This window comes from Grus americana, chromosome 5 (assembly GCF_028858705.1).
Source record: "Grus americana isolate bGruAme1 chromosome 5, bGruAme1.mat, whole genome shotgun sequence".
Classification (NCBI taxonomy): Eukaryota; Metazoa; Chordata; class Aves; order Gruiformes; family Gruidae; genus Grus; species Grus americana.
This window is the reverse complement of record NC_072856.1, coordinates 3,393,393-3,513,700: the sequence shown is the minus strand read 5'-3', so window position 1 is coordinate 3,513,700 and position 120,308 is coordinate 3,393,393. Positions and strand designations below refer to the sequence as shown.

Here is a 120,308-nt window from a genome sequence, read left to right as displayed (position 1 = left end):
AATCCCAGTGTATCTGTGTATTAAACAGGAAGATCATTATACTGCTTAGCTTAGTCCAAGAGCAAATGCAAACAACAGGAGGAAATACTACAGCTGAAAGTGGCTGCGCAGACCGTTTTTGAACCATTGCTAAAACACACTGATAGCTTTTTGCTACCCAAAGTTTGTAGCAAAGACAACTTCAGTTGGTGCATCCAAGGAGGAAATCATACCCACCCTACTGTGTTGACAGTATGAGTCTGAATCTTCTGGATTTCCATGTCATTGTGTTTCTAAGATACTGTCTTACAAATATTTTGCAGTCTTAAATAGCTTAAGGGTGAATAAGTCTCAAGTCAAGGCACAGATTCATTTCTATTTTTAAATCCTCCGTGCTCTCTGGTCCTGAGCTGTTAATGATCTTTTTGGCTGTTGTGATTTCCAATAAGCAATAATAATTTACTTTTCATCTTGTTACCTCAGGAGTCTGAACTCTCCTGAAGTTTCATAGATCACTTGAGTGCATTTATATTTTCCTGTGAAGCTTTCAGAGTAAACATCTTTTTCCTTTTGCCACGGAAGAAACCATGACTTAAAATTTATATGGATTCCATTCAAACTCTGGTTCAATTCTTTGCACATTTGAGTACTATTTATTCCATGACCAAACACAATATGCCATTTTTAGTACAGCAGAGAAAAACCAAAGTTATTTTTTTAACCTCCTTCTTTTTTTAGCCCAACAGGCCTTTCTGAAGAAGAAACTCATTATTAATGTGGCTTCTTTTTAATTTTAAGCTCTTTCCTTAATTTTTAATACCATGGATGCCATCTGATTCGAGGCCACCTGAAGCAAAATAAAATATTTCCTTTGATTCCCTTTGACTGCAGCACACTTTGCATGAAACTAAGTATTGCTTATCGAATGATTGGTTCCACTTATAATAAAAATTCGTGACACTTACTGTAATGGTACTTTTGTAACCCAGAGTTAAGCCAAAATACAGTGATGCAAGTGAGTTGTGCAAGCAGCAAAGAGCTGTGCACGCTGTTGTGCTATTTTCCACCAGGTAAAGGGCTCAGAAAATCAAAGGCATGACACAGGCACGTGAACTTAGTTAACACGAGTTTGAAGGCTTTGAGGTCATATCTTTCATCTTGCTTAGTACCACCTGTGTGAGAAAATTCATGCCCAAATGGGAAATGTATCCGTTACAATGCTTGTGACAAAAAGAATCAAACCATAAAATTTTCAGAAGAGTCGTTGTGATGAACAAACTCAAAAGTGTAACGAAGTCTATTTATCAGAGCAAGAGTTAAATGCAGGTAGTTAAGCAATCTTTCTTAGAGCAGAAGAAAAGGTTATTCCCTATTTTTACTTCTAAATGACAAAAGAGTGGCCATCTTCTCGAGGTGGAGGCTAGGAAAAGTGGAGGCTAGGAAAAAGGTGCAAGTAGGGACAGGAGCAAGAAAAGGCTTTCGACTGATGTTCAGATCCAAGTTAGCTGGCAGATCAGCCACAGAAGTTGTTTTTCTGGGAAGAGAATCCCTTCCTAAGACGTGGCCATCTTGTAGGTAGGTTATCAGGTAGCCTTTGCCAACGTTTTTGTAGCGATGTGCAACCTCGTCCTGCCAAGCGGTGCAACGCTGTTGGTCTTGTGTTCAGATGAAAGCTGGAAGGCTTTGGTCCTTTGGAAGGAAACGGATGCAAACAGAGTAAGGAAGAGAAGACCTCTCTGACATCAGTGAGGGCTTGGTGACTATGCCTTCTCCACTGATGTACTGAATTGCAAATACCGCTACGATCCTCGGCAACCAAAAATAAACAGTTCCTCCAGGAACACGCTTATTTTTAACGTTGATCAGAACAATTTATAAACTCTCACACAGCTTCCAACATTGAAGCTGGGTCCCAGTTGGTACAAGTCCTTTGGTGCTGTAGTAGATAAGTCTATCAAGCCCCAAAGGCGACGTGCAGGTAAGTGGCTGATCTGCCGATGTCACCTGCTTTGAACGCAGACGGCAGCCTTGCATCATCGCGGCACGGTGCTCACAAGCATGGAATTCCCATCTGTCCTGGTAGGAGCGTGTAATTAGATGAGAGGCTCACATTTCTTAATGTATTAATCTTCAAAATACATCTGCAGGTAAAGAAGGTAGGTAATTACAAGTAATTAGCCGTCAAGTGGGAAAGTAATAGATCTTAGCAGGCTAGAGTACTCCAGGTTTACTGCACGACCTCTCAAGTCAGCAAAGGACGGTGCCCATAATTAAACATCTCTGCAATCTGGTGGTTTCTGGGCCACACTCCGAGAGTTCCTCAGGTGTTTTACTCTACTCGGACGCTGTTGGGAGTGGGAAGGAGCTGGGAGAAGGGAAGGAACAGTGAAAGTCCTGGGAGTAAATTAATATGAATTTCAGCTACATCTTCTTCCTGGCTTCAAAGAGCAAAAGAGGAAAAACTGAGAGTCAGTCCTGAAATTCTACTGAATTTCTTCACTTTTGTCTTTTTGAATTTTACTTCTGAGAACAAATTTCTCTGCATCTTTATGATGTTTGTCTTTTAGCTCTGACCAAAGAGAGCTGGTAATCATCTCTGGGTCTTCTTGATGATAAGAGATGACAGTTAATCACTTCCAGGTTCAGGTACTTGGCAAAGATGTATACAGGCTACTTCTGCTTTAAACAGCCCCACTCCAAAATCGGTGAGTAACAGCAAAGCCATATGTTTATGTGTGTATTCGAGAGATGAGAGAGGGTGAGCTTGGTCTGATCTTACGTTGCAAGTCATTTAATTTCGGTTGTATCTCTGAACGAGAGCTTCTCGAGAAAAAAGAAAATGCAGTAACGTGAATTTTTTGAGGGCAGGCAGACAAAGCTGTGGGGTGTGTGACTTCCCTACTTCTAAAGTATACGGGCTGTAAGGAAAATACATAAGTGCCATCTATCGTATCCTATGAATCCAGTCTTCTCTCAGTAAGTCACACTTCTTCATAGACTTTTCATCTCCTGGAACAAATGCAACAAGTTTCTATTATGCTGGTGTATGACAATGCATTTCAAATTGTGGCGTAAGACTGATTTGTGTCTGCTTCTGACTACAACTAGCTCAAATTCAAGTGTTTCTTTAGAGAGCAGAAAATAATAATTCCTCCCCTCCTAAGAATCAAGGGAGGGGCATGATGAAACCAGACTTGCTTTCTAATTTATTATATCTAAATCCGTGTGAGTAACTAACCTAGTCATATCCTGTGTCGCTTAATGGTTGCATAGAACTATTCACGTTTTAAAAGGAAATGAGCGCTCCAGATAATAACTGTACTGTGTTCGAGCAGACGAGGCACTCCCTCTCTAATCGGATTTGAAAAAAAACCTTACACCTTCCAGCTTGAATGACGGTGAGATGATGACTCAGACGGAAAATACTGTATTGGCACATTCTTGAAGGGAAGCACAAAACCCCACTGATCTTTCCTCTAATGAGTAACACTACTGCCAATCACAGACACCAAAGGTAACAGTGGTTTTTAGGAATTGTATCCCCCCAACTTTGGTTTGTCTTTGTCTCCAGTCACTGTAGTGAGCTCACAACACCTGAGTTTAACTCAGAAATCAAGCAAGTGTGGCCAGGTTCATTCATTTATATTTATTAAAGCAAAATTTTAATAACTCTGGGAGACACTTAGAAGCCGAGATATTTTCTGGTGTGTGAAGAGGCCGTTCTGCAGGCTGGATGCAGAGACGTGGCCGGGATAAAGGTTACATTTCTTCACACCACTTTCATGACAACGACCAGGTCCAAAGCAGAATCTGTTAATGCAGAAGACATTAGAGCTGGAATATTCACACATACACCAAAAAAAAAAAAAGAAAAAAAAAATCCCTGCTGCTTTTTCAACTGCAATGCTATGTAGCTGCTGTCCTCAGTAAGGAAAGGGGGAAAAACCATCTTTCCTTAGGTGGGAGGATGAAGTCCTGTGGTACAGGACTATTCGCATGCTTGTAAGAAATACTTCCAAGTGGCGCAAACTAGTGCAAAATTGATCCCCTTTCTGCAAAATAATTAATTTTAAGTTATCCTAACCTTTTTTATTGCTGCTCAGAATATTGTAGTTTCCAATCCAAAGAAGGAGACCAAAGAAAAACACCTCCATTTATTTTCTATCCAAGAAAATAAATCTTAATGTGGTAAGTATTTACCTTTTCATGTTTTTATTGGGCTTGGGAACTGGCAATACAGCCGCTCAGGAAAATAAAGAACAAACTTATATACTCTTCAGAAGTTAATTAGTATTAACTTTCAAGACTGGCAATCAGAACTGCTGAATTATTTCCCTGGGTGAATAGCAACTTTCCACTTTGTATCTTAACTTCGTTTGCTTCATTCTCAACCAGTCCCAGAGCCCACCACCACGTGCCCAGCGTAGGTTTGAGAGTCAATGGGTCGGGGCGAGCGCTGGACTCACAAATGACTGAAGTCCAGTGGCTCTTCACCACCCTAAGGGAGATATTTTGCCTTCAGACCCATGCCGGTATCTCTGTGCGGCACTGCGGAAGGCAGGCGCGTGGACGTGCCTCGGCACAAATTGGCGTGAGATTTGGCATCTCTGTACCATGTTCTGCCATAGGTTTATCTTCAGGAGGAAAGTGCTCAGCTGCCTCGCATGGCGATTCTAAGGTAACCCTCAGGGAGTGGACACTTCCAAGTTCGCTTAGTCTAGTTCCAGTGGGGACTGAATAGAATAGAAACAGAAGGGGCCCAAAAAGAGATCTAATGATCATTCACTACTACTTGGGGAGGTTTTTTATTTCCTTCCTGGCTTATTTCACAATGACATTCCTGTGCAGACAACCCTCATTTTCTGTTTTCTCTGTTCTTCTGTTTTTCCAAGTGCAAAATTGATGTTGCAGAGCTTAAGTAATAAATACGGTTCAGAGGAATGAAATGTGCTGGTCTAATATATACACATAGCTTTACTGGCATGTGAAATGTTTGTCTGAATGATTTCATACTTACATGGTATGATGAAAATCCACTACAAAAATAGGTAAAAAGTCAAGTCAGAGGTTTTTAGCTGGAGAAAATAAACAAAAGTCTACAATTTACCCTTCCCCTAAAGTTAAACTAACTCCCTCTGCCAACAATAACACAACAGAACTGTATCAACAGAATTATATCAACACTTCTTCTGTTTCGATATTAAGTTCAAGCATCTGTTAACAACTTATTGCTTGTTGTTGTTGTTACTTGGCCAGATCTTTTATCTGTATACAACCTATTCATGCCGGAGTTCACTTTCTTTTCAATACTTATTTGCTTTTCCCACACTCTGCTTCTAATTTTCTCTCTTTCAACCCACAATAATTTGACATTTCTTATAGGTCCTTTTGTCATGGACGGTTTTCTCCTAGGATCCTAAGTCTCTTCACAAATAGTTCCTTTACTAGAGCACTTCTTTCTACACTAGACGTTATCGCAACGGAGAGGTAATATCTGACAAAAAAAACATGGATGGATTAATTCATTCACAAAAGAAAATGCAGAAAGTGTCTTTTTTGTTGAAAATGTGCATTTTAGGATTTTGGAAACAATGGAGGAAAGGCACTGAATAAGTACATTAAAAAATTTTATGGAAATGAGTTTATTCTCCGTGGGAATATAAAAGCAAGCAAGCAAACAAAAAAACCCCCCTCCTGTTACTGTCCAATTCACCTGGTAGGGAGGGGGTTGCATTTTTTTTTAATACCAGTCTTATCTTGAAGACAACAAAGAAAAACTGAGATGCTCCTAATTTCCTTGAGAGACAATGGCAGTTATAATAAAAGAAGTGTACAACTGACTGGACCTCAAAAGGGAAACAATTTCTCAGCACTGAGACAGGATTAAATATATCTAGTCTATGCCAAGTAGTTTGTCTAACCTGTTCCTCAGAACTGTCAGGGAAGAGAATTTTAAATTCGCCCCAGGGTTATTTGCTATTGAATTGTTTGATAAGTTAGAAAAGTTATCAAAGCTGCTTCACTTCAAAATACTGTAGCACCTAAATACTCTGCTTTCTATGGACTTGGGCAACTAGAAACTGCATCCCATCACGTCCCTTATTACTCAGTCAAAAAGGCAAGAGTACTCCCCTCTCTAGCTGCTGGGGTTTTGCAAGCACCACGCATTCCACTGGAAGGTGTGCATCAGCATATAGAATCATAGAATGTCCTGAGGTGGAAGGGACCCATAAGGATCATCGAGTCCAGCTCCTGGCTCCACACAGGACCAGCCGAATCAGAGCATATGACTGAGAGTGTTATCCAGACACTTCTTGAAACTCAGTCAAGGTTGGTGCTGTGACCACTTCCCTGGGGAGCCTGTTCCAGTGCCCAACCACCCTCTCAGTGAAGAACCTTTTCCCAATATCCAACCTAAACCTCCCCTGTCGCGGCTTCATTCCATTCCCTCAGGCTCTATCACTGGTCACCAGAGGGAGGAGATCAGCGCCTGCCCCTTCACTCCCCCTCGTGAGGAAGTTGTAGGCCGTGATGAGGTCTCCCCTCAGTCTCCTCTTCTCTAGGCTGAACAAACCAAGGGACTTCAGCCTCTCCTCATATGTCTTCCCCTCTAGACCCTTCACCATCTTTGTTGCCCTCCTTTGGACACTCTCCAATAGTTTTATGTCCTTTTTGTACTGTGGCACCCAAAACTGCACACAGTACTCAAGGTGAGGCCGCACCAGCGCAGTGTAGAGTGGGACAATCACTTCCCTAGACCAGCTAGCAATGCCGTGCTTGATGCACCTCAGGATACAGTTGGCCTTCCTGGCAGCCTGGGCACACTGTTGACTCATATTCAACTTGCTGCTGACCAAGACCCCCAAGTGCCTTTCAGCATATAGATTTCTCTTATCACGATGGAATGCCTTGAATTTTGATGCCACCTCCACTGTATGGATATTCCCTTTTTCCTTCCACTTGCTAAGAAAAGGAACAAATAGAGTCATAGAATCATAGAGTGGTTTGGGTTGGAAGGGACCCTAAAGCCCATCTAGTTCCAACCCCCTACCATGGGCAGGGACACCCTCCACTAGCCCAGGTTGCCCAAAGCCCCATCCAACCTGGCCTTGGACACTTCCAGGGATCCAGGGGCATCCACAGCTTCTCTGGGCAACCTGTGCCAATGCCTCACCACCCTCACAGAAATATTCCTTTGACAATTCTACCTTTCCCTTGACAACGACCCCAGCCAATCTAATACTGCAGCTTAGAAAGAAACAGCAGTAGACCAGCAAGCTCTCCTTGGCTTGATTCCCGTTTCTGCCTCTGAAGATACCTATTGACTATCTTTTCATCCTGCATATTAGGTAAAGCAACTACACCATCAAATCTGTCAAGATACAGTCCTGATCCATTGAGTCTTTCACCTCTCTCTGCTCTGTAAAACCAGGCAGGAGGTCCTACAGAAACGCATCACTCGCACCTTACAAACCCAGGAGCAGAGCTTTGCTCATGCAACAGGACTGAACTAATAGCAATTATTTAAGATTTAAACATATCAAAGGTAAGCAAAGTACAAAGTAGTAGGTATGTAGCTCAAAACAAAAGCAAAGAAGAAAAATACATGTATTAACACTGGAAACTAGCAGTGTGTGCAGCCCTCTCTACAGGCCTCAAAAGGAGAGAGATTTTTTTTAATATCTGCATTAGCATCTCTGATTTGAGCATGCCATCCACTGTGCTGAAGTAGTTATGTTGCAACCAGCATCTGAAATCGCTAGATTAAAACTAGCTCTGGTGTACCAGCGGCAGGCTGCAAGCACACCCCTTGCTAGGGAAGAGGGACTGGCTGAAAAGAGAAGGCAGGCTATGAATATTTACAGAAAGCTATGTGTCAAGAGTAAGTTGCTTGACAGTAACAGAGAAAACAGTCATCAAAGGTGGACTCAGCAACTCATATACTTGTTAATGAGCGCTAACAGCAAATCAGGTTACATCAGAGGGATTGCAGCGCCTGCAGAAACTGTCAGACATTTCCACAGCCCCGCAGCAGATCGGAGTACGATGCTAGAACAAAGAAGGGCCAGCCAGAAGCGTAGGTTGCCTTGACTGGAAAACACAAAGCATCTTTCATGCAAACTCCTCTCAGTCCCCTGTGGTTCCGTACATTTTACCACAACATTTACTAGTCAGGGCACATGGATTAATATACCGCTTTTTAAAGGAGCTGTGTAATAAGTCATGAACCCTCCCCAGTAACCTTTCAGCCCCGCCACGTTTATTCCCGCAACATGAGGGTGCACAGGCCCCGCGAAGGGCAGCCATGCGCCTCGCCGTTCCGTGTCCACAGTCTCTACGTTGGTGTTTGTCACCTGAATGTCCTGGTGACCGACACCTCACTGAAGGCTCAGCAGAAATTAATCCTTTTTGCTCGCTTTGCCCTGCTCACCCAGTCGAGAGCATGACATCAAAAGGCTCAGTTTGAAACACTCCCAGGCTTCGAGCTCCCTCTGCAGTATTTTGCACAGAATTGTCTTGCCTCAAGAAACCTCTAAATTATTTGGTTAGGAACTGGATCATTCATAGCACTTAAATTTCTGGGAAACTTCCACTGAAATCTGAGCTGGCCTAATAAATCATTTCCATTAAGTTTTATTCTGATGTGGAGCGGTTCTGATCTGTTGACCTTGGCAACTACTTTCTTTACTAAAGCCCCATGAACTGCTTTCAAAAGAAATAACTGGAGGAAAGCAAGTTGCTTGGGTATTTCCATCTGTGTGTCAGAGTTAACAGGTCAGATTCAGGCATAATAAAAGGGACTGCTAAATCACTATGCCGGGCATTAGGAGTGAGTTTAAAAGCATTTAAGTGATGATTTCTATCTTAATTAAAAGATGATTTGTATCTTTTAGGTCTATGTTTGTTACTAATTCAACCTCCCTTAGAATTACACTGATGTGTGGAATCGCTTTCGCACCTCCTCGTACATCAGTGCTGAACCTGGCCGCTAAGTTTCTAGGAACTTATTAAAATCTCCGTTGCTGTTGCTTTCAATTGCACATCAAGAGATAGAGAATAAAGGTAAAAATCACGCTGATTTAGACTTTCTTCACGCAGACTTGTCTCTGAATTCAGGCAGCTGCCATCACCAGGCACAAGATGCGCGCCTTGTGATTTGGTTCCTCTGTTTTGTACAGTCATCTTCCTTGGCAAAATTAAAATGAGATGTTATTTAACGGGATTTTATACTTCTTATGTTGTTACTAGGGCTTACATCTGCTTTCTAAATTAAAACACATGCTGCAAATACATTTCTCCTTGGCATCACGCTACCCTTTTTATTAATGTTCTCTCCTTCAGTTTACTCAGGGCTGCAGAAAGAAAATAGATCTTTCAACCCAGGCACATCTCAAATTCTTAGTGCCAATTCCTCTCACTATTTACTTTAACACGAGACCCCGCAAGAGATTAATTCCCTCCAATTTGTAGCATATACGGACTACAGAAAAATCTCTCTTTTAAACAGGTTTAATATTTTACCTGAGAGATTTGGGAGTAATACGCATGTCAGCTGCTTTTTAAGGGTGGCGTGATTAGATGACCTGTCATCTTTACTGGGTGAGGAACATAAGGGTGAAAAGAAGAAAAGGAGGCTGATGGAAATCCCATATTTATTGTGAGTTTTTGGATTATCATCTGGTTAAGAAATCAAAGAAAATATTGCTAATGCTATAGCAAAGGCAATTATTTTAAGGGAACATTTACTTGGAGAAGACAAGGTTGCCCAATGTTCATATAACCTGGGAGGATTACATTGGAAATAAATCTCGTACTCAGTATGAAATAGGTTATTTTCTTATCTCATTGTGCCCACTGCTGTGGATGCACAGATGGGATTCACGCGCGCAGCCAGTCCCATATATTGGCTTTCTTGATCATGTGGAAGACTAGCTCTGTGTCATGGACTGAAACAGGATGCTGAAAATCTAGTTTTATCTAAGGAGGGCTGGTGCCTGTGGGAGTTTTAGAAATGTTTGGAGTGTAGGAGTTGTTCCTCACGTTGGAATGTGAGACTGGAGAAGGAGATGTGGCAAATGATAAGCTCACGTATCTGAGACCGCAATCTTTTTATGACAAGGGCCGTACATCTGTTTGTGTGTTGCAACAGTAATAAATTAAAGGCCGTATGGGAAACAATTTAGTAATGGGGTAGCTTGGGGAATCAACATGCCGGCGCTCACACAACGAATGACTAAAATCCTAAACTACCTACACGTGCTGTGAAGAAAAACCATTATGTTCTTAACTTTGGGAACCTACCAAACAGGATGAAATTGAACTTTCACATCAAGAAAAGTTCACTACCTTTTGCCTTGTATAAAACCTGCCTTTTTTAAAAAAAAAAAAAAGGGCCTTAACATCTAGCCTATGAAGGTCAGGAGTTATTTTATGTCACAATCCACCTGAGGAACAAAGCCCAGGCTGCAGGCCCTGTTTCCAGGGAAAGGTGGGGGAGCTCCGGGGCAGTCGAGGCTGTTTTCCTTGGCAGCTGCCGGGAGGAACACCACAGGAGTAGTGTCTCTTTGGGAGCGGGGCTCTGACGTGAGCTCTGATGCAGCCTTTCTCAGTCTTTGTCAAGCGAGTCCTTTCATCCTTGTACTGCTCTCCTTTTCCCCTTTTGCAAAAAAACACCCCAATAAATAACCCTTGTAGGTTTAGGTGCTCGCAAGAAAGCCAATACTTCTGTATTAAACTTCGGGCTCGGCCGAGGCTGAGGCGCCGGCACCCGGCCCTGCTCCTCCTGCAGCAGGAGACCGGCCGTGCCGAGCTCGGCTCCCACACAACGTTTTGTATTCGGCATCGCAAAACAAGCCCGTTCGCCTCCGAGGGCCCCTTGAGCACTGCGCGGTTCCTAAAGCCAGGCTACCCGGGGCGGCAGAGGAAACAGCCTGCTGTAACAGGACCGGCCGCGAGGGGCCTGACGGCGAGCCGCCATCTTACGGCGGGCGGGAACCCGCCGCCGGCACGTCACTTCCGGATTGCGCGGGCGGGAGGGTCGGGGCTGGTGTTCCGCCATTGCAGCCGTGCCGGGGTCGGGGCTGGTCTTGCTTTCCCGTGAAGTTGCTCTGTGCAAAGAAGAACGCAGTCCGCCCCCGGAGGGCGGCGACAGGATTCCGTCAGCCTTTCGGCGCGGTTTGTGTCTCGGCCCGGGCCTGGTGGTGGTTGGGGTGTAGGCCTCGGCACCATGGATCCGTTTTTGACTCTGCTGCACTCTTTCTCCTCGAGCTTGACGGACAGTGAGCTTGCCTCCCTGAAGTTTCTCTGCCGGGGGAAAATTGGGAAAAGGAGGCTTGAGTCTGTGCAAAGTGGCGGGGAACTCTTCATCATCCTTCTCGAGCAGCAGCTGATTGCAAGAGACAAGGTGTCGTTTCTTGAAGGCTTGCTTGAGAGCATTAAAAGAGAAGATTTGGTCTCACAGCTAAAGCAGTTCGTAGAGGAAGGAGAAGTTAATGCTGATGATGATCAACTAGATGTGCATGAAAAACGTAGGTGGATTATTTTTTTAATATTTCTCCCCCCGCCCCCAACAACCCCAGTAAGTCTGTACGCAGCCTTTAGCTGTGGGTGTGCTTAGAGCAAACACAGAGCACGGCTGCCCTGAGTTCCCTGCTGCAGCTGAGCTCACTGCTAAGGTGCTTCCGCTACTAACTGCTGCACAGACTGTGCTGTGCCCTGGAAACGTACCGTGAGGGCAGCATTTGCTGCAAACAGCTTTCCGGGGTGGAAATTGCTTCCATTTTTTTATCAAACTTTTAACGATTTTCTCGTGTTTCTTATTAAATCCATCAGTAACTTGATATATATCTGCTATTTCAGGTCTTCAGAAGGCAGCTGTGGAAGTCATATGTGAAAATGTCGGGAGAGACTGGAAAAGGCTGATACGAAAACTTGGCCTTTCTGAAGTGAAAATGGACAGAATAGTGGCAGCCAATCCGCTTAATTTGCACGAACAGTTGTTTCAGTCACTTCGAGAGTGGCAGAAATGGAAGGGAAAAGACGCAAAGGTGACTGACTTAATAAAAGCTCTTCGGGACTGTAATATGAATTTGGTGGCAGACACAGTTGAACAGAAGATCTTGCTGCTGAACAGTGGAACCAGGTGAAATCAATATCAAAACACTTACACGTCACACAGATATGGATGAAAAATAGTAGAAGTGCCTTTTACTCTTCTGAACCAAAATCTCATTGGTTCCGTTACTTATTCTGCCATTAATTTATGTGCCTTAATAGGTTAATTTGCAGTCACATGAAGATTAGCATAAAAAAAAATTCTTTTCAGGTAGTGTTTTACAGTTTGATGCTTCCTTTTAGAGATTTTAACTTCTAGTAGACCTAAACTCCATTTTTTAGAAATTCTTACACTTTTGTTCTACTGCTCACCTGAAAACAAGAGTCACTTTACTGTAGGTAGTTTTCAGATATATATTCTCTGGAAATACATGCATGGGACACTTGTGAGGCAACTCTCATTTAAAATTTCAAGGGGAGGTTGGATTTTTTTTTTCTGTGACCTATTGTAACTGTACTGTGAAACGGGGAAGGAGTAGGCCTCTTAGCTGTGTACTGGGATTTTTGAATAGCATAAGATAATGTCTTCCATAATTTGTCAAATACATTTGCTCTCCCTAAAAGGTTACTAAGATGGCTGTAACCTCAGGCCCCAAGACTGCGGTGCAAGAGGGCTAGTAACTATTGTGGTGGCTTTTTTTGGCAGAAAATGTGCCCGGGTTGAAAATGAACTAGTTGAAATCCCATGTCTCTATCAAGTGCCTGCATTATCCTGAAGGAAATGTTCTCCTGAAATTATCAGAGAAATTGTGTGTGTGTCACAGATGTTTACAGCAGCTTCTTTTTACTGCTGTGAATGTTTTAAGATTCTTTACTAGGAATCCTTTAATAACTTGTATCGCAGAGTCTGGTCACATCTCCTTGAAATTGCATCTCACCTCATAACTAAGCTGCAGTATCTGTGCTCTTGGTAACAGAAGTGTATATTGTAATGAAAACCTAGAAAACAAACTGGCTTGTCTTTAGTGGAGAGGTATGAAAGCCCACTGAGAGTGAATACATAGTACTTTCCTCTAGTGATATCGGTGAAGATCAGCTGTCTTTGCTACAGTTTGTTCTCTTCAAAGATTGCTCCGGATCCAATAGCTCCTTCAGATCCCCTGCAATTCTTTAGTTCATTCCTGTTCCTTTACATTTTTTGAAAGCGGTTGTAAGCAACTCGCAGAGGAAAGAGGATTTATGAATGAGACCAGATTCAGTTTTCGGCTTTAATTTGGAACAGACTTCAAAAAATGGCCTTCATGCCTAACCTAAGACTGGAAGAATTGCAGAAGCTTTGAGACATGCAGGGCAGTAAAAGTCTCTGTGGACTGTCTCCTACGTGAGGGGGGAAATTTCTCTGAAATCATTGCTTGAATGCGTAGGATTGTTTGTTACTGCAAACATCGTACTAACTACATCAGTAGATACTTGAAGAGGCTTCTTTTTTGCTACTGTTCCTGTGGGACTTTCAGGTCCTTTCAGGTTCCTTTTACATGGTGCCATTACTGCGAAGGCCAGGTGTCAGCATATAATATGCCACTACTCTGTAAATGTTATTATTGATAATTTTGCAAGTTTTCTGTTGAAGCTGGTGCCTCTAGTTTAGACAATGACGATTGTAGTTAATGGAAACTGCTGTAATGTGAACTTACCTTTTCATTTCATTGTGAAAATCACTTGTGTTTTTCTGATCATTGTGTATTAAATATCAGTGATTGTGTACAAGCAAAGGAGCAGTAAGTAATACAGAAGTTTTCGCTTGTCTGCCTTTTGGGCAGGTACAATTCTCCAAGTACTTGCTCCAATACTTGTCGGTATTGATTATCAATTCAAGACTTCCAGTAGGAGATACAGTGCTGCACTTCAGTGAAATTACTAGCTCAAAAGGTTTTTGTTTCCTAGATATGGTATTCATTCTACAGTATTTAAAGAAAATGATGGCTTCAGACTTTTTTTCTTTCTGCCCCTAAGCGATCTTTGTGAGTGTAGTAGAAATGAAGCTAGTGAGATAAGTTATGTTTGTAGTGAAATGGCTCTGCTGCAGTTTCAAGTTCAATCTGCCTGGTAACATGTTTTTCTTATCCCCTTGTACTAAGTCTTCTGGTTCACAGAAGATAGATTTATCTGGAATATGAAAAGAAGTATACTGCACGTAGCCAGGGTATTTTAAGAATCAGTAGGAATAAGTTGTTAGTTGTAGCCAAGTACTCATCAGCTATGAGAAATATTCTGCCTCTGAAGTTAAAAAAACCCTCTCATTTCTTTAAGGATTTGTACATAGTGGATGTTTTACTGCATAAGAAAGCAATAACCTAGACTGCATTGATCTGTGCAGTACCTCAGGGCCAATTAAAAACTGGTTTTATTAGAGATTAAAAAGTTGATTATGTGAGAACACAATCAAATGGAACAAAGGGAGCAAAAAATTTTTTTGGGAGGAGGGGTAAGGGAAAAGGGTACAATTTGTAAGGAAATGTATTGTGATCCAGTTGGCAGTCTTTTATTTTCAAATTAAGTATTTTGGACTCAAATAAGCATATTTTTATAACTTGAATTAAAGTTTTATATTGTATAATTATGTGCACATTTCATTAAAAAATACTCCCCTAAAAACCAAAAGAAATGGAACTGTCATCTTTTTATCTTACGGGATTGCTATCTATGATGATATTTCTAATTGGGAGAAGATAAATGTTAAGGACACTTTTAAAGCAAGGAGTGGTGCTAAACAGGCGTTGCATTACCAATGTCCTTCTTGGAATGTTTAAAAAAAAAAAGGCAAAAAGCTTTGTCGCTGCATTTCTCCGAAGTGTCGAAAAGGTTATAGTTTTCCTAGCAGGAACAGCATTTGAATGCTATCGCTCGGGGAAGCGTAAGAGAAAAAAACTCTTTGCCAGCCCTCAGGAGCCTAAAATAGAGTCACGTGCACGGGAGATAGGCCTTCCGTAAGTGCCTTGCAGTTCTTTTCTCTGCTGGTCATGCTGCGGTAAGGATGTCGTATTTATTTTATAATTAATTAAAAACACAGCTTATAGCTTATTCTAAAGCTGTTCAGGCTTTTAGAGGATGTGTTTGGAAGTTAAATTGATAGAGGCTTCCGTGTTCTGTGAAGTGTATACTGGCACTGAAGCATTAGCGTGCTCTTAAAGCTTTGAATGTGCAAGACAAGTAACTTAATTACCCATTTTATCAAATTCTCTGTGATACTCTGCAAGAGTATCTGCCTGTGAGGAATTATTAAAACCTTTTCCTTTTGGTCTCTTGAGAGTCCTGTTTTCTTACAGCCTTGAGAAAACACCAGATCAAAACATGCTGAGGTTCCAAAGTGTCATCGCAGGAGAATTCTCAATTTTGGAGGATTGTTTTTCCATGTCACTTCACAGTCCTGTTCAGTACTTGCTTGCCATTTCCTATGATTTTTGAAGATATCAACTATATATCACATGTTAAGGTATTTGCTTTTTTTAAAATTGCATTATTTTCATTACTGAGTTAAAATAATTTTTTAAACTTTTAATTAAAATTCCTCTTATACAAATTGGTTGTCATGAATATTTCAAATGCAATGCTTTGTTTTCCTTTTTCTCCATTCTCCAAACACAGGCAGCTGTATTTCCTCCAGCCTTTGTTTCAGTCCTAAAATAATTGGCTAGTTTCTGAAATCTAATTGCTTCATTTAATTGTCTAATGCAAAAAGCTTAGTAACAGTTGGTGTATCTCTGAGCTCTCTCTGGCATTCGGCATGTTCTTAATTTGGGCTTTTTGGTTGAGTATTTTTCAATTTAAATTTATTTCTAATCACTGCCTTTGTTTCTTTCAAAATTATCAAAACGTGGTTTGTGTTATTCTTCCCATTCCCTGCATGGATCACCTACATCCTTAAAATGTGTTCCAGCATGGAAAAATATTTTTCTAAGTTGTTTGTCCTCTTTGATTTATTACTTCTTTTCTCTGCCAGTGTTTTTATTGCAAGGATGCACTGGTAGAATTACAGAAACTAGTTCGCTGCTTCAACTGTATACCATAAAAATAGGAATTGGGGGGGTGAGATGAGGGGTAGGAGAAGGAGTTTCGAGTTAAGGGACAAGAACTTTTGAAGAATCTGTCTTCATAAAAATTTTTGCAGGCGAGGATTACTTAACATTAAGAGGGTGTGTTGCAACGGGTTCTGGGAATTGCAGGTTTAGAGACAAGGAAGCACAGCTTTACGCAGCTGCCAGGAAAGCGCAGATTAACGCAGGCTTCTGCGTGGAATAAACTTACAGGCACTCGTAATGATTAAATAGGCATAACTTCCATCCACAGAGCTATTTCTGCTACTGTTTCATTCTTGAGAGCATTACACATTCGTTTCTTAAAACAGACTAAAAATAAAATAACAAAAGTGTTCTTGTAAAATTTGATGTAATATGCATTATTGCAATATGTTAAGTTGGTAACACTGGTTGGGCTTAAATTCAGCAATTCCTGTGATTTGATCAGTCTTGGAAGTTGAAAACTTCTTCATCGTTTTCCAAACACGCGATGTGTACAGTTCTTTTTGTATGGATGGTAACGTAGTTTTCCTTTCTTTCAGCTTGGGGTTTAGTTTATCAAACGAAAGGGTAATGCTGTGTTTCTGGCAGGTCACGGTTCTTAAGCTTTCAAAGTAACCAGCTGTCGTAGGGAAGTTAAGGTTTTGGTACCTGTTCTCTAAGACTCTGAAGAGACTGGTATATAAAAATAATATCTCTAAAAGAGGTTTTGAGGATTACGTCTCCAATACAATGTCGTAAGTACCTTTGCTAAGGAAAGCAGCTTAATGTCAACTTTGTATGTCTAATGCTTCAAAAAGTTATCAAACTGGCATTTTTATTTACTCCATAGTGTTCAAGCTTTCAGACCAGGCTCTTGTGCTGTGTGAAGTTACACAGAGATGAAATTGGACCATTGTCATCAGAGACGTAAAAAACCGTCCAGCTGGGATGTTCTGTGGTAGGCATTTCACTTACAGGTGAGCCTGGTTTTACAGAACTTTCCTGTGAAGCAATAATCTTGCAATTAAAAATGTTTACAGTTTTTATAATGTTGTTTCTGTTGTGGTTTAACCCTAGCCGGTAACTGAGCACCACGCAGCCACTCGCTCACCCCTTCCCCCCACAAGGGAACAGGGAGAAAAATGGGAAAAAAGCCCTTGTGGGTTGAGATAAAGACAGTTTAATAGGATAACAAAGGAAGAGAATAACAATAATAATAATAATAATAACCAAGACATTTTCTTTTCCACTTCTTAATTCTGTTACTGTCACTGATAGCAGCAGGACTACTAACTTCAGAAAATAATTTGCAGAATTTAATCAGTGAGCATTTCTTATTGTGGTCTAACTTTGAAAAGGGTTTTAACAGCTATTCTGCAAGTGTACGTGCTGCCTGTGGCAAAGATTTATCCAAAGAGATGTATGAAGTCTGCATTTCTGTACAAAAGCTGGTAAGTGATTTTTGTATTCAAACCTGGTACCAGATTTTATATACCGGTAGCATATAAACCATGAGAAAGGGTTGGTATAAATATTAAGCTACAAAACTTTTCTTGTCATTAATGTCTGGAGGTTTTGAGTATTTACAGCCTTTTTACTTTAAAGTTCTACTCAAAATTAGCTCATCTTTTTCCCATTCTTTTTCAGAATTTGTAATATTTGTTTTTTAAAAAAATTATTATTTTTTTTAAGGAATAGGTTCCCACATCTGTTTAAAAAAAAAAACCCCAAAACCAAACACTAAATATGTGAACAATCAAGCAAAATGCTTATCTTTTTTCCCAAACAGTGGTCTCCCTGAGAGGTGCTTCCTGTTGCTTCTAGGCATATTGCCAAATTTTGAAAAAAAGAGTTGCAGAGAAAATGGGAATTAAAAGGGTGCAGCACCTGGCAAGTCTTGGCCCAGGGTTTCTGGGATCCAAATCCTATATTTATCTTTTTTTCTTTATATTATACTCAATGTGAGCAGAATTTAGCCACAGCTTCCTGGCAGTAAAGTCCCTAATGTGGGAAACCCTGGTTCGTCCGAATTACCCCCAAAGCCATGATTCTCATGGCAGCCACTGTGCATGGCAGTACATCGGGCGTGCGGCTGCAGCATGCTACCTTCTGGCTATCCCAGCCAGCTGAATAATGTTTGGAAGCTGTTACTAATTGTGAGATTTGCTGCACTCTCCGGTCAGTAAGCATATAAAAAAAATCCAAGCTCCAAGTGCTGGAATGTAAAATGAAATTTCTTGACTGAATTCTTTCCTTTCGGTTCCGCTGCCCCACTGGGACAGGGCGCGCGAGAGAGCGCAGGGCTAGAAATTAAGAGATTTGCTTTCAACATTTTTCTAACCAGCAGCTTAGCACATGGCCCTTCCATTTCTGTATCCAGCTTGAATGGGAAAATTCAAACTTGTGTGTCTAACTGCATGTTTGTGCATGAAGTACCTAATATATATGCAGATGAATTAAAACTAATTAGAGCTAAAAACAATAAAGTGTGCATTTCTAGCTAACAGCTACTTGCAGCTCTGTTATATACCCCCTAAATAAGCTATTTGCTGTGGACCTGCTCATATAATTTTCTGTAAAACATACCCTATTTTTACAAAAAATAGCACTTTGATGTTAAAGAACTTCCTATCTCTATACAGTACGTGTGTTTCTTTATATTGAAATGTGAAGTTCCACATCTGGTCTGTGAATTTTAAGAGATATTAAATGTTATGGTATATCTTAGATGACTGTATTTATAAGGCCCTTCGGTTCGTGCAGTATTTTTTCCTTTCATTTCCTGGTACTTCAAAGTTATGGGCACTCCAGCCCTGACTCACTCTGAACCTTTATTTGTGAGACCGAATAAGAATTTCAATCCCTTAGTTTCGTGTTAGACGAATGTAATAAAACAGTAAGTACCTTAATGTGAGCAAGAGGCACGCACAAATGGTGGGCGTTGATTGAACGAGTAACTCTGTGGATGGGACCTTCATTTTCCATCCTGCATTAGTACACGAATGAGGTGCTGAGGAAGGAAGGTGTCCAAGCCGCTTTGGTGCTCAGCCGAGATCCCAAATTCTCCCTGAGCTCCTCGGCGTACATATCTGATGCTTGTGCTCCCTACAGCCTCTGGGGGTAACTAAAAGCAGCTGGAGCATGGCATAGGATACTCCGACTGATTTTTTTTTTTTTTTTCCTCCTCCCTAGGAATATCTTCCTCCTTTCTACTCGTCTTGTTTCAAGTGGGAATGGACTTGGGAATCCTCGTCAGAGTGAGAAATCCTCAGCCCTAGAAATTCCTGATTCTCCAGTAATCGTTTCTACTGGATAATCTACTGAGAAGTGTGAAAGGACTGGATCATTTTGCCAAAGACAGATTTCACCTGTCTTTACTTCTGTAAAATAAGGTTTGCAGAAGTGTCTAGATCTACATCCTTGAAGTAGATACCATCACAAAAACAACTGGAGTACTTAATTTTAACATCAATCAACACCTTTGAAAATCCTGACTTTGCTTTCACGCATAATGTAATGCCGTTGTTCGTGCATTTCCTAGGTTAGTATCCTTACTGTTTTGTGGAGTGTTATTATTAGGGATACTTACATTTAGGTTGAACTGAATTTTTGAAGGGTGACCAGTTCAATAATCGGTGACTTAAATAGGGTTGTGCCTGTTGCTCAGGTCTGAGTTGTGGGGATCTCAATTTGTTTTGCGAGGTCTGAGAAGTTCCCACAGGCTAATTCAGAGGAATTAGAGTTATGGAGAAATTAGATCCCAGTTTCTTTTATCTAAACGATACCTGAAGTGCCCCATAGGCTTGTCCCATTTTCTCCATTAAAAGGTTGCTTTCATCCCTTATCTCCCTCCCACAAACTATCCCCCCCCCCCCCATCGTTAAATGTTGAATAATTATAACACACAAGCCTGAGGGAGGACAAACACTCATTTTCTTGGTGGTTTGAAGAGGACTTTGACATTTCTTGAATCATCCCTGGTTATTCAGACAGCCTGGTCCAGTGGTTTTTAATGTATTCAAATAGGATAGGACAACCTCAGCCAGGGAAAAATGGGCACGGATGGAATTGCCGTGGTACCTGTAAGCAGGTCAGGGAATATCCTGTTTTTGAAACGTTATCATGTCAAATGTTACCGCAGCAGCTTCCTGTTTTTCCCATGCAAAGAGCAGTAATGGGGAACTGCGGGCTGAAGAATGCTGCCAGCTTCTTTTGGTCATGTATTTTGGTACTACAAAGGTGGCATTATTAAAGGCAGACAAAAAAGCCTCTAATCATGCAACCAAACTGAGCCCTAGGAGCTGAAAAACCGTTCCTTTGTACGCTCATAAACCTTGCTAAGAATTAACTGGTGTCCATATATACAGCGTTTTGGCTGCAAACCGAGATGGGTAAGAGATGCTGTCTCTGGGTACTTAAAATCGGGAGTCAAGAACCGTCCCCATTGCAACGACTGGATATCCTGACCTTTCTGCAGAATGTGTGATAAAGCAACCCAATCCAGCGAAACATCGCTGGATTTGGTACCTAAAACTTTAAATTGTCCCTGTAGATTTTGGCTGGCATAAAATCTGATTAATCTGTTTACAGCAAAAATCTGGTACTGCAGAACTTATCTCTGTTATATCACTTATACTGAATATTCCCATTATTAGCTAAATATCCATGGACGTGTAGTAGGTAAATGCTGAATATTTACGCAAGGGATGTTACTGTTTGTACACCACTCAAAGATACATTGGAATCAAAGTTGTGCCATGTTATTTTGGTGAAAGGAAACAGTAAGGTTTATTATGGGAGACAAAGACAGTGTTGGACACACAACTGACGTGCCTCCCAAATCCTGATATGCTTGTGTACATGTATATACACATATATATCTCTCTATATGTGTATATAGCCTGTGTGTACATATGCATACATACACACACCCTTAAGTAAAGTTATTTGATATAATCTGGAAAACAAGACTTTCCTGACAGAGCTATTTCTCAATACTGCTCCTCAAACTTATGTCAATCACTTATAAGCTGTATACTGTAAAAAATATATGCCCATGACAATCTCCAGGAGCAACCCTAGTTTTGCTAGAAACAACTGTGTTGTATTTCTGGGCCAATGCTAAATATTAAGTACAAATTCAGGGCCAGCGGCTGCGTCTTCAAGATCAGTCAGAGCAAAAGTGATTTTAAGCCATTGTTTTAATCTCGCAGATTTAAACACAGGAGGTGACTTAATTTCTAGTACAATTTCTATATATTTTTCAGCATTTTCCTTCAATATTTTGGGTCAATATAAAAATCTGTGATGCTGTTCTCTTCCCTGTTACTTCTGCTCTTGCAGGCAGCAGCTGTAGACGCCAAAGAAATGATTTAACAGGCAGAGTGCAGTTTAGAAATGATCGACCTGACCAAGGTGAATGGAAGAATCCTTCCTTCTCGTTCTGCGTGCTCTTTCGTGATGCCCCTAAATGCTTATGGCAGAAGACAGGTGAGTCGCTGCCATTTCAGTCTTTGGCTTCACAGGTAAAACCTACAACGAGCGAGTTGGTGCCAAGTTCCTCGATGGCTTTTGTGGCAAGGGCAACAGTTCACTAGACTGAAACTGCTAAATTAATCTCACCTTGGCTAGGCTTGGTATTTCACATTTGTATATGAAGAAATGTTAATAATTCCTGGAAGTTTTGGGCATCAGCATTTAAAATTGTTTAAGGCACAAAGGGAAGTCATACGTTTATTTGGATTTGCGAGAGGATCTGACCTGTATGCAGAGTACTGATTGATTGTATGTGACACAAAAGGAAAAAGTGACCAATATTCCTCCAGCTCTTTGCGCAAAAGCTTAAGTGTATCGTGGCAGCTTAACTGACGGGCCTAAGCTCGAACCTGCTCGTGAGTCAATATTTATGTTGACTCTTTTAAATGTGAATGACAATGCAAACAGATGGTATGGTCAAAGGGTCTTTAATATGAACTGTGTTCAGGAGAACAAGGAATTTAGCGTTGGAATAAATCGTTTGCCCTGCTAGTTATGGCACAGATGAACAATGTCAGCTCTGTCTTTTCTGTTATGAGTTATTCCCCTCTATATACATGTGGCTTTCAGCCATTTACTAAATGGTTTTTTTGTTATTCTCACTTCATTTAAGGATTAACTTAAGCCAATGACAAGGTTTTTCAGCTTTTGTCCCCCTTCCTAGAAATAATGATTTCTTAACCAGCAGCAGGGAGAGGAGCACCTTTCATATCTTTTTCTCTTGGTTTTTCTCTTGCAAGCTACATGCCATGTAATCTTACTTTCAGCAGCTAGATTGTAAATGGCTTTTTATTTAATAACTGCCAGCATTAATTAATTGTAATTTGATAAAAGCTATGTAAATACCTCCATACAAAGGAACAAGGCATTCAGGCAAACAGAAAAAGGCAAAAAGAAAACTCGAGTGACTAAGAATATTATCTGGCACAACACAGGGACAAATCTTTCGTTGGTAGCTAAGATGAGTCAAAAGACAAGGCATAAAGACCTTGATGGCAACTGAGGACACGCTGGATCAAACCTCAGGTGAAGATAAACACAGTCTTGTAAGATGCTTGAACTCAGAGGAGTGACCCGCAGGGATCGGTCAAGAAGCACAGCCTGCGTTATGTAAAGTCTGACTCCAGTTAGAGCAGGCAATACGTGTGCTTGTGCTCATAAATGTCCATATGAGGGGGTGCGCGGCAGGAGTCCATTTTCCTGTTCTCCCTGCTATCACCGCTGCCGTCTCCACAGGACGCGGCTCTGCTGTGCGTTTCTGAACACACCACTGTAGTGTGGGTACCACGGTACACACAAAGCCAAGCTCACTTGGGACTTGGCGCTCGTGTCTTTGGGACAGACAGAAAGCCATGTTATACCGGTATCAAACAGGAGGTTAATATAATTATTTATGGCAGCATTAGCTTCAGCTTCCAATGTACGTACTGCTCAGTAGTAGCTAGCTGAAGCTGCGTACGTCTTGCTCTGTTCTTAACAGATACTTTTTTCTAGAAGGGGATGCAGAAATTGGCCACTTCAGTTGTACAATTGAGAAATTGCTATTGTAGTCAGGAGAATGAGATATTGTCTCTGGAAGACATAAGTATTGTACATGATGATTAATAATGTTGATGGAGGAGATTTTACTGAAGTACGCTGCCTTTATAGGTGAGAGAAAAATTACTGGTATTCAGACTGTATTTAGACTCTCTATGTGTCTGATTGCACTGGATCCCCTAAACTTCTAATTCCAGGGGCTGCAGAAGGTATTCCTCAGTTTTTAAATCCTTTGCGTGCTCCCTGACCGTAGTTTTACAGAGGAGATTCCTGTGTAGGGGGAAGGTAAATTTGCCCAGGCTAGTAACAGACACGCTGCCAATAGCAAGCCAAGAAGGACACAAGGTCTCATTGTGTTTTTATTTATTGTTAAAAAAAAAAGATGCTTTGACGGTGACTTAGGCATCCTTAACACGTACATCTCAACGCCAGGGTATCTCAGCAGCACTAAAATTAAAATTTCGGACAGGAACCCTGAAACTGCCTTTCTTTAAGGGAAACGTGAATCTGGCGATAGGGATAACCCGTGCAAGCAGGGCGGTGCGGAGGCAGCTACCGCTCCTGTTGACATTGGAGAGGATGCTCCTGGTGTCCTGCCTTCTCCGTGAGGACCACGGGTTCTCCTCCCCGCTGCACGTCTCGCCCAGGTCACGTGCTGCGCACTCTGGGTTTGTGGATTTGCAGGGAATTTTGCTCAAAGTCATGGTGTCTCTTCAAAAGCTAAGGATGAGGCCACTTGCAGCTCTCGGTTTCTGTGTTGACAGGCATGCGCTACCTTTCACGTATGTGTTAGTTAAACATCAGAGTAGAATATACTTTATAGCGCAGGTATACCGCTGAAGTAAGCAGGGAAGGAATTTACTTAAAAAGACGCCACGATAATTTTGCAAAAAGAGGAGAAGCACCATCTACTATATTTCCATTATTTTTCTTAATATTTGTTTCAAGTTGACTTCAGCACTGTTCCCAAAGGTCTTGGTTTTTTCCTCTGGCAAAAGCAGAGCTGCTTTTTCTGAAATGTTGTCTGTTTGCCCTGAAGGTTCTCTGCTGAGTCTGATTGCTTTTAAATGTCACTCTGCTGCTTAAGGCCACTAGTAGGTGGTCTGAGCTGAATGTTTACCATTATATGGCTTATACCTATACTTATTTTCCATGTCATATCCTGACCTAGTAACCTTCTTCTCAAAATGCCGAAGGTGAAATTTAGTTTTAAATGACTTGGTTGCCTAGGCAGAATTGCTATTAATCAGAACAGGAAAATAATACTGGGAAATGAACTTTCTTTGATAGCCGTTTAATACACCATCTCTATTGGCAGACAATTTCATCTGAGCCTTAGGATCACCATGAAACTGGGGATGGTTTTGTGGCAAAATATATTGCTGCCATTGCAAGATTCCATATTTTTTTTAGAATTTTTATCTCTTGCAGTTTTCTTTATGACTTCATTTTGAGGCCGTGTTGGTTTTTAGTCATCTCAGCCAATTCATTTTAGCAAATGAATATTTTTAGTAAATACTGTGAAGACAGTGGGGAGCTCTAAAATGGTGAAAATAAACATTTAATTCGTGTACATAAACCAGTGATTCACTGAAAGTGTTATTTACTTTTTCATTTGCCTATAAGCTGAAGCACAGAAAAATCGTTTTGCCTTGTTTACACACATACAATTTGAGACTAATACCTTATCAACATTATCATCTTCACATCCATCGGTTAATATTTCAATTCAGCATGCATCTGTATAATGAAGGTAGTGATTGCTGCATACAGTTTCATGTAGGCAATGTGCCTGTAATGAAAGGTATGTTATCACTTGAAATCTAGTCAGTTAAGGATTAAATATAGGCTTAAGTGGTATATGAGATCTCTTAATTTTTTAAATGCTTTTATCTACTACAGTATGAAAGACTAGTAATAGAGGATCCTGAGTACATAGAAATCATGGTCCAGTTTGCTTAGTGCCTACTCCAAAGCCACTTGAAACAGTAGGAGCCTTTGCATAGCAGGCAAGGTAAAAAGAAACTATTTTTTTTCCTTCAAACACTGATTTACAGGAACCAAAGTGTTACTTCACATGCAAATCATTTTTACTCTAGTCAGACTACGTATAAAGCTCATTGCATGTATTATTAAAATTCTCTCTTGGGGTCTTGCGAAATAAACAGGTGAAAGGCTAAATGTGTATAGAGCTCACTCAGATCAGTGTGTGCGTGTTTTGGAATAAAAATAACATAATTCTCTTTTCTTGGTAATTGATTTTTTATATATCCTGAGAGATTGCCATGGCTCTGAACCTCTAGGCTCCAGTCTTGCAAATACAGTAATTTAATTCCAGAGCAGTTAAAATTAACAAAACAGACAAACCTTGGGCTGCTAAATCCAAAGCAATGAAGCTGACAACAAGCACTGCTTATTTCTACGGACATTCGCATTCATTCTACTCGCTTTCCTACAAGCAAGCTCTGCTGTTTCTCGCACGTATCCAGCATCCCAGCCCAGATTGATCTCACGCTGGTTTAGACATCTAACTGCGGCTCCCACGGCAGGAGTCCGGCTGCCCAAGGCTCCCTCTGTAGTCAATGAGAAGAGACAAGCATCTTGAGCGGGTGATTCATGGACCACACCAAAGATCTGAATCACTCCCATGGAGTGGCTCTCTCGCTCCACTGATTACAGAGGCAACCGAGGGTAAATGGGTTCATGATGTAGGTGGTCAGCCAGGTGGAATGTATCCAAACCTGTTCCAGTTAGTCAGGAGCTGCATTACCACAGCTGGTTCTGGATTCTTGACTCCAGACAGCTGCTTCTTCCAATATTATTCACAAATATGTCACATGAATCTGGACTTTCCTTACGTTTTTTTTTTAAAGTGTAGCTAAATAATGCGCAACCCTATTGCCCTGAACTTGTAACTGAATGCACTTTTAGGTAGGTATCTTTCATTATAGTTCCCAAAAAACCTGAAGATGTGCTGAAATCAGTGCATTCACTTAGTGCAGACTACGTTTGCATTAGAAATTAGAGCTATATTTCATTCAAGATGGAAATAAATGATACTTTGCTTTAGAAATTCTTTTTAGGGGATTTCTGCTGCTGTAAACCCATACAAAAAAAGACAACAGCTGCAATAATTCTGAACTGCAAATTGCACAACTGAAGCTGAAACTAAGCTGAAAACCTTTTTGAGTTCAGTGGGTTAGTACTTGAGTGGGCATGTGTGGTTTTGGTTGCAGGAACAGCAGCTAAATTAGGAAAAATATTTATGGTATTGACATAGGTATGATTCCCATTAAAATAAGTCACGTAAGTTCACCTGGTTTCTTAGTTTTCTGCATGTCTTCATTTCCTGTGTGTTTTGTGGAGACTTTTCTCCTTATCAGATGCAGTAAGTCCAACTCGAAACCCTCTGAAATTACAGAGGAGCCAATTCTGATTTGATTTGCACCTGCCTAAATCCGACATAGATCCATGTAGACCCATATTATAGAAATAAAATGTCGACGTAAAGAAGAACCATGTCAAGGCATGGTTTCTAGAAGTCATGGCTTCTATTGCCGAAGGGCTGACACATTTACTAGTGCACTTATCTTTATACATGGGCATAACCATTAATTACCTCCGTCCTCTTCTCTATAGGCCACCTTCCAGCCTCTTCTCCTCTTGTTCCTTCTCCCTCAGGCAAAGCGTCTCTTCTGTCTAGCAACCTCTGGAGACATTTGTTACGGTAACAGAACAGTCCGGGTCACGTCTATCTACTGACAAAAGAATAATCAGCACTGTTGGCAGAAATCCTCTTCTTTCATCTATTCATTTTGGTATGAAATGCCTGAGATGTGTTCAAAATGCATTTTGCTGGTAAGTCATTAAGTCATCTATAAAGGACAAGGAGTAAATAAGGTACCGTCGGTCTGACTCAGAAGGAAAAAAAAAATGTGTAGGCGATCTTGGACTATTTTCAGTGCTAGTGTAGGGTGGCTTTGAGGCTCACAAAGGAAATTTCAGTACAAATGAACCATAAAGCACTCTGTGGGCAGAGAAAGCAGCGGATGCAACCCCGCGCTGCCGTGGAGCGAACGGAGGAGCGCTTTGCTCCTTCGCCTTCTGGTGAGCAGCTCTTCCTCGGGGCGAGCGGGTGGCAGCAGGTGGTTGTCCTCAGAGCCGCGCTGCCGGCAGGGAAGGCAGCTCGGCACGGCTGGACACCAACACCTCGCCGAGCAAAATTCACTGGCAGGAAGAGGTTGCTGTTTTGCTGAGCTTGGATAAACATTAGGATCTAATTTATCATGTGACAGGAAAGGAAAGCTTCTTTTTTTTTTTTTTTCCTCCTCCTCGTTTTTAACAGCTTTTGTTTGAATTTCATCATGTGGTTTTGAGGTGCAAAGAGTGGAGAGATATTTAACTTGGGTCTCTGAACTGATTACTTTGCTGTCAGCTGATGTACAGTATGGCTCTTTCTGGACACGTCTACAAGTGTTACGTCTCACTAAAAGACATGGACACGGAGACAGACCTCTTGCTGAACTTACAAAAGAGACATCATACTCATTTAATTAAAAAGATCTGAGCTGCTAGTCCTCTTTGTGTTGTATGGTATATCTTGGGTTACGTGCCCAGGAGGAAGAAAAAAGGAAACAGTTTTCCTTGTGCTACAAAGTAAGTAGGAATGCTGAGAAATATTTTGGTATTTGCACAACCTGGGAGTTCTCCTGACTTTATTATTTCATGTGTATTATGTGCAACACAGAGCATTACGCAAAGATCTGATTATTCAGTCGTGTTTGTGGCATTTGAAGCCCTGACCCTATGCTGATTCGCTCTGGGCTATGGCGGACTGCACATGGGGATAGCAATATGGCTTCAAAATCAGACCTGTCGCATATTTTTGAGGCGCCTCAGAAATTCTGCTGTATCCACGGTCTGGGCTTTGTGTGTAGCATTCACAAAGCGAGGTGCCTAACGAAGGAGGCATGTGGGAGGCATATTCCTTAACTCGGATATTCTGGATTCAAGTTCCCTCCTGGACTAAGCCATCCTTTTGGGCATGAATAAATACCTAGCTCTTTATATGTGAGGAGACAGTGCCTCCCTTTTATATAGCAGACATTTATATGCCATGGGAACTCCATTCCCACCTGAGGCTGAAACCCATTTCTGAAGAAAGTGCCTAAGCAATGACATTTCCATCTCTCCTCTGAAACTTGCGTGTAGAGTGATACGTGACTTGAAGGTGACAAAGATAAAGGTGACAACTCCTTGAGGCTGAGGAGGGTCTACAGCCAGAGCCTCTTAGATGGGAAGTCCAACCACAGATGAGAGGAGCTGGGAAAGCTGAATGTGAGAGTCTGTGCCTTGTTAACAAACTGGTTGAAGTGAAGACTAATATATGGAGTTTGTTCATATTTATTCTCCATTTCAGAATTGTGTGGAAGGTTCTTTGCTTTCATAATGAAGCATGATTATAGTTGCTAGTTGGTACAACTGTTTATTTTTGGTTTAACCATTTAAGGACAAACTAAAACTTAGTTTCGAAAGAAAAAACAACCACATTCCAAGACATCCCAAACTGGGACAAAAGGTAATGACATCTTTTAGGATCTAGGTGGATATTGAGGTTCACTTCTGAATTTATTCTACATAACCTGGGTCTGAGATTGGTTAATCTGACTGGATGTATTGTAGTGTCCAATTTGATAGAGATTATGAATTCTGAGCCTATTACAGTGCTTAACCTTTTCCCTTACATTCACAGAGTCTCCATTTGACTTGTATGTTAAATGAAAATCAAATCAGGCCAGATTCTTTCTATTAACATTATTAGTTTCCAGTTTTTATGTGTGATAAGTAGAAGTGAAACTGTATTTGTTCATGCAGCTGTAAATTCCACTTTATTTTTCAGCCTTGCTTTGGTTTTGCTAGAACATGTTATTTTGAAGATGCTCCTTGACAGCTCCTTAGACCAAACTCCTCCTCATCCACAGAAGTGATACAGCAAAAGTAATCAAGATGAAAGGTGAGGATTTTGCCTTTCCTGGCATGCACTGTCCACCTGGATTCTGACCTGGAAGGACTTCCTCGACTTGCAACATCGGTTAGGCAGAGCCAGGTCAAGCAGTTTCAGCACATTTGAACTCTGACTCCCAAAGGATGAGGACAAAATAATGAGCACTGTCCTATCAGTAAAGGTACCGCATGACTCCATCGCCCTCACCACCACACCTGACGCGCCCGAGAAGCATAGTCACGGGGAACAAAAATTCAGACCTCGGCTTAGGAAGGGGCACGACACAAACTCTCAGGTCTGCATTGAAGTAGTAGTGCTCAGTGGTGACCCGGCCGCGGGGAAAACCCCAGCACTAGGGACCAGTTGCCTACACTGGTTCTCGTATTCAGGTCTCTGTGCTGGAACTGGTCATTGCTTGTCAACTCGTGGCAACGAGATAGTTGCCTTAAATTCTTAAAAATATTTTGAAATGTATAGGTTTTGTAATTTTTCAATTTCTTTTCCAAAAGTTAGTTATGGTCCTGGTGCTACACATTGTTCCCTTCTGAATTCTGAATAAAACTCTGAATTCTGAAATAAATTTCTGAATTCATTGAAGTAACTGCAGTGTGGAAGCTTTGGCTGGGATGAAATTCCATGCTCTTTGTTGTGACCATTAATGTGAATTATGTGAAAGAAACCTCAGTGTGGGTTAAAGCCTCGGTAGCAGATTGAAGGAGAGCACTGAGTGAATGATGCCTGCCTTCCTCCCCTCCCATCATAATTTTAAGTAGTTTATGTTAACATCGAAGCCTATATGTTTCTAAATATATCAATATATCAAATCTTATAAATAATAGCATCGAGCTATGCTGAGGCTATTTGACAGCACAGGTTAATTCATAACATTGGGAGGTTTCCTCAGGAAGACCACAATTGATTTTGGCATTTTTTTTTTTTGCTACTCTTTCTATACTGAAAAGTCAGATATCAGTATTTATACAATTACACTTCAATGATGTATTACTCAGCGTTAAACCTATGCTAACGCGTGTTTGGCAGAACTCATGATTTCAATGTGCCTCATAATATTTGGCTTTTTCCTTAAAGTTCCAGCTCCGAGAGTCATGTGATTATATCAGAAACTTCAAGAGGAAAAAAAAAAATCTACACCTCATGGCTGTAGAGGAAAAGCTTAAAAATATGACCTGAATTCACCCTGAAGGCTCAAATACCAAAGGGAAAGAGCACACTGTAGTAAACTTGTAATTGTAAAGATTTTTGTATTTGGGGGAAAGAAGAGCGACTCATTAATGATGCTTTCTATCCGGTGCTGTCAGTATGTTGCGTTTACAAATTAAGTAATCCAGTCACAAAACTGCACAGCCTTCGGTGCAGCCAACTGCTGCTTTTCGGCATGACGTGCCTCTGTCTGTGTAACTGGCCTGTGATGCTTTTCAGAGCTTTCCACTATAAAAGCAAGAATAGGGTCCAAAATGCGAATGCTTTATTCATAATAGTAACGCAAACGGAAGAGATAAAAGAGATTTTCCTAAGCTTTGCCTACAAACTCCAACTGTACTCAGGTGCATGGAAAAAGTTTCAGAAACACGATCATCCGGGAACAGAGTAAAAGCTATATAAATGCAAGCGGAAAATGTTTATATGCTGGTTTTGGAAAGACAGGGAAAAAAAGAAGAGTTCTTTTGTCAGCGTAGCCAAGGCCCGTTTCCTGTGGAGAATAAGCTATGGTGGCGAAGCCACCCCTCGCCAGAGCTGTGCTAAGGACAGGGTGAGGCAGGAGAAGCCTTCGTCGCCCACGCCGAGTCGTCGGACAGCACACAGAAACGTCGTATCCATTATGGCGGGAAATGGCTCATTTTACTGCTTCAACTGTTGTTCTCCATGTCCCACACACCCACGTAGGCGTTGGCTCCTCCAGCCGCTTTACTCCCCACACAGCCGTTAGTTGCATCGTTTAATTGATTAAAACCATCACCTCACATAGCTCTGCGAGCCGTAAGGCTTGAACACGCAGCTTACCACCACCACCACCCCCCCTCAAATATTTTTGAACGTACACTGCAATGGTGTGGGTGGCGGGCATGGGCGGTGGCCGAGGCCAGGGGAGCAGGTCAAGGACGAGAGGCCGGGCTGAGGTGATGGGAACGGGCTGAGGGATCGGGGCAGGGCCCAGCTCCTGCTCAGCAGGCGATGCCCGCAGCAGGCAGGAGCAGGGCAGACCCGCCTGACGAGGCCATGCCGTGACACGCAGGCCCCGGGAAGGACCGCGATTGCAGGGCGACTCTGGCACATGCAGCGGTGATGACTCTGGTCTTGCCCTGTTGCTCAGCCCTCAGCGAGCACGCCTCCTACCCTGCGGCTCTGTTCCAGAGACGTGGCAGCCCTCCTTTCGGGCGGACACCCGTGGGCGGCAAGAGTATCGCTTGTAGAAGGGAAAGGGTGCTCACCGGGGCTGCAGCCCGGCCTCCGCGGGGGAGCGAGTCTCGAACCCGCGGCCCAGCGCGGTGGGGAAGGAGGGCAGGAGCGCCCGAGCCTCCCCGCGCGGTGCATTGTGGGCCCCGCACTGATTTATGCAGGAGCCGCAGAGGGCGCCGGGAGAAGCGGGAGGAGGCGGCGGCGCTCGGTGCTGGCGCGGCGGGCGGCAGGTCGGGGGCCGGTGGCGGCGATCGGGGCTCTCCGAGCGCGCAGGGCCTTTGCCGCTCCCTGAGGCCGCGGCGGCACCGCCGGGCCCAGGCCGCCGCTGCCGCCGTTGTCGCGGGACGCAGCGGCATCTACCCGGCCTCAGCCGGCCCCTCGCCGGCCACCACGGACGTGGAGGCGGCGGCGGCGGGCGGAGCCGGGCCCGGCCCGGAGGGGCGCGAGTCCTCCTGCCGCGGGGGAGCCTGCCCCGTCGCTCGGTAGGGGCCGGAGGGAGGACTCGCTCGGCCCTAGCGGCGCCGGGGCCTCCGCGGCCGGGCTCGCTCCTCAGGGGCTGTGCTGAGCCCCAGCCGGCTGTGTGCGGGCTGCCGCGGCTGCGGGGCCGCGCTCCCGGCGCCGCTGGGGCCTCCGGCGGGGAGGGAGGCCCGGCCCGGCGCTCCCCGTGAGGGGCGAGAGGTAGCAGAAAAGCCCCATCTCCTCGGCCAGCATCTTTGTTTGCCGGGCCCTGCCGCGGGGAAGAGGAGCGGCGAGACCCGCCGGCGAGCTACCGGTGCCCCCGTCTCTCTTCGGGGCCTTTCTCCCCCGCCTGCGATACCCGGGCACTGCCTCCGTTCTCGGCGGGTTTCTTTCACCCCTCTCGGCTGGATATCTCGGTTCCGGAGCATCGTCGGTGGGACCGGCCGGGCTAAAGCGGGTGGAGGACTAGCGCGGAGGGAACAACAGGTCGCCCTTGTCCTCGCCTTCCAAAGCGACACCAGCGCCTTGCTCTTGGGATTATAAATGTTTGAACTAAGACCCAGGAAACTGGAAGGAGAGCCTCCCGTTGGAATTACTAGAAGAGAAAAGAAGGGAGGCTTTTCCAAATCCTTTACGAGAAAGCTCGTGCCGTTTTCCTGTGCTGTCCATACGCTCTTTAATAATGCGATTGTGACCTGAGTGGAATTCATTAGCAATGAACTATTGAAGCTTGTTGCACCACTGCATGAGACTATTTTTTTTTTTTTTTTTTTGTTCCTCGGCACATGATTCCCCCATCCCAGCTGTTGCAGGACCTATGGGCCAGTAATAGAGGGATGGGAAGCTGAGACAGTTTATTTTCACATTCTTCTGTTCTGGACTTGGCTAGTTTGCTGAAGCTGCTGCTTTTTACTGGATCTGTTCTTGGCAGGTTTATTTGTTTTCATGTGCACGGGGTGTTTCAATTAAATAGACATTGGACTAGAGCTGAATGGATGCTTTGCAATCCAAAAAGTTTTTTGGGGTAACAAAAAACTACTAAAAACAGAAGAACTGGTACTGCAGGAAACCTGGGGCCTGTTTGCCAAGCCTTTTTATTTTATTGAGCAAGGTAAATAATGTAGTGGTGTTGAAAATACAGGGCTTATGGTAATCATACATGAAAATGTTATAAAGCACTTCGGGCTGTTCCAAGTCTTTCAAGGGATTGAGAGGTCCCACTGTAAGGCTCAGAATAAGTTTAATAGATCTTTAAAATGCTCGGATATGAGTGTGAAATTTAAGGCTGAGAACAAACTTTGTGGTACCTGAGAGATTGAGCGAACTATTTTTCTGATTTGCCTTAGGTTCATGTAGGTTTGTGATGTTGAAAGAGGCTGTTGAAGAACTTGAGAAGTCTTAGTGGTTCAGTGAGTGTCCAGTAATTATGCTAGTGGGGTTTTTTCGTATGTTTTTTAAAAAAACTGGATGCCTTAGCCTCTTGTAAGGATCTGTTAGGGTCTGTTAAAAGTCCTTCCAATTTAACAATATTTACATTTGCGTTGTTAATTGTATTCATACTCTGCTTGAATTATTTTTGCTTACCTTTCCTTTTGTTATCCACAGTGACAGCTGCTACCACTTCATAATGATTTTTTTTTTGCTTTTTATCTTCCTTTACATGTCTATCTCCTGAAATGGACTATTTGGATTTACTACTAATTTACATGCATCACTTTACCATAGACTTTCTACAGCCAGCAGAACCTCAAAGTACTCTTTTAGATGCTATCTTTTATGTTTCAGGCGTTGGAAGAAGCAGATAATGATTCTCAAAATATGCAGTGTAATCAGTTACTGGTTTAAGTGTATAATTTTTGGTGGCATACTGCATGCCTTATCTTTGTTGTTTTAAAGATCTCAGCAACAGTTTACTCTTAACAAAAATATAAATCCATTAAAATGAGATCACAGTTTGAAACGTAGCAGTAAAAATCTGGTTTTGCAAGAAGTCACAAGATTCTCATTATGAAGTGATGCGTTGATTAAATTGATTGTATACCTTTTCTCCTGCAGTCTTAATGAAATAGTGGCAAACGCTAAGGTGTTGGCAACCTTTGCTGATGCTATCGTTGGGAAAGCTAAGTTGGTATTATGGGTAGTATCCAAAATTCTTCTGCTTATCCTGTTTAGATTTGTTTGACTTATAAATTTATGGTCTTTGTTTTGTCTTATTTTGTTTCAAGATGATGTGTGAGGTGATGCCAACCATCAGTGAGGCAGAGATTCCCTCTGGGGGAAATGGAGGCCATGGTTCAGGTTCCCCGTTACAGTCAGATGCTGATTCCCATTTTGAGCAATTAATGGTGTCCATGTTGGAAGAAAGGGATCGCCTTCTGGAAACACTAAGAGAAACTCAGGAGACACTAGCGTTGACCCAGGGCAAGCTACATGAAGTTGGTCATGAGAGAGATTCCTTGCAGAGACAGCTCAATACTGCACTTCCACAGGTATGGATGTTTTGAAAGGAAGGTATCTTTCAATAATTTTTGTATTCTTTGTGGGGCTTTTTGTTGTCTTTTTGTATATTTAATTCACTGAAGACTCAAGTTATGTTAGAGGAAGATCAGTCTAGCTTAGTACTTTCCTGAAGTATCTGTTGTTGCTTGCTCACTTTCAGAAAGATATAAAAGCAAGGCAAGTGGGGAACATCAGCCCTTACCCTCCAGTATGCTTTCCCAGTTTCTGGCTTTTCTTTGGCTTAGCTTGAGTGTGAGGTCTTATCTACATCCTTTTGTTTACTAGAACTTGATGGACTTTCTTCTGCCACTAGTATTTTTTAGTGTTGTTTCTAACTGCCTCATTCATTCACGTGCTTAAGAATTACGTACAGGCCATTCTGGGAAAGAAAGTGGGCCGTTCTGATGCAGTTATGGACTTCGATTTAAAAACTTGAAAAGTTTGAGTGCTACCTTGTGAATACATGCTGAGTTGTCATGGCAGTGTAGAAATCAGAGTGTGTTGTTTAACTCATGTAGTTCCTTTTGGAGAGTTTGGATTTGTTTGGTTTGGGTCTCTTTTGTCTTGCTAGGTGTTACCAGTTATTGACTTCTGAAGGCTGCAGTGTACCAACACACAGCCTGTATTGGTAGATGTGTTAATAGGGCGGTAGTGTATAGTTAGAAAAGGTGATTGGTGTCTACAGAACTTCTCGGGTTTTATCCATTCTAGTTAACAAGAATATAACTGAACTTTGAACACTTTGAAAAGCAAAGCAGAGGCCGCTTTCAGGTGTCAGTTAACTGTTGATAGCCTTACGCTTTCTCGCACGGTTGCTTGTTGTCCCAAGTATGTCGTGATGATGCTATACTTGCATACGTTATTCCAAGAATACTTATTATTTTTACAAATGTTTACATGTCCTTAAATATTACCATTCATAAGCTTTAAAACAGTAGTTTTAAACTCTTCTGTTTCCACTGCTCTCATTAGAATGCAATCACTGTATGACTCTTGGTATGGTAATTGGTACTGACAATTACTCAGGGTTAGAAACTAAAAAGGAGGAATACGTTAATCTAGTTGTGTTACAATGGTATGATGGAAATCAGAAAGGAGAAATTTCCAGCCTCTGCTGCTCCTTCAGTTAAATCATGTGCTGCAGGCAAAAATTGTTCTTTGTTTTTTTTTTTTTTTTGTTTGTAATAATTGTGGCTTCTCTTTAGCCGCTATTTCAGGTCTGCTACATTAATGCATGCCATTAGCCAATTGTATGATCTGTAAACTGTTATGCTTGAATTTGTGGCTGAGTAGAATCACCCAAGCTCTAAACTGCACTGTTCCTCTTTTCCCTTTTCAATTTTCAGTTTTCCTTCCTAAGTCTAGTAAGCTACTTACATGTAAACATTTCTTTCTAAACATTTACTCAAGGATTAATGCAGTTAAAAAAAACAGTTCCCATTTTCAAGAATGTCATAACTGTATGATTTCATGTGAAATCTGTAGGAAAGCAAGTAGTTCAGTTGAGAGAAATTTTACTGCAATTTTTTATAAATATACAGCAGTGTATGGATTTTTGTAGATGGCTGTTGAAAAATACTGTTGTGGTGTGAAAACTGACACTCTTGTCCTCAGTGGTGCTTAAGCTCAAGTGATTGTGGAAGGTGATGATGATGCTTTCAAAAATCAAAAATATTTTATTATTCTTGCTACAATTAGAAATAACTTCTGTATTTGACAAGTTGTTGTTGTGGTAAAGAGTTAGTTACTTCATAGGTGTAAATTTCTGATGAGGTCAAAAGATGTGGTTTGGGTTTTTTTTTCTAAATTCTAATAAGTGTTCACTAGGAGAACTTTGTGGTGACTGTAATATTTGAAACTATTCAAACTTTTTTGTTGATTATTTTAAGCTGAGCATTCTTTTGAACTGCTGTCTCAAATGATGCGTTGTTTAGTTCTGGATTTCAAGGAGAGGTAAAGCAGGATGACTTTAAATTTACATTCAGGAAAGAAGGGATTTAGTAGTGTACATATTTTAAAGGGTTTTTTATTGTAGTTGTTTTTAATTTACTAGAAAGAGGTGTGAAGATCAACTTAAGTAGTTATACAAATACTAGTATAATTGCATGAATTGCTAAATCACTATGTAACCAATGTATTATTTCTCCCTCAGACTTGGTATGTAGCTTATAACATATATTTATAGTTGATTTTGGAGTACTTTATCGTAAGGTATATTGAATTCAAGTATTTGTTTGTACACTTCTCCTGTTTTATATATGTAGCTGAATCAGCCAGTTAGACCGTTCTGATGACTGATGGAAACTCCCTGTATAAAAAAAGGAATGCCAGATTGATTGCTTCTATACCAAAACTACTCCTCTGGTTTTTTTAGTATTTTTATTTACTCAATTTCTAATGGCATCCTTGTACTTAATTCCTTACCTTCACCGAGTGTCTGTCTATAAGGAAGAGGCTCAAATTGGTACTTGTATATTTGCACATCTCATAGATTATAAAAGTAAATGCGATTTATCCTGCAGCAGTGATGTGCATTCTCTGAAGTGTCAGAGCAGTAGACTTTACTAGTATACTTGTAGCATGGTGGTCAGCTAGTAACTTAAAGGCATCAGTTCTAGCTCGCGTAAACCCGAAACAACTATTTACAGTAAGACTTTTGTTGTGGATGTCTATTTCGCAGAGAGGAGAGTGTTCTAATCTTCTGTAGATGTGCATCTACACAGAGTAAAACTGACAAGTTTTTCTTGTGTGGACAGCTGGAAATGAAATACGTCAACATGGTCTTGATAAAATAACTGGATTCTTGGCAATGCTTTTTGTTTTCTGGGAGTTACCTTCTATTACAGATTACCCTAGTCAAACTGTACTCTGACCTTGGAAGATGAACTTGATGAAATCAAATTGCTGTGCAAGAACTTCAAATTAATTTTATTCTTCCTAGAATTTTTCACAGAAAAAATGAAAATGAACTTTCTACTTTGAGAACTTTAGAGACCATTTATTTTTAATGTAAACACATTCAGTTATGATTTAATTATGGTCTTAGTGGATTTAATTATGCCCTTTGTGTGCCTTCTGGAATGTATTCTACAAAATTCAAGATTTGTGTGCTTAAAATTTATAAGTTAATCTGTGAAACATACAGGACACAACTGCATTAAAAAGTTAAATTTGGAACTTAAGGTAGATGAGGTCCAAGTGACTGCCAGTTCTTGTTATTAAGGCATTGCAGCCTAGGGTTCAATTTGCTGGTAGAATTTCATATAGAAGTTTCTCTAAATGACACCAACATAATTGTTTTGGGTGGAGAAGACTGGAGTTTAATTTACAGAGTTTCTGGTACCTAGCACAAATAAAAGCAAAGTTGACTAATTCACAGCAACTCTTATCAGGATGACGGTTTTAACATGTAAAGAATTTTATAAGCTGATGTACAAATATTATGCTTCTGTAATTCAGCAACACTCTTATTAAGATCCATCTTAATCTTGCACTTCTAATCTTTTGGTCTTAAATTTATCGTACTTTGTTTTCATTCCTATGCAAGGTAAGTAAAATAAAAGTTAGAAGGTTTTTTTCTGTATTTGTGATGGTCCTGTTCAGAATTCCTGTATTCAGCAACATGTACGTAGGGGCAGATGAGACCTTTCTGTCAGAGGTAATATGGAGCTGAATGTGGGGAAAAAAAGCTGCTTACAATTTTGGTTTGGCTTCAGCTTTACTAGGTTGCCCATCGTATCTTAAAGCTGTCCCCAGCAGTCCATTTTTAGTTGCGTTCTATCTATAGTAAATGTTTTATCACTACTGCACACTTCAGTTAAAAATAGTGTATGCCTGTTTATATTTGTATTCAGTTAAATTCAGGTATGTCTCTATAGAATGATCTTCCTTAGACAATCTCAGAAATACTGTTTGATGTCTCGCACGTAAGAAATATCTAAACACTTGGCCTGAAGACTGCCCTGGTATTGTTTTATAATTATGAACTTAAGGATTTAGTTGCCATTTTAATAATGGTGGTGTTTGGATTTCCTCCAGACAAGTTTTAAATAATACAGGATGTAGTAGATGTAGAAATGAGGGTTTGAATTGTACATAATATGGAGAACACAGTTGCAGAAAGTACATTAAGTAAAGGGCTTGCCAAACTTTGCAACAGCTGAAATTTCCATAGCGTTTGAAGTGCAACTCCATTTGCAGTGTTCAGAACTGTTCAGCCTTGAGGTGACATAGCTTAATACTTCTTATTCTAGCAAGATGTGGTACTGACTTCTAAATAAAAGCCATTAGTCTCAGCAGTGAGCCCATGTGTCCAGAAATGGTAGAGATCCAAAAGGATTTCAGATGTGCAAATGTATGTCGGAGCAGGCATATCCTCCGCTTCTCTCATCCCGTTCTGACAGCAAGGATGAACGTGACTCTTTCCGTTGCTTTTTCAGACAACTGTCATTTTAGTCTTGCCTATGTTGAGTTTCAGTTGCTAAATCTTGGCTCTTACTGTTAGTAAATTACTAGATAGATTTTTCTGTACACTAGTTTAAGTCAGATGGAGATAGGAGTTAATGTTTAGAATTCTTCACTGACCATATCAGTAAACCTCAACTTCCCTAATGTTTCTTTCTTTGCAAGGCGTAGAAACAGACAACTTTTGTCCAAAACCTTCAGAATACGAAGTTACCCGAAGGTATGCTCTGTGATCGGTCAAAAAGAGGAGTAGCTACACTTCAGCTGTATAGTGGAGTGTATTGAGGGCCAGGTCTTTAGTGTTTGTTCTGACTTCTTTGTTTCTCATTTAAATATGTTTGGGTGAGTTTGTTCATTGAAACCTCCCACCCCTACCCAGCAGACATCTGCTTGCCTATTGTTAGCAACTTGCTGTTTATACAGTGCTTTTAATTTAGGTTATCTTGATTATAAATAGCCCTTTTAGCTTGGTTAAATTTAGAATTAAAGTTTTGTTGTATTTCAGGGTGAACTTTAGTGCTGTTACGATGTCCCATCAATCTCTTCAGTAAAAAGATTTTGTGCAGTCTAAAACTATTGTTTTTATTTTCCTTAGTTTATTTGTAGGAAGAATGTTTTGGTGACTACACAGAAATGCTTTTTGTTTGTTTTTTAATAGTGGATGTAGCCCTGAAAGATGAACTAGTGATTATTTTTTCCTACTCTTCTGCTACTATCTACAAATATCTGATAAAGGGTTTATTAATGTTTGATGTGCTGTAGTCTAACTTGCAGTCTAATAAACAGGCTGTGTATGAGCTTGGGTGAAAAGAGCTATAATCCAAACAAGTTGTTTTAAAAATAAATGGTATATTTAGAACCAGGTGAACTTCACATATATACTCATCTATGCTAACTTGCCTGTAGCCTCTTGTACAACAGGTAGTGTTTATTTTGGTATTCTGAGAATTCTTTGTCTGCAAGTGCATCTATTTTTTTCCTCTGCTCTTTTTAAGAATATAACTAAGAATTACTTTAAAGATGTTTGTTAGCAAGACTTTGATTCAGTGTAGCTACATAGTTTCAATTTCCATCTAGATGTTTAAAAAAACCCACAACCTCTTGGATTTTTTTTTAAAGATAAATATGAATTAAAAATACAATTACACCCCTGCCTTGCAAGTTCTTAGTGTTCTAATATCCACTGGCTTGTGACTTTGGTTTCTGCTTTCTGGTATTTATTTAGGAGAGGTAGATGTTGGTTTTACTCACTGTAGGATTTGATCTTAGAATTAAGAGTACACATTTGTTTGCGTTTTGATATATGTAGATCCCTTATAGTTAACAGTGTTGTTAGAGAAATTGAATCTTTGGAGAGAACATTTTAGCTATCTATTAGTAATTTTGGTTTTGGTCTTCCCAAGTTAGCACTGTATCCCAGAACTGAATGTATTTCACACTTTAACTTAATTTTGCCTTTTTTTTAAGTTTTCCTGCTTTAAAGGAATATGTTAGAGGTCTTCATGAAAGCTGCTTTTAGCAATTTAGGCAGCTTATGTTACTTTAAGTCTGTAAGGCTGACTGGTATCTGTTGACATATATTAGAATATACTTATCATAATCTCTTGCGCATAGGGATCTCAAGCTACAAATACTGAGAAGGGATAAATTTGCATTGTGTGTGCCAGGTAATCTGGATGTTCATAACTTTCCAAGTGTATCTTTTTGGTTTTTTGCCTGTGCGTTCCCCAAGTGTAAATGGGGAAAGTGTGGCAATTCTTGCCAGGAAAAATGTTTTCACTTTCTCCAGGCTTAAAGAAGAATTATTATTCTGCTGTTGAGGGAAGTGAGTTTTTTATTTGACTTTTTCACAGGAGTGCATGGAAACACTGTTTCTGCATTTTGTAAACTCCAGATAATTGTGTGGTGAGCTGAATACCTATCTGTAGGTCACTTGAGGAGATTACTCTCCTAGTTCATACATTCAGAATTGGAGCAGCACTGTGATTACAATCCTTGTTAAAGTTAATGCTCAGTTTCATTCTGATGTGTTGTTTTCCTGTAAGTTCTCTATAAATTGATGTGAATAGCCGGTTAACTTGTTTTTTGCCTATGACCTTTATCTATTTCAGACTTCACTTTGGGTTTCATATAAGCTCTACTGAAAATCAGTTCCTTTTCTTCTGATCAGCATGACAAGGCTCTGTGCTCTGTTCCTCCCGTGGCTAGAGCTGTAACATGTTTAAGAAGAGGAGCTTTGTTGCTTAATCTTCTCTTCTGCTACACCACAGTGGCTAGCCTTCAACTTTGCTCGTGTGTTTATGTTCATATCTACTCGGGATACGGTTTTTGAGGATGGTAGTGAAAATCTTAACAGGAATATAATTTTGGTTGCATCTGAAATACACTATGGCTTTTGATGGGTATATATGAATAAGAACAGTCAATGTAGTTTTTCCTGTAGTTCATCTGTTTTATGGTTATGTTTTCAGAAATATAAATGTTTAGAAATAGTATTTTATTTTAGAACTTCTATGAAGTGCTCCAAGATTCTTTAATGAAAAGATCCTTACACTACCAGTATTAGGCATAATCAGATATCTTCAGGACGGATCATAAACAAGGACCATCACTTGTTTAAAGGGCCATGTGGAAAAAAGCTTGAAGAATTTGATATGCATGTCCTTCTAGTTTTGTTGAGGAGAAAAAAGAAGTTCCCCTTGGAAAATGAGCAAGTGTTTTCTATTTGTTGCAATGGGAAAATAGGCAGCCTTTGATTTTTTTAAAATTTTTTTCTTCCCCCCCCCCGAACAGCAGTCTCTATGTGGGTATGCTCTGAGCCATGCTGTGTTGTGCCGTTCTCTTGTTACTAGTGTGTGGTAGAGTTTGGTATCTGATTCTGTTTCTCATCCAATTGTCTAGAAATATTCTGAAGCACAGTGTTTGCTTTTTTTAATCCTATCTTCTACATAAATACATGTCAAATTTGGTTCTATTCAGTTTAAATTATGTGTAGGGAAACATTGTCTGTAAAATCATGTTTACCTTTTATAAAGAATTGCAGGGTAGAATATCTGGTAAAAATCAGTAAAGAATGTAGACCATGGGTTAATAAACTCTTTACTGTTGAAATAAGAGAGATTTTTTTTTCCCCACTTCAAATTTAGAGAACAGCGCACAGTATAAGGATATAATTTTATAAGCTTAGGTAGCTGAATAATTTACATAGTTAAACCAAAACAAAGCCACCTTAAGATGTGCTGTTTAAACAAGGAATTTTTGTGTTGACCTATACAAAGTTTAGACTGGCTTGATGTATAGATGAAAGATCTAACTAGAATATTCATGTAAAGAAATTACCTTGCAGTTGAAGTTTATTAATCGTCGTCTTCTCAACATTGACAATTTCCTGTAATGGGAAATGGTGTTTATTTTTAATTACTTGAAAAGGAATTTTGGCTGCCCAAATCCTTGATGTAAAAGCTGAAACTTTCTTTAATGTGGAGAGGTCTCACTCAATAAAGAGGATCATAAATTCCTGTTATTTTAATGGTACTGGATCCATGGTTATCTCACTAAATAGTAACCAATTTTATTAAGCTGTTTTAGTACTATTTCTGAATTTTCAAGCATGATCATGAAACAAGCCACTGAAAAGGGAGGAAGATATCTGAAAGTGGAGTTACTTGTTTGTTTTGTTGTGTGCTTCACAGAATGTGTGATATGAAAGTTTTTTCACGGTTTAAATCAAAAGTGTTTTAAGAAAGAAAATTGGGGGAAAAGGGAATTCTGCTGTATGTATCTGAAGGGATTTCTATCTTGATCAATGGTTTGTGGATTTACTGTTTCCAATGGGAACCTGAACTCTGTGTAATTTTATATTCTTTAAGGTTCTGTTGTGTATCATATTTAAAGTCCTGACTGACATATCACGCTTGAATCTCTTGCTTCTCGTATGATTTAAGACCTGCGCTACCTCTTGTATTTTAATTTGGAATCCCAGAAATAAAAAAAAAAACCCTTTTGACCTAAATCACAGGTAATTTAAAAATTTAAATGGGATTCTGTTGTTCAAAGAGTTACCTGTAGTACTCAAAGTTCTTCAGATAATCTAATAATGGGTGTAGAGGATGACTGTGCACCCAAGGGACCAAGGTTGGAATAGCAGAGCATGTATGGAGGGAGATCTTGGATGTGTGGGTGAATCTGGTTGGGGTTTTTACATGTTTCTGAATGTCTTGGGTGAATTTCTAACTTCAGAATATCTCTTCAAAGCTCTATTTGCCATATGACATTTGGGTGAATGACTAGAGGTTTGGTTTAGATAATTTCAGAGATGCCTTGGGATATCACTGTGTATCTTTATTATTATTTTATTTTTTTATTCCTGAGTAATGTATTTTTCATGCAGTATTATCACCTTTTGTGTAGTTCATGGAGAAAAGGCTTGGAAGGTCGTAACATTCTTTTAGCTTTGTATTGAAGAACATGAGGCAGGTGCATCTAGTAATTTCTTTCTTTTAGAACATGCAGCTTGAGTTTTCAGAATGTCTTTTGAGGGTGTGGTTCAACAACATCTTCCAAAAGCTGAGCCTTTGTTCAAAGAAATCTGGAATTACTTTACTTCATGTAAAGTGGAAATGAAAAAGGTTTTTAGGATTTTTAGCTCTTGCTGCTTGTCCATGCAGGAAGGAATCTGTCCTTTTCCCCTCCTGTAATATTATTTATACTGATACTTAAATTGGTGTAACTCTGATCCCCTGTTGGAACTGTAGTATTTAGAGACTGCGTAACACTCTGCCGTATTTTGTGCAATGGTTATAAAAGATTAAGTCCTGGGAGGTAGTAGAGGAGAAATGGGGCAAGTATGCCTCTTCTCTCAACTGAGTCGGAGGCTGCAGGTTTTCCCGGTTGCATCATCTTTCCCTTGTTTGTAGCCCAGTGTGGAACAGGAGCTTCTTCCTCTCCTCAGACCAAGTTCCTCACCGATTCATCTTCTGCTTCAGCATTTGTTACTGGTTACAGCATATAAACAGACTGTCCTTGTCTCTTTTTTTTTTCCTTTGCTGCCTTTTACTGTTATTCATATCCCTGGTTTTGTTCTGTGATGTAACGTGCTTTTGGGATTCAAGCAGTTATATGAAGTTTGGAACTGTTGATTATGGATACCTTTATGGGAGACAAAAATTACTTTGGCTGTTAAAAAGAGCTTAAAAAACCCCATGAAACAACTCTTAATCTATGTTGCTGTCTTAAGTTTTTCTGTGTTTAAATACCAGACTTGCCTGTTCTAAGACCTGAGACTATACTCTTTGCGTGGGCTTTAGAGATGCCTTTATTTGTAAAAATTGAGCAACTTTTCCATGGAATGGTCCAGTTGCATTTATGCTGAATATCGTAGATTTGGATATATTTAGCTTCATTTAGCCCAGTAAATTCACTTAGCATGTAAACTGGGGTGATAGAGTACAAAGAAACAGAAAAATAGAAAGTAAAGAGCCTGTAAGTTGAATTTCCTGCTGAAGGCATGTATCTGTCCTCATTGAGTATTACTTGCTTAAACAAGTTTGAAATTATAAGACTGAAGTGTTCATCACTTGGCAAAAAAAAAATAAAATATATATATATAATAGGAGAGCACTGAGGGGGAAGTACATGTTGATGCTTGTTTAATGAGAGTGGCTTGGCCAGCCTTATTCAGATATTCCCAAGCACTCCCTTTTAACATAGTGTGAAAAACGTACTTTACAACTACTAGCCACAGAACTAAACCTGACAACTAGAGGCCAAGATGAATGATTAGAATAGGGCAGGGCAGTGCCTCAGCTGCTGCTTACAGTTTTTGCATGCAGAAGTATCTTGTCGTTGAAATAATCGTGCATGATGGATCTTGTCCTGGGTCTATTTCTAAAAAATAGTGAAGTATTAGTCATGTTAGGATTAATTTTTTTAAACACACTAGAACGCAGTATTTAGGATTAAATAATTTTTAATTCATAAAAGTCACAGGAATTTAGTATTAAATGTCAGCTGAGCCAGAATTGTGCTATTTCTTGTGAGTGGAGTATGTTTAGAATTGATATACAGAAAAATATATTACTTTTTTTCTTGCCCAAGGAAACTCAACAGTTCAACGTTGTTTATAACTTAAAAGATCTTGCTACAGCTTTTGTAGTGGCTGCTTACCCTCTGTAATGGGGAGTGTCCCAGGAAAAATACTGAACTTGTTAAAATTTTCTCAGCGTATCTTGCAGTTGTTTTACAGTTTGGCATTTTTGAGGAGCACTGTACGCTGTGAAATCCTGTATGGGATCCCAGAAAATCTTGACCAACTTTATGTGGAGAGGAAAAACTTCAATGAAATCTCTATAGTGTCATATTAAAGACGGAGACTGGTTTTGTCCCATACCTTGTCGAACTGGTAATGCAAGATTCTTCCTCTTTAATTAAGTACAACTGTATTCTCCTTTTGCCATAGTGGGTATGGGTGTGGGTAGGTTTCTTCACTGACATGGGCTCCAAAAATGGAGATGCCTAAAGCTACAACTAAGAAGTTGTGCTACTACTTACTGTATTAGTTACTAATCAAAATAGACTAGGCTAGGGGTGCAGGAATGTGGTAATTCATATTGTGAAACTTGTAGAATTCACTGATTCAGAGTGTAACTGAGAGGCATTTGTTTTTCTAATACCCCCCAAGTACTGTAAACTTACTTCTGTGTTAAGGTAAACTATCCTTCTGGAATATTGGTACTTGGACTGGTACAGTATTGGAAAGGATTACTCTGTTACTGACCAGTCTCAACAGTTACAGTTCTGCACAGAGTAGCCAGACATGTCCCAAGTTGAAAAGCCTGTTTTTCAATGATGACTAAAGTTTGCCTGATACATATTTTAGCTGATCTTGTACATTTTTCCAAGTTGAACAAGCTTGGTATGGTTTTGAACGCTTTTGTACCATATCTGCTCTTTCAGGGGATGTATTCACGTACATCCAAGAGCAGCTAAGGTGGAACTCTTTGCATAACCACCACAATGAAAAGATTCTAGCCATGGGATGGAAGAATGCTTTCTGCCACCATGGCATATGGATAGATGTTAAGTTTCATGCAAGTCTGAAGAACGCTTCTATATTTCCTGTGCTTGCTGCTAGGCAGCTGTTACCTTACAGCTGTTGTAATGGTTCTACTTTTGGACTTCCTTACTCAGGAGATTCACAATGTTGCCTGGGTAGGCATAACATTTTAAAAGTAGTTTACAAAGACAAAAGAAGAAAATAACTTGAAACTAGTGTTTCTTCTGTTTGCTTCTTAATCCTCTGTGCATGCTGTTAAGTTGCAGGGTTCACCCCCCCAGTTGAGTATTTGAAGAAAAAAATAAGTACTTTTGTATAGTTGTTCACTGATCTGATATGTAATCTTTGATATGCATCTGTAGCTTTAAAAGTAGTTTACAAGTCTATGTTAAAAAGGCTATGGTAAAATTGGGTTGTGTCCACTCTGGGTTATCTGAAAATATACCCTGTATGATCTACCGTACTTTGAACAAGCTTCAGATGCTGGCAGTGATTTGTTAAGGTTGATGAAAGGATTAACAAACTACCTGGAGAGATTATGGATTCTTAATCTTTCAATGATAGCAAGGCTAGCTGCCCTACAGGAAGATGCTTAACAAACTGCAAGTTGTTAGACCTAAAGAGAAGTAACTGGAGGAAATTTTCACGAAGTTGTTTAAACAAGTCAGTTCTCTTTCCTTAATTTCACAGACCTGCAAAGAGGTTGGTTTAACACTGAAGAAAATAGGATGCAGCTGTGGCTTAGTTTTGACTTCCAGCACGTTAACAGCAAACAATCTTGTAGATGTCACTTGTTGCATATGTGACTGAGCTACTCTCTGTGTTGTATGTAGGTCTAATTAATGGTGGAACTTGGAAGATGCTCAGATTGGCACGTGTACCTTGCAGTGCAAAGCACAGTATATAATCAGGGATTGTTTGCTCTCCAGTGATGCACAAAGATACATTTTTGCATGAGGCTTTGCCCCTAGTTTTGCATACATAACAGCACTGTTTTGCTGGGTTTAGAGAAAATTAAACGCAAGAGTATAGGCAGTAATGATTTTGCCAGTCTGGATGGTTTACACAGGCTGTAGTTAATGATTTGAGTGTAGGTGGCTCCAGTTTGCCTGCCTTCAACCTATGCTTTGCTCTGTGTACTAGAGCTTGCAGGCTCACTTTCCAACCTGTTCTGTAGCACGTATAAAGCTTGAGTGTTGATTAGTGTGGTGGAAGGAAGACCTCTGATCCCTCAAGGAGTGAGAGGCTGAATCCGGCCATGTTTCGGTTCTGGTACTTTTACCCCCACACGCCCCAAATAGGAAAGGTCTATCAGAAATGTGTTAGATCAGGGAGGGGAGGCTACAGGAGGGAGAGCATGGAACTGATGTGTGTCTGCCTCCCTTTTCCTGTTACTTCTGCATTCCTCTTGCAAAGCTGCCAAATACCACCCTTCTTCACTTATGTTTTCTTGCACTTTGACATGCAGCGCTTCCTGAAAGCTCCTAGCAATGAAGTCTAGATTTAGTGCTTTGTAGTTCAGGCTCAGTGAACACTGCACATAAATTTAAGCAACTCACTTGGGATGGTAACTGGAAACCTATTTATTACCATGGAGACTTGGTCTTACTATAAGCTTTTCCATTTTGCTCTTGGGCATGTGTTTGGTACCTACTGGCTGTGAGTTCTTTTGCTCATTGCTTGTCAAACGCTAGACAGTTGATTCTACTTTCAGCTCCAAAGAGGACTGGAAACAGTGAGTTTCATTCCAGAGCAATAACATTATGCAACTGTAAACACTTTAAAACTTAATTGCCTGTTTAGAATGGAGCAGTGTTAATGACGAAGCCTAGATAGGTCAATCCAAGAAGTAAGCTTGAAGAATACCGTACTAAAAACAGAGGGCTGGAATGAAAAAGTTACTCGGATTTACTATTAGCCACTGACCATCAGCTGGCAGCAGTGTTCACTTGAGTGTTTTCATGCAGTGTTACAGTTTTTGCTAGAGAAAACAAAGGTATGTTTTTGTGTCAACGAAAATATAAACTACTGAGAGTTGACCAAAGGTGGTATTAAATGGTTTAAAGTATCTCAATGCCACTAGTTGGAATGTGAGATTTTTTTTTTAGTAGTAAAGAAATCTGCACCTGTGTTTTGGTAGTGGTCTTCTGAGTTATAAACCATCTTATGTATAAGGAGAAATAGGAAAGGAGGTTGATACATTGTAGCTTATAATATATAATATATATATTCTCATTCTGGTGGGTGTTTAGCTCTAGTTGGAAAAACAGCTACATTGAGCATAAAAAACCTTTCAATGCTCTGAAACGCAAGAGCGTGATATAACCATATTTTAATTTTACTTTACTTACATTCCCTTAAGTTGTTGGGGTTTTTGAGAACACAAGATAAAGTTATTTCGTAAAACTGATTCTCTTAATGCTTGAAATAAGTTTTATTTTTCCAGGTAAGAAAATCCAGGTTGCTTGATAGTTACTGGAAATTAATTTCAGTAGGTGAAAAGAAAAATATTTTTCTTTACACACTCTAGGTTGATTTTTCTCTTTTCCATTAGCACATGCCAGAGATATGGAAAGGTTGAAAGCGGTCTGATTTATTACGCAGAACAGGCAAAGCGCGTAATTTGTGTTGGTTGTTTGTTGTTTCTTCTGGATTTGTTGTTGTTAAAGTGTGTGTAACTGTTTTCTTGGAAGGCTGGATTTAATGGTTAAAATATGTCAGTTCTTTTAAATTTTAACTCTACCCTTGAACTATTTCATAATTCTGACTGTGTCCCACTAAACTGGTGTGACTTAATAGGTACAAAAATGTGCTTGCTGGGAACTTCCAAATATATTTGGGATATTGGTCACTCTGTGCTGCCTAAACCCTTAGGTTTAAAATGAAGTGACTATGAAATATGCTGTTAAGCTTAGATATTTAGGTTTTCTTTGATTGTTTTGTTTAAGACTGTATATTTGTTCTTATCATGCATGCATCATTTGGAATAATTGTGGGGTTTACGTAGTGTAAATAACATGATGGAAACTTATCTCAGAGTCCATTGGTTTCCCAACCCTAATGGCCTGCACTTTCCCCAGTTCTTCTCATGCTCTCTTCAGCTTCTTGGATTTTTGAGTGGGTTGTTTGATATGCAGGCTACAGAACAGAACGTCAACAGTAAACCAAAATATTACTTGGAGATTAAACAGAAATTCCACTCACGCATTTCTGGCAGAGATGTTCCTAAACTTGCAACAGTTGCATCTTCATTCTTGTATTGCCAGAAGATACTACTTTAATAGTATTTAATAATATTTTCTTTGATTTTAAAATATGTTTCTTTTTTATATCTATCTTTTAAATAAGCTTTCTGAACATGTTGTTGCCTGTAATCCATGATCCCTTATGCACTTGAGTGGTGTTGCATTTTATTGTGGAATAATTTTTTTTTCTTGAGCAAATTCCAAGCAAATTGACAGTTCTTTGTGTGTAAATCATCCCTAATACACAGCTTATGTTAATAGACTTTAAGGGATTACTGCTGTTTCTTTCAAGTTTTTCCCTAAGTTAAATACTGTCTTTCTTGTTGTATAGCATTTACTGGTTCATCATGTACAATCTCTGGAACCTATAAATTATGCTTGTAATAAACATGAAGAGAACCTGCTCTCTGAAAGCTGTAATGTTCCTGGACTGAGATCTCACAAGGAACCAAGTGGCTGTCAGCTGGGACATCAGAAATGTATGGGCTTGACAGCTAGGCACCAGTTGATCCAACTTTTGGAAGGATATTTATGTTGTGGCCTCTAAAATACTAAAGGTTGAAGGTCAGTTCTGAAGGTTGATAGAGAAGAAATGCTGTTTCTTGAAAAAATCGTGGAGTTTGTGGACAAAAAAAACCCTCAGAAAATGTATTACTGAACAACAACAACAAACTTCCTCAGTTCAGCTTTTTGTTGAGAGTATTTCTGGCAGCAATAGTGTCATGTTTGAATGATTCAGTTGATTCAGAAAATTACTTTATTCAGTAAACATTTCAGTTTAGTATTGAGTATGGGTGTTTGTCAGTATGTTCTAATCAACAGGGGACATTTACCTGGTATATTCAGCGCGCTCTGATTCTTGTAAATGCTTTAAAATGCTTCAGTCCCATTCTTGTCAGTCCTCAGAGTTGGGTGTTTATTATTTTGATGGCAACCAGAAGCAGAGCACAACTTTGTTCTGATTTTCTGAGTCTTCTCTTTAATTACAGAAAAGTAATGCAGCTTTGTGGATAAGTAGAAAAGTTTCATAGGATTTTTCTTTTTCCTTTAATTCTTTCTGTACATTCATCTAATGCCAAGGAAGAAATTATGAGATCTCAAACTTTTTTGAGATGATAAAATTGCAAGTAGTTTCTCTCCTTTTGAACTGCTTGAGGAAATCACAAATTGTCTACTGTTGAAGGTAAGTATTAAAACTAGAAAGGACATGTCTTCTGGCAGTGTCAACTGAAACTAAGGACATTCAAGTGTTCTTTATTAGGCAGCTTATGGGACTCAAAGCAACTATACTTTGTCAAAACAAACAGCAGTGGGGGTATTAGGCAATGCCAGAAATACGTGTCAGTCTGTTTATGCAGCAGCAATATAAATTCCTGTGTACATTGTTCTTTTTTGGGTCATCTGACAGTGTGATGGTTCGTGTCATAATTATGATATATTTGCGCTACAATTTATATTTGCATAGAAGTATGCAGTGGAATAGAACTCTATGTTCTATAATCATTTGAAGAGTGAATAGACTTCCTTTCAAATATACAGCTGTTCTTTAGAAGATGAAGCTCATACATGTCTTAGATAAGAAAATGTGTATTAATACTATACAGTAACTTTAAGTTGAGAAAGGATGACAAAACAGTGTCTGGTAGTGTTTAGTGCTCTCTTTATCCTGTTCTTAGGACTTGCAGTAGAGACTGGAAAAATATGGAATGTTCCATGTCAGTCTGACATCCTTTGGAGAATTGTGTAATGTCAATGCGTGTGAATTTTGATGTTGGCATTCTGAGGATTTTTTAAATTATTTTGAAAAAGGCAAAAACACCACCAAGAAAATAAGTTCATACCAAGCTCTTTTATGAACACTTTGAGTCTATTAGTACTTCTAGTAGTTTCAGTAGTGCTTAACTATCAAATACGTAAAGAGAAGTAGGGAAGGCCAGTGAAGAACTGCAACTTCAGAACCGTGTTCTGGTTTTGCTTGTATCGGAGCAAAAGGGACGTGTGCCATCAATTGCCTGGGAGTCCTGGAAGGAGTTCACTGTATCTGTGATGGTGGTATTACTATCTTTTTCATAACAACCTTTGAAAGTGTAATACATTAGTAATTCCAAAGGAGTTCACTGTGGGTACGTGTTGCGCAACAGTATTTTTTGTCTTTTGTCACATGTATGGTTTAGGGTAAAGTTTACCAAATTAATCTCAGAATTTGCAGGCAGTGTCTTTTTGGCTGTCTGCTTATTTTAGCTGCATGTTAGAATTTGCAGATGTGCTAGTGTAAATTAGTTGTTGTGTCCTTTTATTTTTAAACATGTGCTTTCTGTCAGTTTGAATTTTACTGCAAAACAGCTCCATCATAAGTTTTTTACTTGATATGCAGCTGCTGTCTATTAAGCAGTATATCTTGTGGAAGTCGGAAAATTTAGAGAAGCAGCGTTTGTGCACACAGTGTGCTTCCCCGGTATGTTGTTCTCAGTTGGCCGTTTGTCTTGTTCATCTTGTCTTGATCATAGCCAGTTCAGCTGTACTCATCTACTGTTTATTAGACATGACTCTCTTGTTTATTAGAGTGTTTTCCTTATTTTAGACAATAGAGAAGACTATTTACTACCGTTTCAATGTTTTCTTACACAAGTGCTTCTGAAGTGTTCACCAGCCATTGGAGTGACTATGTGTATTTATTTTTGCATCCTAAGTTGCATTGATGACACAAGGTTTTTTCCCAGTTTCCTATAAAGCCCTCTTCTAAAGCATGGACTTGTTCACATTCACGCTTACTGTTAATAACAATTTCCAATGTGGTTCAGATTACGACTTAAATTTTGCCAGAGTAAGTAGGTAGGTAAGGTTAGGTTCAGTATTTGCTTATAAATGCAGTGTATAGCTGTATCTTATCCAGAGTACGCTCCCTGAATTGATACAGTGAAATGCCTTTTATGTTGAGTATTTTTAGTGAGGCTGTTGATAGAGTGCAAATACTTTAGAACATATTGAGTCTTCCAGATATTTGGTACAACCGTGTCTTCCTGACAAAAACTCAAAAATTCTTCTAGAAAATTCCGATTCTAGTCCTCCCAGATTCCTAGCAAGACTATGGGGAAGGGCTGTTTCAGTTCTGTTCTGTGCGATTTGAAAGTAGGTATAAATGAAATCCCTGTATGTAGCTTAAGTAGATAAATACTGTAAAGGTCTGAGTCCTCCAGTGACGAAGCTTCAAGGATGCTGTATTACTATGAAGAAGTAACCTGTATATTCTGGTAGATGCCAGGGGTATGCATTGTCTGGGTTAAATATTGACTTGAAATTTGCCTTGTTTTGCTGGGTTCTGTTTTTGCTTAGTGCTCTGTTTTTTCATGTCTCCCTCAGCAGTCATTTAAAAAAACCAACCAAACAACAACTTTTTAAAACAATAACAAAGTACATTGCAAACAGGTTTTTCCCTTTGCTTACCAGGGATACCCCAATTCAGATAACTGCCTTGAGACAAACAAATTCTCAAAAGTACTGGTCAAATATCTTTTATCTTTACATTTGACAGTGTAACGGTTTTAAGTGTTTGAACTTAAGCCTGCTTAGCATGACTAATACAACTGTCTTGGCTTTAGACATCTGAAATGAATACTTCAAGAAATCATGTCAAGTGTTCATATGAATCTACTCTCACTATATCCCAATATTTGGTGTGCTTACGTTTCTGTCTGGTTTATTTCAGGAATTTGCAGCGCTTACAAAAGAGCTAAATGTATGCAGGGAGCAGCTGCTTGAGAGGGAAGAAGAAATCGCTGAACTGAAAGCAGAAAGAAATAATACGAGGGTTAGTTTCTTGTCTTCAAGATTACCATTGTTAAAGCATCCAACTACATGGAGAAAAATTTTGAATGTTGAATTTGAAAAGCCAAAAGTATTTTCTCCCTGATATTTGCATGTGAATCCCCCTGGACATGTGAATGTGTGTTGATTAAGAAAGTTTGGAAGCTTACGCACAGCTCCAAATAATGCTGTGCAGAATCAGGAAAAACTTGTAAGACTGCACTGCTATCTGTCATTCAGCTTTCTTCTTGTTAAAGTTTTGTAATCGTACAACACCCGAGATCAGCAGAATAGAGCGGGCAAGCTGTCGTGATCCGTTCCAGCAGCTTACGCTGCTGCCAGCAGAACAGTTGTGTCTGATTTAGAGCATTTCCTGTGTGTATCCTTCTGACAAGCATGCAGTTCCTTGGAGTGGTGGTGGAACTGAAAAGACCTGGCTGAGTAGAAAGCTCATTTAAAAGCTAGACTGAAAGAGAGGGGTAGGAAATGCGTTATATCACTTCTAACATGGGTGAAATGTTAAAAGCAGGTCCTTACGCTTGATGCAATAGTCATTTGCTCTCAGGTTTGAAGTTTAGTACTCAAAACTCAATGTTGTAGGAGGCAAAGTTTTCTGCAGCTATGCCAAACAGGAGTAAACATTGTTCCTTCTTTTTTGTTTTAGCTATTACTGGAACATTTGGAGTGTCTTGTCTCCAGGCATGAGCGATCTCTCAGAATGACAGTTGTGAAGAGACAAGCTCAGTCTCCAGCAGGAGTTTCTAGTGAAGTAGAAGTTCTCAAAGCACTAAAATCTTTATTTGAACACCACAAAGCCCTTGATGAAAAGGTAATGAAATATGGTAGCTAACATCATCTCATCCTGTGCCCTCTTTCTTATGTGTGGACCATGCAGTTGTTCATACTCAAGTTGTAGAAGTCAGGTTCCCTGAACTTTTCTCCGCTTTAAGTTAGCGGCTTTGCTATAACTGCATTAGTAACTGCCTTCTGAAATAAACATACTGCACTAAAGCAAGGTGCTGTATTTTATTCTAGAACTTCATTAACTGTGCTAACGTGAACCAGGCATGGTTCAGGGGCAATGTATTTGTTGTAGAAATGCGTACGTTTGCTTACTCTTATAATATCAGGATTTAGCCTTTTTGAGTATCTACTACAAGAAATGGACTAGAGAGGACAGGAGGAGAGGAATCTGCTAACACTGTGATAGAAACTAAAGCTCAATTAAAGGAACTCCGCCCTTTAGTTGTGCCTGATGTTGGCAACAGGATATGCAAATGGCAAAGTTTACTATGAATTTTGCTGCCAACTCATAGTTTGCCTAACTTTTGTGACCTTTGTACATAGTCTGGTAAATTCTTTTAAGTAGAAAACTCTCTCTTCTTCCTTGTTTTAAATAAGCATACGCACTCTGTGCCTTACAAAAGGATAGGCAAATTCTGGATGTGTTTAATTCTTGTGTAAATGTATAGGTCATGTTGAGATATGATTTGCTTATGAAAAAAAGAGAAAAGCTAGATTGTAAGATACACATTGTTTCCATAGAAGGTTTTTTGTAGCATATGTTGTAATTAGTACTTAAGATTAAGCAGGTCTCTAAGTGTGATGGAAATAGTGCTGTTTCCTATCTGAAAGGGTATGGAGACATGGCAATAAGTGAAATTACTTGAAATTACTTTTTCAGGTAAGGGAGAGGTTACGAGTAGCACTTGAAAGATGTAGCTTATTGGAAGAAGAACTAGGTACTACGCATAAAGAGGTAGGTTTCTCTTTTAAAAGTCTTCATGTGTGCATTGTGGGTGTGTTAGTCAATATTTGTACACAGTAATTTATTCAAATACTAAGGTTCACTTTCACTTCTTGTTTTCTGTATTTTGCTGAATGGGATAACTATAATTTTTAACTTAATCACTTTGAAGGAGCAGGAAAGGAGAAAAAATCCAAACCTCAACCTCCCCCATGCATCCTCCCCCCAACCTGACAAAAAAAATCCCCACCAAAATAACAAAAAGAGTTCCTGTGGCTTTAAAATAAGAATTGTTGGATGGCAGTGGCATTAAGTTTTTGAGTGCCTGTGCCATATTTTATTAATACATACCTTGCAGCAGAATCAGTAATTGTTGTTTTGTTCCTTTGCTTTTGCAGCTGTTACTTATATTATTAGTGAGAAAGGATTTGACTTGAAACATATGTATATAAACTTTTTTCTTTTAGTTAATGATTCTGAAAGAGCAAAATAATCAGAAGAAAACACTTCCAGATGGGATGCTGGATATAAATCATGAACAAGAAAATACACCAACTACAAATGGGAAGGTACAGCTTTTTACTTTTTTTTAAGCTGATGTCTGATTTTTCAGCATTCACTATAATATTTTAATTTTAAACTATAATAAAAGATTTTGAATGATGGTTTAATTAAAAAGTCTCAGTTACTACAATTTCAATTCTTGCAGTCTATCCAATAATAAAAGTATCTTGGGGCAGGGGTGTTTACAGTTAAGTAATAGTTTGTTTTTCAAATTTCTGTGTAATATGCAAATACATTTTTCTCCTGTTTTATAGCGATCCTCCGATGGTTCTTTATGCCACGATGAAAACCTTGCAAAAGTGATTGAACTCCAAGACATCATAGATAAGCAAAACAAAGAGCAGACACAAATGAAAGAACGTCTTACTGCTTTGTCTAGCAGAGTAACAGAGCTGGAAGAGGATCTTGACACAGCTAGAAAAGACTTAATAAAATCTGAAGAAATGAATACAAAGTTACAGAGAGATGTACGAGAGGTGAGGAATAAACTGTCAAAACTTGGGTAGTCACAAATGCAATTGCTGTATAAAATTTCAGTGTCATCGATGCTCCATTAGACCTTTATGCTTTTGAATGTCTTTGATAGGTGAGAAAAAAATTTAGAGCACGATAGTGCTATTTTTTGTTTGAAAGACCAGTCCCTTCAGAATTAATCTATGAATAACTATATTTCACAAATAAATTGTAGATTTAGCATTGTGAACTTTAATGTGTTCTTGAAAAGGTGCTTGATCATGGCATAAATGCTAAGCTTATTCATGAAGTTTAAATTTTTTATTTTTCAAGATGTACATGGCTGAGGAATCACTTTAATTTCAGTGGTGTGATTGACAATTCCTGTTACTAATCAGTCACTAATCCCTAAGGTCCTGTGTATTGCTGTGTACTGTATCCTTATTAAATAGAACAGGAGCTTAGTTAAATCCAAGAACACTCTCTGACCATCCCCGGGAAGAAAAGATTTGCTGTGTTTGTGCTGTTGAAAAGGTAAATAGGAGATCTGTCACGTAATATAATAAAGACCAATCTTTTTAAGTATTCACCATTTAAAAACCAAAATTCATTGAACTTCTAAGCCTAAGTGCGACTATTCTTTCTACTTCGTTTTTCTACTGAGAGAAATAGAGTATATCTGATTTGTTTTCATTTTATTATTATTTTTGGCTTGTGGGTTTTCCCTCCAGTTTGATCACTACATAATTCTGTTTTGTTTTGCATAGACTATGGCTCAAAAGGAAGACATGGAAGAGAGAATTACAACTCTTGAGAAACGCTACCTCGCTGCACAACGTGAAGCTACATCTGTGCATGACCTCAATGATAAACTTGAAAATGAAATTGCCACTAAAGACTCCATGCATCGACAGGTTGTAATTTAAAATAAGATAAAAACCATTTTGCTCAGCATAGAACTAATGGAAATAATTAACATTCATACTCTGCTAAAGCACTTTGCTTTTAGCAAGATAAATATCATCTGTAGTGTGCTATTGTTAGCGATTGTTTTTCAGTAACTGGAGGAGTGCATTGTACAGAGTTTTACCCTGGAAATGAAGATGAGACAGTTAACTGGAGAGAGGAAATGATTTTGAGCATTTTAGTGCACTTGATCGTGGTGCAGCAGGGCTGTTGTCCCTGTTAATTGTGGATTTTAAAGTTGTTATATGTATATCCAAGCACCTTTAGTTTCATGTGTGAGAATTACTCATTTTAAGCTAAAACAGTTTTAAAACTCGTGTAGTGATTTTTTTTTTATGGCCTGTTATAGAAGTAAATGTCTTACTGCAGGAGGAAATTTGACATATGCTTGACATGAAGTAGTCCAACTTAAAACCAGAAATGGTTGTTTAGCCAATCACTTTCTAACTCAAGGAAGCCAGGCAACTCATAGTCAACAAAAGAAGTCCCATTTAGTATAATTTTTAAAAGAAGTTGTACACACTTTAAATAAAAATAAATTTTGCGGTAATATGCATAGTGTTATTTAAAATATGAAGGAATTTTTTCCTTGATGTAACTCAAAATCTTAGCACAGCCTTGACATTTGAAAATTCACAACTTATTCTATGCTGCTTCCCATACCGTAATGATGTTTGTTTGGTGATACAGTTGCTTTCAGAATACAAAAAATTGTCTGCAGAAAAAAAACTTGTAGAGAAAAAACTTCTCTCATCTTCAAACTGGTTATGAAACCAGTTTTGGACAGTTTGTTCTCCATAGGTCTAGTAAAGGCAGTAATCTGTATCCTTACCTTCCTCTGATGAAAATTAATTACCAATTTAACACTAAACATTTGCTGATCATAATCCTGTGTAGAGTGAAGATAAGAACAGGCAATTGCAAGAACGACTGGAACTAGCTGAGCAAAAGCTGCAGCAGACTTTGAGAAAAGCTGAGACTTTGCCGGAGGTGGAAGCTGAGCTGGCACAGAGAGTAGCAGCACTTTCAAAGGTGACTCAGTTGGACAGTGTCCTCAAGACTCTCTTCTCCATTGATGTCCTGCTACACGAAATCTGTTTTAGTGTTGGTTTTGTTGCATTGTGTTTCTGTTTTCCCCAGAAAATGTCTCTCCTTGTTTTCTGCTCATCTCTGAGCACACTCTGATTTACTCTCTTTTTTCCTTTTTTTTTTCTCCATGCTCTTTGGAACTTGAGTAGGTTTTCTGTTAACTCTGTTACTTTATGAAAATGTCTCTGAATTCGCATTTTGTTGCTTTTTATTAAAATTCATTCAATAATAGGCATAAAGTCTTCTAAAACAAGAACTATTTCTGAAGGGGAAACCCAAATTTCCACTGTTAACCAAGGGAGGAATGTGGGGAGAAAGAGAGGTAATAGTACTCATTAAATACTAAGATTTTTAGAAGGCTGCAAATGGAATAACGAAGTCTGAAGAATTTTATGTAGTAACTACAAATGAGCCTTTTCAAGTGCGTGTGTGTGTGTGTGTTGTTTTCAAGTCTCAGTTTCATTTCTTTCCCTGTTATCTTTCCTGTCCCTAACTGGCTCTGTAGTCTGACCTTTTGTCTCCTGGGAACTCTGCTGCTAAAGATGCTAAAGTATTGGAACTTACCACCAAGCTTAGGAAGGTAGAATTTGTATAATAGTCCTTGTTTCTGCTTGCTGCTTTCTGCTTTGTCATGATTACTAACAAAGGGTCATATTGTCTGGACTAGTGAGGAAAAGCTGAAAATGCATTCAGTTTTGATTTTTTTTTTTAAATTTTTGGGGATTTGAATGAACTTCTGTTGCTGCAAACTCATTTGCAGATAATAGCTGGTTCATGGTACTTAAGGGCGAGAGGCTTCATCATTTTGTTACTTAACATATGAACTCTTACTAGGTTCTTCTAGTGACAGAAAAGCATCTGTTCTGCATTGTGTATTACCATAAATGGCAGTTGCGCAAAGCATGTTAGATATATTGTTGTGCTTCAATGTTTCTATGCTTTTGAAACCATTTTTAAAAAAAAACCAAATTCTAATTTTGTTTTCAAATTGACAGGCTGAGGAAAGACATGGCAATATAGAAGAACGACTAAGACAGATGGAAGCACAGCTAGAAGAAAAGAATCAAGAACTGCAAAGGGTACCGTACATATTTTTGGCAAAGATACAAAGCTGAAAGAAAGAATCTAATCCCCTTCATGGCTGCCTACTATTCAGCAAAGCAGTTTTTATTTCTCTGAAATAAAACCGGAGTTTAGGCTGGCTGATAGTTGGGAGATTTGAGCCACTGTACTATGGCTAACCTTAAATCTCAAGACAAAGCTGGAAGTCTCCAATCAAAGTTTGAAATATGTTTGGAAATACGTAATTGCTAGTCATACTTTCTGATGAGGAGGCAGATCAAAAACTTGCTGAATGAAGTGAGGATGGAAAAATTGTTTCCTAGGTTATAAATAATGTAATTGGTTCTGAAATCTGCTTTTAGCTGAAATGTAAGCTCAGATTTTCAAGCTTCTGATCTTGAACAGTTATTAAAGTCTTAAGTGTCCTTTATACTCCCTTACAGAGTCATGGGGGTACATGCTGTATTTCTTATTCCTTTGGAAAAAATTGTTTCTATTAAAGAAACTGCTTTTGGATTAAAGAAAGCTTACTGTTTTTACAACCTGGAAATTGTTATAGACATTGTAAATTTTAAGTTATTTCAGTAGCTTTTATGTATCTTAGGCTAGACAGAGAGAGAAGATGAATGAAGAGCATAATAAACGTTTGTCAGAAACTGTCGATAAGCTTCTGTCTGAATCTAATGAAAGGCTCCAGCTTCACCTCAAAGAAAGGATGGCTGCCTTGGAAGATAAGGTAACAAGTCATGTTCCAACATACACGTTAATTAGATGCTCAACATTCTGGAGTGATCTGTGCATTTTGCAATGTGTCTGTAACTTCAGTAAATAAATACTAAATACTTATTAAGTAGTTTCTGTTAAGGCTGTTTTCTAGTGTGGATCTTGAAAATAAGTTCTTAAAATTCATTTTTTTGAGATTGTTCACGGGCATTGTACAACCGTGTTGAGAAGGCATCTTTTAAGAAGCTTTATCCTTTCTTTGTTGCCTGGTGTGGACCGCATAAATAGGCTCATCCACTGTAATACAGGAAGTCTAAAGAACTTCGACCTTTTCAGTTCAGTTTTTTCCCCACTAATGCTTACCTTGAGTCAGTCAGATTCTTGCAAGTTGAAAGTGTCTTGCATTTTCTTCCCAGGTAGATCATTTTGAGAAAGGTGATGTGAATGTAAATGGGCTGTTCCCTGTGTTCTCAATGCACGTCTGGAGCTTTCCCCTGTATTCAATTAATTTTCAAACTTTGTGACATACTTTTCCCTTCTGCTTTTGCATCTAGGTCCTTAGAGGTTTTTCTTCCATGCATGTCTTTAAGGATTCTCTTATTCTGCATTGAACAAAGCAGTGTCTTCTAAAGTAGCACTTTGCTTGATGCTGACTTTGCATTGCTTTGTCTTGGATTAAAGAAATAGTTTCTTTTACTGGAGGGTGAAATGCCGATCTGGGGAAATGTTTCAATGAAAACCCAGTGGCTTTTGTTTTAAAGTCAGGGCAATAAAATGCTTCAGTTGCAATATATAATGATGTACTCAGACTTTAATATATGTTTACTTTCTCTTGCATCCATGTCAACTCAGTTCTCATCCCTAAACCATCAGTCAGGTACCTGACATGTCTTTCCAGAATTCCAGGACTGTGCTCCCCTCAGATCATCATTACAAAAATTTAGTTTGTTCTTTTCCCTGCTTTTGTGCTGTCAGAGCTGCGAGGAATCAGGTAGTGCAGAACAAACGTAGGTCCTGCTGAGCCTCGTCCTTCAAGTTAATGATAAAGGTGCTTATCATCTGGTGTCTAAGGCCACATCACTATTTTCAAGATCACCAACTGCTCCTAATACTTCAGAACTTCTTGTTATGGGCCTTGTTAGGGCATCAGCAAGGTTGCTCTAACAGTCTTTATAAATTCAATTTCTGAGAAACAGCTGACTGCATTTTTTCTTTAAATGCTTGAATATTGGAGAAGGGGGTGTCTTAGGGTTAACCCGAACTCCCCTTTACCCTCTAAACCTTAACTGTGTTCACGAATGAGGAAAATCTGGTTGTCCTTCACTGTAAGTTACAGCTTCTAGTAAAGTGTTTTTGCTGTGGCTTCCAGGTCATTCTTTTGTGATAAGTTGGGAAGGAACATGCAAGGAAAATTTTAAGACTTTCTTCTGATCACTTGGGCTTTTTTCCCCAGAATGATTTGTTTGTTCACGTATGAAACTTTTATTACATGTTTAAGATACAAATAATGGTATTACTTACCTCGAAGAAATGTGTTTAGCAGAACTGTTTGGCAACAGTGGAAAAGGAAAAAGTGGCGCAGTTAGGAATTTCCTATTAGAAGAGGGAATCTCTGATTATTTTTTTTTTCTTGGTATCACGTACTACAGTCAAATACAATAGTTGAAATTATTTGTTGCAGCTCTCAAATGTTTCTTAATTCTCTGATGATTCTTAGTCTGAATTTGGAAACCGCTTTGAGTAAAGAGATCGTAGTAGTCATAAGTATTTATATTTATTGGAGTTGTTTAGAAGTCCTGGTATAACTGTAAAGACAACAGCTCTGATGTTAATGAAGGCCCACAGGTCAGCGTGTGTTGCAGTTCTGGACGTACAGCACATCCAAGAAACTACTGCATAGTAATTTTGTAGGTCACGCAAGTGAAAGTAAAATGAAAACCAAATGATAACAGCTAGTAATGCCTTAGTAACCACTCAGTGAATTACTTTGAATTATTTTAGCTGCCTAATTATTCCTTTTTTTTCTTAACCCATTTTGTCAAACGGAGCTTTAAAAGGCTGGTTTTGGTATTAAATTTTTATGGAACCTGTACTATTACTAAATCCATTATTTAGTGACCTGCACACCTGAAAGGATAAACCTTCAACTATAATCAAAGTGAAATGATGTAAGCAATAAAGCAGCTGTAACTTAAGATGCATCTGTATAGTGTTGACTGAAATTTTTTGATACTCATCTTGGTTATGGTTTAAGAGTTGAAAGCTTTTATAAGTAACTTAATTTGTGATACTTCTTATTTTAGAATTCACTTCTTCGAGAAATTGAAAATGCAAAAAAACAAATAGAGGAACTTCAGCATGAAAAGGTATAATACACATTTTTTAAATATTATGTTGGAAAATAATTACTGCATTGCTACATAGCAGGACCAGATTTGAATTCCCCCCTAAAAGTTAACATTACCTGGTCTGTTTAAAAGTAAGGGGCTGTTATTGCTCATTTTATGGTGCTGTGTGCCTCAGTTTTGTGATGATTTTATAGGTAACATCTAGCTTTTTACGCAAAGACCTAACACGCTTCTGATCATGTAAAGTGGCTGGAGATACTGGCATTTTACCAAAGATTGAAGATTGCATAGAATTTTTATACCTTTGTACATATGACCTAGAACAGTAAAAAGAAAAGAGAAATAGTTTTAATGTTGGGTATTTTCCCATAAGTTTTTTCTTAAAGCATTGGGTATCATGAAATGCTTGTTCGACTGTAATTTTTTTTTAAAGTTTTAAGAATTGGGGGGCAGGGAGAGAAATAATTATTAGACTTGTCTGTTCCTTTGCAATACCAGTTGGGTCTGGTGTCTTGCTTGTCCTGGAACTGACAGGTTCCCTTCTTGAATAATAGTGGTGGGGCCTTTCATTGCTTTGCATCCTTAAGCAGTGGCAATTGATTTTTGTGGTCACGCTATCTGTTCTGAAATAATACTTGTTATTGCTTATTAAATCACAGGTGTACTGCATCTCCCCAAATCATTCTAGTAAGTAGCTAGGCCAAACTGTAGAGGCTGTGCTTCTGTAATAAAATGAAGAACGCATTCAGAATATTTTGCAGAATGTGCTTTGAATTTTTGTATGTCTAGGCCAGCACTTTTCACACAAGGCACAGATGTTCATCATCAGCTACTTTTTATTAGTCTTTCATTGTTTTCTCATTCATTGAATTTCTCTTTTGTTAAATTCTGAGTTTCTAGAGCATGTAAAAATGTCTAAGTTAAAAGTGAATGCATTTAGAACCTTTTGTGCACAGAGCTTGATAAATCTTCTTGTTTCTTATTAAGTATTATCACTTATAGTAAAGTTAGTAATATGTGAGTTTTATTTAGGAGTTGTTTTTAAAACATACATTGCCATTACCTAGAGTCACAGTGTAGAGAGGCAACAGAATTATTCTTGGATGCCCTTTTGTGGTGGTGCTGTATTGTGTGTAGCAAAAATCATTTTTACGTTTTACGTCGTTGAAGGATATGCTTTAAAATCTGTTATTTCTGAGTTTTGTAAAAATGAGATCAAAAACCTAAATGTTAGTTTATAAATCAGTATTTGATACTGATTTTTTTAATGTATTTTATCTGTTTATTTTTACAGGATCAACTTGTATTAAATGTTGAAGCATTAAGGGCTGAAAATGACCAAGTGAGACTCAGAGCCACATCACTTCATCACAGGTACCAGCACTTAATTGTAGTTCAGTTTTTCCCAATTTCTTTAAAGTCACTTTTCAAAATGTAACTTTGTCTACTATAACTGAAAATATTTTAGACATAGCTATAAAACGTATTCTTTGTAGAGCATATAAAGCCGTTTTTATACTGCTTTAAAAATTGGCACTGGTGGGACAATAAGAATCGTTTGGGTGGGGTTTTTTGTTTTTTTTCCCCCTTTCCCCTACCTTCGTAAAGATAAAATGTTTCTTCATGTTCTAGCCGACCAGATTTCAGATACCCTATGACATCTTCAGCTGTAGCTGACAGTCATGCAGACTCTTATGGCACCTCATCAGTGTTAAGACGTCCCCAGAAAGGACGTTTGGCAGCTCTCAGAGATGAACCCTCGAAGGTAATAGAACTCTGAAATGAAAATAAAAATAAAACTTTGGCAACAAAATAGATTAGATGAGGATAATCTTTTGCAAGAGGTGCATAGCAATAAACTGCTAGATTTTATAGATCTTGTTTTACTAATGCACAGCTACTCATCTTTTTAATTGTTAACAAATAATTGTAAAATTATGATTTTGAACTCCAATTTGTTCTAAGTATGATAAGCCTGTAAAATATAATTTGAAACAGCCCTACTCTTGTGTCTATACACTAATTTAACACATCACTGCAAGCAATTTCAAGTCCTTTTCAGGACACATAAGTTCTCATTACATAAAGCTGTTTCCAAAATTCTCATTGGATTTGATAGCAAAATTCTACTGTAATGTATAGTGCATATAGCCAAGATATGTGATGTTTTAATTTATTCAATGGGGCTGTCCACTTTTGAATTTCACGTAACTTTAAGATACAAAGCTTTCTACAATATAGCTTTTTTTTTTACATTTCTCTAAACATTGCTGTCTTGATGGATGCATTCAGCATGTAAGTGGGCTTTTTAAAAATTATTTTAAACATCCTGAAAAACAGTAGAAATGTCATGTTTTTTCCATCTGAGTTTGGATTTTTTTTTAATTAATTCTCTTAGGTTCAAACTCTGAACGAGCAGGACTGGGAGCGAGCGCAGCAAGCAAGCGTGTTGGCAAACGTGGCACAAGCATTTGAAAGTGATGTTGACATGTCTGATGTTGAGGATGATAGGGAGACTATATTCAGTTCAGTTGATCTGCTGTCACCAAGTGGTCAGGCTGATGCTCAGACTTTGGCCATGATGCTTCAAGAACAGTTGGATGCAATCAACAAAGAGATTAGGTATGGTCTATCTGCTGTTAAGGTTTTGATAAAAATGGTTTCTGTGACACTAGAAACCCTTTTTGTGTGGTTAGTCAGAAAATGGTGGTTGCCAATTCACTGCCCTGGTGGGGGAACTTGACAGAAGTACCTGGTTTCCTTATGCCAAGTACTCTTTTCTGGTTCTTTGTCTTCAGTCCCAGTTATGGAAGGGATTGTGTATTACTAGTTTGACAGAAACCCCTGCGCGGTGGTAATAGTAGTGTTTACCACTGGGTTTTTTTGACATTAGATCAGAGGATTTTTCAGCGTGGCTGTTTTGCTGCTGCTTCCTAATGCTTGAGTCAGCCATTCTGTTTATATGGTACTTACTTGAATGTCATGTTTCTTTGAAACACTTTTCTTTTAGACTTATACAAGAAGAAAAGGAAAACACAGAGCAGCGTGCAGAGGAAATTGAAAGCAGAGTGGGTAGTGGAAGTTTGGATGCCCATGGCCGATTCAGGTCCATGAGCTCCATTCCTCCACCCTATGCAAGTGGTTCACTTGCCGGTTCTTCTCCGCCTGGCAGTGGCCGCTCCACCCCAAGGCGGATTCCGCATAGTCCAGCTCGGGAAGTGGACAGACTAGGTATCATGACACTGGTAAGTGTCTGTTAACTTTAATTTTTCAGAAGAGTATTCCTTTTCTCTAGGAAATGGATTGTTTGATTTCCCCTTCTTCTCCTTCTTACTCAGCTGTATTTTTCCTTTCTCTAGGTTTTTCTACTGCTTCCTTTCAACTTCTATAAAAAGTGTAAGATACAGTCATAATGATTAGGAAAAACGTTCAGAACTCAAGTCTATTATTTGGTCAACATCTCATGCCTAAGTATTCTGTCTGTTATGGTCTTCCTTCTGACTCCTCTTCCTAGAAGAAATAATGTTTTCTTTTCAACCCCTGGTACAGCAACCAGTTTCTCCCTCTGCTTTAAACTTTATTTTTAGCAGTCCACTATTCCACTAAATACTCAGCTAGAAAGTGATTTGCATATATTGTATTAATCTTGAAGATTGTGGAGGAATCACAGCTGTTTTAATGAGCTCTAGTGTCTTGGTTTTAGCCTATTAAGACTGACACGTAAAAGAAGTATCTGTTAGACCTAGTAGCTGATGAAGTAGTAGCTTGTGCTTAGCAGTTCAGTGAGTAGAGAAAGATGGATCCATTCTTTTGATGTTCATATAACTGCTTAGAAAAATGAATCCTCCTTGGAGGAGGTGCTTTAAGCATGTAAATGTATCTGTAAAAACAAGATACAAGTTTCCACTGTTTTATTTTTACATAAATGTCACGCAAACCAAATGGTTTCTCACATTTGGAATGTCTTTCACTAAGGAGCATCTTGGATACAGGTATTTATTTGCAAGGACTCTCCAGGAAAAGTTTCTTCTCTAAATACATTACTTTATCTCCAGATCTGCATATGCATTTGGAAACTGTACTTACTAGTTGTACATGCAACACCATACTTACTATACCTTATTATCCTGGATTACTGCACTTGTATCATGCTTATATTATACCAATCAGTAGACAAGGAATGCTATCCGTCACTGTAAGGGCAGGTGAATTGTCAGTGACTGACTCGGCTTATTTAGGTCTCTTATAGGAGTGTTTAAAAACAAGTATTTGGGCTAACTGCTTTTGCTGGCTTTTTAAAAATAATGTGTACATATACCAAAAAGTCTATTTTTTAATAAAAAGGAATCCTTTTGCCTTTCTTGCATTAAAAAAAAAACCCCATCATTATACTAGCTCTATCCATATATCCAGGGTCAAGCGTGCTTCTTTCACAGAAACTAACAAATGTCAAGATGCAGAGTACAATATATTCTGACTTTTCACAGTAATAAGTAGTTAAGCTACATACTTCTCTTACAGAGAACCATACACAACTGTAAGTAGCTGGATCAGAAGACTATGTGTCTTGTGTTAAAGTCTAATGTAATTGAACAAAAATAAATAATTAAATTCACTTTAGGTCATAATAATTGTGACTCAAAGGCACTTGATATATTATTTGCAGTTGCATTTGTCTGACGTTTTAGCACCTGGCCACTAGTCTGTGAGCATGATGGCAACATTGGCTTAATGCTAACTACAGTAGTAGCGTTGGGCAGTTCAGTTAGCTGAAACCCCTTCTGATTAAAATTAAAAAGCATCAACATGATAACTTGTAAAATTTAACAGCTCTTTTCAACAGTTCTTGTGGACAGTTTTCATTCCATATGGTAAACATTTCCATTTGTATGGGTTATTGGATTTAATAGATGAAAGATCCAGCAAGGTTAAAATGAGTCTGCTGCGCTTTGTCTAAGAACTCAGGGAGGGACTAGATAATCTTTAGAGGTCCCTTCCAACCCAAGCCCTTCTGTGAACTTATGATTTGTTAGCATAGTACTCTACAGTCAGATTGACCAAAACTTTACATATTAATGCTGTGTAGTTTGCATGTATTCTAAATAAAAAGTGATTAAAAGTTGCCATTTGTAGGGGGGGAAACAACATACAATTCCCCAGCTTCAGAGAGGACTGACTTTATATTTAGTTTTAGTCTTTTGAAACAATTTGTCACCAAATAAAATGATAACTATGAAACTATCTCAAACTTTTGTCATCAGCAGTCTGGATAACTTGTTTATGTTACTCAGGGTTGCTGCCTTGCTCTGTGCACTGGCAGAGGTGGAAAGTACCTAGGAAGGGAGATACAGTGGCTTCTGGAGCAGATGGAGGATAAAATAAAATTGGTGGTAGACTCTTGCTCAAACATTCCAGCACTTTAAACTTAGTAAAAAGAACAGAATACTGTTACTGTATAGAAATCAGCTCTGGTTGGCACTCTGTCTTTCACAGTTCTTAAAGTCTGGCTGCTTTATATGCTACATAGGAAACGACTGAGGAAATGGCTAAGGTGTGAGAAAGGACTAGTGCAGACAATGTATTAAGCCTGCTGTGGCTGCCATGTAGGTTATACAGTTCAAGGCAAGTCCTTGAGACATGACTGGAAATCCTCTCACTTTTTAAAAGCAACACCTTACGCCCCCGTGTTTTTCTTGCTGAAGATAATGCACGTTTTGTGTGCCAATTTGCCTGCAGTACCCATACATTGAAATAGCTATGGTACTTTTGTAGATAACTAACTACAAGTCTTGATTAATTTTTTTTTTTCTTCCTTGTCCCCTCTTCAGGGATACATTTAAGTAATCTGTGATTTGAAGAGTACTTCATACTCTTTCTCTGTGCCATTGCTGTAATTGTTATTTATATACTCCCTAATATGTTTTGTCTGTACTAGTTATTTCAGTCTGTGCTACAGTTTATAATAAATATGGTTCTTCCAAATTTCTTTTCTTTGCATGCATCTATCAGCCTAGTGATTTAAGGAAACACCGTAGAAAGGTAAAAATCTTTAGTTTATTTACTGGTGTGCCTCTTCATCTCCTTCCTTGTCCCCAAATTCATTAATGGGTAACAGGAACATAAAAGAAAGCATTTGCAGGGTAACCCTATAATAAAGCAAGTTTATATGCTCTTTGATATTAAATGTAAAATGATTTATCATCTTAACGTAAGTGTGGGTTTGTTTTGTGCTTTGGTTTTTTTTTGTTGGCTTTTTTGCTGGTGTGGGGAACTGTTGTGTTGTTTTCTGTTTGTAACAATGATTTTTGCAATCTTCATGGAACAATATTTAATTTTAAAGATCTGTTAGTGCACACACAAGTAAGTCTTCCTTTCTGTTATTCAAACTTTGAGATAAGCCGTAGCCACAGGTATGTGGAAACTGATTTCATAGAATTGGTGATCTTGTTAATGATTGTCTAAACACGTGTAACAGAATGGCAATGCTTTCTTTTCACAGGACTCTCTGGTTTTCTGTCTTTGCGCTTGCTTAAGCTGAAGTCGGGTGTATTAGTTTTATGGTGCTGAAGATATTACTTTAGCTCTTAGCTCTATTAATGAGTAAAAGATGAGTGCTACTTGGTCATTTCACTAGTTAAGGCTGAAATTTAGTAGTTTGTCACTGAATGTAACAGAAAATCCAGAAAGAAGTCAAACTACAGGCAACTGCGGATTAGAGGGGGCGAGAGTAACCATATAACACTGAAAGATTTGGGTTTTTTCCATTCAGTATTTTGTGTAGTGTTGATACTACATTCATATTTTGGCATTTCCAACTAACCCCTCAAGTTTTCATTTGTTCTCTGTTAGTCTCCAGCTTCTAGAGAAGAGGTACGAGATGACAAAACCACAATAAAATGTGAGACATCACCACCTTCTTCACCTCGATCTTTGCGTTTGGACAGAGTTCAAAAAGGAGCTTTGCATACCGTGAGCCATGAAGATATCAGGGACATTAGAAAGTAAGTAGCAGTGAATAAGTCAGACCTACCAGTAACTTAGGATTTCAGATCATCAGAATAAAATCCTAAAACTGCAAAGCTGTTCAGCTTGTAGGATTCTAGTCTAGGTATTGAAATCTTTCTCAAAAAAGAGACTCCTTTATGACTCCTTTTTCTTTTTGTAAAGTTCAACAGGCTCGCAAGATGGGCAAACAAGTAATCCTAGTAGCAGCAATAGTAGTCAAGATTCCCTTCATAAAGCCCCCAAAAAGAAGGGGATCAAATCCTCCATTGGCCGCTTGTTTGGCAAGAAAGAAAAGGGACGACCCGGACAAACAAGCAAGGAAACATTAGGACAAGGTTGGTTTGCGCTTTTTCTTTTTTTGGCATAGTAAGAGAGAGTGAAAGACTGAATTTGATGTATGTATCGGTATGTACATATTTATGACTGATTATTTTGATGCTGATGTACAGCATTTTTTGGGAACTAGTGACACTGAATCTTGTGGTAGGTCTTTTTATGAGAGTAGGATGCAAGTTCAGCTAGTCAGGTTATGTTGCTGTCTTTTAGACTCATGTAACCAGGTTATGGAACCTTATGGAACTGTTATGGCTTGTTTTGTGAAGCAAAAATTTCAACTATCTCAGAAGTGAGAGAGGCTTTTTTTAGTGTTGACACCAACAGGCATGTCTTCACTTTGGGCCCAAAGGAACTCCCTTGAAACGAACCCAGCTGGCTTAGTAAATGCTACGGTTACCTTTCTCTTTGCATAATTCTTTGCGTAAATTAGTACCCTTGATGTTGACACCACCCATAAGTGATACGGGAACACGGAGGATTCATCTTACAGCTGGTTGAAACGTGAGGTTCTGTGTGTCTCTGGTTTTAGACAGCACCTATTTGAGTCTGTACCAATCTGATTTTCCCTTTTTTTATCCCCTATTTTGATGGGTACGTATTCAACTAGGAAACGGAATGATAGATGGGCTTGGAGGTTTGGCTTTATACATTTCTGATCAGTAATATTACAAAGGATTAAATACTTTTGTTCAGGAAAGCAGTAGTGATTTTTTTAATTATAACTGGCCAAAATGGAGAAGATAACACTGGGTTTTGTTTTGTGGTTTGGTTTTTTTTTGTAGTTGGCATGGCAGAAGCAGATAGTGCCTCTCAAGATGCTTTAGGTCTCAGCAAGCTTGGAGGTCAGGCAGAAAAAAACAGGAAAATGCAGAAAAAGTAAGTTATTTAATATTTTCAATCCTCTGTTGTTAAGGTATTGCCTTGTTTAAAAATGTTTTGGTTTGATTTTTGTTTTGTTTTCAGGTATTTTTGCCTAGTATGATGCTATGGCTAATAAGCCTGTATAGATTTTTTTTTTTTAATTATTTTTTTTCCAGTACATTAATAGTACTGTAGGTTGTGATAAGTTTGAGATGAATTTCAGTGCTGAAAGCTTATTGTTGAAATGCCGTAATAAACAAACTTGGAGATAAAAGTGGACTCTTATCAAACCTCCCCCCAAATTTGTTATTTTAATACCTGCTTTGGGTTTAATTCATTTGGAAGATTTCCCAAAGTTGTCTTTGGCTGCTACTTGCTCCAGAGTGTGAAAGAGTTGAGAGAGTGAAAGCATGAGATGTTCTGTACAGACATCCTTCCATATGCATGCCAGGCTCCTTTCTAGCAGGTGACTCTGAAAGTCTTTCCTTTTGTGTTGCAGCTGCTAACTGGTGCTGTGTTCACTATTTTTTCACTTCTCTTTAAGCTTGTCTTGACATTTTTCTCTCATATATTTTTAACAGCCGAAATTTTTTTCTTTGCACCATATACTCCTTATTTCCTGGTTTTTTTTATAAATTATGACTATTTCCTTTTTTATGGCAACTTTTAGATACACAGTTACCTTTTTCCAGCCATGAGAATCTTTTCAGTGTGTATCCACGAAAATCTCTAGTTTAATGTTCGCCTTTAGAGTATCTATTGCACGCTTTGTTGTTCTCAGACTTAAGAGATGAAGCAAAGACTATAATCATAGGTGAAAAATAGATATTGCTACTAGCAGAAATCTTGACGTGATGCTTATATGGTAAACCAGGAAACACTCAAATTAATGTAAGTAGGATCAGGCATTCTTTGTATTTTTCCACCCAAAGCTGAGCCATATACCTAGCACTTCTGTTCAACTGTCTTTACTCTGTGTCAAAAAACATGCAAGACATGTCTTGCTTTTTGCTTGTCATCTGAAGACAGAATAGTGAATGTTGAAAAGAAAGTGTGCTAATTTTCTCTCTGTGAGAGAGATTTCTTGCAGTACCTAAGTTCTATTAACAAATAAGAATAATGCCTGGTGACTGCTAATGAAAACCAGCAGTGTGTTGGTTTGAAAAGTCAGAAAGGAATGTGGTTTTGTTTGTATAACAGAATGTTCAGCTGTTTTTCTTCAGACTGTTGCACTGAAGGCAATCATACATTATTATGATCTGGTATTTTCCCTTTTCTATAGAGCTTTAAAGTCATACCACATCTTGGTTGAATAAACAGTTTTAGTTTGGTCATAGCTAAAGAGTGGCAGGGCTGTTCTTTGAAGAATGTAGATCTTTCTCAATATCAGCCACATTTCATCCTGGAGTAAAACAATCTATACTGTCTTGCTTTAATAAATGCGAAAAATGCAGTCGCAGATAAATCACGACTTTTCTTTGTAAACATTCTGCCTTTCAAAAACCTCATGGCTGCACGTTGTTGGTTGCTTAAAACACAAGTGTCTATATTAGACAAATGACAACTTTTGGTCTGAAATTGCTTTGCCTAGCTAGTAAATATGAGTAGGTGCATTCACAGGAAGGTATCTGATTCAGGTATTCCAGTGAAAGTGGGTGTGAAACAAGACTGTTGATGAAGATACGTATCAGAATGTTGAGCTTTATTACTCTTACTGCTGAGAGCAGCAGCAGGGCCCTTTGAACTTCCAGGAGAAACAAATCTTACAATTTTAAAAATCCTCACAAGATATTTTAATGCAGCTATTTCAGAATCCTGACAGGTATTCTGAACATAGGAAGCAATGTTATCGCAAAGCATCAAAGATCCCTTGCTGCCTTCTCGAGATGCTCCTTATCGAAAAGAGAGAGTGGTAAAGCTGCTCTGAATTGCTTTTCACTTTGATGTTGGAGGAGGGGGGGTTCAAACAAATTTTCAAGGCTGACTGTTCATTTATAAAAATCCTGTGTTCAGCAAAAAGAATTCCAGTTACCTGAATGCTTGGAACAATGACAGCTCTTTCTATTTATAGTTGTCTGTAATCCCTATTTGCTTGCTTATCTTTCTGGTTTCTGCATGCATGCACACAAACAGGCCGAGGGCAGTATTCAATGTCTTTACTAACAAAAGCCTATTTATAGTTACAGAATTAAATTACAGTATACATTATTTGTCTATTTTTCCTTCATTGTTTTATTTTTCTTTTGTTTACCATTTGATCTGGTAGTGCAAAATCAGGGTAAGTTTTTACTTATTTTATTAGGATTGTTGTGAAGTTATGATAAATCTCATTTGGATTTTTTAGCAATATATTAAAAGCTCTAACTTTTGAAAAAAAGTCTAATTATAAGGGGAGATACTAGATTCAAAAGAATTTATTGTGAAAATGTCTTGCTGAAATAAATCCAGTGTCGTCTAGTTCAGTGTGAATGCTAGTTCAATGTCTTGTCTTAATTTGCGTGGTGTGAATTTTTATATTGGAAATATTACACCCTACTTAGAATTAGTTTTGTGATTTGGGTTTTGGAAGTTGTTTAGCAATAGTAGATATTTGTGGCAATTTATTTTCAAGGTAGATGTATTTATGTAAAACTGTTGCTCTTTGTTTACTAAATTTAAGTTTGGTTTTAGTGTTTTGTTCATGCTGTTCATCTTTGTGAGCTGTACTATTGACAGTGTTTGTCACAACTGTATTTGTGCTTCTCTCTGTACAATAGAAAACTTAATACTGTATTAATCAGGAAGGCAGGCAACCCTAAATTTAAGATAACTCTCCTTAAAGTTATACACAAAAGGTTTGCTACATATCCGAAATCAACATATAATAAGGATATTAACTTTCCACTGATGCTCTGCCTGAAATGAGACTATCTTCATCTCGTGTTTTACTACTGTTACCTTTTTTTACACCTTGCAACTCTGTCATTTCCATCAGTATCACTCTCTTCACCACCTTCCCTACGGTGTTTTTTCTAGTCTCAACTTCTTCCAAATCAGTTAGCTTTATTTCCATCCAAGAAATCTGGAATACAGCATTCCCCTTTGGCTATGAGTTCTGGGTTTATCCATTCCCATGCTGTCGTAATCCAGACAAAGTGGTGTTGCACCGGGCTGTTTTATTTTCCTTGTGGAGTTAGAGTATGCTTGCCTGCGAAGAGCCATTCTAAATACAACTACTTCAAATGGTCTTTAAAGGGCCTTGCGTGTTCGCTACTACATCAAGCACCTGGAGTTTTGACATCATGTCTCATCCCATAGGACCACAGTTTCTTTGTTCCCCACAGCTGGCGTTAGATGCCTTTTGAATGTGTCTAACAACAAGTGTTCTCTTGCCGCAGCACACTTGGTCTCCAGTGCCAGTGATGTTCAGCCAACTTTTTATTAAGTCTGTAGACATCTATCCCTTGGTTTTGTCACCTAGAGTTATTCCAGTAGCCAGCTACTCCTTTGACATTCTTCTGTCCTTTGTGGTGCCAGCTTTATACCATCTGTTAACTCTGCCAACACTACTGCAATATTATTATTTTTTTCCTCACAAAGGCACGAAACTGGATTTTGCACCCACTTACTAAATGGTATAATTGGATGGCCTGTGAAACTAAACTGGCATGTCTGCTGTGATCTTTAATCTGATTATGTATTGCTGGAATGCAGCAAGTTTCTTCGTGAAGTTGGAGGGCAGTTGTTGGAAAAGTGAAGTTCTCTGCTATAGGAAAAAACCATTGATGCATCATTTGCAGATAAAACAGCAGCTGCCTTTGAATTCTTCCCATGAGATGTTTTGTGCCTGTGCTACATGTTGAGCTTTCAGTTTAATGATTTCCCATGCAAGCAAGTTTCTATCTCTTCTTGCACATGAACAAATTCCACAATTCATTTTGTGCTTCATGGATGCATTCCTCTTTGGATCCATTGAATAATTTCTGCATAAAGGTATCTCATAAACACTTTTGGTTGGTTTGTTTCTATTTCTATGTTTGCCTCCATCATATAACACTTCCTTTCAGCAGCACAATTGTTTCTGCATACGATACCACCATGAGTTTAAAGTTTGCATCATAGCCTCTCCTTATGCTTTTGATACATTCCCTGTACCGTGCATCTCCAGATGATTTGCTGTTTCATGGTTAACCTGATAGTACACAGGGAGACACAATACTAGCAGAAATTACACTGCAGTTCTCTGAATTCTATACAATACCCCAAGCAGATTTATGAGCTGGGGGGAGGCAGGGATCACACACCTTCGTGGGGTCATCCTAGTCAAATTGGAGGCTGCCTTGGGCATGTCTGTGCTCTTCCGTCACTCATGGGCCTCCCTCTCTGCATGGTTGTCTTACCACAACCACCAAAAAGGAAGACAGACACCAATTTTGAAGTTAAACTACTTGGAAAAAACATCATATTCCTTTTATGACAAATACAGTATTAAGCACTTTATTCTGTTCTTACCAAGCAGTACTTGATATCATCATCTTAATTTATTTTTCTCTTTTTTTAATCTTTAAACAAGAAGTGAAGCCAAACTGAATGTGTTCATGGCTAGTGATTTGTGGGATTAATGTTACATGGTAGCAGGAAAATAGCTGATCCTTCATTCCTAATTCAGAAATACATGTATCTTTTTGAAGTGTACAGATATGTATTAACTTTTACTGTAGTCTTTGTTAGTGAAATCTAGCTATTGAGCTGCTAACTGCTCAACAGCATTTCCGCCTTAATTGTTGGGTCTTAGAATGGTTATTCGTAACCAGTTATCTGGCAGTTCCTTCCTTTCTCCCTCCCCCCCCCCCTTTTTTTTTTTTCAATCCTGGGCAGCACATTTAATTAGGATAAAGTATTGGGAGGTTCTTTTTTAGTGTAACAGGAATTTATTGACTTGCAGGTGGAGAATTAGTATCTATTGATAAAACAGTTGCTAGTATATTTATTACTTCATTGATTATTTTTTATATTTAGCTATCTACCAATATAACATGAGGATCCTAGGTATGCTGGCATGTTTAAAAGAGCTGGATACCACACATCCATTCTGCACTAGTAACAAAAAAAACTACTACTCTCTCAGTAACCCCTTTTCAAGATGTCTTGTGTAGTGGTTTTTTTAATATCTGTAGCTTTTAAATGTTTTATCTTGGATGTATTCAGTGATACAGTTCTGAATGTGAGGAGATTTTGTTTGTTTTAAATTGTGAGAAGATGATATAACATGAATCTGCAGTATTGCTGCTTATCTTAATTCTACACCTGCAGGCATGAATAAAAAGCATAAAACAGTAAAAACTGTCCAATTAGGTGAAACTCTTAAACTTCAGAGGAGAGTGAGTGGAAACTTAACTATATATAACTAGCTTTCAAAGGCAGCTTAAATATGCTTTTTTCAGACTTTGTCCATTTTTTTTCAGATGGGCGTATCCAAGCAACATTGCATTCTTACACTAGCAACACTAGTTTTTCTCTTGGTTTATCAAACATTTTTGGCAGCTATTTATAGGGATCTTGTGAGCTTCCATTGTTTCTGTAAGCTGAATTGTCAATATTAAACTTCAGTCTCTTCTGTTTCAGAATAACAAAGGAAATGGTGTCATCATAGGAGATGAAAGCTGAGTTTCAGTACCCAGCCTTTCAGAATATAATTGCCAAAGCGTGGCTCACTGAATATAATGGCTGTCGGAAGCGGTGCCTGAAATTGTGATGGGCTTGCTGTTGCAGACTAAAATTTGCCAATTAAATGGTTACTGTCCCAGTTTCCAGCCTAATTGATAGTACTGTGTTGATGGCATGGGTATCTGATGTACTCATACATTTCCACAGGTTTCAGATCTGCATGTTGAGGAAAAAATGACTACTTTGGTTCAGTCTAATTTGCTGAACAGAAAATTGCAGCAATTGAGAATCTGACTGACAAATGAGTTTGACATCTCCACTTTGTGTTGGCAGTGTGGGTTAGAGTGTCAGCAGCAGTTTCAGACACAAATTTCTGAAAGGCAAGATCCAGCATCTCTGCCACTCCGGAATTTCCTATCATGTTCAGCTTATGTTGCTATGTAGTCCTTGTACGTGTGCTGTGGGTATATCTTGTAAGGCTGAGAAAGGAAGAAAGCTAACTATTGGAAAGAAGATAGTAATCTGAATGCAGTGTTTAAATTGTAACATCTAGTTACAACTAGTTTCTCTTTGTTTTTAATAACTATTTCTGTAATTGTAGGCATGAGTTGCTGGAGGAAGCCAGAAGGCAAGGTTTGCCTTTTGCACAGTGGGATGGACCTACTGTGGTTGTGTGGTTGGAGGTAAGTGGTCCCTCCAAAATAAATAAAAATACACCCCCTCGGTGTACAGACTTCTAAAGAATTGAAGGTTTTGGAGCCTGGAATGTTTTCCAAATCCTGGTTACTTCCTCTTTTTTTTTTTTTTTTGTGTTTCAGCTGTGGGTTGGGATGCCAGCCTGGTATGTGGCTGCCTGCCGAGCAAATGTGAAAAGCGGTGCTATCATGTCAGCCTTGTCTGATACAGAAATACAGCGTGAAATTGGAATTAGTAATCCTCTGCACAGACTGAAGCTGAGGCTGGCCATTCAAGAAATCATGTCACTAACAAGTCCATCTGCCCCTCCCACCTCAAGGACGGTAAGGAAAGTGATCCAGCATTAAATGTCTTCTAGAACCATTAGAATTTCCAAAAATTCTACTGTAAACATGTAACTGAAAAGATTCGAGCTTCAAATAAGAATTTCTGGAAACATTAAACTGTAGAGGACCACGTTATTTAAATATAGGATGTTTCTTCCTTTCATGGAAATTAAATGAAACTTCTCTTTAGAGAAAGAGAAGTTTATATCAGTGTAAGTATATAATCCAAAATATTTAGAGTACATGTTATTTGCCTCATCTTTTGGCCTCAGAAGAATTTATAATACAGGTGAAGTATACATGTGTGTACAGAAATTTGTAAAATTTCATATACATTAATCCACGTATAAGGCCATTAACTCCAAATAATGGTTCAGCCTACAGAAACTAGGAGTCCATCTGTCTCTCTACACTATAGTAAATTTAGACACTTAAAGTTAGCTTAAATTCTCTTTAATGAGTCTGCCCTACAATCTAAAGTTATTTCCGAGATTCCTAGGATTGCTTACAGGACTACAAAAGCATTTTTTGAATTAGAGCAGAGTCAAGTGTTTACCCATTAATTACATCAGTGTAAGCTATTTATCACATTCAATTTTGTTAATATCTTTGAAGAAAAGTGATCCATGTTAATAGGCTTTTATTCCATGCCATTACTTTCAATAGATATACCTATTCTTAAGACTTTAGAAACCATTGCTTTTGCCCATGCCTGCTCCTTACGTGTACCGATTGCTTATATGTTCTGCAACCTCTCCTCTTTGTTACTGCTTTCCTTTCACTGGATGGGACTGGTTCCCTCTGGGGTCATATTAGACCACGGGAAATGTCTGGGTAACACATGAAGAAATGGAAAATCTTACAGCCACACAACAAACGGTTAGTTTATAGTGTTGCCACTTCTGTTCCTTAGAGTGCTTTTCACACTTTTTGAACATTTGAATCAAGTGTCTTTTGGTCTGTCTTTTCTTTTTTCTTTTTCCAAATTAATGCATTAAAATTCTGGATCATTGTTTCTTCTAACTATTAACTTTGTAACCTGCATCTTGATATCTTTTCCTCTGGGGGGGGGGGGGGAAATCAACACTGGTTGTAAAAACAAACAAACCCCCCCCCCCAAAATAAAAACCAAACCACAAACAAACAAAAAAACCAACCAAACAAAAAACCCCAACTATTTCTAATCTATAAAATGGAGCTCTGATTTGAATTACTAATAGACAAATTGGATTATTTGTGTGGAAATTTCTTCTCTCAAGAAAACTTAATCAGTAGATAAGTTTTGCAACCTCTCATACAAAAATGAGTGCCTTGTATATTTTTTTACAATGCATGATGCTTGCTTTATCTAGATATTTTTTTTGTATGCAGTAGATTAGTCTTGCAGTGCATCTTTAACTTTGATCTCCTTACTAAACTTAAATACTAATATGTATGTGTTCTTTTGCTTTTCTAACCACGTAACAGGAAGATGAGGAGGGAAGCTGGGCTCAGGTTGGAAACTTTATGTAATATTATAGACTGTATATAAACTGTCACAATAATTAGAGCATGAAAGTATTTGTTTTTCCTTTATAGCAGTACCTTTTAGTGACTGTTGGTGTGGCTTGGGGATTGGGAGGGGGGAAACTACAGGCTTATCTCTGTATAATATATACTTGGAAGATAAACTTCTGTATTTAGGTGTTTTAAATATTTGAATGATTTCTAGAACTTCCAAGGTTTGGTGGTTCATCATTGAAAATTTGTAAAGTACTTTGTTACATCACAAAAAAACCTATGCATAAGGATTTTTAATAATAGGGCTGTTAGGGGGAAGAATATTCAGAAGTCTTTGTTGTCATTAGCTTTCTAAAATATTTATCCTCTAGCTCATGAATCACCAAAACATAGTTATTCTTCCTTAGTAAGCATTGCTGTATTCTATGCATTGAACATACTAGATCAATTTTTAAAATAATTTCATGACATAAAGCATGGCATGTTTTGGTGGGGGAAGGCAGAAGTCCAACAAGAATATCTGCTGTGTGCAGAAAACCCCTGTTCAACCTGGCCACCAGCACAGGTGTGCTACAAGACATAGCAAGCCTTGATAGTTAAGTAGGTTTCTGTGCACTAATTCTATAATCCTCCTTGATTAATTGTTTTCCCTTAAAGTGATGACAAATCCTAATTGTATTTTCAGGCATTGAGGTAGTTGAGTATTTTATACAGGCATATAAACAAAACTCAGGATTTGCCTGTGACCCATATCTTTGGATGGTATAGTCTCTTCTTGCTTGGCTGCCCTCCAGCTTAAAACTGTTTTAAGTCCCGTTAACTATGTCGCAGATACTCATTTGCAGATTCTTAATGATAACAATCATAGCTTGCCTCCCTGTTACAACAGTCTGCTACCTAGCGATGACTTGAAGAAATGCATTTTGTGTGGCCTTGTTCCTTTCTGGAAGATGCTTCCTCTAGAGGAGAAATAAAGCTTTCGACTTTTAATTGTACAGCAAAAATGAATTATTAGCCTTAACTTCTGAAAAAAAGAGCTGCTATTTTTTGTTGCTCAAGGAATGATTAGATGCCTAAATACAAACTCTCTTCTTTTCAGAAGTTATCTCCAAAAAGTGCATTGTGATTTGCAGGTTAAAAAATGCAGTGAGGGCAGTCAGGCTTTGGGGTGTTTTTTGATTTTGTTTTTGCTTTTGGGGTTGGTTTTTTTTTTTTTTTTTTTAGGATAAGGACTACCATTGAGAATCCCTTGTTCTTCAGTAGTGGGTTTTTACCGCTTTACTACTTTTTGCTTACTTGATTTAGATCAGTTCTGAAAACAGTTAAGTGTATCCAAAAAACTCCTGCAGTTATTTTTTTGATATCTTGTATTTATATGGTCATGTGAATAGTAAGATTCCTGCTCCTGCCCCAGTTTTCAAGAGATACAATATTTTCAGCATCCTATCAAAATGAAATTCTATGGCTCTTGCTATCAAAACCATATAGATTAGTCTTTTTTATTTTTATTAGGTTTTGTGTATTTTGTATACTCTTCAACATGAAATAAATTAAGGCAGTTTTACTTGCTGATCTGAATATCTAAACTTGCTTTTCTTCATGAGGATGACTTCTTCAGAAAACATACATATAGTATCCAATATTTTTGTATGCCTGACTTTACAGGATAAGAATTAAGTAAGCATTGCTTTATTTTTTTTCTTCAAAATATGTTGTCTAAAAAAGCTTTTTTCTTTACTTCTCATTTTAATAAGCTTATTCCTTAATCTTTTAAAAACAGACGTTAGCATATGGTGATATGAACCATGAGTGGATTGGCAACGAATGGCTCCCTAGTCTGGGGCTCCCTCAGTATCGCAGCTATTTCATGGAATGTCTTGTTGATGCTCGAATGCTGGATCATTTAACTAAAAAAGATCTGCGTGGGCAACTTAAAATGGTGGACAGCTTTCACAGGTAAATAGATTTAAGTTGGAGACATAACTTACAGTAAATGTTTCCTTTAAGTCTGAACTTTCTGTTTCTTTTCTAAACAGAAACAGTTTTCAGTGTGGAATTATGTGCCTACGAAGACTGAATTATGATCGAAAAGAACTTGAAAGAAAAAGAGAAGAAAGCCAGAATGAAATTAAGGGTTAGTGCACTGTTTTGGCCTCAGTCTGATTCTAACGTGTTTTCACTGATCTGCCTCAAAATTATTTTAAAAAACCAAGGCATTACAGGGAGGAATTGAAACCTTATAAATAATAAGTGTTAAATACAGGAGATGTGTCTGGATGCAGGCCTCGAACAGTGAATCATGAAACGTCATTAAATCGTTCACTCATGCAGAGATGTGCTCCAAATGCAGGCATTTTTTAAACTAAAGAAAGCTAAATGTTTTAGGAGGATGAGACTTTTGAAAAAGTTATTGTTTTTTTTCTTTTTTGTGTGGGTCGTTTGTTCTTTTTCTGACATAACTTTGCATCTATGTGATTTTATCGTTGCTTGTGACTGGTAAGTTTTATTACCCAGCATTTTATGAAAAAATATGCAGGAGACTTAGATGCTTATATCTTCCAGATTCGTGGTGGTTAGTGAACAAGAGAGGAGAAAAAGAACTAAAAGCAGGGTTGGGGATTCACAGTATTTTCCAAGACTTCCCATAGAAATTTTGTCCCCCACCTAATATCAAAAGTCTTTTCTGACATCTTAGACTGAAATTTTAGGGTTACCATGTATGCAATTTGCTCAGAAGGCTCTGTGCCTGCTCTTGCCCTTTCCTTTGGAAGTGTTGATACCTTTTGGTGGTTATTCTACTAATTGTGCCTGAGAACATGCCCAGGAATCGCAACTAACTGGCACGAAACGAGCCTGTGTTGTGGCTGGTAAGCCTTTTTTTGAGCCTCCTGAATGGTATAGCTGCATGTATTGCCTATAGGGAATTGTTCCTTGAAAGACAGAACTCTTGTTGTTTCTCCTGGGAATTGTTTGGAAAGAATGCTAGAGGGGACAGGCCAGAAACACGTGGTGGATCATTGTAACAGTTGGTATGGATGTTCCTGAGTAGAGTTAAAAAAAAAAAAAAAAACAACCAAAAACAAAAAAAAAACAAAGAACAAGAAATTATGTAAGAACATAATTTTTGTTTTGATGTTTGGGCTGAACACATGAATGTTGTTTTATAATGCTTTTCCTTGAAAAGCTCTAAGAAGAGAGTATATTGATTGTAGAACTGTTAGGGCACGAAATGCCTTCCAGCAAACTTCAAATTTATGATTGTGGAAAAGTGTAGTAGTATGCATACAAAAGCTGAAGTTAAGTCTGCATTACTAAATTGAACACCTTCAGAACTTAAAAGTAGATCAGATTATAAAACTAATAAATAATAAAGCTTTAAACAATAATAAATAAAGCTTTCGGTTCAAACTCAGCAGGAGGTTCATGAGAAACTGCTGTAAGATTTTTGAGTAGTAAATTTTTTTTTCCAAAATACTTAATCTGTCTTGAGGTCCAAGCCCCTAAGTGGCTTTTGCTGTGTAAAATAGAAGATCCTGTCTTTCCCCATCTGCATGAACGCTATGCCCCGCTAAGCTTGTCTCCTAACTGGGACTGTAGGCAGAGAGAGGAGATTGCGTGAGGACTGGTCCTTCTGGGTGCAAGGGAAACTACTGTATGGAAAGGATCAAACACCGAGTGTTAGAGTCTAAGCATGAAGTTTTGTTGCCAATTCAGAGCGTTTCATGTACACCAAAAAGGGCAGAGGCAGGTTGGATTGCAACCTAAATGTTAAATAACACAATTCCTTGATGGCTACTACTTAACAGCATTCATGATGAATTGCGTATACATGAAGATCAATCCCAACACCAGCATACAGATCAAGAAAGGACTGTGGGGTTTTTGTTGAGAAAAGTTGTATTGTTATAAATCGGGCAACTTTTTTTTCTTTCTCCATAGATGTCCTTGTGTGGAGCAATGAAAGAATGATCCATTGGGTAGTGTCCATTGGTCTTAAAGAATACGCAAATAACCTTATAGAGAGCGGAGTTCATGGTGCACTTGTGGCCTTAGATGAATCATTTGATTACAATGCATTAGCTCTCTTATTACAAATACCCACTCAAAACACACAGGTAAGCAAGAAGTAGTTACTTTATGGCCAATAGGATTTTTCTCCCCTTTAGGAATGTTAAAAATGGGACTGACTGTTTTGTGGGGGTTTTTTTTCCTTACGTGAGTGCATATCTTTGTTCCCAGCTCTAGAAAGAAATTTGTCCATTGTCCTATAAGAGAAAAACAGAATTATGCTTTTCTTACTGTTTTCTAATTGTTAATAACAATTCTGTTTGATAAACTTCTTGAACAAAAAATATTGTTTGAATATTTTCCTCATAGCGTATCTTTACATTAGTGTAAAACTCCTCATTTTTCTTGTTTGCTAGTTTATATTCTGAAATAATTAACTTTTAGCCAGAAATCATGAAATTTCATCACAACCAGGGCAAGAGGGAGCTGTTAACTCTTCCCTAAATTTTTAATAGGTTACAACTGAAATTGTAACTTTTCAAGTACTAAGTATGTTTAATGTGATGATAAGTTATGAAACAATTTGGGTTATATTAAGCTTTAAAAATTACTATGTTACTAATTACTAATCTTTTGGAATTAATTTCTGTTTCTTTCATACTATAAACTTTAGGCTCGTGCTGTTCTGGAGAGGGAATTCAATAACCTTCTTGCTATGGGCACGGACAGAAGACTTGATGAAGTAAGTTACTTGAGCTCTTGAGCCAGTTTATGGTCCTGGGAACTTCATCAGAACTGTTAAGTGAAAGAATTTTGCTTGAACCTCTTTAAGCTATTGACAGAATAGTGACAGAAACCTTAACTTGAAATTTGTTGTCTTCAAGAGGTTCTGAATATGGCAGGCATTGTGTATTTAGGTAAGATAACTTTGAATATGAAAGTATTGAGATGATTTGCAAGGGAGAGGTTTGTTGTGGCTTGCGTGGTTAATAGCAGCACTTTGGGCTGAATCTTCTTTTTCTATCTAGAATGTGGGAAAATTACTGACCAGTATTGCAGATGAACAAGCTATAAGAGAGAAGGGCACTGTATAACCTTTCAAACCTTTGTCCTAATGAGCAGTATTTCAAATAATTGCGAGTGTTTTTCAAGAAAGCTTGTGTTGTTAATATCTGTTCATACTGGTATAGATGACCACCAGGTATGTTTGCACATCTTTTGGAGCCCTTTTGTGGCGCATCCTGACAGCTCTGTTCTCAGTGTGCATCTCTACTAAGGTTTTAATAACTTCATCAGAAAGGAGCTTGATAGTTTTCTAAAGATATTTTTCCTTAGTGGTTGCAAACTGCAAGGGAAGGAGCTTTGAAGGAATGGATGTTTGCTCTGTTCTAGCGGCACAGGGCGGTTTGATCATCACGGTCTCTTCAAATAACGCAGACACTTGTTTTCTAATTCTAAAAGGGGCTAAATTTTAGGTAAAATGGCATTCAAGGGATTGAACTGTTTCTAAAGGTGAAGTTGGCAAATGGAGATGCACAATGGGTATATTTTCATTGACATAAGACTTTCACTGCAAAAGACATTTTTGGAGGTGGGACTTAAACTGTGCAATATTATATTTCTGAAGCAATATTATATTTCTTCAAAGATGCAGGTGTATTAATGGGGGAAAACCGCACCTGGGTAATTAAAAGTTAAATTTACCCAAGTGCTTAAGCAAAACACTGCATGACAATATAGTATTTGCTACACTTTTTCTTTCCTCGTTATCGCTTCCTGTAATTTGTAGCGTGAGAAAGCACGATAGCTGTATCATCATTCCTGTAAGACAGATTTGAAGGTTAAAAGCAATTGTTCAAATTAAGCCTTTCTATGTTAGTGTTCCCAAAACAGCTTTTATGATCTGCTCTACTCCTCATATCCCCTAAGAATGAATGATGTGATACTTATGAATTACTGCAAATCATGAAATACAAACATTCAAAGTACAAAACGTTTTCCTAAATGTGCCGAGCACAAGAATTTCCATAGTTACTGAGCTGAAGAGCCTACACTCTAGCAAATGAACACAAATTGTTGCAAATGAAAACCTCTCCTGCTTTTGCCCCTGAACTGTTCTGAAAATTAACTAATTTGGTGGCGATATCTTTACTTAATAATCCTTTTAATGTCTGTAACAATCCTACATTTTCTGGATCGCTAATGATGTTTATCAATGTAACAGGATGATGATAAGAGCTTTAGGAGAGCACCTTCATGGAGAAAGAAGTTTAGACCAAAGGACATAAGAGGTTTAGCTGCTGGATCAGCAGAGACTCTTCCTGCAAATTTCAGAGTTACAACTTCAATGTCTTCACCCTCTATGCAGCCAAAGAAGATGCAGATTGATGGTATTGATTTTGTATTATTTTAAGCATGATGTACTTTTTTTTGCTTGAGATTTCAGGGGAGTTAAGTTCAAATTACCTTTTTGCTGCATAAAAGCATCTGCCTTGTGCATGGTTGTGTATATAACACTGTGTTTAACCATACGGTGCTTTATAATTTCAGGAAGCTGTACTAGATGTGGAGTTTCTTTTTACTTTATTGGATTAACAGAATGAGAGTTATAGTTAGAAATAAATTTGTTTTAAACTAGGAAAATAAAATGATGTTTTAGTAGAAGTCTTCTAATCATGTGATGCATAATTTCTAATTAGCCGCAATTAGACCAACGTAAGTCCTACTTCTGAAATGCAGTACAATGCATTCAACAAATGATATGAATAAACTCCCTCGGATAATTTTGAGATTATTAAAACTTGAGTGAAAGGTACATTCCCCCTGCAGTGGGCACTTAAGTATCGATCATACTACTTCATCCACTGTTGTGTACTTAATGATCTATATGTATATGCGTGCATGTGCGCGCACACACAGATGTGTATTAACAACCCCACCTGGAAGTGGAAATCGATCACCTGTCACATGAGGTATCTTGTCTGTTTAAAGACACTCTCTTCAGTACCCTGAGAATAAACTTTTACTTACATTTGTTTCACAAAACACAAGTAAAAATACATGGAAAATGTATTTAATTGGAACAGACAGGATGAGAACTTCAGCATAATCTGTCATAAGGTTCTGAAAATTGTATTTATGAGTAAAGCTCAAAGGAGCACCGTTGCCTCTGATGTTACTGTCTAAAATGTGAGTTGTTTTAAACTTTAAATATTGTCACTAGCACAAAATATTTTCCAAATTTAATGTGGAAAATTCTATAAATTAAGTGACGTCTTTACCGTGTAAACCCCCTTTCTTTTTATGATATACAAAAAGGAAAAATATATAAACTATATAAAATATAAAATAAATTACTTATAACCTTTGCCAATTTTTGTGTGCTAGTTGGCATGCAGATTTTATTCGCATACTTTTTGTTAGCCACTGAAACTAGAAGTGGTTAATCTATAAACTGTGAAATAAATTCTGCTTTTCTAACTTGTAACCTTAGAGTCGGGTGAGTACAGTAGCTGTAATCACATTGCTGTGATGGTTTTTTTGGAAAACTAACATGCATGCTGTGTTCTGCATGTCTTCCCATGCTTCTTGAAATAGGCAGTGTATCAGGAACACAAAGATTGGATTCTGCTACAGTAAGGACCTACTCCTGTTAAAGCCTTCTCCTGGTGAGTAAAGTTGATAGGTATAATAGTAAAGCAGCTATTTATGAAATAAAACATCAGGTATTTTAATACAGTGAATTTACACACACAACTGTTTCAGGTTTTCAGGGTAGATTGTTATATTGAAAATCCAGAGTTTATGTCCTACAATGAAGACTAGGAGTGTTTAAATATTTACTTTTGTAAATATTGGGGGTTTTTTTCTGAGGGTTTTTTAAAACAGCATCAAAAAAGACCCCTGCTAAATAGCTATGTAGAAAGTGCTGGAATCGAGGATTGGATGAAACAGCTAGTGAAAGTGGGGAGGAGGGAAGAGAACTGATTTAGGTTTATAAGGGAAAAAATAATTTAGTGTGTGTGGCACTGCAGTACAGGTTATTGATCTTTCAGAGTCTTTGCTTTGTCAAAGTTATCCCATTACAAAATACTTCAGTATTGAATTGTTGTAGAGGTAATTGCATAGTTTTCCAATTCTTAGATACTTCATGCTGTTGTGATGGCTTAGGCTGTCTGCTTGGATTTAGCTACCTGCAGCCTAAATTTGGGTAGCCGGGAGCAGTGCTGACAATAAAAGGCAGCTTGCTAATACGAGGGCGTCTAACACAAAATCCACGTATTCTGGTTTATGAAAGATACGTAGGCCTGTCTTACTCCAGGATTTGGAATGATTTTTCTTCAGCAGCCTCTGCTGTATTTTCTCATGGAACAGTATTTCTCCTGTTTTGCAGTCAGGTCTGGAAACGAAATATTTTTACTATGTTGGATTAAAAAAAAAAAACCACAAAACAAACACAAAACAATCCAGTGAATCTTTCTCTCACTCCATGGTATCTTCCATGGACTATAAATTGCCTGTCTCTTCTGCTTACAGCTTTCTCCTTTCTTCCCACCAGTAATAGCCCAACCAGCTCATGTATTAGCTGCCTTTTTCTTCAAATTCTGAACTTTTTTTCATATACAAGTTTACTTCTTAAGTGTTATGTATGAAATGTTGAGAAGGGAAACATAGCAGCTCAGATCACATGGATCTGTCAGTTTATAATCTCAGGGGCTATCTTAAAATTATTTTTAGTTTCAAGACATTGAAGTTTTAAGTCTTCCCCTCCCTCATTCTCCTCACTGTTTCAGGATTTTCTGTAGTCAGATATCTAGGATAAAAATGCAGGAAGCAGAAATATCTGAGCTCATGTGCTTTACTTTGCGTTGCAACCGAGGATTACAGAGGGCAATAAAATTGTATACTTCATGGCATGGCAATAATTCTATGCATGCTGCTACAATACTGAGCTGTTTGAGAAACTTAGTGAAATGTTTTTAAAAAACCTGCTAATGGATTTTTTTTCTTTTTTGTGTGTTTTTGTTGTTTTTACAGTTTACCCACACTATTTCTACCGGTGATATGCAGCATTTTGAACATTTGGAACCCTTAACCTGTTAATACTTGTTAAATGGACACTTTGAGATATTTTATTACAGAGTTTTTAATTAGCAAATAAATTCATGAGTACTATAGAGAAAATATTTTAGAATCTAAATGTTTCTTATATTTATGTGACTTCTCATTTATATAGTTACTTACTTTTTCTGTTTCTATTCCGTCTACAAATCAAATCATTGCTGATTTTTTTATTCTAATTTTAGTCTTTCCAACTGAATGTACTGTAATGCTTGTATGTATATGTCCCTATAATTAATATAGGGTTTTTGTAAATTATGCAGTTACTGTAATTATCATTGTTTTTTAATAATGAAACTGAAGGTGAAAAGGATTTTAATACCTTTGTAAAAGTATCATGACACCAAGCAGTATATATTTTGTCTTTTGGAAATGTTAGCTTAGGTCTGAAAACAAGTCCAGCTTTTTTTCAGGTAAGCGTACATTGTTGTAGAAGGTATGGTACACAATTGTTCTTCTTTTCAGAACTGTACCTTTCCACAAAGAGGATTTGTCAAGTAGTTGGGAATTTGTCTTTATTTAAAATAGAACTTGTTTTAAAAGCTGGGAAGAACTCTAACACTATGGAACACGTTTTAGAAGTGATTGACTCGGTCATAACACTCTCTGCTGTATTTGTATAACGTATCTTCACAGTGAATGAAAACAAGCCATAAACCAAGAACTATTTTGTTGTGGGTGGTTGGTTGTTTTTTGGTTTTTTTTTGTTTTTTTTTTCTTACCTGAGGAAGATAGACTTCATAATAATTCCTGGTCGTAATCCACAGGCCACAGAGAGTTTTTTTTTGTCCTAGATCTTTTTTTTGACTGAAAACACTTGTGGAAAGATGCTGGTGAAACTAGTTTTAATGGACCAATCATGAAGCACTGCAGTCCCGTGTCAAACGAGTAGTGAAAGATGAAGGTACAATGAAAACTAAAGCAGTGCAACTTCTAATAAAGGCCTTACTTTTCTTATGTAAGTCATCCTTTGTGTTTTGTAAACTTGTTCTAAAGAGTTGTCTGGACTTTAATTTTGATGGTTGTAGCCATTTTGGACTGTATGAGTAGAAAATGTATCCAACACTTGTAAATGGCGTAGTAAAAAGCCAGCAAGAATCTGTTCAGATGGTGCATTATTTATTATGCAACAATATATATAGCATGTCTTTTTTTCTTATTTTGTTTTCCACTTTTAACTTGCTTGTAAAACTGAAATTCATTGTTACTGTTCTGTTTTTCTATTAATCTTTTGTGTATTTTCAGATTATGTAACGATATGTACAGTCTACTTTTGAGCTATTTTTATCACAGTATTATTTATTGCTTTCTTTCAATAAAGTACTGATGCATTTTCCACTGCCAATAAAACACTATCGAAAAGCTAAGATCTAATTGTATGCAGGCAGATACTTTTGCAGTGAGTGGATATTGTCAATAAAGCATCTTAATGATTGTTTGCTGTAGATCTTGTTTCAAATGATGACTTTTCTCCAGTAGAAAAATGTTCCATTAGATATGACATTTTCTTTGGAATTGTTCAAGTTTCACGTACATTAATCAGATTGTTGAAGACCAGTTTTCAGAAGAAAACTGCTTTATTGCCTACTTCTAGTCGTAGTTAGAGCTATGATTTACTTTTAAAAAAAGTGACAAAAACTATCTTGCAATTTCAGTGTATTCTGGTCCACGTGATGAGGATTGAAGTGCTGTTCTATATAGCAGCAACAGTTACTTTGTTTATAAAATGAGATTATGACCATGGCTAATATTTGGGGGGAGACATAGGAGTCAAGGGAACCATTACAAAATCGGGTCTCAATAAGGCTGTTTATGTCCATTTTAATATATTGTAAATCATTTCTTGTGTAGAAGAGAAGATAGAAGGACAAAGTTACAGAATAATTGAAGCGGTAGTGAAGCATATTTCATCATGTCCTCTAGATCGACAGCAGGATGTGCAATGCATGGAATGGAGAAATATTGTGATTGATGCTTTAAACATTGTTCAGTAACACATCTCTTTGTCTGGCTTGTCTATATGAGTTGCTATCTGATCATTTGCAGTCTCTTTTATATTTTCAGAGAACCTATCTTTCTAGAAAAAGCTAAAATGAAACTGCAGAAGGAGATCCTGACTCACTGTTCAGCTAAACTTCACTGTTTAGAAAAAAAAATTGCATAGACGTTTCTGGTCACTGATGTGATAGTAGGTGTTCAAAGTCATGTATTGTCGCTTCTCAAAAGTGAAAACAACGCGGAATAGACTTGTAAAATGTGAAAATACGTTTATTATTTGAAGGCTGTAAAACCTTAACTGTTATGGAACAATGGAATTGACCTGAGAGCTAGAATAAATGAGTGAAACAGAAAAAGCTTTCACGAACTGGCAAAACTGTGTGGTGACTTTCTTCTGAATTATACAGGAAAGCTGTCTCGAGAAATGGAGAAAAACACTTCTCACTCAATTTTAATAAACCCCTCCGGAAAGAAAAACATGCAAGTGCATGTGCAAAAGGCAGATGGGTATGTTACAGTAATCTTTAAATAAAGCTTGGTTAAATACGATTTTTTGTAAATTGCCAAATGTCTTTAAAGGCTTTAGTTGGAAAGAGTGCTATAATCTGCAATAAGGAGATGGTAGAATTATGTGAGAGAACTTTCAGCTTCCAATTTTTGCATGTTTAGATGGCAGGGAATCTCAAACCAGATGTTATAACTTAATCTTTCTCCTTTCAAACTGATGCAGAATTAAAAGATGAGACGTTGCTTTTGCAGCGTCTTACGGACAGTAGTGATTTATCATGCCAAAACTCAGCAGTGCACATGTGAAGTAGTTCAAAGCAGAATTGAACTGCTTTGTTCAATTCTGTGTGTGGTTGTTGTAGAAGGGGTGTGAATCAGCAAAATTAATTTCACGTAAATAAAAATTGACACAATGTTATGTTTGAAGAGCTATTTGAGGGGTGATAATTTTGTTGAAACTATGGACTTACTTTGCCTTTAAAGGATAGTGTTTCATTTGGTAATTCTATTTTCAGGGTCATCGTTTTGGTGCACTGCTTAAACTGAAGTTAGTTTAAACTATATTAATTTCATTTTTGTTAATAGTGACTTTTTGGGGAAAAAAGGCAATTGTTTGATTTAGGTAGCAGCACCTTGTGGGTTTATATGGCCTGTAAGAAATGGATGGATGAGAAGTGGTATATAAATGTGGTTGGTATTCCTGCCTGGAATCAGAGGGACAGCTGAAGCCCCCCCAGAAGTAATGCCAAAAGGATTAAGTCCTCTGAGCCTGCTTTCTCCTCTAGCAGATATCATCTTAAGAGTAAGTTTAGCCCAATTCATAAAATATGCTATATTCATATTATAGGGTAAGTTACCCTATGTTTAACACAGAAAAAAAATAATCGAGCCTATTTATACTGTGAACTGACTACTTTATGGCTTTTGGAGATAGCTGTCCCGCTAAGACTGGGCATTTTTTTTTATCTTACCCTTTATTACAGTTGGTGTATATTTATTTGTAATGTCTTTTGCTAGAAATGTCATTCTGTAGTCTGTTTCCCTTCCTCCAAACGATACAAAGTAATAGTGGGCAAACAAACAACTCTTAAGGTACTAAGGCTGAGTTTTAAAACCGGATTGTTTTCCTTTTGGCATGTTTAATTTAGATACCCTGTGAACAGTCACACGCGAACCTTTTGCCTGCTTATAAAGAGACAGAAAGCCCTCAAGATGACCTAGTTGCAATTTTCAATACATGATGGTGCAAAAGTGAGTAATAAGAGGTTTTTTTTTTTTATATAAAAAAAAGGTTCAAAACTGTATGAAATCTGCTGTAGCCATTTTTAAACTCCTGACGGTGCATTTTTGGAGTAGTAGCGCTTCACCATCTAATTCTCCTCAGCAATTTTAAGAAATAGGGAAAGTAGCAGCAACTCTGTAGATTCAAAAATATCTTTTTTTCTTTTTTTTTTTTTTTTTTTCTTAAGTGTCTCGAATGGCTCACTGCCCCCGGGGGTCGCGGGTGGCCGTGGCTGGCCGGGGCAGCACCGCCCGGCGGGGCGGGACGCGGCGCCTCCCTCCCTCCCTCTTTCCCTCCCTCTCTCCCACCTGGAGCCGCCCCGCCGTGCGGGAAGAGGAAGTGGGAGCTCGGGAGAAGCGGAAATTGTAGCAGCAGCAGCAGCAGCAGCCGCCGCCAGCCCGGGAAGCACCGGCGGGGAGCCAGGGCAGTGGCGGCCGGAGGAGGAGGCGGCGGTAGCCGGCGGGCGGCAGCGTAAGCGCGGCGGGGAGGGGGCGCGGGGGCTTCCCCGTCCCGCTTTGCCCGCTGGTGTAGTGGGGCGGCCCTGGGCGACACCCATTGCCCCCCCGCCCGCCTTGCCGGACCGGGGAGCCCCGGCGAGGCCGGACGGCTTTGTTGGGCCGGGGCGGGGGAGGGCTGTGGCGGTCCGGCCGTGCCCGGGGTCTCGCTGGGCTGGGGGGTGCGGTCTCTGGGTGCGGTCTCTGGGCGCAGGCCCGGCCGCCGTGCGGGGCGGGGAAGGGAAGGGCTTCTCTCCGGCCCTCCGCCCGTGGAGAAGCCCTTCACCTCCCTGGGCAGCCGGTCCCTCTGCCATGGAAAGGCCGAGCCAGGCTTACGTGACTGTGTCTGCCGGGGCGGACCGCGGGTCCCCGGTAGGTAGCAGGGCCGGGAGGAGCGCACGGTGCCCCGCCAAGCCTTGGTGTAGGCCTAGAGCTGCTGCTTGGTTCTCTTCACCTGCAGCGCTATGTCTGGGCTTGGAGCCTTGGCATCCCCCTTTGTTCCTCCCAGGAGTTTGTCCGTAGGCCCTGGGGAGCTCCCGAAGGTGCTGGGCAGGATGCTGCGACCGCCGGTTAGTCACAACAGCGGCGAAGGGCAGAGCTGGCCAGCTGAATTCAAAGCGTATATTTAGCCTCAGTTTGCGTTTGAACCGTAGCGTTTTCTTTTTCCTTCAGAAATTTGACCATGTGAGTCAGTGACTCATGAATAGATCATATTTCTCCACATTCTGCTTTGGAAGAGATGCTAGAATAGCAAGCTGCTGCGGAAACCGGACTCTTATTCCTGTTAGCTCCCCACCAGCGATCAGAGGTCTCGACTGCGATCCCTTGTTACCGCGCTGCTTTGCTCCCTTTTGTAATTCACTTTATGGAATGGAGGCTCGAGGTGTGGAAAGATGTTGGTGTTTACGTGCATAATTTAGGAAGAAATGTGGTGGATTCTGGATTTTGTAAGGGTATGCGTGTGAAATCTTTCCTTCCTTCGTTTTCACTTGGGAGAGTTTGAGGAGAAAGCAAAGAAATCCAGACTAAGAGCTAGCCCGAGCTTTTAAATGCCCAAGCACAGCTGAATGTACAAAGCGAAACAAAACAATCAAGTGAATGCATGAACCAAGTGCTTGGGGAAGAAAGTTGTGTTTTGCACAAAATATATAGAGTAACCGTGTGCATACATACGTATCTGCACTTCAGCTCTTGTCACCTGAATTCCATTTCTAAACGACTTGCACAGCATGGTGGAACACGGAGGGAGGGAGGGATACAAGCTGTCCCTCTTAGGAGTCACCTTGGTTTGTGTGTGGTTACAAAGTTAGAACTTGGACCCCACAATACATTTTTTTATTGAGCTGGTTCAGTTCTGCTTTCTGACAGTTTTTATTATAAATGTGTAGTCTCATAAGTTTTCTGGATATTAAGTAATTTAATAAATGCTAGTTCCTTAATTGCTAAAGGAATTTGGAGATGGGAGAGCTGCAGAAGGAGAAGGGGAAATGTACTACTACTTGGTCAGGATGTTATCTGCTCTTACGCCTTCCTTCCAGGCCACTCTGTCGCTTGCTACCTTGGTGTTTGACAATCAATTTTTCAGTTGTTCTCGTTCTTGTTACTGGTCCTGAAATTTCCAAAGTGCTCCATAAAACTGGCTCGCCGGTTTATTCTGTCAGGCTGTAGAGCAAGCGGTGGTGTTTTTCTCTGTGCACTTTACCTGTGGATTAGTAGTTATGTGTTGAAAAGGAAGTTTTCATTCCACTTACCAGATTATGCTTGTGTGAATGAAGTAGACCAAGATAATCATTCTTATAATCTATTCTTAATTAGAAAGATGAAGGTGAGTGGACAGAATGATGGTATGGTAAAGAACTGAACTCTAGCGCAATATCGATGAAGAAATCCTTCCTTTGATTCGTGTGCCTGAAAAAGCTAGGAGAACAGAAAGCTTTTTTTGTTGCTTTTGTTTTGCTTTTTAGAATTTATTTGTTTTGATTTACCTAGAATAAAGGGTATAAAAGACAGCCACTAGCACCGAGCAGGTCAGGTATTCTGCTCACTAGTCACGTTCCAAAGCGTTAATTAAAAGTGTCCAACTTGATACTCCACAGGGGTGAGGTTTCCAGAAAGTGAGATGCCCCCAATCATTTGCCACTTAAAAGCGCTGAATGTTGTTTCTAGATGTTATCGCTTGCCTTTTTATGAGTTTTGCTTCCTGCTGTCGGTACTCCAGCGCTCGCCCTCTGTTTCTCCTGAAAGTCAGACAAGACACTTGAGTTTGTGTACGTGTTTCACAAGGGATTATCTGAGCAACGCAGTAACTTGGGTATTCTGCTTTTGCAGGCAGGTGGACTAATGTCTAGATTGCATGCAAATTCTTACAGTTGTTTGGATTTCTTTCATAATGCTGAAACTCATTACACAACAGAGGAAACATGTAGGTTATACTGCCTAATAAACAATACCCTACTCATCATTAGTAATGGCTGGGAAAAAAACAACTATTCCTGTGCCTGAAGTATGCGCATGGGATCTAGAATTAGCGACGGTCTTTGGAAGTGGATGTTGGTTTGGAGACCTGTTTGAAGAGAAGTCTTTTGGTGCAGTGAATGAAGAAAAGACGCATACTAATTTGGGCAAGGAAAGACTTCCTTGTTCTCTTTGAAATCAAGTCAGTGATTGATTGCTCCTAACCCTTTTGCAGTGCCAAAAGGGAAATTAAAACTGGCTTGAGAAGACAGCCTGAGAGCAAATGGTCAAATCTACTTTCAATGTAAATATAGCTTCTATATGTGGTTAAATAAAATCTACTTTATGGGGAATTTTGGATTGCGTCTCCATCAGCTTATACATAATATAAAGTGAGTTGACGTGTAATGAGTGTGTGACAGTGCTTCTTCTGATGGTGTTGCAGATGTGGAAGGCTACTGCAGGCCACACCATTTCTGTCAATCAGGATGACGGAGCCGATGACTGGGAGACGGATCCTGATTTTGTGGTATGGCTTTTGAATTTTGCTGATTCAGCACGAGTGCGTTACGTAACACATTAAAGAGTAATTCTCCAGGGCGGGGGCTACATCTCAGCAAAATAAACTGATAGGAGCGTGTTCCTGGAAAGGAGGGAGAATTGGGGGGTTGTGCCTGTGAGAGATTAACAAAAATTAACGTTGTCTCGGCTGGGTACTGCAGAGGAGTTTGTACGGAAGAGATTTCTGTCAAGAAATCAGCTTCTTGGGGCTGAACGTGTGCTCCGTGCATTTTGGCAAGGGATAAAGCACAGGGCTCGCAGCAGAAGAGAAGGGAAGGTGGTAGTAGCTGCTTTTCTAACTCTTCTGATCTCACTGACTGCTGAAGGCTTTTGCTATGAGCTCTAAAGTGCAGATAACTGGTAATGTCTTTGGGGTTTTAACCCTTTTGATGTGTGTCCTTTGCAGAATGACGTGAGTGAGAAAGAACAGCGCTGGGGAGCTAAAACTGTGAAAGGATCCGGCCATCAAGAGCACATCAAGTAAAGCAGCTCTCTTTTTAAATTTATTAATAGTCACAATCCCAGGTGACTTTTAATCAGCTCATGTTCTCGGTTACTTGTATCTTCATAATTAAAACAAGAGTCTCCGTAGAAGATTGATTATTTGCCAGATGTCTGGTCTTTCAGATATGTCAGTATCTTCAGATCTGAAATTAAGATCACCACTATGGTGTAGGGACTCTTAAATCTTTCTTTGGAACTGGAAATGTTGTTTTTCCTGCCTCTTTGTGTCTGGAAAGTTTATTTCTTTGTTCTTTTTTTGTGCAAGAGCCAATACAGCCGGGGAGAAGTTTGCGTTGGGTGATCTGAACAGCTTCAGTTTGGTACTTTAATGGTACATTTGGTCCCTTAATTCTTGGGCTTTGTTTAGAAAACTGCTACCAGACTCATAAAAATTCTGGCAAAGTAACAAATTGAGCCCTCTGGCAGAAAAGCAAATAAACGTGTCACAAAGGGCTATGCGAGAGAGCAACGATCCATCTTCTGAACCTTGTCCTTCTTATGAAAAGTGTCTGAGACTTAACTTGAAAGTAGTTTTAGGAAATCTGTGATTGTGGTATTCATTTTGGTTTTGCTTGTGTGTTTCTGAGGCATCAATCCTCGTGGTATAAAGCTAAGAATAAATGCCACCAGTGTTGCAAAGGCAGAGAGACTGAACTATGTGGCTTACTTCAGGGATCAGTTTTACTCAGCCCTATTCAGAGTGCAGTGGGGACGCCTACTGGCTGAGTTACGCCTGAGTAAGCTTTACACTCAGGTGGGAAGTGTTTTAAGGTACAGCTTACCATCTAGGTTTCTCCTTGTATGTTGCCCGCACTACCGTAAGTTCAGTTCCTGCATATTGCAAGGGAACACTTGGGGAAGAGGAGGTGCACGTTTCCTTGCATCCCTGTTTTGCGTTACAGCTGTGTCCAAAATGCTCGGTTAGAATTAGAGTCCCGTTACCATAGGGACTGTATGATAAGAGATGATCCCTATTCTGAAAAGTTGCCATCTAAATAAAAAGCATTGGAAAGAACTTAAATTAGGACATGAGAAGAAGAAAATATGTTTCAGGCACTTATAAATCCTGGGTAACTGATTGTTCAAATAGCAAAATATTCTTCCCTGTTAGTCTTAAAACCAGCACTTTCATTTTGGTTTGGTTTTGTTTTTTTCAGACAATGTTTTGCAGTGGAATAAACTCTGGTTTTGAGAATATGATGAAGTGCTTTATGCACTGAAAAAATGGGAAGGGCTTGAAAAATACAAGTTGTCCAACTTGTAATTAAGATTATATTTTATCATCTTTTTATTTTGCATATTTTTGAAGTTATCTTCTGAAACTTTCTTAGTAAAACTTGGTGCTTAATTATCTGTCTTTAAAGTATTCATCAGCTGAGAGAGAATGTATTCCAAGAACACCAGAACCTCAAAGAGAAGGAGCTTGAAACAGGCCCAAAAGCTTCCCATGGCTATGGAGGGAAATTTGGCGTTGAACAAGATCGCATGGATAAAGTAAGTATGAATGCTTCCCTGGGATGAAAGCCTTGCCTTGCCTGTGGCCTGCACAGCTATATGTGCGAGTTAAGCTTGTTGAAGATGAGAAGTTGTTCCAACTTTGCTAGGTTTGGAGACGTAGAAGCTCAGATCATGGTATAAGCTATATACAGCAGTGATTCATTTTGATGGCAGAAGCATCACTCTTACTGTGCTCTAACAAGGACACTTGTAACCACCACTACCCAATCTGTCAGGCCATCATGCACTGTTCCACAATTAAATCAAGATGCTTTTACAGAAGGAACTGAACTAAAGCACTTGAAGCATCAGGAACAAGTATTTCAGGTGGCAAATTTGGAATCTGTGATGTGCAGTGGCCCCACGTGTTTTTGTTTGATGCTTGCTCTGTCTTTGGAGCAGGTCTGCACGCTCATGTCCTGGGTGGATTCCTCTGGAGTCAAGATTCAAGTTTCTAAATGTATATTCATAAATTAACAAAGTACTTCATGCATGAATAAATCCAGGGTTTTTTTTATTTCAGTCCTGTGCCAGCTCTTCTATGCGTATAGAGGTTGCCAAAGAATGAAGAAAAGGGTGTGCTGCTGACTTTAAATTAGAGAGCAGCTCTGTTAAACAGTGGTAAACTGTGAGCAGTGACAAGTAATCCAAGTATTTAAAAAATCATTGTACTTCAGTCAGATGGTAATGTTTTACATAAGGACTTGATGGCTGTTTAAGTTATGCTCTATTAACAAAAGAAATTATAATTCTTAAGGTAATTCCATTAGCCACGTGATAATTAGATGGGCATATCAACTTCTGCCTAGTTTCTTTCATGTACTCTGTTAAAATAACAGCCAAACTGTTTCCTGAATAAGAATGATTTCATTTTCTTAGTTTACTTTCTGCATTTCTAGTAATTTGGCACCCTTAAATTTTTGCTGGATTCCCATATTCCAGAGTAAATTGCTGTATAATTCTCAACAGGCCTTTGAAATAGGCTAACCTGATCTTTGAATCTGGGAAAGGAATTGCTGAGCAATTCAACCATTGGGTCTGTTAGTAGCTCTCTAGTGTCAGCAGTTTGTCCCTCGCCTGCGTCCATGGGAAAAAAGAAACAAAAGTGAGTACTCTTCCTTGTAGGCCAGAATTAATCATCAGGAAAAACATGATGATCATGCCCATCTGAGTGATATTGGTGGCAGGAGACGTTCATAACTTATTTTTTTTTTTAATAAAGCTTTCTTCCTCATATCTATAGTTCTAAAACATAAGCCTTGAGACCTCTCCTTCACAGGTATCTGTGGCTCTGTGCAGGTGTGCTTCTATTAAGGCTTGACTCACCTGAAGTAAATGGATGTTACTGCAGTGTGGTCCATGGTACAGGTTTTTGCTGCATTTAGGACGAAACCTTGATGCTGACTTAAAATGAACAGTTACGTCATTCTATATGGCAGACCTCCATAACTGATGCAAAATGTAGCAGAGTATTGTGCCGTGGAATTATGAGGGCAATTTACTGAAATGCAGATTTCCAAGAAAAATCTTTTTCTAAGGCTTTTCTAAAAAGGGGTATGTTGTGATGCTTGGTATTTGATGTGGTGCCAAAAGTTCGGGTACCACGTAAAGAAAACAACATTCTTAAACCTTACCGACCTCAATGGGTATAACAAAAAAGGAATCATGTAAAACCACGTAAAACCTAGGATTTCCAGAGCTTCATGTCTTCCATAAATGTGATGGGTAACGAGAAGAAGAAAGGGAGGTGGGAGCCTTTTCTGTCACATTTAACGGTTACTCTACTACAGAACACCTCCAAAATGAACAAGACCGTGGCTGTTTCAGTCAGGAAAAGAAAGGAGCTTTTATATTGCTTAGAAGTTAAGGTAGTGTCCTATTATTGACATGCATGTTCTGTTACCTGACAATTGATTCAGCCCTTATGCGCAGTAATGTTTTGCTTTCCAAAGTGCTGGGAACGCTCCCCCCCAGCACCTGTAAAAGCCAAGTTACTTACAGTTTCTAGACACCTTCTGTCCTCAAATTAATTTACCTTGGTTCAGCTGTCTGCTGCTGGTATGAGATAAAGCAGTTTCTCATTCCTCAAAGGTCGGAGCTTGGGGCAGCTGCTTGGAGGCTGCTCTGCTGCAGCCGTGGATGCCAACTGCCCCGTGCACGGGGACCGGTGCTGGGGCCCGTGGTGCTGCAGGTGGGGTGGGGGTGAGTCAGGAGAGGTGCTTGTCACAGGGTGCATGCAGCCTCTCGGTCTGGGCACGGCTGTGTGCGGCAGGTTAGAAGGTCTTCTCTTTCTGCCTCCGATGGGAATTGTACGATTTGGAGCAGAGCTCAAATGTAAAAGTGACAAATTGCAGGTTGCTCTGGCTGGCGCTCAGTGTTTGCACCGGACAAGGAAAAAAACCCCATTTTTTTGGCTATGTTATGTAGCACCCCTCAAAGTGCTAGGCTCTAGCAACGATTCCAGGATCTAGAAAGGTATCCTAACACTGGATTAGTGTAACACTAGCAAACGCTATCTGGATGTGCTTTGAGGTGTGTAATTACATATCCTTGTGTCTCACCTGAAGCCAGTCGCAGTGCGATGTACCTGCGCCTCGGCTTGCTGCGTTCAGCTCGAGTTCCAGGGACAGGCTCCAGTTGGCGACTGCGGGGCTGGCACGCCTTTGGCATGGGGAGCTCTCTCTTGATGTGGGTGCATAGCTCCATGTTGCGATGCCATTTCGCAAGTGAGGAGAAAGTACAGAGAGAAGATGCCTGATTTTGATTTATGCAGAAGATCAGGGTGCCTCCCTAACAGAACGTCAATGGAAAACCTAGCTGTAGTTGTATTTGGTTGCAATCTAATATCAGCTAAAACAGATCTGTAGCTATGTGCCTAAATACAAGGCCGTGTATTTTATCTGGAACTAATCCTTATTTTAAATTCTGTATGAACACCATCAAGGCTCCGTCTGTATCTTTCTTGTTTTCATCCCTGTGCTTTTGAAGTAAAAGTCTTGTAAAGACTTCTCAAGTGAGTAACAACTTCCAGGGAAGTTAGTTTCAACAGGAAGAGAGGCAGTGAAGCCTGTTTGTAACCAAACCTATCCTCGAGTTACCTGGTGCAGTTTTCTCTTACATACAGACCTGTATAGAACTGCTGGCTGTTTCTGAACTTTCCATTTTCTTTTAGTCAGCTGTTGGACACGAATATCAATCCAAACTTTCTAAGCATTGCTCCCAAGTGGATTCGGTGAAAGGGTTTGGTGGCAAGTTTGGAGTACAAACTGATAGAGTCGACCAGGTAAGCAATTTCATCTCGTACTACAGCTACTCACAGTAGTTGAGTTTCTTGTTTTGTACGTACAGCTGAAAAATTCCAGTATCTTAAAGTACTGGTGTGGTCTGCTCTTCCTGCTGTATTTGAAGTTTAGCAGTAAACTAATACTGACTGCCATGGAGATAAATTTCTGTTTAAAGCAAAATAGAAAAAAAGTCCTTTGGGTGAGTTGAAAAGAAAACTGAAAAGAGATGTTAGAATATGCCTTTTAGCCAGGCTGTGTTCTTTGATGAGGATAAAATCAGCGTGAATGCTACAGGAGGAGGGATTTGGGGATGGTTTGTCCTGTATTGCAACAGGAGCTACTGGGCAGGATGGTTGGCACCCTGTTCCAAGACTGCGTAACAACCCCTGCATGGTAATGCTGAATTCCTGTTGTACTGAATTGCTGAACCTGGCAAGACTAGAGTATGTTGCTAGTATGATTTGCTTTGGCAAGGGATGACAAAAACCCTTGCCATGAATATATGTACTAAATTATCATGTAAATTAATGTGGCCTATACGTTAAGTAGGTATTTATGCTCCCGATCGAGAAGGTTCAGAGCAGTGTGGAAAGACACAGGAACTTTCCGTGCTGTTTGCCCACTGAAGGTGCATGCAATTTTTCTACTAATATCTAACTCTTTGTCAACATGCAATTTTCTTTCTCTTCCAGTCAGCGGTTGGGTTTGAATATCAGGGGAAAACCGAGAAGCATGCTTCCCAAAAAGGTAAAGTGGTGAGGTGGTCACCTCTGCAGACACACTGTTTTTTATAAATAATAGACTAGATCTCTATTCTTTTACTGTTTGTAAAAGACCACGTGAGGCCTCCACATGGCGTTCTAAATGAATCACATGTGAAGGGGTTTGGGTGGAAGGGAAGATGAAAAAATGAATTTCAAAGCAATTTCATGAGTTGATGAGGTTTTAAGACAAGGAAGTAGCGTGTCATTGTGAGTCTTACTTTTCTTTTAGAAGTGAGCTTCCAGGACAGTCTAGAAAGACTGGAAGTTGTTCTTTGCTATATTGCACCCTGTTGGAAACAGGGAGTAGTTTTAAGAGGAACCATCATAAACTATAGGACTGTTGCCCATTTTATTTTCTGCATTTAAAATTAAACTCAATTTTGTGTGCTAAAGAGTAATATTTCAGTTCTGAAATACCCCTTTCCCCCCCTCAATTGCTAGCATATTATGTTTCCGTTAAAAGATTCTTCATTTAATTTTTATCGTGCTTTGCTCTCAATGCAGACTACTCAAGTGGTTTTGGTGGAAAATACGGAGTACAGGCTGACAGAGTGGACAAGAGTGCGGTGGGGTTTGATTACCAGGGTAAAACTGAGAAACACGAGTCACAGAAGGGTGAGTAGGCGCTCGTGTTGGTGGGTTCGTGCTCTGATGTAGTAGGCAGTGTTGTAAAATACTGATTTCTTACATCTATTGCACTCCTAACCTGCTGGAAGTTAACGCTGAGTAAAATTTAAGTTGCTGAAAACTTTGACTTCTGAAAAAGGAACTTAAAACATAGATCCTGACTGGGTTTAAGTGATGATCCAACTGCCGTTACTCTGGAAGCAGGGCACGCGGGTTTGTCTGCAGATTTTTTGCAACTTCTTTGAAAAGCTGTAGATTAAAGTACAGGGACTATAAGCAGTTTAACCATAACAGAGAAGTGTTTCTAAAACAATCAGCTGTTTGTAGATTAAAACATTTATCAGTTAGAAGTGTTTAGAGTTAATATTGTGTTGCTAATCAGGTTTCCAGGCATATCTGATCAAAAATCGACCATTTTATTGGAAAATTTTGACATTTTTGCCATCTGTTTTCTGTTTATCTCAAAGAAATGTTTGCACTCTAGAAATTCTAAGGAGAAGAAGGGGGTGTTTGTTTAAAAGCATCCAGGCTGTTGCTGACATGGTTTTTGAAGTTCGCTTTGCTATAAGTGTCTTAAGAATCTTATCAAGGAGTCAAGTAGCAGAATTGCTGATATCGCCCAGCAGTTGAACGACATACGATGCTATTTTATTTTCCATCCTGAGAGAATGCATTCTGAAGAATTTATGACGTCAGTGTCGGGAATCAAGATTAACCAGAGATGCCAGTGCTTCTTTTAATACATAATGTAATGTTAGTGGGTCTGATTATCACAATTTTTCAAGGTAATATTTTGTTATTGAACACTTACAAACAAAATTCTTCACTCTTATCTCTAGATTATTCCAAGGGCTTTGGTGGTAAATATGGTGTTGACAAGGACAAAGTGGACAAAAGTGCTGTTGGCTTTGAGTATCAAGGCAAAACGGAAAAACATGAATCACAGAAAGGTTTTTATTATCTTATTTAAAAATACTAGTTCAAATCAATCAGCCTTTTAAACCTGGGGAAAAAAAATCTGGTTTGGTTTTTTTTTTGGTTTTTTTTTGTTTTGTGGTAAATGTGTGTTTGTCCTTTGTGTTTGCAGATTTTTATTTCCCTTAAATGAAAAGGAAGGCATTGTAAACTGGCCCTGAGTATCAGAGTCTGATTTCCAAGGGGCCTTACGTCCCTATGGATGTTCTTGAAAGAAATGTGGAATTGCACAGATCTATGGTGTTCAGAGGCAGTATCAATTCCTGCATTATTTATAGATCTACGTTGTGCACATATATATGTGTGTTATGTGGCTTTAGGTGGAAAGCGCATCAGGTTCTTCAAATCTTTGAATATTATTGAGTCTGTGTGCTGTAACCTTCACTGGATTTGTGGTGCTTCTTGCATCGTGATCAGAGTTACTGAACGGGCATCCTTCCCCTCTGTTGAGGTAGTGTAGCAGGGGGAACAAGAGTGGAAGATTGTATCATTGATGGCTTAGCCCATAACATGTTACTGTTTTTTTTTTTTTATTAAATACTGTTTACAGTCATAAACTGCAATAATGTTTTCTGAAACTTCATGCATGCAGATTATGTAAAGGGGTTTGGAGGCAAGTTTGGAGTGCAGACAGACAGACAAGACAAATGTGCGCTTGGCTGGGATCATCAGGAGAAAGTGCAGCTGCACGAATCCCAGAAAGGTATATCAGTTCACAATTCTTTGCTGTTCTTTCTGGTATCTTTGGCCACAGCCTTACAGTAGCTGACACGAGTCTCCTTTTTCTGTGTTTGAATGGTTGCTGTGTGTTGGTTGTACTGGTGTCTGCAAAGCAGGTTTAACGCACTGATACTGAGCCCCTGAAAGTTCAGACTTAGTGATAAGTTCTCACTGGAGAAGCTTTATGAGTCTGCAGGTAGCCTGGATTTTTTTTTTTTTCCTTTTTCAGTTGATTTGTGCAAAGCACAAATTAGCAATTTCTTTGTACTTTCTACAAATAATCTCCCTTTTCTGGTTTCTGTTTTGTATACCCCTATTTTAATGCAGCGGAAATCTAACATCTAATGCTGTCCTTTTCGCACGGCCTGGGAGGTACCTATTCCCATGAAGTACTGGTACCCAGGAGAAAAGTTGCAAAATAACGATTGCTTCCCAGCTCTCTGCCTGTCACCACTCTGAACTTAAAGAAATGTAATTAATTTTTTTTTAAATTAAAGACATTAAAAGTGATACTCAGAATTTTGTTCTGTTGGATGCTCCAGCAGATTTGTTGTCAGAGGATTACCTGAAGCTCTTTTTTTCTTTTTTTTTTTTTTTTTTGTGCCCTCATTTTATACCATATGTTAAAATGGCTGTTCTAAGGCAGCAGTAGGGAGTGGTCATAGCTCTTAGCTGAGAGCTTTTTTCCCTCAAGCTGTGTGGCAGCAGGAATATTCCTTCTTCCTTTAAACAATGCTGTGTAAGAATATCTGGAGGATAGTCTCTGTGGACCCTATCTTAACACCTCTTTAGAAGTCAGATCTGTAGTGTACTAATGTTAACCCCACTGATAAAAGAAGCTCATTTTATTTTCTTGTATCCTTTTGTATGATGTGTTGTTTTAGTGAATGTACTATATGTCTTTATGTTCATAATGTTGATCAAATGCAAGTGCATTATGCAGTATGTATGAAAAATGTTGAGAAGTGCTTTTTTCTGTGACTTCAGAATGGTGTTCTTATGTCTGATAAATCATGTTGACTTCTTCCTAATCTCAAGTGAAAACTTCTTTTGAATTTACTCTTACAAAAGTGTATTGAGATTTATTTTTTTTTCCACCATCCAAAATTAATTGTAATTGAGAAATACTGCAAAATTATTTTGAGTGTCTCTGACTAAACTTCTTTATTTTCCTCCCTTCATTTTAATTTATTACATGTGGCTTTTTCAGACTATAAGAGTGGTTTCGGAGGGAAATTTGGTGTACAGACAGAAAGGCAGGACCCATCTGCTGTGGGGTTTGATTACAAGGAGAAACTAGCCAAGCATGAATCTCAACAAGGCACCGTTTTCACTTGTTACTTTCTTAACAGTGCAGCCACTTCTCACACAGTCTTAAATAGTTGTCTGAGTAGATTGATGCTAGTAATGTGCAGACACTTTCTTGCGCTTCTATTCCTACATGATCTAGCAATGTTCTTCCATTTTATTCTTAAAATGTTACATAAAGCAAGCCTGTATTTAGGAAACAGGTATCCGATGTTTAGTTAACAGCTCTACAGCAGTATGCATTTAGTTAATAGCTATACATACAGTGTGATAATAACGACATTAGTATGTCTAGTATTACTAGGATGATGTTAATGACGTCATGCTTACCAGTTTTAGAGTCTAAATGTGAAGTTTTGCCTAGATAAATTGGTGGAAAAATACGCAGATAAGGACCATGCATGTAACCATTAATAAGCAATGGGTTATGGCAAGAGCATTTTAAAATGATTGTAGTCTTTAAAAGAAGAAGTAGGGAATGTTTGTGGTTCTTGGGTGAGCAAATACTGTTATAATGCTCTCTTTATTCATTGTGAAATAGTTGGGGTACAAACCATGAATTCCTGGTTTTCCGTTATCTTAAAGTGAGAAGTCTGGATCAGGAAAATGTAAGTGTAGTATATTTATTCTGGCTGAAAATACATACAAAGCTGAAGAAAATGAGGTTGTTCATTCTGATAGTCAATATTTTTCTGTGCTACAGTGACACAAATCAAAACTTTTTAGAGCATCGGGTGTGCCTTAGCAGAGCCCAAGTACAAACACTACAATAGCTGGCTAGGGGACCCAAGTGGTTTTGGGGCCGAGAGGAGAAAGAGTAACTGTACTTGTATTCCAGGGACGTGTAGGAAAGCCTGTCCATCTACAGAGTCTCAGGGCACGTTCCTGCAGCTCACTGCCACCAGAAAGAGGTGTTTTTCCAGCCACACGCTCTTGCTGCTTCTGTTGCGCTGGCTCTGGTGCTTGTCAGACATTTCTCTGACAACAACTCACTAGAAAGAGCAGAAAGCTACTCTTGTTAGGGTTGGTTTGTTGTTTTTCTTGTTAATGCCACTAGTGAGTTAAACTGACTTTTTGGAGTATAACAAGTGCTAGAGTCAGCATCAGGTGAGAGTAAGAGAGTGCAGCTCAGGGGTGGAATAGCATGGCCACCCCGTTTCTGTGGTGGTGAGTTGTTGCAGGCTCGTGCTGTCTTGTGGAATTGCCCCTTTCCATATAGTAGAGCAGGAGTTATTACCAATGACTTTAATGTTCATCAGTTGACTATCATGACCAAATCCACTGGAATAAGAAATTTGTTATATTTTCCTGCCATTCCTAGAATTTACCAAGTTAAAGGAAAAAAAAAAAACCAAAACCAAACCAAAACACCTCTGTGGTCACCGAAGACTGGATATCGCTCCTTTGAGCAAAGCAAAATGGCTTAGGTTACATGATTACTGCAGAGAGCTAAGAATTGGTGCTGTGAAAGGCTGTGTTACAGAAGTGATGCATTAGAAGGGCTCATCCCTTATTCCTTGCTTAATACCTTATCAGTCCTCAGCTTAATGTTTACTCAAAGAATGCATGTGGCCCACAATCTGTCATCTGCTGGTGTACCTGAAGGCTCTTGCAGTTATGTATCCTTTCTGCATCAAAAACCAAATTGCATTTTCTTTGGCGGCTGTCACTGTATCTCTGCATGCAGCTGAAATGGCTATTTGCATTTGAAATGGCTGTTTGCATTTGGCAGAAAGATGGGCGGGACAATAAACTCCCTACTCTAACCTTTTTATCCTGCTTTTAGATTATTCAAAAGGATTTGGTGGGAAGTATGGTGTACAGAAAGATCGAATGGATAAGGTAAGTTGCTTAGAAGAGCCATGACTTAAATAGTCTGTAGGGATACAAAGTAGTCTGGCTAGAGCTTTATTTCTGGGTACTTCTCCAGTCTAACAGTAGCTTCTGTGCTTTTCTAAATCTTTAAAAAGCAAGTTTATAGACACGTGTATGTGTGTATATATGTGCAGTGTATATATATTTAAGTAGGGAAAACTGAAGCATGGAAATGAAAGAATGGCAACATTTATACGAAAGAATGAGAAAAGCAATTAATTCCACAATTTCAGTCATGTCTTCTAACAACTAGCTAATGCCTTGTATTTTGAGGATATCTTTTGAGTAGACTGCTTAAAATAGGTGTCTGATATCTGCCAACTTTGCCCACTTTGATTATCAGGGACCTTCTCTTTAGGAGAATTTGTTTTAGTATTGTGTAACAGTGAAAGATAGGGCAGCTGATACCCCCTTTCTGCCTCTCCATTTTTAAATTAAAAAAGCTAGAAGATTAAAAAGTCCTCACTGAGATTTATCTGCTGAATAAATTTACTCTCAGCTTTATGTAGGACATTTAAAAGTGAGAAAGTAGAGGAGTTTGAAAGTCTGTAGGATTTTTTTTACTTGTGGCTTTAGGACTCAAGACCATTCATTTAAAAAAAACCCTTGTATTTTGAATACTGTTCTCAAAATACTCCCTCTGTTTTAACTATATCTGCTTCTTTAAGGCAACTGGATGCTTTTACCTTGGTAGAAATCCTGCACAATGTGGATTAGAACAGCAACAGCTACACAATAAATGTTTAGGATATTGCCTCATTTTTAGTTCTGATGAGTCATTTGTTCATAAACTACATTTTTTTAATTAATAGGATTTTAATGTGTCTAAACCTGTCCCTGAAGATTAATTCCTGTGTAGTTTGACTTACAGAAAGGATTATTCCATTTGTCAAGTTTTGATTCTTCCTGATTTTGTTTCGGTGTTCTGAAAAAAAACATAGGGACAATATCGCAATAAAATGTCACAGGTTGAAGCTGTCTGAATGTCTTGGTGAATTTGTGTTGTTTAAATGCACTCTTTTTCTCCTTACTGATAGAATGCAGCAACTTTTGAAGATATTGAGAAACCAGCATCAACTTATCAGAAGACCAAGCCAATAGAAGCTGGTAAGGCATTGGCCCCAAATCCTTTCTTTGGAGGTGATAACGTTCAAAAGCCCAGGACATTACTGTTGATGTAGTAGTGCTGAGTAAGAATCATCTAGAGGGAACTGCTGTATTTGCAGGTCTCTAGCAACCTCCGCTACTCTCTCCCTCCTCCTTCTAGAGGTTGTTTTGGTTTGTTGAGTTTTGGTGGTGGGGTTTTTTTTTAACTTGAGGGTCATCAGAGTTGAGGAAGGGAGAACAAAAAGCATCAGAGTGGAAAACAGAGGGAGAAGTGTTGTGGAAGTTTTTGTATAAGAGAAATGTGGTGCACAAGAGGTTTGGCCTTGGAAGGGGAGATGGAGAAAGAGGGATAGAAGGACTTTCCTGAATGGCCTGTGAGCTCAGAGAGCAGAAAAGCAGAAACATGTTCAATTGTAGCAGAAATTTGTACCAAAAACTCATTCCAGGCTACCTTCGTACAAAACCTTAAACAACAACATTTGACTTTCATTTTTTTTAAATGTTACAGTTGCTAATAAAACAAGCAGCATCCGAGCTAACTTTGAAAACCTAGCCAAGGAAAAAGAGCAGGAAGACCGAAGGAAGGCAGAAGCTGAGAGAGCACAAAGAATGGCCAGGGAGAAACAAGAACAGGAGGAGGCTCGAAGGAAACTGGAGGTCAGTAGTTTCAAATCCCATTTGAGCAGTGTGTCTAGTCTGTTTCAACGCAATATTGGGAGAAAAGAGAAACTTTTAAGAAAAGATACTTTCCTTCTTTCAAGCTAGGCTTTAAAGCTCTGTGTGTGTGTGTATGTGTGTGTTTGCCTGTGTTTGTACCTGTGCTTGACCTGTTTGTGACTCCAGCTGTCTATCAACACGCCCCGTATGTATATCAGACATCAGACAGGGTAACACTTAACGGTATACAGGTTTTTTTATTTAGCCTATCCCAAAATAGATATGCTAGTCTTGAGCACTAATCTCCACAGCCTGACCTTTTCCTACTGTACTTCTGCCTTTTGGTAGTACCAGGTTCCCTTGGGCAGGGAGGAGCTCATAAGGGGAGAGACGTGTGGTCCCCGAAAACCCTATATGGATGCTTGTTCAAGAAGTTTCATACCATGGTGATAGTTGGTGATGCTGTTTTGGAATTGGTACTGTGGAAGATGGAGGTGGTATCACCCATTGATACAGCACACACCCATGAGAATATGGGAAATTGTCTTCCAAATGTTAACTGAATCTTAGTCTGAGAATTAAGAAAATTAGTTTAGTGTTGGCACGGTTAAAAGCTTTGTGATTTTTGTGTTATTCATAAGCAAAATAATTCCAGGAAATGTTTAGTCAGAAACTACATCTTAGCTGCTTTACAGAATTTGCATATTTGGTGCAACTGCTGCTGAGATGGAAGGACATTAATAGTAACTTGTCCTTCGTGTCTTGTTCGTTTGTTTTGTTACACAATGCCTGAAGTGCCTTATCATCGGTAATCCTGCGGGCCCGCTGTCTGCAGCTGTGTAACCTTTCATGCAAACTGCTGTAGCAGTGTTTGTCCAGAGCCTCTGTGGCAGTTTCCCCTCTGGTCCCGTGCTGTTATTTTGATTTCATGGCCTCATATTTGTGAACCCTGATATTATGGCAGGGAGAGGGAAGCAGTTGATGGTGGCGCAATAGTCGTCCCTTTTTCCCCTTCTCCTTTGCTTCTTGTTTTACAGATATTAGTTTACACTAGAGAAGACTAAGCATAGGGCACAAAAAGAGATAAGTCTTTTAAATTCTGAATAAATGCTACTTAGCTATACATGCGCACTGAAACTTAACAGCCAACTAATATGCAACACTGATGCCAAAATAGTGTGCTCCAGCTAGTGCTAATAGTGTCCCAAGAAGGAATAACCAGCAGGGAGATTGAGCAGGTCCTGATGAAAAGTACATAGTACTCAAGGAGATGCACAGGAAAAATGGTCATCCTCATCATCTTCATCATTGCCACTTGCTATGCTGAAGAGACCTTCCCAGAGGAGAATGTTGTCTGGGACCCTCGTCACTGCTCTCTCTGGCTAGCAATGGGGGAGTTTTCCTGTTTCCTTCTTTCTTCTCTCTCTCCTGTTTTGTTTTTATTTTTCACCAGAAGTATCTTTCATTGTTAGAACCAATGTATGCCACCAGCTGCAGACCCCACTAATAAATCTTCTTGCATATGAGCTTATCTCACCGTCCTCTGTGAGACATCTGGAATCCAGGAAAGACTGTCAGTTGTTTTCTGAGATCTGTTTGGTCCTTTGCCCAACAGCAAATGGGGCAGGCAGACCCAGTGCCTGGTTTCTCAGATGTGGTAGATACTTCCCCTTAGTGGGATGCTGCCACAGGATGTGGTGTTCATCTCATTCCCTCAGTGTGGTCTAATTCATCACAAATTTAGACTTGGTGTAAGTAATTTGTTTTACAAGTATGAAAAACTAAATGCATGGTAGTCTTATGGTTAATCTAGCTCCAATCTTCCTAAACTAAGAAAAACATACTGCAGTGAAACTGCATGTTACTTCACATTTACTACGCTAGCCTAAACCTGCATGGCTGCTAGCAGCAGCACCCTCGAGCCACCTTATTCCTTATGCCAGGAAAGCTTCTCTATAGTCACACAAAAGTGGAAAATTAGCCTTAACAAATAGAACAGCTAGTTAACCCAAATCAGTTCCCCTGCCCTGTTCATTGGTTTTGCTGTGCTGAAATTGCATGGCTTATGTATCTTCTGAAAACTGCTGACTACCTTTTGAGTTGTGTTTGAAATTTGGGAAAATCTAGCTTTATAGAATAAATCCAAGTCTCTCCATCTAAAGTGATTGCTGCTTTTTTTTCTTTCTTTCTCTTTTCTTTCAGCTTATCACCTCTTTTGCCTTATGGCTTCAGGATGTACAGTGTGAGCATATGTTCACTGCATACATGTATCACAAGATGAATGGGAGTTCCTCTTTGTGTATCAGTGATTTCTTCTAATGCTGCCTTTCATCCCTGTGGACTTTTAATACCTTTCCCCAACCAGTATTTGGGTTTCTTTACTGTCCTGGAGTAAAACATGTTACACCTTTAACACAGCATCTGCCACTCTCCTAAAGCTGGGAGAGGAAGAGATAAAGAGCTGAAATTGAGAATTCAGTCTTTGATAAGGTCAGCGAGCCTGCTGCAGGGTGCCACTCTGAGTGTTAGTCAACTTGGACTGCTCTGAGTCATTCTCAGCATTGGCACCAGCCTCCAGCGCTGAGCCACACGGAGGAAAGTTGAACATTTGCCTTGAGGAGAGTCACTTGGTTCCCCTCTCCCCAGAGCAGTAAAGCTGACGTGCATCCAGTCCGTACAGTTGCTGTGGGAGCTGTTCAGATGGGAAGAGTTGAATGTCTCCGTGCCTGCTCCCTCAGAGCCACAGCAAAATACTATCAGCATGTGTCACCACCTTCTTCTGGTGTAGCCACTCGGCTGGTAGCCCCATAACTCCTCTAGCTATTGCCAGGCTGTCTCTGCTCCTGACCTACTGCCTGCTGGTCCCAGCATGTTTCAGTGTGTTTAAGCTTATGCATCGCCAGAATCTAGGTCTAGCACCTGGTTGTTACCCTAACAAACTGGCTTTTCACTCCTTATCCTCCTCAGTCCTTGTCCTTGCCACCAAACAGTGCAGCTCTAGTCAAAGAGCCGTAGTCCCTCAGCTCTGGGGTCTGTTCCATGGGGTGACGAATAATGGGAACAAATACTCTTCTTGGACACCACCTGGAGACAACCTTGAGGTGTACATTGCTCTTGAAAGTGCAGCTTCACTCCTCCTTCAAGAGATCTCCCTTTTCTTGGCACTTGTTTTCCTCTGTCAGCACACTGGGTCCGGATAGTGTTAGGACTTGTGACTTAGAGCAAGCAGCTTTGTTATCTTTGCAGGATTTAATTTAGTAGATGCTTTTACAGTTTTCCAAATACGGAGGAACCATGATCTCGGTTGGTGGATATCACAAGCGCTGCATTGTTAACAAGGCCGTTCTGCACCCCTGAGATTGCTTTGGACAGCCCTTGCTTCCAGTTACTGTTGAGAATTGCAAAAAAGTATCAGTCCCAAAGGGAAATGGACTTTGTCAGCATTCATTCTGCTCTTTCATTTCTTTCTCTGAGATGTGTATTTTGACCTAGCGGTAACTCCATTCCGTCATCACTACTTCTGCTTCATTCTCAGCCAAGGTGCCTGGTGGTTTAAGGAGTTCTCAGTTAGCCTGTCTGAAGCGTCTTAGGTCATCCTCAAGATGGCACTTGCTAGACAACACTCCTCAGCCGAGGACTGTTACTTCCTTACTTTGATTTGATTGTTTCTAGGGGATTCTACAAAATATCAGTCCCTGTAAACATTGCAGTCCATCCTTGAACACCTGGGTCTTAAAGTGAATGTTCTGAAGTAAAAAACTTGACTCATTATCACAGAGCAATTACCAATTCTCAGATGGTAGAGTTCTCTTGTTGCCGGATCCCAGGATATTTTAGCCTTAACTCAGTGCATCACCTCACAAAAGTGTCCGTCTCCTAGGGCATGAGGCAACCGTGATGCCTCATACTGATCTTTTCAGTACTTTATGTATATTATTTGCTGTGCACCTTTGCTACAAGCAGGTCGATGTTCCTCACGATGCAAGAAGGTACTTCACGTGGTGGCAGCCCTGTCTCCAGGGGCATGCCCTTTATGTTCTTTCTGGCTTGACAAGTAGGGATATCAACATATGCTAAAATACTGTGTGATTTCAGCGGACCACAGTTGCGTTTTCACAAGGAGCGGCAGCTATGTGCCAGTGCTTTGGAGATCTGGTCTGTTTGGAGGACAGAGCTTTCCTGCTTTGCTTGTGAGTGGTGACAGTGTAATTGGTTCCCTTGAGGCAGCAGTGCCCTAAGCAGTAAGAGTGGGGAGAACAGGACTTTCCAAAGTTCGCACACGTCAGTCCTTTACCTCTGGTAGATGAGTTGTCATACAGTCCTCATCAAGAAGTGGGAAAACTGCTCTGGTGGCTGTGTGAGGCTTTTTTCGAAAGGTTGCACAGCTGACGCAGAAAGTATTGATGCTTCTTTTCGAAAGGTTTGTGTCCAGGCTTGGTCTTGGGTACAACCCTGAGATTGGCCAAGCAGACTGCTGCATGCATTTCTCCAGGTACTTCTGCTGCCAAACGCTGTGGTTCAGGTAAAGCAGGACGAGATCCTGTTGGCTATCATTGTCCCTGTGCATTTTGGTCCTGGGCTGCCTTTGCCTTTCAGTGACTTCTTCAGTTCTCTCAGTCTGACCTCTATAACAGTTTGTCTGTCTCACCCATCTCAATCTCGAAACAATCCACTTCATGCTACAGATGCTGAATTGCTCTCCGTTAGACTATTCCTATTCCAAACCATTTGGAGCCATTTTTTTTTTTAACCAGTAAGGAGGAGATGTCTGGTCATATGTATCTTGCCAAAGCAATCAGGCTTTCTGCTTGGTATTCCCATTGGTCTGTCTCCCCTTGCGTTTCATGGGCTTGTAGTCTGGGCTGAGCGGGGGAAGAAGTTCAGCTTCTCCATTAGCGCTCTCACCATTCATTTTGGGTGATCGTATGCTCCTAAGTGAGATCTGTGGATGGAGGGTGGTGAATTCAGGCTTTGGCTACCCATTTCAGCTTTTCATTGAGGTTTCCTCCTGCTGAGGAAACAGTTCTCCAGAAGGGTTTAAATGTAGTAACACAGGTTCTCACGAGTCATTGAACTGTTATGTCTTTTTTTTTCCTCTTTCTCTCTCAAAACTGACTTTTTTCTTTACTGTTATTTTTGCTGTAAGTGTGGGTTAAATTCAAGCCGTTATGCTTGATTTTTCTTGTGCTTCATCAAAGACTCTGTTGCCTGGACACATTTGAAGTTTTTTTTCCAAAACTGGTATTTAAATTTCACCATAACCAGATGATTAATGTTTTTCCAGACTGAACATCTCCATGGTTAATTGTGTGATTCTGCAGACACAGAGGGAGGGAGGACAAGGTTAAGGGGAAACTGAAATGGCTCTGGCTGTGCTGCCCCTTGCTCAAAAGCCGAGCATGAAAAGGGGAGGGACGTAAGCCACACCATCCACAGATACTGTAAAGGGTGGGAACGGACTTTGACTTAAGTGAACTTTACTTCTTTAAGTGAACTTCCTTGCGCAGACAGCAAGTTCTCTCACTTTAAGTAAGTACGTGGGCATGTGTACTCCCACAATGGGAACATACATATGGACTGCATTCCTTTAAGAACCCTGTTTACTGGTAATCCTTTTTCTGTTTTGCTTTTCACATGTGTCACGTACTCAAATGGTGATCGGGGGGGCTCTTCTTTAACTGCTGGTTTGAATCGACGGGTGCCTCGTGATTTAGCAAACCTCTGCTACCTTAGAGAACAAGGCAGGATGCTGTTTCGCACGGAGCATCTCGTTGTGGAAGCAAGCCAGCCTGAGGGGGGACCATGCAATTTAAATGTTTTGTGGCCATTATGCTGTGGTCCTCCCCAACTGTAGTCTGGATTGCAGAGACCCATTTCCTAGGACAGATTATTCAAATTGTTGTCTTGTTTGACATCATTGTTAATGGATTGATACTACTTAATTTGTCCCCAAACTTAGATTGAACTTCTAATAAACACTTTGCTGGTGCTTTTTAATCTGTAGCACAGGAGTTAAAAGTAGGGGAGGACTGTTCCCATCAGGACAGATTTTTTTCCAGAAAGCACAGCACGAAGCTTTGAATTGTCTTCAAAGCTGGCTCTGTTCTCAAGGCACACTTTGCTTTCTTTGTTAGATGTATTTTTCTGAGCAAACAGAAAGGAAAGACAAACAAAGGAAAGACAGAATTTTTTTGTGAGAGTCCTATCACTTCATCTCTGGACTACAATTTCTCCTGAGGATCCTTTGGGGAGTTATGGCTTGATGGACCTAAACAACTGGAGTGCACAGTCTCCCATAACATGTATTCTCTCTTCTTTTTTACAATAAAGAAGAAAGTTTGGCCCTAGATCCACAGTTTTCTTTTTCCCTATGGTAAAGAGAGGCAAAAGGAAATAGGTAGCTTAGAGTCTGTTGGTTATTTTTTTAAGCCATGCAAGCAATGTAGCATTTCTTGCGCTACGGTATCCTGGCTTCCTAATGAATGGCTTACTAATGATGACTGTGGGTTTGCCCTCTGATTCAGAGGTGGGATGGCACAGCATGAAGTGCTTGAGTGCCAGAACACTTGACTCAGATCCACGGTCTTTGTGTCGCAGAGTACAATAGCAATACTGCTTTTATTTCTGCCACATATAACTCTATAGTTAACATTAGAAACTCTTCTGAACGTTTGAATCCCTCACTGTCGGTATATAGGACCTAGTTTTGTCTGAGCTATTCAGTCTTGTACCTTGGGGAGGTGTTTTGCAGACCTGCAAGAGCCTGCAGGATCATTTCTCATCAAATACAATACATCAGTTGTGTAATTAGAATATGCAGGCTTCAGGTTCTCTAAATTTATGCTAAAATGGGACATGAGGCCCAGCCAGCTAATGAACAGAATGAATATATTGAACAGAGAAACTCTGCAGCTCCTATGGAAACGTGCCAAAGAACATTGAGTACTCTGCTTTTAAATGCATGCATACGTACTGTGCGGTTTTTGTTTCTTCACTTTTTTTCTCTTCCACTTTGCTGTATTGTCTGAGGCTTTACAGTACAGCCAGTCTAAACCTTCAGGCAGGTCTAACCATCCAGCCAGTGCAGTCCTCTCCTGCTCCCCGCTCACAACCGTTTCTCTCAGAATACAGTATCTTTCTTACTGAAGGGTTGTTTCTTGTTCAGTGTCATGACATTAAACTGTACTGAAGTTTTTCTCTCTCTTCAATTAAGGAACAAGCTAAAGCCAAAAAACAAACTCCACCGCCATCTCCTACCACGCAGCCAGCTGAGCAGAAGGCACCTTCAAGCCCAGTCTATGAGGTTTGTTAGAAACACTTTCAGTATCTGATTTTTTGATTCTAAGCATAGGAACCTTTTTACAAAACCCTGACGAACCTCACCTGTATTTCTGCAGGATGCAGTTTCCTACGAAGCAGACTCTGCCTACAAGAATTCCAGCACAACGTATTCAGCTGCACGCGAGCCAGAGTCCGGCTACAAAGCTGCGGAGTCGGACTACCAAGAAGCAGTGAGTCAGCGAGAGGCAGAATATGAACCAGAGACTGTCTATGAAGTGGCAGGGGCAGGAGACCATTACCAAGCAGGTAGAGTGTTTGTTTCCAATATGAAACCCTTTAAGATAAAGATAATTTCCTTGGTCAACAGCTTAATGACTAGTTGTACTGATAGCACACTGTCCTAGTTTTCTAAAGTCTTAGTCTGATGAGACTTTTTGGATTCTCCAACAGCAAACTTTAATTAGGAAATTAAGATATAGCTAGAGAAAGGCTGAAATTACTTAAATTTGTGAGATGATGTTGGAATAATTACAGTGCTCTCTAGAGTGTCAGTTCAAAAAGAAATGTCGGGGTAACCGTTGCCACCCTGTGTAGTGTAGCTCAGCTTGAGAAGAAAGCGCAGAGATGGAAAGTAAACGTGTGTTGAGTCAGGGCTGGCCTACCAAGCCAAAAATTCTGTCGACAGTTCTTGGACTTCAGAATGGATGTGGTGTGTTCTGTGCCTATGAGGGAGCGCAGTAAGGATGCCTGAAACTAATGAAACTGAGAGAATACAGTTATTTTGAATTCCCATTTTTCTCATCTCTTCTGGTTACTAAATGAGGGGTGAAGAATGAACCTGCTTGCTCTGGTACAAAAACCTGGAAATTTTAAACAGACCCCTTCCCCCCCTCCCCAGCACGCAGCCTTAACAAGGTATTAAATCGTCTCTTACGCATTGAGCTTGGGATCCCTTGTTCTGTCACATTTTACAAAAGTGTTACGCTTCCTCTCAGGCTTTAATTGTGTGCGATTTAGGGAGAAAAATCCGTTTCAGAAGGAACGAGTACTGCTAAAAACTTGCATAGTTTGTTCCCTGCTTCCAGTCTGAGTTAGCAGTAGAATTGAAGGAGGAGCACCACAGAAAAGAGCTCGGGGTGATAGGTTGTGTGCTTCATGCTTTTAATTTTTCTTCTCTCTCTCTCTTTAGAAGAAAATGCTTATGATGAATACGAAAATGAACTTGGAATTACAGCCATAGCCCTTTATGATTATCAAGCTGGTAAGCAAAGCTCTTTTTTTTTTTTTTTAAACCTTGTCTTTGAAATCTCTGTTCTGCACAGGGAAGTCTGGATTTTTCCTTTGCCTTTCATCGTGTAGTCTGTTGTGGTAATACGTGAAATAAAGATATGAAGAATTAGGAATTTAGTGATTCAGCAATAGCATTGAGACACTTTTGAAAACTACTAGCCACTGTTTCTGGAAATGGTGGAAGTTTTCAAAACCTTTTTTAGCCAAGTGTTAACCCTCTTCTTAAACCCTGGGCGTACATAGTTGTTTAAAACCTTGACCGGTTAATTCTGAGGAGAGATCAAGAAAGTGAAGTGGTTCTCAGTGTGTTGGGTAGCAACTATTGCTCTGAGTTAGAAATGCACCCAAAATGCAGTAGGTAAGAACAGACTACCTCATCACTCCAGAGGATGAGAAAGCATCCGTCTTTGCGGATTGTCATGGCCTCGTGCCCTGTTTCGAACGCCCTGACGGGAGAGAGGAAGGTGATGGGTGTCTGTGTTGTTTCTAGCGATGGTGGGTGGATAGGTGAGATCGTAGTGTGGACTGCTCCTCTGTCAATACTGAGCCTCTTCCACTCTCTCTCCAGCGGGTGATGACGAGATTTCCTTTGATCCAGATGACATCATCACAAACATAGAAATGATTGATGACGGCTGGTGGAGGGGCGTCTGCAAAGGCCGATATGGGTTGTTCCCCGCGAACTATGTGGAGCTGAGACAGTAAAGACTATTGTCTACTGGTTATGCCTTAATTCCCCAGTCAATAAATCTGACTTAATACACTACAAATCATGATGCTTTTCTGAGGATGGAGGGGTATATACATACTGCTTTTATATTTAATACTTTGCTGATGCTTTTTAAAATGTATATGCCACAGAAATCGCTAATATATTGTAACTACTATGTTCTTCACTAAGGCTCTTAAAATGATTTTCATGCGTTTGGAAACATTTCTTCTCTGCCAAATTAGCAATTGTCATAAAAAGCCTTTTCGAGGACAATGAGCTGTCTGTCGTAATATTGCATGTTTTACTCATAAGTGAGCAGATTTACTTAGTGTTTAAGTCTAGTTAGTCTTCCACTAAATCTTTTCAGCTAAGAAAAATCATGGCTATACAGGTTATTTGCATTTCCACTAAGCGGGAGCGGGGAGGTGCGTAATTTTTTCATTTCTTTTCCAAATAGTGCTTGAAAAAGCAAAGAGAATGCTTGAAAGTTGCAGCTAATGGCAGTTAATCAAATACTGTCCAGTATTTATGGAATATTAATGTTATGAAGGAAACAGTTTGGTTACTTCTTCCTTCTCTTTCAAAGTGAAGTTCCTTGGCTCTTGCATTGATTATTTTTTTTTAATTATTATTATTTTTTTCCTGATCCTGCTCCTCCTGTTCCTGTTATCCCAGAGGAGAGCTGCAAACACTCTAGCACCAATTGTCCCAAATTTCTCTACTTTTTGTTTTTGTTTCACCCTCCTTTTTCCCCCAGGAAAACTTGGAAAAGTTACTATACGAGTGGTGAATCACTCAGCGAGATTCCTACTTGTTCGAAGGGAAACTGGCATCCAGATCTGTGTGACTACCTGCAGGAATAGGCTCCTTGCTTTAAACAGGAGAAAAAAAAAAGCAGGATGGAATTGCAGTGGTGTTCTGTGTGCAATACGTCCTCTGATCATACAAGGAATAGCCTGCTGTGCAGTAATGACACTTTATGTAACCATATTTGAGTCAAGGAATGTTAATATGAGTAATTAGATTTCAAACCCATCTAAATGATTTCCATTTTTAAGCCATACAAGAGACAACTATACTTTTTTGTATGTTCAACAGAAACTGCCAGTTACGTTCTACTAAACAGCATTAAACCTGTTCTTTGCCAAAACTTAACTTCTTGTCATTCTAGAAAGCTGACTTCACTGCAGATTTAGGGTCCCTACCAAAGATAGCAAGTTGCATCTAATAGCGCCTGTGTTCAATGTATGTACTGTCTGTTTCCACCTTCCGATCAAAATGGGAGTGGCGGAACTGGTGTAGTTGCTAAGAAGGAATGCAAAGAATTTTATAAACTGTAAATTTGGACCAACGGAATATAAAAGACCTGTATGAAATGGGAAAATGTATAATGCATCTAGGAAGAAGGCATCATGTTGAACCAATTCTTGGATGGTTGGGACAATCCTAAATGAATGTCATATGTGTGTCAGGATTATATATTTTTTTTTTCTCCTTTCCATGGTCTCATTTCTGTGTTGTATTTGCATTACTAGGGTTGGGTTTTATATGCAGTTTATTTTATCCAATTTTGCATAGAACACCTCATAGGGATATGATTTTTGTAAATTAAATATTCAATAAACTTTTTGAACAGTTTGCATGGAATATTTTTGTATTTTTAAATTGCTTTGTCCGTCTGTTATGGATAGTTCATCTTAAGTTTATCTGGGACCAGCTTGCATACAACGAATCATGCGTCCTACAGAGAGCTGCTGCATGATGCTGGGCGCTGTCGTGAAGCGCACCTACATTCTTCTAGGTTGCTGCTGCCTTCCACGTACTTCCCTTCCTCAGAAACCCACCTGCTTTGTCTTTTACTCCTACTCCCATGTGGAAATATTTAAATCCAAAATAGACTTTGAGTGAACTTAGAGGAGAGATGCTTGTTTAAAAAATTTTTTAAACATCTTAGCATCAAGATCTGTTTTGTCTTTATGTGCCTGTCACTTCTGCTAAAAACACCAGTGAGCTGTGGTTTTGGTGAGAAGAGTTGCAGCTCCTGGCTTTTAGGAATATTGATGGCCGCAGGACATTGAGCGCTCTTGAAAACACCGCCATCAGTTATGGTCAAATACGCTTTTACATCACTCTAAAGCTGTTCTGCTCTTATTCGTGACAGATCCTTAGTTCAGGTGCTTCCCAAAGCTTTGCTCCTGTCTAAGCAAGTCCATATCTTATAGTTTCTGATCCTGAACTTTCCCAAGAATCTGATACTTGACGAGGCACCACTGGAAATGCTAAGAAAGAAAATCATAACATCCTTTTTCTAATTATTCTTTAATGCTACTATATTAACAGGAAATCCAAAGCTTCAGAGCTCGCAGCCACAAGTCCTAAAACAGCGAGTGAGCACCGTTGTGTTAGCAGGTAACTAAAACCACACGACTGGAGAAGAAAATGTGCACGTACAGGTAGGCTTTCTGCACTAGAGGGGTGGAGGGTGGGGTTGTTGAAGCTTTGAGGCAGGTTTGAGGGGGCTGGACCATGGCGGGATGGGGCTGGAGCGTGGGCAGGGAGGACAGTGCAGTGCAAAGGGCGTCTGCTGTGCCAGGGCTTTTTGATGGTGTTTGGGGTGAAGGTCTGGGGATGGGGGGGGCTGCTGCTGCCACCAGAGCTGCTGAAAGGAAAATGAGCCCCGAGGAGGTTGCCCCAACTCCCTGCCTGGCAAGAGGTGAGCTAGGGAGGGAGAGCAGAAACAGCACCACGCACGACCTCATGGGTAACCTCCATAAACAGCGTCGTGGGGAAAATACTGCAGTCCTGCGTCCATCTCCTGTGTCAGAGGAAGATGGGGAGGACTTGAGTT

General features: G+C 39.3%; 3 protein-coding genes across 22 annotated transcripts; all 3 read left to right on the top strand.

Annotated features, from left to right (window-relative positions):
- The first annotated feature begins 11,022 nt into the window (after positions 1-11,022).
- FADD (Fas associated via death domain) lies at positions 11,023-30,645 on the top strand. 8 transcript variants are annotated; one of them, XM_054827114.1, is made up of 8 exons: positions 11,023-11,507; positions 11,839-12,121; positions 16,942-17,068; positions 19,284-19,632; positions 21,435-21,581; positions 26,847-27,821; positions 28,377-28,502; positions 29,065-30,645. In XM_054827114.1, the coding sequence occupies exons 1-3, from the start codon at positions 11,207-11,209 to the stop codon at positions 16,976-16,978; spliced, it is 621 nt and encodes a 206-aa protein (XP_054683089.1). In that variant the 5' UTR covers positions 11,023-11,206; the 3' UTR covers positions 16,979-17,068; positions 19,284-19,632; positions 21,435-21,581; positions 26,847-27,821; positions 28,377-28,502; positions 29,065-30,645. The 8 variants fall into 8 exon arrangements, with proteins under 8 accessions (XP_054683089.1, XP_054683092.1, XP_054683091.1 ...); XM_054827117.1 differs by lacking the exon at positions 28,377-28,502 and having other exon boundaries at positions 26,847-27,023; XM_054827116.1 differs by having other exon boundaries at positions 26,847-27,023; positions 28,377-30,645.
- A 1,126-nt stretch (positions 30,646-31,771) lies between these two features.
- PPFIA1 (PTPRF interacting protein alpha 1) lies at positions 31,772-89,959 on the top strand. Of its 7 annotated transcripts, XM_054827070.1 has the most exons (31): positions 31,772-33,157; positions 34,272-34,535; positions 53,015-53,116; positions 53,777-53,941; positions 54,797-54,871; positions 55,327-55,428; positions 55,678-55,899; positions 56,644-56,790; positions 57,740-57,874; positions 58,927-59,010; positions 59,598-59,729; positions 62,020-62,082; positions 63,359-63,438; positions 63,697-63,829; positions 64,463-64,686; positions 65,075-65,309; positions 68,074-68,103; positions 68,914-69,065; positions 69,232-69,404; positions 70,188-70,281; positions 76,514-76,595; positions 76,731-76,931; positions 77,751-77,813; positions 78,402-78,428; positions 80,215-80,390; positions 80,471-80,568; positions 82,374-82,549; positions 83,116-83,184; positions 84,667-84,832; positions 86,040-86,110; positions 87,480-89,958. In XM_054827070.1, exons 2-30 carry the CDS (start codon positions 34,272-34,274, stop codon positions 86,096-86,098), a joined length of 3,729 nt encoding a protein of 1,242 aa, XP_054683045.1. In that variant the 5' UTR covers positions 31,772-33,157; the 3' UTR covers positions 86,099-86,110; positions 87,480-89,958. The 7 variants fall into 7 exon arrangements, with proteins under 7 accessions (XP_054683045.1, XP_054683048.1, XP_054683046.1 ...); XM_054827073.1 differs by lacking the exon at positions 86,040-86,110 and having other exon boundaries at positions 87,480-89,959; XM_054827071.1 differs by lacking the exon at positions 78,402-78,428.
- Positions 89,960-91,671: 1,712 nt separating this feature from the next.
- On the top strand, positions 91,672-119,098 carry CTTN (cortactin). Of its 7 annotated transcripts, none has more exons than XM_054827547.1 (17): positions 91,672-91,821; positions 94,744-94,827; positions 95,266-95,339; positions 96,728-96,857; positions 100,033-100,143; positions 100,837-100,891; positions 101,413-101,523; positions 102,375-102,485; positions 103,103-103,213; positions 104,441-104,551; positions 106,325-106,380; positions 107,451-107,520; positions 108,029-108,177; positions 115,391-115,480; positions 115,575-115,764; positions 116,648-116,719; positions 117,317-119,098. In XM_054827547.1, exons 2-17 carry the CDS (start codon positions 94,744-94,746, stop codon positions 117,451-117,453), a joined length of 1,662 nt encoding a protein of 553 aa, XP_054683522.1. In that variant the 5' UTR covers positions 91,672-91,821; the 3' UTR covers positions 117,454-119,098. The 7 variants fall into 7 exon arrangements, with proteins under 7 accessions (XP_054683522.1, XP_054683526.1, XP_054683528.1 ...); XM_054827546.1 differs by lacking the exon at positions 91,672-91,821 and adding an exon at positions 92,580-92,797; XM_054827551.1 differs by lacking the exon at positions 104,441-104,551.
- Positions 119,099-120,308: the final 1,210 nt, after the last annotated feature.

Bases quoted from the DNA above. Each gene is read 5' to 3' on its own strand.
- FADD (XM_054827115.1), top strand. From the start codon at position 11,207: ATGGATCCGTTTTTGACTCTGCTGCACTCTTTCTCCTCGAGCTTGACG. The intron at 11,508-11,838 runs GTAGGTGGATTA...CTGCTATTTCAG, and splicing joins ACTAGATGTGCATGAAAAAC to GTCTTCAGAAGGCAGCTGTG. The intron at 12,122-16,941 runs GTGAAATCAATA...TTTACTCCATAG, and splicing joins CTGCTGAACAGTGGAACCAG to TGTTCAAGCTTTCAGACCAG.
- PPFIA1 (XM_054827070.1), top strand. From the start codon at position 34,272: ATGATGTGTGAGGTGATGCCAACCATCAGTGAGGCAGAGATTCCCTCT. The intron at 53,117-53,776 runs GTTAGTTTCTTG...TTTTTGTTTTAG, and splicing joins CAGAAAGAAATAATACGAGG to CTATTACTGGAACATTTGGA. The intron at 84,833-86,039 runs GTATTGATTTTG...TTCTTGAAATAG, and splicing joins AAAGAAGATGCAGATTGATG to GCAGTGTATCAGGAACACAA.
- CTTN (XM_054827546.1), top strand. From the start codon at position 92,771: ATGTGGTGGATTCTGGATTTTGTAAGG. The intron at 101,524-102,374 runs GTGAGTAGGCGC...TCTTATCTCTAG, and splicing joins GAAACACGAGTCACAGAAGG to ATTATTCCAAGGGCTTTGGT. The intron at 116,720-117,316 runs GTAAGCAAAGCT...CTCTCTCTCCAG, and splicing joins CCTTTATGATTATCAAGCTG to CGGGTGATGACGAGATTTCC.